At 39.9% G+C, this 135,657-nt stretch overlaps 1 protein-coding gene across 6 annotated transcripts; it reads right to left on the bottom strand.

Annotated features, from left to right (window-relative positions):
• Positions 1-81,908: 81,908 nt before the first annotated feature.
• PCGF3 (polycomb group ring finger 3) lies at positions 81,909-135,399 on the bottom strand (the record flags this gene model as incomplete). 6 transcript variants are annotated; one of them, XM_080363086.1, is made up of 13 exons in its annotated part: positions 81,909-82,869; positions 84,893-84,973; positions 86,961-87,098; positions 88,324-88,412; positions 88,881-88,991; positions 89,937-89,992; positions 92,629-92,725; positions 99,600-99,717; positions 107,772-107,814; positions 129,792-129,849; positions 130,309-130,346; positions 130,800-130,915; positions 134,946-135,399. In XM_080363086.1, 8 exons carry the CDS (start codon positions 99,706-99,708, stop codon positions 82,822-82,824), a joined length of 729 nt encoding a protein of 242 aa, XP_080219212.1. In that variant the 3' UTR covers positions 81,909-82,821. The 6 variants fall into 6 exon arrangements, with proteins under 6 accessions (XP_080219212.1, XP_080219213.1, XP_080219216.1 ...); XM_080363087.1 differs by having other exon boundaries at positions 130,800-130,898; XM_080363090.1 differs by lacking the exon at positions 86,961-87,098.
• Between the last annotated feature and the right edge of the window lie 258 nt (positions 135,400-135,657).

Genomic DNA, 135,657 nt, shown 5'->3' with positions numbered 1-135,657 from the left:
CTTCCATAGCATTCTCACTACACAAATTCCCAATATGACTGAATACAACCTCCTGCTCACTACGTTGTGTCTACAAGCATGCATAAAAATACTGACTCCATAGTGTGAATGCTATTGAATTTTGGCCTATACATAGGGAAGTCAAATAAGAAAAGTCACACACAGAGAGAGCAGGGCAGGAGAGGGCCTTAATTATTTTGAATGCAATACAAGTATTTCCAGCATCCACAAAACAGAACCGACAGAGGCAAACTATACAGCCTGTGTGCTAAGAAGCATAAAACTAAGGAAACTTGATCTTAGTCAGACACTTCCCAAAAGTCCCAAAAGTTACATCAGTTACACCATTATGTAAAGTGTTTAAGCTGCCAGTGGCACTGTATCTCTCCTGCTCGCTCTTTGCAGCTGCTCAGTCTGAACTGTGGTCTATAGTGATTAGAGAATAGACGAGTGCAGCATCATTGTGCAGCATCTATTGTAAGTCCTGTTTCTCAAGAACTTGTGTTCCTGAGGCTCTGCTGGCAGGTAAAGCCTCTCTTCTCCACTACTGGGCTGTGTTGTGGGCTCCCCTTCATCACCTGATGCCATTCAGACATGCATACCACACTGCCTGAATGGATGCAGTCTTGAATGCTGGGAAGAGTGGAAAAGATAGGGAAGGGTGGCTTACTGCAACAGCTGCCAAAGCCTGCAAACAAGAGATGAGCCCAAGAAACCATATCACAGGCAATTTCATTAGACCATAAATGCCTGCTGCAATGTTTTTCTCAGTCATTCTGATGTTCATCCTCAGCTGGTCTACATCTTGTTCAAGATATTCTGAGATCCTCTGGCTTCATGTCCAGGGAATAAATCAAGAAAATCACATAAAACCCAAGAGAGAAAACTATGAGCTTTAGGCTGATAACAAGAACTTTAGATTACAGCAGATAATAGGTCTGGGACAAGGTTTGTGTCTTTACCCTTCGTTTATACTGCACGTAGTACAGTAAGATATTTGATCTGTTACAGAGACACTAATGCAATATCCATTTATGAAACTGCAGGCCCGTTTTCCAAACCAAGAATGAAGTCCCTAGGGGTTGATTTCTATTAGGGTCTATGAGAATTTAATGCACACCTGCCCCTGAAAAACATTACCTACCAGATACTTACTTTTAGGCAGTTGGGAACACACAAATTGTTGGAGACAGCAGGAGAAGTGAGAGACACTTACACAGTGAAAAATCTCATGTGGTTTATGTTGTTGCACTCAAAACTTAACTGATGAGGCTATGAATTCATGGTAGATGCACAGGTGAATTATGAGCTGCCTATACCTCCACAAATCCTTCACATGCCTCATGGTACCGTTTTCTAAGTCATGTAACCATGGATGTCATGACATTGAAGCAAAATGTGTAATCTGATTTGAGAAGTCATCCTATTGATGGCAATGTGTTTTGTTTCTATTAAGGGGGTAACATCAGGATTTTCTGTTACAGTCGTTTCAGAGATCTCTGTCTCTTTAAGGAAAAAAATTACTGTGGGACTGAAGTGGTTGACACTGCATGAGTTTTGTTTATGACCTGGTAATTGTGATATGCTTCTGCTTAAATATTTAACATATGGCTAGGTGCCACAAAACAGAATTCTCAGTAGGACTCAGACACTTCTGTTTTGATAGTGGAAGCAATAAAAGGAGATTCAAGTGCCCTGGATGAGCTACCTAGAAGTTAGAGGTATAGAACTCAGTTAGTTACTCAACACATTTTCATACATAAAGGGAAAAAATAGGACCAGCAGAGCCATTCATCTCATCTGACAAGTGTTCAAGACAGTTCTGGGCATGATTCTTAACATCCAGAAACAGAAGCCAGCTCAGATACGGATGTTGAACTCTGAGTCTCTAAGCATAATAGAGAGAAATCTCATTTGCTGCATAGTTTAGAAAAATAAACTTAACTATACATACACCCACATATACCTAACTAAAAACAAACAAACATATTGAAATGGAAGAGAATTTTCAAAATCAGCAACACAAACTGGAAAGCATTTGAAATAAGAGCACTTTCTAACTTCCATTATATCACAAAGATCAAAAAACCACCTCTGAGTTCCTTGGTACAACTGAAAACACTCAGTTGGACACTCCTTAAGAATGAAAGTCCAGCTTCACTTAGCAAAGCTGGCTGGAGCATCTGCGAACTTCCACGCTGTTCACCCATCGCTGCTTAGCAACTTTCTTCATTGTAGTAAGAAACACACAGCTCAATGTCTTGCAGAAAATGAAGTTGATTAGTAGATTCCTAAATGATTTATTAGTTTTAAAAGGAGAACATCATTTAACAACTTCTCCAGAGTTCAGGTCTAGCTGGCAGGAGTCAGAGCAAAACTGGACTTCTTCCTACAACTGAATTTCAAGCCCTTTTAGGCATGAGACAGAAATAATGATGTTCAATGTAATAAAACTTTTTTTTTTGTTGTTTGAGGTTATTTTAAACTTTTGTTTGAGTTGGAAGGTCACAATACAGATTTTTCATTGATCACTGCCTAGGAGTACAACACTTACTAGGGATTAATAACAAGAACAGCAGCAGAGAAACTGCTCATGGCTACCCACTAATAATTTGGCGATGTGAGTAAAAAAGGACATGAGAAACACCAGGTTCTTGAATCAGAAATGGGTAGGAAAAAATATTTATTTTATCCCAGAAGATTATTTTGGGAAAATGATTAAATTAACTCAGAGTAAGTCAAGTACTATGGCACCATCACAATATTGCATTCCAATATGAACTATTAGTGTTTACTGTTACAAAAAAAATTAAGCCAACACCAATGACACATAACAGAAAATTGAAAGCCTGCTCTGAAAAGGGCTGACCTTATCAAAGCACTGTACTCCATCCTTGTCAAGAAAATTTCATCAGAATTGACATTTTTAATAAAGGTTTTATTCTGATGAAATGGCCTTTCTGGAAGAAAAAATATTCAGGTAGCACATTTGCAAACAGCTGCATAAACAACCTATTCATGGAGGACGGAAGCATAATTGTATGTTTGAAAGACTGATTCATTGTTTTAGATAAATATACCAGCAGGAAAAAGCTCCTTCTAGAGTCATATCTTTTCACACAGATTGCTTTACTAATGGAACAATAAAGTTTCCTGGATTTACATAAAACAAAAAATGGCACGTTTTTAGCTACAGCAGTTACAATAAGGGAACTATATTTTTAAGACAAATTGCATTGCTGAAACTGGAATATGAAACTTGTAGCACTTATACTGCTCATATCTGTAACCTTAGCTTGCCAGTGATTTTCTTACCTGCCTGCCCACCATGGAACTGGATTTAATATTTGATACTCAACACAAATCACAGGGACACATAATTTAACTGATATTCTGAAAATATGGGCTTTTGCTGTGCTATGCTTATCACTGCCCATTTACAATTTGTGTCATATGTCAAGCGCTTGCTCTTTGAAAAAGCAGAAGAGAAGCACAGCCTGCATGCAAAACACCTTGAGGAAGCTGGGACAAAGTGATACAGAGAGTCAGATGCACAGGCAACAGGGCAGGACTGTGACAAGGCTCCTAGTCAAGGCAACATCATCATACATATGGACAAAAAAGACCTTTGTAATGATTGTTTACTGTCCTCCCAAACCAGAAACTAAAACCACGTGCCACTTTCTCCACCACTTCCCACCTCCAATGAGATGGGGTGGAGAATTAGGAAACAAAAGGTAAAACTCATGGGTTGGAATAAGAACAGTTTAATGGAACAGTGAAAGAAAATTTCAAAAAAGAAATCAAACAAACAATAACAATGATAATAATGAATAATATACTTAGTGAGGGACACACAGCACAATCTCTCACCACATGGTAAACCTGATATTGCCACTTATCTTTTCCAAGAAAACAATTCCTCTGAAGAAGGAGCAGTGGACTCCTGACTGCAGCCCTCACCACCACAATTAGTAACAGCACCTCACACTCAAAACACAATAGCACTGAGCCACGTGGTCCAAAGAGAACTGATAGCACCCTGGACCACCGCATTCCCTGGCAGCAAGAGAGGCTCCCCACCTGGCCAACCTCACTTTTATAACTGAGCATAACTTTACATGGTATTGAATACCCCTTTGGCTAATTTTGTGTCAGCTGTCCTGACTGTGTCATCTCCCAAGCTACCTGTAGCAATTAACCCTATCTCGGCTGACCCAGCACAATCCTGCATGTCAGGCATACAAGAGAGCATCTCCAGAGATACTGAATGCAAATCCTCCAATACAGAATCAAGAAATGTTAAGCAGATGTTTCTTTAATTCCATCTTTTCTCACTTTTCTCAGGGACAAGCCAGCAAGAGGACTGAAACACTAAAGAGTCCATGGGATACAATATATTTCTCAAAATGTTGAGCAAATGCTTTCAAAGTCCCAGCTCTGTGAAGGCTCACTCATATTCATAATACCATATGGAATGAGTCTTTGGAGGCTATCCTGAGTATCCAATTTGTTTTAATTCCATAAAACCCTAGAAAAGTCCAGACATCTATCCCCTCTCCCTCTAAGTAAAACCCCTGATGAGCTATGGATTTGCAAATAGAGTAGCCATTTCTTTCCCCATTGTGCTGCCACAGAAATCTATGGAGATGTGCTTCAGGTGAAGGGGATTCACTAGGCAGCAATTATCCCAACCAGAACACTGCAGTTAATGAGAGACACTAGCTCATTGCCTACAAGACAGATGTCTTTTCATCTTGGTTTGAAGAATCAGGGAAAGAAAAATTTACAATGATTCTTGAAAAAGAGCATAACTAACAGTAGAATTTCACTCTTCTAGTCACATTTTGCAGAACCCTATCAGCACGCCACTGGCTATAGAAATGTCATTTCCAGGCAGCTCCTTATCTCAACAAAGCAGCACATTTCAGGGACAGTTACAGTGAGTACATTTCTAAAATCTGATCAAGTGGACACGGCAATGCCTTTTAAAATATCAGACTCTTCTCTCCTTAAACTAAGCTCTCAGAATTAACATGGAAAATTTCAGTCATGTTTCTCGAATTTGTCAGTCGGCTATGAAACTGCTGACTATTTTGTGGTTGGTTTTGGCTCATACCTGAAACAACCTCTGTTAAGCTTAGGGTTTTTTTGGACAGAGCCTCTTTAGACAGAACCTTTTTCCACAAACTGAAGAAATCCATATTTCTCTTTATATGGATTAATTAGTATCAGTAAGGCAGACTGTTCTTGTAAGACGATTTATTTGGAGAAAGGACACGCATGTAATTCTTCTGATCCAAACCTCTGTTTTCAGCCATGATAGCAGCCATATAGCATCATGCTTTATATTTATAACCAAAGTAGTGTTGGTAACACACCAGTTCTTCAGTTATTTCTGAACAGTGCTTGCACAGTGTGAAGATATTTGCCCCACAGCAAGCAGGCTGGGGATTGGAAAGAAGTTGAGAGGGGACATGGTTGGGACAGCTGACCCCAACCGAATGAAGGGATACAAAACACTTTATGACCTTGTGCTCAGCAGTAAAACCTGGGGGAAATGAAGAGGAAGGATGCATCTTTGTGGTTACGGCATTTGCCTTCTTAGGGTGCCAGTACATGTGCTGGGGCCAAGCTTTCCTGGAAAATGCTGGACATTGCTAGATAATGCAGTAATTTTGTTGTTGCAGTGTGGAAAAGGAACAAGGGGGGATTTTTATTGTGGATGTAGACAGTCCTTACTTCTTGGGTTTGTGATGATTTTACTTTGATTTTCAGATGGGAAACTTACTTCATTGATGTATGTAAAGTTTGTGAAGAGTCTTTGATGAATGTAGAATTTAATAACAACTCAGTTTCACAGAGGCAAGAGGTGGAAAGTATTGGATGTATATGTCCAGGTTTTGGTAGTAGGGGGTCTGGAGGTGTGGCATCTGTGAGAAGAGGCCAAGGGTTACCTTGTGCTGGACACAGATAGTTCCATGTAGTTCCATCTGTCTCCAACAGGTCCAACAGAGGACACAGCTGAGAAATTATAGTACTATAGGGAAAGCAGTTCTGTCATTGCCCTATGTATCAGTCAAATAAAACTCATTAGTATTTGAGATAATCACACAGTACATGCACAGAACATGTAGATGTACTACGTTATCCTTGTAATTGTTCTAAGATTATAAGACAAGAAGACTAATAGGGAACTGTGATTTTAGTTGAACAGCATGGAACAAATCAATAATAATTTCAATGTGAACTGCTTATCTAAAGGCTAAAAGGCTAAACCCTTGTATTAAGACACAGAGCAGTGACAAAGAACGGAATATGTCTTCCTTTTATTAGTTTAAACAACAGAGGAAGATCATAAAGATTTATAGATGATTCATAAATGCAATGCTCCTTTTAATCTGGTCATTACAGAATTTAAAAAGGAACTCCACAGGAATTTTTCTTTATGCTCTGAAAGTGGTGTGTTTTTTATAGCTGTTTCAGCTATCAAAGCAATCTCAGATATACTGCCCTGGAAATATCTTCTGCCTTCTTGGGAAAGAATATCTGAGACTGATTGCTGCTGCTTTTACAGCTATTAGCTGAGAGCAGAAGAGTTGGGGAGAGCAAGGAATCCTGGTAGCTACAGCATATGTGTCTCACACGTAGTTTCTCTCCACTTTACCCAGTGGGTCTGGCCTTCAGACACACCTCATACACTTTTCTCATGACAAACTCACAGAGTTAGAACCACAGAATGGTTGGGGTTAGAAGGGACCTCTGGAGATCATCTAGTCCAACCCGCCTGCTAAAGCAAGTTCACTCAGAGCAGATCACACAGCAATGTGTCCAGATGGGTTTTGAATATCTCCAGAGAAGGAGACTCCACAACCTCTCTGGGCAGCCTGTTCCAGTGCTCTGCCATCCTCAAAGTAAAAGAAATTTCTTGTCATTTTCATCCTCAAAGTGAAGAAATTTCTTGTCATTTTAGATGGGGCCTCCTGTGCTTCAGTCCTTTCTCTTCATGCCAGTTGACCTGTTTCTTTTCATTACCAGGCAGGAATATGCCAGTGATGCTTTTCCATGTCTCATACACGAGAACAGCTGAGCAGGTTCATCTGAAACTCTCTAAGTAGCATTCATCCAGAGTCACATGTCTGGCATGGAAATGTATCAGCCTGGATGCCTGGTACTTTTCTCCAGGTGAGCTGAGAGATCTGCGAAAAGACTTTAGTTGTCATGAAGCTGCTCCGATGCTGGGACAATGGGGCAGAAACAAGTGAATTAGAAGGTGGTGAAGCCAGGCAGCTGGGATCTCTGTCAAAAGATTCCACCATTGACCGTACCTCATGCTACAGCCCAGAATACTATCTTGGGCCTTGAAAAGCAAGCTCTTTGGTGACAGGGTACGCCAGAAAGAATTGAATCAGACAATGGTACTCATTTCAAAAACACTATTACAGACAATTGGGCCAAATAACATGGTATTGAGTGGGTATATCATATTCCATATCATGCACCAGCCTCTGGAAAAAGTGAAAGGTACAATGGTTTGCTAAAAACTACACTAAAGGCACTTGGTGGTAGAACCTTTAAAAACTGAGATTCACATTTAGCAAAAGCCACTTGGTTGGTCAACACTAGGGGATCAACCAACCGAGCCGGGCCTGCCCAATCAGAAATTCTTCGTACTATGGAAGGAGATAAAGTCCCTGTAGTACACATGAAAAATATGTTAGGAAAGGCAGACTGGGTTACTCTTGTCTCAGGCAAAGGCAAGCCCATTCGTGGGATTGTTTTTGCCCAAGGACCTGGCAGCACCTGGTGGGTGATGCTTAAGGATGGAGAATTTGGTGTGTACCTCAAGGGGATTTGAGTTTAGGTGAAAATATTCAATACTGAACTGCATGATGTGAATTGCCGTACTAACAGTGTCTAATAAGTGTCTTTCAGACAGTGATGATGAAACCAGAGCTAGCTTCTTTGAGTGGTGCCTGACAACTTCTTCGAAGTTGATATCTTTAAACCACAAATAGTGGCCATGAGATGCACTTGTACCATTTTTCCTGCCCTGGGAGACTGTTGTGACAAAATGAACTTAATTAACTTTTCAAAGGATGGTCCACTGATTAAGATTAATTACTCCTGTGTATATATATACATATATATATATATATAGTGATTAATTAGATTATATTAATAGATTGTATTGATAAGGTTTAAGTATTCAGTGAATGGCATATTATAAGGGGTGGAATGTCCTGGTTTTGTTAAAAAACAAGTTTCTCTTTTAGTGACTTTGCCTGTCAGCTAAAGCCTTCATATTAGCTGCATTTTCCTGGAGAACCAGATACATGTTTTGGTAAACATAGCAATGGAACGCAAAGTTATAGATAAGCATGGATGGACATCTCGCCAGAGGGGCAACGAGAAACAAGTGACCAAGAAACTGACCAACGGTGTATAACATCCCATTCACGTGACTACTTCATATAAAAGTGGGAGATCACCAGGATCTCATCCCTTTTTCCTTATGGCCGACATTAGGAGAGGACCTTGCTAGTCGTCCCTGTGAACTGAGGCCTAGTGACAGACTGAATCGAGCTCCGGCTGGCTGCAGAGTCCAATCCAGGACTGTGGGTGCCGGCTCTGCAGTTGCTGAGACTTTCAAGATTGGTTTTGTATATTTTGTATTATTTTCTCTATTCTTATTAGTAGCATTAGTAAAACATCTTTAATTTTTTTTCCAACTCTCCTCTCTCCGTTCTTCTTTTCCTCCCAATCGCCTCTCCTTAGTGGGAAGGGGGGAGAGGGAGGGGCAAAAGGGGGAAGTGGGGGGGAAGAGGGGGTTAACAATACATCTGCCAGGGTTTTATTGTCACCCTGCAATCTTAACTCTCGACAACCTTGCAGCCTTATCCAGGCATTCAGGCCTTGGTTTAACTGCCACTACAAAGTTCTACAGAACATAATCAAACTTGCACAAGTGCAGTTACTGCTTACAACAATATGCATAATATAATTGAGTTCTACTCGATTTGTTCAACAATAACAATTATGACCATTACTTATTACAATTCCCCCCTTTCCTTCTACCCATTTATTTGTTGATCAAATCGAGTTATCGCTTCTCGGGCTAGTAAGGTTATTTCGGCTTCTTCATCAGTATCATGTTTCTGTAGCAGCATAAGGTGTAACTGCTCTACATGGCTTTTAATTAGTCCAATAGGTCAATTTAGGATACAGGGTCCAAAGGCTAGGGTAAGTAATAATATTATTAAGAGTCCAGCTATTGTGGATAGCAATGTAGTTAGCCACGGGAATTGCCTAACCCAAGATTCATACCATCCTTGGGCAGCTTCCCTTTCCTTTCTTCACTGTTCCAGTTTTTCCCTTAATTTTGCCATCGAATCTCAGACTACTCCTGTGTGATCTGCATAAAAACAACACTCTTCCTTTAAGGCTGCACATAGCCCCCCCTGTTGTAAGAAAAGGAGATCCATTCCTCTTCTATTTTGTAACACTACTTCAGATAGTGAGGTTAGAGATCTCTCTAAGGCAGTTATGGAGTTTTCAATTCTCTCTAAGTCCTCATCTATCACAGCCTTCAAGGAACTGAATCCTTGATTCTGTTGTACGAGTGAAGCTATTCCTGTTCCTGCTCCGGTTGCCTCCGGTTGGAGAAGGAAGTGGGGGGAGAGGAGGTTAATAATGCATCTGCCAGGGTTTTATTGTCACCCCACAATCTAAACCCTAGACAATAGCAAAATCCTTATCATGCCATGTGGGATGTCATGGAAAGCATCAGCCACACTGCACACCAACTGATTTCACAATAGTGCCAGGACCAGTCACAGCGGTTTTCCTTCTGTCCAGACTGACTTCAGCTTGCTCTTTGAAGAGTATGAATTAGCAAGTGGCATATTTAATGACTAAACAGTCAGCCTTCTGGAAGACATATGTCTCACTGAAATCTCCAGAAAAGATTCTGCAGGGACAGCTGGCTAGGGAACCAGTACCAGCATCCAGATGAGAAGTACCAGACTAACCACAGGTGGTCTGGATCTTAGTCAGAACCTCATTATTGGTAAGCTTGTGCATATTTGCAGAACATCTGGAAGAGGTTCAGCCAGATGGATAAGGCTGAGGTAAGAGAGATGTAAATGACATAGTGAAGCTCGTCTCTAATTTTCTGATCAAACCTAGGTGCCTCTCCCAAACTCTGGCACTAGGGAGGAGGGAAGAACTAAAATGGATACTATCACATTCATAATGCAACCCTAGCAGTGCTAATGCTCTTGAGAACCTGGAGGACATAATCTGTTCTCCCTTTCTTTTGTAAACTCTGCTAACTTTTCCTACTCCAGTCCTGTAGTACCAGCTCCAAGAGCATTCCTTTCTCCTATATATGCAGAAGACAGTGCCCTGTGCACAGTATTGAATTCTGTGCATCAGAGGGGAACAATTGATGGCAAATGAAGGTAAAATAAAAAGCTCTGTGTGCACCTGAAAACCTCAGCAAGTTACATCATCATCTACCTGTCTGAAGCATGTCTGAATGTCCTAGGCTGCTGTGCTGCAGATGTGGTTTTTTGTGTAGTAATTCTCACAACACTGCCTGATCAGGTCTAACAGAGTGAGATAAATAGCCTAGAAAAACCTCCACAAATTGCAGCTGAAAGATAAAAAGCAAGTGGGAACAGCAGTTCAAAGAGCTGGCTTCATTCTGACTTCAGAAACACTTAGAAATATTTTATTACTGTGATATGCTATTAGGGCCCAAATTACATCTCATAGTAATAAAACCTGATAGCAAGTCTCAGGAAGATGGCAATTAATCTTCTTTCCATCAGCTAACTCTGAGTCTTAGCAGCCCAAATTATAAGCAGAGAGCAGCTTTCTGCCTCACTGGAAGTTGTTCCTTGGCCTTTGAAGAATCTGATTAGTGATTAAGAAGACAATGGTGGTGCTGACCTAGATGATCCACTGCTTAAGCAAAACTTAACTACAGATAAAACTATGGCATTTCTCTGTGATAGAGTGTTTTCTGAGGTGTTCGCTAGGAATGTATTTATGCTGTGCCCAGAATACACTGATGTCAGCCCTGCTGGGAACCACAGTCATTCACAGAGTTCTAGCAGCAGTGAGCACCTTCCCTGGAGTTCGTGGACTGGCATCACCACAATAGTTGCATGTGAAACCATTTTGAAAGCAATTGCTGGAGCAGGAAATATTTCTAACTGATCAGGCTGGAAAATGGCTTATGAAAGGGGATGAGAAAGGTGGCAGAGAACTTGTTGTCTCAGGACCACTGCTAAGGATTCATCTCAAAGTTAGTGTCACATTTGTGTGCTAGCTAGAGTGACATGGCATAGTGCTGCCAGTCAGTATCTTGCAATCTCTTCCAGAAAGTTTTTCCTTTGCAGGAGAAACTAATAAGTCATTTGATTTCTCTGTTTTGAATTAATTGCTACTCTGTGTAGTTTGTTCTCCTGGTCCCGTTCTCTCAACCCACCTGAGATGTCTCCAAGGACAGAGCTGAGCCACTGGAAAGGGAATCTGTAGCTGTGGTACTAGTACTAATAGCATTGTGCATAAAATTAAGATAATGATGTGGATGGTCACACCATGTCCATGGCAGCAAGCCTAACAAAAGGCACTTATCTGAATAGCAAAGAAGAAAGGTCATTTACTCTATGGGAGACACTTGGCATAGAAACAGAGTTGCTGTGTTAATGTTCATGACATGTTCACCCACCATAACCTGCATAAACCATGTCCTTGTACTCTGGAATGCACAATTTCTTTCTGTTCCCATCTTTCCCAGCCAGAGCTTTATCCTGAATGGAAATCCCCCTACTGAGGAAAAAAGAGGTGGGTTTGAGCAGCAACTGAAAGTTTATTGCTCTGGACCAAAGAACACCATGGCTGGTTTGTTTGCAAGGCTCCCAAAGGCTGTTTCTCAGCACTCTGTTAATTTGAGCTGTGGATTAGGCCTAGAGGTGGGGTCAGCACAGTGGCAGCTGGTGATGTGAGAGCATAAGCAGCACAGTTTCTCCCTGCTGCAAAGGGAAGTACAAAGGATTTTGCCACTGTTTTTACTCTTAGGCACTGGTAGAAGCCACTCCTCACAAGTGTCAGTGAGAACAAGGGAAATGGCTCCTGTGCCACCTGAGACAAAACTCTTGGCCACACAGGAACGTCAGTCACAATAAGCAGTGTAGCCTTTCATAAAGCATTACAGATAGCTTCAGACAGTTTTGTTGGAGGCCTAGAGAAGCTGACTTTTGGGAGAAGGTCTAGCCCAGAAGCATGAGTAGGAAGAGTGGTTTTCCATGGGGCCTCATCTCACAACTGCAGCTCTGTTCCAGACCCTGTGGCTTCAAAGGTCTGTTCGTGTGTGTTACTAAACAACCTGAAACAGTTCTGAAGCAACAACAGGAGATTTATCTATCCAGAGGTCTCACTGCAATACAGGCCGCATGCACACACCTGAGCTCACCAGGGAACAGGAACGTGGTAGTCTCAGTACTAACTTAAACCAACTTGGGAACAGACTCTGCCATTCCTTACTTGCAGCCATTTATCAGTTACAGGGACTGACAGCCTCTGGCTGGTTCAAAATCTTTCAGGCCCTCAAACAGGACTCTGGACAACATCTTCTTGCTTTGCCAAGTATGATGATCCAGGTTACAACAGCAAACAGCCTGCTAATGACCAAAGAAAAAAATCTTAAGATATTCTTTCAGCTGCTGCTCAAAGTTGTTTACTAGCTAATCTGAAAAAAAATATTTCACTAATGCTTGTGTCCACTTGCCCTTGTTAATGGTGGCAAGAGTCTGTTAGCTGAAAGTCAGTTATCAGTGTCACATTCATTACAGTCTCTTAGTTTCTAAAGCGAACAGTTAAATGTTTGCTGATGGGCTTTCTAGCCTGTGGTGTCACCAGCACAGCTTTGCCACAGAGCAGAATCTGGCTGTTAAACCTGAAACAGTTCAGATTTTCCCAAAGCAGCTGGACTGGACTCTATTCCCTCAGCCTCAACGCTTGGTGATTTTGTAATTAAAATACTTCTCTCCTCAAAAAAAAAAAAAAAAAAAAAAAAAAAAGAACAAATGAAAAACAAAAACAAAAGAAAGAAGGGTACAAAGAAGAGGTGGAATCTATCTTAATAAAAGCTAGAAATTCTTTTGAGGTTTTCATTTGAGGTTTTCTGAGTATAAAGATTCTTCACATCAAATATACAGTTCAACCATCCTAGACATCTGTTGACATCTGGAGTCAACAGAGATATTTATCTACTTTTTCATGAAAAATTACATCTGTGCTGGAAGACAGGGAGCTAGAAACTGCTGTAATGTCTCCTCCAATGTATGATTAATAGCAACTATTTACCCTGACAAACAGCATGAGAGAGAACAATCAGCTGGGTGGGCAAGATAATCGTCTGCAAGCAGCTGTATACTCAGGCATCAGCATCTTCAGCCTCTGTCCTACCAGTAATGTGAAGGTGCAGACCACAAATTCTGCTCACTGAATTATTAGGAAAAAGCCACGATTGGCTCAATCTTCCCTCTTTATTCCATCTAGAATAATGAAAAATTCGTAAGTAATGAAGGGCAAGCTGACAATATGGCAAAAACTGTGGTTTATGTGAACTCTTGTTGAAACTTCTTCCTTTTATTTCCCCAGATTTTCACCCAACAACTGTCTAGCCCACTGAGTCATGGGAATTAAAGGACTAATCTTAAAGTGATGATCCTTCACATGTTTAAAACAGTATCAGCTGCTCATGTACATAATTGCAAATTTTTTTTTGCTTATCAAGCTTAAATGACCCCTGCTGTGATAGAAACAGATGAAAGAAGTCAGTTGGTCAGCTTCAAGAAAGCAGCCATCCATTTCTGCAAGAACTGGGTTCAAAACTGACTTATTGCATGATATTTCACATGTAGCATATTTCCCAAAAGAATTTTTCAAAAACTGATGCAGAAAAATATGTTGCAAAGGAATGCTAAGAGCTAAATTTTGGAAATACCTCATTCTTTAAGTAAAAACAAAACCAACCAACCAACCAACCAAAACCCCAAGCAAACACAAAAGAGAGAGGAAAAAATAATGATAAAGGAATTTAGTCTATAGAAAATACTTTTTGTTTCTGGATTTTATTTTTTTCACTCTCACTGAAAAATTACTGTGATTTTTCAGCAACATTTTCTGAAAACTTTGCATTAACTATTCTAAAAGATGTGTATGTTTCAACAGTGAAGTGACATCTGGCAGAACTGGCTGAGCTTGAATCCGTTCATCGGAGACAACTCTGGGGAGCAGAAGAAGGAATAATACCTTCTACAATAATACCTACCTGAGAGGTAAATGAATGTTTCTCTAACTCCCAGTGTCCTCAGGCACCACAGACCATCAACAACATTTACTTTCTAGCAGTAAGCTATGAAACTGCCTTCGTCCATGTCTTGGTTTTGTTAAAACAAGTTTTCTCTTTTAGTTAATTTTCCTGTCAGCTAAAGTCTTCTTACTAGCTGCACTTTTCTGAAAGCTGGATACATGTTTTGTTAGACATAGCAAAGGAATGCAAGGTCTCTGATAAAGATGCACATCCTGCAAGAGAGGCAAGCAGTGAATTGAATAGGTGACTGAAACTGATCAACTGAGTATTCCACCCCTTTCACATGATACTTCATATAAAAGTGGGAGATCACAAGAATCTCGTTCCCTTTTCCCTATGTCTGACATTAGGAGAGGACCTTGTGAGTCATCCCTGTGAACTGAGGCCTAGTGACAGACTGAATCCAGTTCTGGTTTGCTGCAGAATCCAATCCAGGACTTCCAGGTGCAGGCTCTGCTGCTGCCGGGAGTTTCAAGATTGGTTTTGTATATTTTCTATTATTTTATCTATTTTATTAGTAGCATTAGTAAAACATTTTTAATTTTTTCCAACTCTCTTGTCTCTGTCCTGCTTTCCCTTCCAATCACCTGTATTTAGTGGGGAGGGGGAGGCAAAAGGGGGGCTGGGGAGAAGAGTGGGTTAATAAAACATCTGCCATGGTTTATTGTCACCCTGCAATCAAACCTGGCCAGATATTGCAGGTTTGGGCTGTGGAGCAGGAATTTCAGCAGCCAGGGTAGTTCTTCTTACAGCATTATCAAAAATTGGAAACTAAATCTCATCCCTATGGACATTCATGCTATGGGGAAAAAAATGAGGTGGGCATGAAACTTAATCACTCCTCTTAGGCACAAGAAGCTGAAAGCAAAGTGCACATGGCCTTCCAGGTTCAACATAGATTGCTCTGCTTTCTTGATTCAAAGCCTTCCAGATTTCATGCTGACCCTTCATGACTCTCTTTTGTCAAGAGATCTTAATTGTAGAACTGTAGAACGTGGTCTGTTTCCCTGGGTTTGTTTTTAGAAGTCTTCACCTATTCTGCCTTGATTCAATAACTTAGCATGAGAAGCTTTCACATGACTCATTCTACCTCCTGCATGATCTAACAAATTGTAAATATGAAAAAATTCATGGGGAAATACTATATGTTGGGGAGGTTGTGCCTGGATGTTTTTGTCATTAAAAAATATCACCACCTTGTGTTGCTTCTGTCCAACAAGGTAGAATTTTATATGTAAATCTTTCCCTAAGCATACTAATAAGGTACATAAAACTGTCTCTTTCTTTCTGAGCAGAGAGACCCCAAGGAGAATTGCCTGTTTCAGCAGGACTGCTGTAAGTTTTGAGCTCCCTGGACAGTGCATTAATGCATTTGAAGTGGCCTTCATCTTTATGTAGTTGTCTCCTCTTCCCTCCTTACTACATACCAAGCTCACTTCCACATTCTTCCAATTACAAAGAAAAGAAAGACTGGAGGCACTTACATATTTTTGAGTTAAGACTTCTTACTTTAAAAATGAAATTCATGTATTTTGTTGACTGAAGCTTCCTGAGTGTCACAGACACTCCAGTGATAACATGAGAAGCATAAGTTTGGCTCCTACTATGGCATACAGCTTAAGTGCAAAAGTGATGACAGTTGATTAGCAGGTGAGGAACGATATGCATCCTTACAGGAGTTAGAATAAGGCAGCATACATTCCCAGTGTTCTTGAAGCATCAGTGAGTTCCTAAGTTTGGAGATCTATAAGTTTCGGTGTCTGATCTTATGATGTTGCCACTAGGGCTCACCAACTCCTCTTCAAAGAAACGTTTTGCCAACACAGGCTCTGAGGAGTGATTACTGGAACAACAGACACACTCAAGCCTCCCAAAGGACAGGCTTTTCTTTTCTAAGGGGCTGGCCAGGGAGCCAGATATCTTGTCTTAATGCCCATCATCAGTACTATATGCCAGTGCTGTTCGGCCCTGATTGGATCTGGCCATGGTGCCCTGCAAAGGTCTGAACCACTGTAGTGATCCCTACAGACTGGTTTACCCTGTTTTAAGTCTGTCTGTAGGGACTGTGGATAGACTCAAGGTCCTCTCATTAGAAGGCCAAACTAACACAGCAGCAAGGTACTATGGGCATCTAGGGGTGAAGGCATCAGATGGGGCAGCAAGGTTCACTTCTTAGACCTGATAATATAACCTCCCTGTGCCTGTGTCACTCCCCTATAGGATTGCACTTGCATGGACTGAGGACTATGTAACTATTCAGCTCTAGCTTCTTCCACTCCAGGAGAACTTGATATCCAAACTAACAATCAACCTGTCCTCATGGGCTTTAGGTCTGGTTATCCTCTTTAATGGACAGTTCAGACAAACTCCAGTTTTCTGTGGCTTCCCCACCTCACACAAGTCTTCTTCAGGCTGTAAGAGCTTCAGAACATTGGACAGCACCCTCTTCCATAGAATATCAGCATCATAGAATTATTTTGGTTGGAGTAGACCCTCAAGATAATGGAATCCAACAGTTACCCTAACACTATCGCTAAACCTTGTCCCTAAGAACCTCATCTACGTATCTTTTAAACACCTCCAGCGATTGGAACTCAACCACTTCCCTGGGCAGCCTGTTCCAGTGTTTGACAACCCTTTCCAGGAAGATTTTTTTCCTAATATCCAATTTAAACCTCCTCTGGCACAAGTTGAGGCCATTTCCTCTTGTCTTATCACCTGCTACTTAGGAGAATAGATTAGCACCCTCAATGCTGCAACCTCCTTTCAGGTAGCTGTACAGACCAATAAGGGCTCCCCTCTGCCTCCTTTTCCCTAGGGTAAACAACCCCAGATCCCTCAGCCGTTCCTCATAAGATTTGTGCTCCAGGCCCTTCACTACCTTTGTTGCCCTTCTCTGAACTCTCTCCAGTACCTCAATGTCTCTTTTGTAGTGAGGAGCTCAAAACTGAACATAGTATTTGAGGTGTGGCTTCACCAGTGCTGAGTACAGGGAGACAATCACTTCCCTAGTCCTGCTGGCTACGCTATTCTTGATACAAGCCAAGATGCTGTTGTTTTTTTGTCCACTTGGTCACACTGCTGGCTCATGTTCAGCTGACTGCTGATCATCACCCCCAGGTCCTTTTCTTCCAGCCACTCTTCCCCAAGCCTGAAATGCTGCCTGGGGTTGTTGTGACCCAAGCACAGAACCCAGCACTTGGGCTTGTTGAACCTCATACAAGTGGCCTCAGCCCATCAATCCAGCCTGTCCAGCTCCCCCTGTAGAGCCTTCCTACCCCCAAGTAGATTAAAATTCCTACTGAGCTTGGTGGTTTTAGTTTCTGTTTTGAAAAGACCGTGAATCGTCAAACTCTATTCACTTTTTCCACACCACACAAGAATTCACAGACCCCTGTCATATCCCTTTTCAGTTTCTCTTCTGCATGGTGAAGTCTATTTATTATTTTTCATAGTAGTAGCAGTCTGTTTACTTATTCCAAAAAATGTAGCAGATCTCAAATAATTCACCTTCTTTATACTATGTACAGAATAGATACTATGCAAAGCAGTTACAAATGGATATTGTTCTGCATGGGGATGCAAAGCTTCTTACAGAGACCAGTAAACCATGAGGCTTAGGTACGCAGGAGTGACTGATGAGGCATTCAGGAGCTCTGCCCATTCCCCAGGACAGTGAATAGTTATCTAAACTCAGACTAAGTGAAATGTTAGTGAGCAGCAAGGAGAAGGCAAACCAGTATTGTGAAAGAAGATGTCAAAAATGTAAAAATATTTTCCAGATAAGAACTGTTAGAGTTTGTAAATGATAGGACAACTCCAAAACATCTTTTCTAGGACAAAATAAAGTCAATGAATAAGTTCTCCCATAGTTGGAATACTCAAAAGAAGAAGAAATGAATGAGAATCACTCTCTAAATGGATGAAGAAATGTCTGTTTTAAAAGAGCAAGTGCAAGCTTTTGACGGTCCTGAGCAGAGATGGATCATGCTTTCAGTCTCTCTATGAAACATGAGTACCCTGTATGATATGGAAAGGTCAGTTCTTTACAGAGGTATGAGATGTTCCTAGAGAACAACAGACCGACCACTATGAAACAATATCAAGCAGTGGTATAGAGGCCCATGTTGCTTTCCTTCAGAGGTACGTATTCAGAGGTATTACTCTGCTTTGTCACGATTACTCAGGGCTCCAGTCTCACAAATATATGTGTACAAGTACTCGGACAGCTGACTACAGCTGAAGGCAAATTGAAGGAAATTGGGTTACACACTGAGAGAGCCCCTCAGAGTCAGGGTGAGAGCTGAAGCACACTGTGCTTCAGGCAAATCATTAAAAACTGGCATTTCTGGCCAGTCTTGTTAGGATCTCAGAAGAGTCATCTGGAATCTCAGATGCGTATTTCAGCACCTGAAGAACAGATCTGAAGTTGAGATTGTCAGCTACTGAGGGCTTCAGTTTTATTCTTATTCTGTTTATGCTCCATACAGCTTTTCAAAGCTTCCAGGATAGACAAGGGAGGATGTCCTGCAGCACCAGGTGAGGGGATCTCATTGCTTAACTTCAGCCTTTCCCGCTCAGCCTGATGTTCTTTGATGAATATCCTGGCGTTTTCCTTTCACCCGCACTGTTACTCTGTTCCCTTAACTTGTGTTTTTCTTTCCAGAAGAGTTTTTATCAGTTTCTTCATCTTGTTTTCCTCTTTCCTCTTGTAGCTTTTCTATTAGTCTACCATAGGTAGACCACCCATGCCTTCTTCCAGACTCCTGGGAATAGGCTTTACTTCTCTATCTATGCACATCACCTGAGTTCTACTGGTTGAGTCAGTCATATTTAAGACAATGAGTCATCCACACCTCTCTCAGAAGCAGATTTTTCTAAGATTGTGGTTACTGACATAAGCAAGGATACTGTAGTTTGAATATTGAGAGATAAATGGTATGATAGTTGAGAGCAGAGGAAAGTACCTTATCGATGAGTCAGACTAGCCAGATTTGTAATTGAAATGTTTTTGGTGAGGAAGCACTTATTTTGGAGGGAATCATTTCTGTGCAGCAAGTGAGGTTTTTCCTTTTCTTTCAAGATTTCATTTTCTTCAACATACAAAAATGTCACTCAGCTTTTTAGAGGTTCTTGGCATGAGCTAGAAAACTATGCGTTGAGTTAGTTTTATTAGAAGTCACATACAGCACTAAACAGAACTAAACTGCTGCAACAACAACAACAAAGTAGGCCTAATTATAATTAAAACCACCTCCAACATCCAGTACACTTAAATTTTACTAATATCTAACTAAAAATGAAAATGATAAAATATTAAAAAATGACCTCATGGGGTTGACAAACTTATATTTAGCTAATGAAAAGACTTTCCATTCCTCTGTGTGTCAGTCAGACAGGTTTTTACTTCTGTTTTCTTTTAAGGAAGATTTGGAGCACAATATATTAGGAATTAATCTTTGTAATATTGTACCACTTTCTTTTTGGAAAGATAATATATTGATATTTAAGACTTTCTGCTGCTATTTTTAAAAATGTGGCAAAAATTGTGAACTCTTTATGTTTTATATGCTTCGCTCATTTTTTTCACATCTTACTTTAAGACGACCGCTAAGCTTACACACGTAATACAAATGCAAGCGTACCCACAAAGTAATGGTCTTTTTTTTTCCCTGTCCTTGGCAACTGATGAATCACAGATGAAATAGTTTTGAAAGATTTAACAGCCAAAAAAAGAGGACAATCTCTTCCAAGTGTGTTATGTGAATTATACTTGAACAAGAAATGTGCTGAACTGAAGCTGCACATAAATCTTATTTTGAACTGTCCATTATTTTAGAAGTGTTAGACTGGTTGTTATCAGCTTGAAAAGCAGCAAGTGTGTTAAAAATAGATCTATGGAGAATGGTTTGTTCTGCAGCCTTGAGAGATAAAATCATCACTCTTCAGTCAGTACTTGTCTCCCATTCTCTGAACCTATTGTGTGCAAAGCCTTTGACATCGTGGCAGCATCATCACTCTTTGACACATGGTGAGAATTGAATGGGCCAGACACTAAAAGTTTATTCTCATTCCCTGTGAGGAGAAGGCAGCAAAGATGCAAGTAGCTATTTGTTCATAGCGTTGAGAAGAGCTCTGTCTCTTTCTTGGATGATTCTGGTCTTACCAACATGTAAAGGCTTTCTGCAATGGTCTGACTCAAGACAATTCAGAACTTGAGAACATTTCTGTGTCAAACCAAATACCTATCTACCATAAGACCTACTCTGTGAACTAGTCACATGAGTTTATAGAAACAAGGTATGTGCAACATCATTCTCCCATCTCAGATATTGAGTTTCTGTCTTGAGCAGGCTCAAACCTCTGATTCTTTGCAAGATCTTCAGTGTTATGGAGGCTGCTGCAGAGCTTTTTCCTAGGAGAAAATTATCTCTGCCAAGGAACACAGGCAGCCCCCTGTTTGCTATTCCTTTAATTTACATGGCAGTATTCTTTATATGATCATTTGAGGAGGAGTTCTGCTTTACATAATAATCCATACTCATGTATGGGCACATCTGTATCTGAATATACATATCTGTGGACAAAGTCCTTGTCTAGCCACATCACATTATTTGTGGGAACCAGAACAGCAGATAGCTGAATGATACATTTTCTTGCTGGAGAGTAAAACAGAGCCATTTCTGGTGCTCTCAAAGAAGCAGAGACCCTGTTGGTTTTAAATATGTCAAAATACTTTGTATTGTCTTCCAATAGGAGCACACTGATTTACAGCAGACTGTAAATATCTGAGGCCAGTCCTAGGGCAGGCTACATCATCTCATAAAACACTATCTTCTAGATATTTCTCCTCAGCACAGAACTGGCTTTCCAAGAACAGGACTGCACAAAGGTGCTACAAGACTGATATCCTGTGACCTTACTTAGAGCAAATAGCAAATAATTTTTTGCAACAGTGGTCTGCCACACAGTGCCTTCTTCGTATGCCTCCAGTGCATACATCCTCACAGAGCCTCATTGACATCAAGTACTTCTGATCAACAACTAGTTTGGAAGTGCCAGTTTTCACCTAGCAGAACAACCGGTAGTGGTTATGAATGTGTGGGAGAAAAGGACAGATTTGACTCTACCTCAGAAAGACAGATAGGCTGCTTCTCATCTTGCCAAACCAGATATTAACCATAACAGTCCCATAGTGCCAGCCCTGCACAGCCTTGAGAAAGACACAGGGAAAACTTGCAGCTTCTTGTTGAATTTTCCTGATGAAAGCTGAATCATTCAAACAAAAAAACCCTTAGCACTCCTATGGAGCAGGAATTTCTTACCTTGTGTCAGCTCCATATTCTGTGTTGCTGCTGATCACCACTCCCTTTTGCCACTACGTTTTGAGGACCCATAAAATGAAGACCTTGGAATTTTTTGCACTGGTTTTTGCACTGGTTTTTGCACTGTTTTTGCAAACAATGCTCTGGGCCAGCACTTGTGTATAAAAGAAGGCTGCCAAAGTTAGTGTTCTTTTATGCCACCTGACAGGGAAACAGATGATTGATTTTCTTTCAAGTCCTCTGTCTCTGATGGAAGTATTTGCAAAGAACATAGTCTGCTCACTGATGGCAAAACAGATTTAAACACCCAAGTGAATACTGCTTGTTCAGCCACATCTAACTGAGGTTTCTCCAACGCTCAGCAGCTCTGCAGTGCAGCATTGCAGTCTTACACTGCAGCCTCCAAAGCCTGTACTGAGAGCTGATGACTGTGCACTGCAGTGTGACGCTCTCCTACCACAGTATTGCAGTCTGTACAGTCTAAGTAAAAGAGAGCAACAAAACAAAGGCTTCTGGTGGAACTCAGTATCACATTTAACTTCAAGGACACTGCTTTGCTGAAACAGATTTTAATTGTTTTAATGCAAACCTTGAAAAGCGGAGTGCTACTGCTTTGATTTCAACTTTGATTAATTGAAGTCTGTGTCAAAGGATTAACTGTAGGATGATAGTGGGACCATGGGAAGGTCTGTACTATACTTAGATGCAAATTTTCCACTTCCTTGGATGGAAAGAAGTTCTTGGAAAATCTTTTCAGCACTGAATAGCTTTCCAAGTGATATTGGAGACACAGAAAATAGCATGTGGAGTTGCATGACTCATGTTATACAGCCAGCTGGACAGAAGGATCAGAATGATTTTAAACTGGTAAAAAATGGCCAGACACAAACCATATCTCACTTAGAATTGTTTTCTACCTCATTTTAACTTCGCTCTTAGTTTACTTCACCTTCATATTTCTATGTCAACTAGCAGAGTTGTGCTCTGGCAGGCTATTTTGATGGCAAAAGTTCAGACTGCAGAAAGAAGGAGGCCCAGGACTGAAACCTGACGACTGCAGTAGTTCCCTACCCATCTGTTAAGATGGATTTCACTGACAGTCCAGAAATGTCCCACATAGAACAGATAATTGACAATACAGAAACAAAAGCAAATAAATATCCCACGGCATAAGAGACTTTGCAGGAAATGCAAATATTGTCGAAAGACTTATCTGCTCTTGACTGAAAAACTTGAATACACACACACAAGCACGAAGAGACTTGAAAGAAATAGTGGCACATACAGTCACATGAACTTGGCTAAACCCTCTTTCTTTCATTACAGGAAAAACAGATTCACTGAACTCCTTCATCCTCTGTGGGATTGCCACATTTTTTAACTTGTGGTTTGGTCCTAATGATATTACAAAGAGAATCAAAAGGTGCAGAAGGAAAGGAAACCCAAAATGTACTCTAAACCTCGTCTTGTCATGCTATCGATTTACAAAGGAAACAGGGCAGACACATTTCCTTCATGGAAAACTGAGTTTCTGAGCACTGCTATATTTGAAGGGCTTGCATCCTTGAAGAAAAATATTCATGCTTGGCATTCATTCTTTATTCTTAATGCCCAATTATGTCTAGTAACGAGATGCAAGAAAGTAGTTGAGTGCTTTCACGAAATATCACTTAACAGATAGATTTCTCTTATAATAACTGTTGACAATTCAATACATCAAACCCGGACTATTTCTGGAGCTGTTCAATAATGCCACTTCAGTATTCTCAAAATGGAAGAACCAGGCAAGCTGGATACTTGCAAATTGAGCAGTACAAGAATGATCTCAAAGTGATGTGCAGAGATGCCTCTGGACAGCAGCTCACTGGCTTTATTCAAACCACAGGAGAAACCTCCAAGAATTGTAATAAATGTTCTTTGTATTTGTCTTGATAAATACTTATTTTAGCCAAGGCTGTATTTTTCTGCTTCAGTTTCACAGCACAGGAAAATCAGATGCATTTTTCTTTCACCTTTTCTGGTATGGATGTTTTCCTTGACATACTTTATCATGCTTATCTTTGACTTCAGAAAGGTAGCACAAATTAAATGTGTTCTTTTGACATGTGCTCTGCATGTCACAACTAAAGCTGTACTTCTCTGGTCTCACCTGACAGCCTGCTAGATCTGAATTTAACCCTTCTACTGGCAGATCTGCCAAGACACTACATACAGCACAGACAATGGAACCGAATGTGAATGAAAACCAAAACTCTGCCTTCAGAAACTATGCAACTTGTAGTGACACTTCCTCTCTACCCCAATCCTCCAATGATCACAGCAGTGCAAAAATTACAAAGTTTGTTTTGTTTTTGTGATTATATCTTCTGAATACAGCACCAGAACAAAAGGAGCTATCTCCAAAAGGATAGTTTGAAGTGTAATGCAGAGATCCAGGCTACCATCTGCCACAAACCAGAATAGTAAAACCTCTGTCACCAGCTCTCTTCATTGGTTTCTATCATACTCAGGGCCAAAGTACTTGCCTCTGTTTAAAAGCCTCTTCTATGCCATGAAAGGAGTCATGCCTAAGGTACCAGGCTTCTTTCCCACAAAAACGATTTTCCATAAGGAATCTCAGGCCATCACAACCAAGAGAGTTCCCTAAACACATCCTAATGTCCCCTTGTTCTCCTACAAATGCCTCCGTTAAAACTTGCCACAGGTCACAGAAGAACATGAGTCATAATAACTCTACTATGATAATAAAAATTACCAGTGCTTCCTGTGATTCCATGTCCATCTGCACTTACTAGTCCTGTCTTGCCTTCAAATGTAATTATGTCTTTCTGTTCAACAGAAGTACCTGTGGCAATGACAAGATATTCCCTGTCTGGCAGCACTGGGTGCTACAAGAATATACGTAAACATCCAGTTGTGACAACCCATTCTTATCTCTTGGCCAAAATTAACTCCAGAGTGAAGTCAGCAAAACACAGGTATACATGTATTGCTGATACATTAAAGAGAGTGGTTCTGTTCCTGCTTGACATTTAGCAAAGACAGCAGTGATGCTGCAAGACTGGTTCCTAGAGGTACAAACAATTTCAGCAAGAGAACATTAAAAAGCCCATTTAGATTACAGAAAAAGGATTTTTCCAGAAGCAGACAGTTTTTTTCTGCAAATTTTTGTCTTATTAAGAAGATCTATGACAAAGGCAGGTGAAAAAAAAATAATATATATATATATATATATACCATATGGAGATCCTGGTAAGGCATAATTGCTTCTTAGAATGTTCAAGTCTTGTTTTGTGCTTCTGCCACACCGGGAAACACCCTTCTAGCTATTTTTCTGCCACATAGGAAAGCAATCACGTGGTCACAGCAGCACAAGGCACTGGTTTATAATGTATGTGGTAGCAGCCCAAGATCTGAATTGCAGTCCAGGTAGGTGAGATTGTCAGGAGCCATATTTGCAGTATTAGAGAACAGATCAGAAACACATTCCAGGAGTGAAGCCTAACAGTAAAGGAGATGAATAAATGTATCTTTATGGTAGAAGAAGTAACATACCTCCTGATGTCTCTAATCCCAGCCCCACTGTCAGCCCATTACTTTCTCTGAGGGTGCCATCCCCTTCCTGTGATAGCACTCACATTGCCTATAGCCACTGCTCACGGACACTCTGGTAAAGTGTGGGAGCTGTTTCAGGATCTTCTCTAACATGCTGTTTCCAGCTGTTGGCACTTACCATGAGTGCACACCATATGGCAAGAAGCACATGGCAGCTACCTCCTTTGTACCCAAGGGAACGTGGAGAGGCTCTTATCCAGGACCAAGATAATGCAAACCCTTCTCCTTACTGAAGTTGGACCTTCAGGGCAGTAGGATGATGAGAAAAAGCTGCCATTCAGATAAGGATGCTGTAAGGTAACTGCCCCTCTGTGAAACACTGGCTGTTGTGTCCCATTCATCAGTTTTAACTTTGAACATCCTCTGCACCCAGAGCTACATCTCAACTAGATGAGGATTCTTCCCATTAGGCAGAGGCATTCAGATCATGACTATTCTAGCCTGTTGTGAATAGCCTATACATAGTTGCTGGGAACATTTAGCTGGACCTGAGGAGCACAGTCACAACTAAGACAAATGGAAAGACTGAACAGAGGCATGAATCCTCCGCAATACAGATAGTTCGGGGCTGCTGCCTGACAGGAAGTCCAAAGACATTTCCTTACAACAGAAGAACTGTTTAACAGAAAACACATCACAGCTAATAGGCCTGGATATATGGCATATATGTCCATATGTAGGCCATATATATAAATCGCAGCATGTTCAGAAAGGGATCAGAAATGGCTCTATTGCCAAATGTCTTCCTGCAGATATAAGAACAGGCTACCCAAGCCAGTGATAGTGATACCAGCTCCAAATAACACTGGGTAGGGCAAGAGATGTCAAAATGGTACTGTTCTAACAACAGATTTATATGGATGTGGGGAAATGGCAAAGGTTGAACCTTCTTGCTCTTGGAATGGACTGTGTAACGTCAAGTCTGCAAAGCAGGCTAATACATGTTTTGAATTAGGGAAAAGCATGTAGCTACCACAAATCACTAGAATAAGCTGATGAAAGCAGCACAAAAGGAGCCATTTTATCCCTCTAGAAGACTTTCCATTGTTCCTAGCCTTTGACATGTGCTAGGAGATTTGCCATTTGATTTGATAATCACTTGTAACCTATGAAAAAAAGAATATAAGTATATTTTCCTCTGGAGCAGAGTAGTACTGGTTTCTTAAGAACGTGAAATTAGAGGTACTCCATATTGCTAGGCTGAGATATGCATTTTGGAGTTCAATCTCCCTTCACAGGCCACATGAAAAATTACTGTATCTTCTGCCTTATTTCCATGTCTCTGTAATGGATAAGCAGAGGAGGACATTAAATTGAAGCTTTGAAAAATAAATCTTTGTGCAGACCTTTTTACTATCGCTATAAAATTATTTATTCAAAAGCAAATCTCACACAGGGTACATGCTGGACCAGCTTCCAACAATAAGCTGGCACCCAGCAGGAAAGCTAATGAGCCCTACTCTCATGTTTATGGAGGCACATCCACCTGGTATGTGTGGTTACAAACTTAAGAGACTGCACAGGCAGATAGAGCACGAAGAGCCCAAAGGGGCCATGTAGTAAATCTGCCTGTGCATTAGCATGTCTAGAAAGGCAATCTGGATACTGGTGGGATTTTATTTTCCTGCCCCAGCAAATCAATGGCAATTTGAAGTATCCACCATTGAGAATGGATCAAAATATACTAAAAGTAAACAAAGATGATTTTCAGTGTTACTAAGCAGAAATTTTTATACAATGGAAGCAGTCCCTTTAAGGAATTTAAGATAATGGACAATAATTGTTCATTGTTTCAAAAAGCTTATTAAGCAGACAAGTACATCTTCAAATAAGACATAATGGATCCTTTGTTACAATTTCTCTATTCAGGGTTCAAACTGGGAGCTAGTTCTCACTTTGTGAATGGAGGCTTTCAGAGAGGAGGACTGATTTCTCATCTAGAGTCCTGGGAGCTCCTGTGGTTGAACTAAGTCCCAGCAATGGCATTTTAGAGCAAATGACCCTGATAAGTTATGCTGGTATCTACCTCTTTCAGTCTTCAAAACTAGTCATACCTTTGAAAAATCAAGAAATCAACTATTTGTTTTGAAAAATGTAATGGAAGTGACAATATTAATAACTCTACTATGACAGGGTTGTTTGAGACAGCAAATACCTTTTCTAATTCAGTGGTGCCTGAAATGCATTCTCGTGTAGTCTGACAACGGGTCAAGTAGCTAGTACACAGGATAGAGGTACAAGACATCTGGGCTCTATTCCCAATTGAGCTACTGATCTGTTGCATGGCCTTATAAAAGCAATTCTCTATTTTTCCTTGTACTTCTTCCTAGCCCTTCTGAATGTATATATGAAACTTTCCTGGACCAGGGAAAGCTGTTAAGTGTGTGGATATGTCTAGAACAAGGGGGCATCCAATTCCAAGTCAAGGGCTACAACTGCTGAAGTAGCATAGTGTCTAATATATGGATATGGATGAGCAGGTTAGCAGAAAACGTCCAGGGTGAGAAATTGTACTTCAGAGTGTAATATCAGGGGCAGCTGTTTCAGATATGCTCTTGTGACCTTCCCTATTTAATCATTGCACTTCAAAGTCTCAGCTAGCCAAAAGAGCAGAATGCTTATAAAATGTCACCCAACAGCTGTTTTCACTAATAGAATCTGCCAAACACTGGAAACTGTATTACTAGGAAATCAAAATCATTGATTTGACATTAAAGTAACCTTTAAAAATCATTCCTCAGAGACAAACCTGACCTTTTTACCCAAGCAATAAGAAACACACTTGGCATGAGTCCATATTAGAGATGATACTTCTCATTAGCTGCAAGTAAGGGCATCAACTGCTTTTAACCTCCAAAGACAGTTGGCTCAGACATATCTGGTAAGATCGGGTCTTTCGAAGCAGCAAGAACTTGTATTTCTGGAATTCTTATTGAATACATTATTCTAAATGCTAGGTAGAGACAAGTGTGGGGATCCATCAATCAGTCTTCAGGCTGGCTCGCCAAAGATTGAGAGAAGACGAAACGCCCTGTCACCTCACTGTTCCCAACCCAGAGAAGAACTAAAGTGCTCGGTCCATCTACACTGTGAAAATTTACACACACCATCAGGAAAACTGTGTTGCTCTGAGAGTGAACTCAATTTATGGCCTGTCCTGATTCCCCTGTGGTTAACACTGAACAAGACATAGGATGATGGTGAACCTTGGTCCTGAACATCTCCAGCACCAAGGACAATTAAGAGATGTTTCTGCTTGCTTCATTTTTGTTTGTGAGTTTGTTGGTTTTCATTTTGGTTTTGGTTTTTGCTATAATAATGCCTGAGTAGTAACCCAATGAAACACTAGCATTAACCAGACATCGTTATGTCCATTTTAGCAAGAACTGTGACAAATGATGTTTTGCAGTATGTTCTGGCATTTCCACACTTAATTCATGAATTACCATGAAGAAAATGTGCTGCAGCTGGCATTTAATTGAGAAATAAGTGGGTAGAGTGCTAGCTACTGAAATATCTGTTGACAGATATATCTATGTTGCATGATCTAACCAAGACACATCATCTAGTGAGGTAGTGTCCAAGTCACTTTATTATTTACCCAGGAATTTTTTCAAGGGGAACAAAAAGGACTAAAACAATATATTTCACATCCTTGCTTAATGTGTTTCTAACTCTGTATTATTCTACACTTAAAGAATTGTCTGTCCCAGTGAAGACAGTGGAAAGCAGAATGCTGAATGGCACTTTATTTCTGCTGGGTTAAATCACAGATTTAACTGTGATTAATGCATGCATTATCATTATTTAATTATAATCATTTAATTATAATAATGCATTATATTATTTAATTAATGCATGCACAGATATTTATTTCTGAATGGCACATCATGGTGCCCTTCCAAAGATGGATAAAGTGTAGTTCTCCACAGCCACAGATATAATGAATTTTGAATGCTGTCCAAGGGGGCCTTTGGTCAGAAACATTTTTCGTCTTAGTTTAGACCTGTACTTTAAAAGGTTGCAGGTTTTGGCAGAAGTGAATCCCAAAGATGTGTGACCTCTTCTTGCAAAAACTGGTTCCTACGGTTCAGAGCTGTTCAAAAATAAAGCTCAAGGCAAACAGTTACCATCTCTCAATCACAGAAATGCTCCAGGGAAAACAGCACAATGTTCTCTACAGAAATCACCACATACATGACAGAGATTGCAGTCTAACATTGCAGCTTCTATTAAAACCCTGTCCAATGCAGCCATTATCAATGCCACTTTAGAGACAGGTAAAAAAAGATTTTAAGAGCATTAACAGAACCTGCTGCCCTTGTTGACTACCATTATTGCAGCTGTGCTGCATGCTGCAGTATCACTGCATCCCAGTTTGGACTGGCAGTTTCAAGAAACACAGAACAGATGAAGTCAGTCTTTCTGTGCCATCTCTCCTAATCTCTCCTTGTACACTCCCACATTTCCCATCCTCCACCATCACCTCCATCTCATTCCTTCTTTCTCCCGCTTGAGCGGGGTCGAGGCAGTGTGTACCATAGTTGACCTGGAGGTATTAGGGTGCTGGCTGGTGCTGCTCTATGCAAACAGGACTACTGGCCAGCGCTCTGCTACCTCAAAGGAGAAATGAGCTCCACATGCCTTTCCCTGAGCCAGGAGCATTTTATTTTAATATCTTTCAGATATTTCCATATCTCAATCCATTTCAACTTGATTTGGCAAACATTTGAAATTATGTGTGAGAAAGAACAGAAGAGATGTTGAAAAACAGCTGGGTAGAAATAGCAGTTTGCTGTGATTTAACACAGCAGGCAGCCATACACTCCACACAGCAGTTCACTCACTTCTTCCCTCCAGTGGGATTAGGGGGAGAAGTAGAAAAAAATGCAAACCTCATGTCACAGAATTTCAGGTTGGTCAAACATGATTTGTTCTTGGTGAATTCATGCTGACTGCTCCTGATAACCTTGCTTTCCTCCACGTGCTTGGAGATGATGTCCAGAATGAGCTGTTCCATCACCTTTCCAGGGATGGAGGTGAGGTTGTCTGGCCTGTATTTTCATGGATCATCCTTCTTGACTTTTTTGAAGACTTGAGTGACAGTGGCTTTCTTCCAGTCCTCAGGCACCTCTACTGTTTTCCACGACTTTTCAAAGATGATGGGGAACGGCTTGGCGATAGCATCTGCCAAACTCCCTTGGCACTTGTGGGTGCATTCCATCAGGGTCTATGTATTTGTGGATGTCTAGTTTGCCTAAACAATCTCTAAAGTGATCCTCCTCAATCAAGGGAAAGTCTTCCTTTTGCCAGACTTTCTCTCCTACATCTAGGGTCCGGGATTCCTGAGGGTGAGTCTTAGCAATAAAGATGGAAGCAAAGAAGGCATTAAGTAACACTGCCTTCTCATTATCATCTGTTACCAGGCTACTCATGTAACTCAGCATCATACCTACATTTTCCCTAATCTTCCTTTTGTTGCTAATATACTTAAGGAGGCCCTTCTTATTGTCCCTGACACCTCTGGCCAGATTGAATTCCATGTGGAGCCTGACCTTCCTCACCACATCCCTATATACTGTACAGCCTCCTTATATTTCTCCCATGTGGTTTGTTCCATTTTCCACATTACATGAACATCCTTCTTCCATCTGAGTTTTGACAAGAGCTCTTTACTCATCCATTCTGGCCTCTTACTGCCTTCACTTGCTCATAGGGATGCAACAGTCTTGAGCCTGGAGGAAGTGATGTTTGAATATTAACCAGCTCTCTTGGACTCCCCTACCTTCTAGTCCTACTTAGTACTACTTATTATCCTGCTTCCTCTGTGCAGGATCCTGAACTCCACCATCTCATAGGTGCTGCAGCCATAGCTGCCCTTAAGTCTCATACCTCTGATCAGTTCTTCTTGGTTTGTTAGGACAAGGTCCAACAACACACCTCTCCTTGTTGGCTCCTCCACCACCTGTGTCAAGTAGTTGTCATCAATGATCTGTAGGAACCTCCTGGACTCTGCACGCTTAGCTGTGTTGTCTTGCCAGCACATGTCAGGGTGATTGAAGTCTCCCATGAGAACCAGGGCATGTAATTGTGAGGCTACTTCCAGCAGTCCATAGAAGGCCTCATCAACTTACTCTTCCTGATCAGGTGACCCGTAGTAAACAGTGTCCCACTTGTTAGCCTGTCCATCAATTTTTGCCCATAAGGACTCATTCTTCATTCACCTGTAAGAAGAGTTCAAGACATTCGAGTTGTTCTCTCACATAAAGTACAACTCCTCCACCTTGCCTTGTTGGCCTGTCTTTCCTAATGAGTACATAGCCTTCCATGACATCATTCCATTCATGTGAGCTGCCCCACCATGTCTCCGTAATAGCAATGAGATCATGGCCCTGAAAACACATGTAGATCTTTAATACTTCTCTTTTATTTCCTATGCTTCATATGTTGGTGTATAGACACTTGAGAGAAGTAACTGAGCATGCAGGTTTCTCATGATGGGTTTAGAAGGATCCACCGCAGCCATGAATATCCTTGAGGTGATTGGCTTTCCGGTTCTCATCTTGGGAGGCAGCTAAGGAGTATTTGTCGCTACTCTGGTTGGCCCAGTTGGATATGATGGCACGAGCATCGCCACTTTGGATGCCACCACCTGAGCTCTTCAGTTTAAAGCCTACTTCATAACACACTTCTGTGCTTGGCATCTTGCCCCACTGCATGTCATGGATCAGTCTGATATATCATCCCCCTCCCACATAATGTCTAGTTTAAAGCTCTATCAATGAGACCTGCTAGCTCATGTGCAAAGAGTCTCTTCCCCCTATGAGAAAGGTGAGCTCCATCAGAGACCATCAAAACCCATTCCATGAGACCACCCCATTATCAAAAAAGCCAAAATTATGGTGGTGACACCGAACACAGAGCCATATATTAATAGAGTGCACCTATCTGTTTCTTCTAATGTTGTTACCCTCTAGGTTTCCCAGATTCCCTAGATCTTCTCTAGGTTTCCCAGAGCAGAGACTCAGACATTGATTCCAGAAATTTTTCTGAAATAAATAATTTATTCAGAAGTTACAGCATAGAGCAACTTGAGCTGGCTTCCTCCTGAAAAGGGACCCTCAGTGGAAAATATCTTGGACACTATACCCCCACAATCCAAGCTCCCAGTTTCCATGCATCACTCCAGACCACTAGCAAAATTAGAGTCTGGGGTCTTGGCATTCTTCATTGGATCTTTTTATATTCATCAGGTGAGCATTCAATCAAAGTTCCAAACTTCAGTTGCTACTTTGCACCTGCAGCTGGAGAAAGAAGTTCTTAGTAACAGCCAAAACATTATTGTGTTTCTCATCTTCTGTTAGACACTGTTCTGTTCCACTACTTATCTCCAGGGATGCAGCTCTCTGTGTCTTCTAGCTTGAAGACTGTAGGGCACTTTTTACTTAATGAAGCAAAAAGTTCAAAGTTTCACAGCTTGCAGAAGTTACTCTAAGCAAATCTACTTACACTAAGTGAATTCTGTAGGAGCAGTTTCTATCCAAGTTCTATAAGAACCAGTATACTTAATACTTCAATAAGCTAAGGCAGTCTATTCCCTAACAACTGTCTTCTTGTTGGCAGGACATAAGAAGCTGAAAAGACCTTGACTTAGTGTAATCACTGCTTAACAACAACCAGAACACCAGAGTATTATCAACATTTTTCTCATACTAAATTCAAAACTCAGCACCTTGTCAGCTGCTAGGAAGAAAATTAATTCTATCTCAGCTGAAACCAAGACATAGTTACATTAGGCTATTTTTTTTAATAAATGGGATATAAAAATATAAGTCTGTATCAAATTGAATAATATAGTAATAGAAGAAAAGCTATACTAAATATGTCTATCTCCATTGGCTTCTAATGTAGTAAGGGTGGGAAAAGATGTTTCTAAATGACTCACCCAGAAATGGCTTAGAGCTAGCTGCTGTGTTCTGAAGAGGCTCTGAATGCACCTCTTCACTCAGAATAATTTAGACAAGGCAGCAGAGCCAGACTAAGTACAGAAAGATCATTGGACAGCATAAGTGGTCAAGAATGAAATGCATTAAAGAACAATGCTTTTGGAAGAATGGAGTAAGAGAAATATGCTGGAGTGGCATTGGACATGCATAAAGCATTTTTTTTGATGAAGTAATACCAGAAGAGGCCAGGTAAGTAGAAACATTTGCAAGAGACAGAAGATGGAAGAACTTTCAAATTTTGTGGCTGTAAAAACAACAATAAAACATTACAGAACAGCAGAGATCTAGGATACTTGGAGGCTGGAGGGTGTTAGCAGCAGATGGGGACATCACAAAAAATCCCAAATTAACTCTTCAAAAAACAATGATAATTTTATGTTCTGAGGAATTCTTGTCTATCAGCAGCACACCTACGGTGAGGAGCACAAGACTTTTTTGAACATGACACCAAATACTGAAAAGATTTGAAACAGAAAGGTATCCAGAAGTCATAATGCAGGAAAAAAGTGTGTGGATTTTGATTGCTGCAACAGACACTTCAGACTGAGACTACGCTGGCACAAGATGTGGGAACTGCCAGAGTTTCATCTGCCTACACATGTATTTGGGCACTCACAGAATAGCACAAAAAGCCTGAAAACAGCAGCAGAGTGATTGCTGACAGAAGCAATAGACAGTGCGGTATCAGAAGTCAAATGGACTGCAAGGCTGGAGGCAGATGGAAAATCTATTCATTTTATGTTGAAAAGAAACACATCAGCAAATAGGCAGAAGTCTGCCAAAAATAATGATGAGGAAAACAGAAGCATTCAGTAACAAGTAAACAGGTAAACAGGTAAGACCCTTGGTCTCATAATAACGGTTTTGCTCCAACTAAGGACATGAACTAAGTGGACGAATAAACAATAATTTGGAAAAGAGTGTTGGAAAGTATCACTATTAGACTAAATTGTCATCAAGTTGGTACCTGTTTTAGAGGTAAAGCTGAATAAAGGTTTTCCTGAGAGATTAACCCTCACCACAATGTAGCTGTTAAAGAGAACGTAGTGTCTGGTAAACAAGTGTTAATGAAAGATGACCCAGGACTCAGGCATGAGAAGACATCTGCTGCTGACAACAATATACCAGTGACCTTAAACCGTGTGGTTGAACCTGGAGACCAGTGGCATGTTAATCATGTGGCCCTGTATTATGGCACTGACATTCTCAGAAACATACCATGAGCTTTGTAGACAATTTGCAAGACGTGTGGGATAAGACTTGTCAGGCTTGCTCTCTCTGAACTTTCCTTGACCTGCCCAAAACTCTATTTTGCTTCTCTTAGTTGTGACAGCAAATTCTTTAAGTGAACACGTGTCTATGCCTGATTTGGTTTATTTTTCCATCTCTTGTGTGCTACAACTCTATTTTTACACAGACAGCAATGACAAGCAGATACTCTGCCTGGAATGAGGTATATACGATATAACACAATGGAAAGGTGTTGAGAAATACAGACCATGTAGGACAGTAGAGGCTTTGAGAAGTGGAGACACAGGTGTGGCACAGAGGAGCACAGCTGCAAACAACTTTTTTAATGGTCAATTAAAGTGCAGACCTGGAGCTGGACAAAACTAGGTTAGGGGTTAACAAAAAGAACAAAGATATGACATATTGAGATGGAGCCGGATATAGTAAATTTGGATGTAACACGGAGCTGCAGGCCAGCAGAGAAAGACAAAAGCATCTCAGCAAACATGTAAAAATGATCCCAAGTGGATACCAGAGGGCGAAAGAAGAAATCCTCAAGAGAAGCATTGTATTCTTCCTGGCAAAGGACTCCAGAAGCTGACAGCTTGCAATAACACCCCCCACTATCACCATTAGCATAAAACCACTAGGGAACAGGGGGGCAGTGGAAGGATGGGCATTTCACCAAGGAAAGAGATGAAATGAAGGAGTGTGTGTTACATAGAATTACTCTACCTGCATTGCCACTTCATTTTTGTACTTATTAGAGCTGGATTTGTACAGAATAGTGCCTTTTCAGCTTAGCTTACAAGCAAAATCAAAATAAAATTCAGGCCTTTCTCTTATGTAAGCCAGAACCAGCTAAACCTGACAGTACCAAAATGAGGCAGGCAGTTAAATCACAAGAGTAAAGAGTTTGATCAGTTCACAGAACCACAGAATGGCTGAGGTTGAAAGGGATGCCTTGAGATCATCTAGTCCAACCAGCTTGCTGAAACAGGGTCAGCTAGAGCAGGTTGCCCATGACCATGTCCAGTTGGGTTTTGAGTATCTCCACAGACAGAGATTCTACAACCTCTCTAGGCAAGCTGTGCCAGTGTTTGACCACCCTCAGAGTAAAGAAAGTAGTTTCATTCATTCAGATGGAATTCCCAGGGACTCTCTTTTTCTATTGTAGTTATGGCTGAAAATTTGGAGCAAGAGATCTCCCTGCACTTGCTGCTTTGCCTTTTTTCTACTTCTTTGACTCATGTTAAGGAGCATGGAGATGTTTGAAGGGTAAATTCTGAGATGCTGTCTAGGTCCAAACGCTCTCATGAAGAACTGATTGCAGTGGAAATTCTCCTTTCTGAATCCATTACAACTTGAAAGAATTTATGTTCCAGAAACTGTTCCAGCAAAACTTGCCTTAACAAATTAATTGCCAGTAGCTTTTCTCTTACTAGAAAAAAATAATAAAGTTCTCATAAAGGCATTAGACCTATTTTCTTTTTTGTCTTGGGAAGTGGATGGCTGTACTCCAGTCAGGATTTTTCTCATATATTACGTACTGAGCAACACTTTCACAAGTTCTGGTTTTACTGACCATTCATCTTTTTATATGCATATATATGTATAATAATAATAATAATAATAATTTAAAAAAAAAAAAAGAGCACTGTTTTATAGAGAACTCACTGTCTTACTGTTGTGTCAGTGGGGTAATGTCCAAATTGCTAGTTGTTGCCACATCATGATGAAAGGTCCATCTGATCCATAGATTAAATGCGGACTGAAGAGTAAATACAAAACCACAAAACCTCCTGAGATGTGTAACTAGAAGAATGGTTTACAGAATGTAGGACATAATCTCCATTAAGGTTTCAGCTGTAGTATTCTGTGCAGTATGGGGACGAGACCTTTTGAGAAATACATGTACCATTTCAGGCAAACAGAAAGAACAAGCAGAGATTTACATAACTGAAATGCCCAAGAAAGACTTGAAGGGAGACACATAAAAGTCTACTGTGAAGAGGCAACAAATAACTTCTCTTACATACAAATTTGATAGGAAGTAGTGGAATTAAATGAATGGAAGCAAGTTGTGTGTTATACACTAAGGAAATGCAGCCAAAGTGTGCTGCAGATAGTATTATGGTCTTCATCCTTGGAAGCTTTTTGATACAGGTTAGACAATGATGTGTCAGGCAGGTTTAAGGTAGTTAGACCATCAGAGAGACATGAAGGTAGACTATATGTTCCTTTTACAGTCCTCTTCATCCTATTGCACACTTTCTAGCCCAACTTATCAAATCGTTAAACAAAATTTAATGAAATAATTAAATCCAGTTGGCTTCAGCAAGACTACTTAACCATTTAGTATTAAGAAAATTAAGCTTGGCTGAACCAAACCCTACAAAAAATTTAATTAAGCCATGAATTAACACAAAAAATCCCTGCAAAAGAAAAATCTTGTACCTCACACTAAAATTTATTATTTTAAAAATATAATCTGTTTTTCTTTCTCTTCCTGTTGTTTTCTTTTTTGCTTGCTTGTTTGGTTGGTTGGTTTGCCATGATCAACATTACCAGAAATAATGCAGGCTTTATAGCCAAACGTGACATTTCTACAGACTATTTTATGTCTCTTAGAACTCTGTGAAAGTAAGAAGCACCTTTTTAGGGTTTTTTAAGAGGATAAGTGGGAAAGACTCTCAGTGATCCTGGAGGATTTAGTACAGAGAAGAGCAGGAAGGGAGGGAGAGAAGGTTAAGTACTCTTTCATAATTCTTTTACAGTTTTACAGCTTTTTGACCTCTACAAATGCCTCACTGTGGACTATACTCTCAAGTGCTATCAGACTTCTGATATCAATATACACCACATCCATGATGTAATTCCTTCAACCACAAAGTGATACGGAAATATTTAGGATTTTCTGACTGTTTGACATCAACAAAAGATGTACCTCAAGTCACCAAGAAATTCGTTGAAGGGAGAAGAAATAACCAGGACACTTACCTTGTAATCTGCTAAGGAATCTGGGTGCATGTTTGGTTTTTCCTCTCCGCACTGACATACATTTACAAGAACTAGATCACACACATCTGGGCTGTCACCAAAAATATTGTTGCCTTATAAGGCAATCTAGTGAAATAGCATGAAGATGAGATGAAATCACACCAGTTTTCACAGGTTCCCTGGGAGTCACCAAAAATCTTATTTCCCTCATTGCCTGACTGTCTCTTACCCATTCTCCCAAGAGCTGTTGTGATGGCAATATCAACATATTGACCTTTTGAGAGGTCAACCATGAGATGAAAATGTCTGAGCAACACACAGTAATATCAACCCCCAACTTTATAATATACGTATAATTAGTAATATTTTATTAGTAATATTTTATTAGTAATATTTTCAAAATTTCAATCTTGAATAAAGCACAAAAAGCTACAGACATAATATTTTACTTAGACAAAATATTGTCTTGAAGTAGTTGGAAAAAAACCAAAATTATGTAGCCAGTGAAGGAACACTGAGCAGGATTATTAAAATGAACCCTTTTTATTTATAATGTTATCCCAGCAACTCTCCAGTGACTCTTAGTTAAATATCCTCCTGAGAACACAATTCAACTATAAAATATTATTTGATCTGATTATAAATGTTGTTACTATAGTCAGTCATGCACTGCATATTAAGAGAATACTTATCAAACTGAGCTGAGACCATAAATCAAGACATTCAGTTATCCCTATGGCTATACTCTACAAGAGCCTGTTATAACAAAACCAATAAAAAATAGGTCTCATGAAAAGCTGCAATACAATTTCAGAAAATTATAAATAGCTGAGGAAAGGAGGGAGGGAAAAAGGAAGAGAGGGAAGGGAAGGGGGAAGAAGGGAGGGCTCAAGGGAGGGAAGAAGGGTGGAAAATGTCCAAACACAGTGACAGTACTTCAGAAAATAAAATAAAGCATATATTTCTTCAGTGAGAAGACATCTTCCTTCCATGAGGAAATTTCCTGAAGGATGAAGGTTTCACAAAAGATGCAGCAAAGCAACTAGAGAGTGTGTGGCTGCGTTTCTCCCCTGGAACCTCATCCTGAGGGGACAACTTTTGCATTTTTGATTCTTCACCACACTAAGAGGACAGCAAAGAATTTTGTATCAGCCAAATCTCTCACCTCAGATGGAGCAGGACTGGGTAAATGGTGTCTGGACAGCACCCAAGCTTGTATATGAAGCCTGTGACACTACTGTTAGTCCAATCTGCACTGTATTCATCATAGTTTTTTGCTCATAACCTCTCAAGATCTCCCTGGCTTTCCTCCTTCCTGCATCTTCTCTTTCACTGAGAGGAGTCCAGAGGTACATGAGACTATAGCATCCCCTACTAAAGATGGTTTGATCATCAGAATTAAAGGGAGATAGACAGGTTACTTCCTGCTTTTGGCATCTTCTCCAACAAGACCTTCCAGTCATTAACAAGGAAAGCAAATCTGATGAAGAAAATGCTTTGACAAGTCAAACACTGGCCTGTTTTTCAGTATCTGGCTGAACAACCTCATGTAAAAACTAATTCTCTCATAACCAGAGCTGCCCTACAGCCTCAGTAATGAAATACTACTCTAATCTCTTCTGCTGTGAATAAGATAACACTTTTCATGTGAAATTCTAAGTCAGAAAGTTAGCTGTTGGCACTGGAGTGAAGTGGAAATTTGAGTTCCTTTGTGTCAGCCTGAATGGTATGGTAGTATGGCAGCCTGCTCAGCAGATGAAGGGAGAGCAATGGATATTTTCTACCTGAACTTCAGTAAGGCCTTTAACACTGTCTCTCATAAGATTCTCATAGGCAAACTATTGATATACATGGTGGATGAGGACACAGTGAGATAGATTGAAAAACAGCTCAATGTCCAGGCCACGAATGTAGCGAATGGTGGCAGGAGGTCTGATTGGAGGCCAGTAACCAGAGGTGTACCCCAGTTGTCAATAGGCAGTCCCATCCTAATTAACATCTTCATTAGTGATCTGGATGACAGGGCAGAATGTACCCACAGCAAGTTTACTCAACAACAAAGCTGAGTAACTGATACACAGAGGGTATATCCAGAGGGATATCAACAGGGTGGAAACATGGGCTAAGATGAACCTTATGAAGTTCAGCAAGGGGAAGTGCAAAATCTTGCAGCTGGGGATGAACAGCCCCAAGCAGCAATAAAGGTTGGGAGTTGCCTGGCTGAGAAGCAGCTTGACAGGAAAGGACGTGTGGGTCCTGGTAGACACCAAACTGAACATGACCCAGCAATGTGCCTTGCCACAAAGAAGGCTAATGCTGTCCTGGGCTACATTAGGAGAAGCATTGCCAGCAAGTCAAGGGAGGGAATCCTTCCCCACTCCTCAGCACTGATAAGGCCACATCTGGCATGCTGGGACCCATTCTAGGCTCCCCAAACAAGGAAGATAGGGGCTGGAGAGAGTCTAGCAAAGGGCCACTAAAATGATTAAGGGACTGGGGCATTTCTGATATGAGGAAAGGCTGAGAGAGCTGGGGCTGTTAATCCTGGAGAAGGGAAGGCTCAGGGGGATCTCATTAATGTATATGAAGACCTGAAGTAAGATTACAAAGACATGGGAGCTGGGCTCTTTCCATTGGTGCCCAGTAACAGGACCAGAGGCAGTGAGCACAATTGTTACTATTGTGGCAATTTTTGTTATATTTCGCAATATTTTTTATTTTCCCCATAACATACACAGGCAGCTTGGCAACCCGCACATCCAGAAGCAGCTGGGCCTTCTCTGTACATCCCTTCTGCAGCCCCTCCTTAGGTTGCAAGATGTCGAGCAACTGCAGTTAATAACAGTGCTTCAGCTTTCTGAAACTTCAACCAAAGCACCTCTTCAGCACCAAAACAGAGTTTCATTTTGCCAGCAAGCAGTCTGAGGGTTGTTCCACTTGCAGCCATCAAGGAGAATTCCTCTAAGTTAATGAAGACTGCAGATTTAAAGTGGACTTGTTCAAGTACAAAAAGGCCTCATTAATGTGGTGCTTTGTAGAAAAACAGCAGCTTTCATTCAGTAGAACTCCCCTCCACTCTGGATGCAAGCTAAAGTGAGCTCCTAGGGAAGATGCAGAGAGCAGCTGTATGGAAAAATGAACTCTACCACACACCTATTACATTGATGAAATGTGGTGATAAAAGAAAAGCAGGACCAGACTGCTGTTTGTTAGTGTTACTGTGTTTTAAGGTTCCTAAGTTCCATGGAAGAAATGTAACAACACAACGGATACTGAGGAAGGCCCTCACAGACAAGGACATGAAAATAAGTTAAAAATAAGAGGACTGAATTCACTGGCCTTCTCCAGGTGATCTTTCTCTTCCATGCAGAAGTTCTTCCTTAAACATTGAGTGTCTTCAGTACAGCAATCATGACTGTTTATGCTAGTAGTAAGAAGTCACAGCCTGGACTAGTCACAGAATCATACAATCATAAAATCGTAGTTTGGGTTGGAAGTTGTGGATGGATTTCTATTAGATGGAGATTTGTTATTGAGCTAGTCAGGCCCAAAGGAATTTCAAGGCCACCTTGGAAAGCTGAAAACAGGATCTGCTGTGGAAGTAAAACAGTTTAGCAGCTACACAACGTAAATCAACAGACCTATCAACAGTGAGACTCAGGCGCGTGGACAGCTCATGAACATAGATGATATCCAATCAGTTAATGCATGCTTGGAGTGTGGACGCATGATCAGGAATTAACTGCATATATAAGGAGGCTTGTTTCTGTAATAAACGGCTTTGCGTGATTCACATTGTATTGGAATGCCAAGTCATTTATTCGCTCCAACAGGAAGTAACCTTCAAAGGTCATCTAGTTCAACCCCCCTGCCATGCACAGAGACATTTTCAACTCGATCAGGTTGCTCAGAGCCCTGTCCATCCTGGTCTTGAATGTCTCCAAGGATGATGCATTACCAACTCTCTGTGCAACCAGTTCCAGTATTTTACATTCCTCATTATAAAGAATTTCTTCCCCATGTCTAGCTTGACTCTCCCCTCTTTTAGTTTAAGACCATTACTCCTTGTAATATCACAACAGGCCCTGCTAGGAAGTCTGTCCCCATCTTTCTTATAGGGCCCTTTTAAGTACTGAAAGGCTGCAGTAAGGTTAGCCTTCTCTCCTTCAGGCTGAACGATCTCTCAGCTTTTTCTCATAGGAGAGGTATTTCATCCCTCTGATAATTTTCATGATTTTCCATGTCTTTCCTGTACTGAGGGCTTCAGAGCTAGATGCAGTACTCCAGGGAAGGTCTCACCAGAGCAGGGAAGAGGGGCAGAATCACCTCCTTGGACCGGCTGGCTGTGCTCGTTATGGTGCAGTCCAAGATACGCTTGGCCCTGCAGGCCACAAGCTGTTGTTCCTGACTCATGTCTGATCTTTCATCCACCAACAGTCTGAAGTCCTTCTCCACAGGGCTGTTTTCAATCCCTTCATTTCCCTGTTTGACACTGGGGCTTGCCTCAACTCAGGCACAGGACGTTGTTGAACCTCGTGAAGTTTGTACAAGCACATTTCTTGAGATTTCCAGGCCTCTCTGGATGGCATCATATCCCTCAGGCATGTCAACAGCACCACTCAGCTTGGTGTCACCTGCAAACTTGCTGAGGGTGCACTCAATCCCACTGTCCACGTCATTGGTGAAGATATTGAACAGTACTGGTCCCAGTACAGACCCCTGAAGGACACCACTTGTCAACTGTGACCATCCAGACATTGAGCCATCGATCACTACTGTCGGGGTGTGACCAAACAGCCAGTTCCTTATCCACTAAACAGACCACCCATCAAAATCATATCCCTCCAAATTAGAGAGAAGGATATTGTGGTGAACCAGGTCTAAGGCTTTACACAAGTGCAGACAGATGACACCTGTAGCCCTTGCTGTGTCCACTGATGTAGTCACTCCACCACAGAAGGCCACTAGTTTGGTCAGGCAGGACTTACCCCCAGTGAAACTGTGCTGGATGTCTCAAATCACCTCCCTGTCCTCCACGTGCCTCAGCATAGCTTATAGAAGGATCTGTTCTGTGATCTTTCCAAGCACAGAGATGAGGCTGACAGATCAGTAGTTCCCAGGGTCTCTTTTCTACCCTTTCTAAAAATGGATGTGATGTTTCCCTTTTTCTGGTCAGTAGGGACTTCACCTGACTGCAGTGACTTCCCAAATATCATGGAGAGTACCTTGGAAACTAGATCCGCCAGTTCTCTTAGGAGTCTGGGATGCATCTTGTCAGGTCCCATACATTTATGTATTTTCAGGCTCCTCAGATGGTCATGAACCAGATCTTCACTTACAGTGGGAGGGACTTTGCTCCTCCAGCTCCCATCTTGCAGTTCATCCACTTGAGAAGTGTGGGAAGAGCATTTGGCAGTGGAGACTGAGGCAAAGACGTTGGTGAGTACCTCAACCTTCTCCTCCAGAGAGGGTCCATTGTTACCAGTTTGCCAGTCTTGCTCATCATGGGGGTGCTCTTTTTTGACCTTCCTTTTCTAGTTGATATATTGTAGAGGCCCTTCTTTTATTCTTTGTATATCTTGCCAAGTTCAGTTTCAGCTGTGTCTTGACCCTCCTGTCCCCATCTCTGCACAACTGGGTCATGTCCCTCTACTCTTCCCAGGATATGTGTCCCTGCTTCCACTGCCAGTGGTTTTCCTTCTTGATCTTTATTTTAACAAGCAAGTCTCAACTCAGCCACACCAGCCCCTTGCCTTCTTTATCCAATTTCTTATATCTGGGGATCGTGAGCTCTTGTGCTCTAAGGAAAGCAATCCTTAAAGATCTGCCAGCTCTGTTCTGCTCCCTTGTCCATGACAACTGTTTCCAAGGAGGTTCTATTGACCACCTTCTTCAAGAGCTGGAAGCTGGCTTTCCTAAAACACAGGGTCCTGTCCCACATCCCCCAGAACTGTGAGTTCCATGGGAAAAAGATCACTGCAGTCCAGGCTGCCTCCAACTTTGGTGTCCCTGATTAGCTCACTTGCACTGGTGACCATCAGGTCCAGTATCACATCCCCCATGGTAGTGCTAACTGCTACCTAGCTTAAGAAGTTATCTTCAATGCGCTCCAGAAGTCTCTTGGATTGCCTACAGCTTGCTGTGCTACCTTTCCAGCATATATCGGGGTGATTGAAGTCCTCTAGCAGGACAAGAGCCTGCTAGTGTGATGCCTCCTGTAGCTGGAGTAAGAAGGTTTCATCAATAGTCTCCTCCCAATCAGGTGGCTTGCAGTAGACACCAACCACAAGGTTCCTTTTGTTGCCTCTGTCTCTGATTCTTACCTAGCCACTTTCAACCTGCTCGTGGCTATTCTTGAGAGAAACCTTTTTGCAGTTTAGCCATTTCTTGATGTAGAGAGCAACCCCTCCATTCTTTCTTCCTTGTCTGTACTTTCTGAACCGCCTGTAGCCATCAATAGCCACACTTCAGTCACAGGATCAGTCACACCAAGTTTCAGTAATGGCCAGTAGGTCTTAACTTTCTAGCAGAAGTCAATGTTAACAAGTTGAATACTGTCTGTTATACATGCCTGCTGTCAGTTACACTGGATGAAAGAGAGGGAAAATTACCACAGTTGTCTGCTTAGAATTGGTTCAGATCAAACCGGATTGAAAAGACACCTCACATTCTTTTCATTGTCCACCCTCAAATGTATTTTGCAGTTTCAATTCAAAACAGGAACGTGAAAGGCATCTCTCTGAGTACAATTAGGAGAAAGTTCAGAATGAGAAACAGGCAGCCTGAACACAGAGCAGCTGCAAGCAGGCACTGTCTCCAATCCATTGTGTTCTGGACTACCTACTTCTTACAGAACTATTGGCTTTTCATTTTACATTGCCTTTTATTCAAATGTAAAAACAAGAGATAATAAAAGAGTATTTCCTTTTACATTACGTAGATGTTACATTACAGAGGTTCATGGTCAGAATTTCTGCTGATGTACACTGGCAAGAGTATTTCCTACTCTTTTATTATCCCTTGTTTTTACATTTGAATAAAATGTAACAGAAATACAGCCAGTGCAAATTCCAGCTCACCAGCTTTACGCACATAATTATTCCCCTTTATTTCTCCAAACTCTAGCTCCTCCAACCCATGCAAGTAAAAGAAATGGACAACTATCAAAAATTAAAATTATACCAGCACGTTTTCCCCTTTTCATCAGGGGATTTTGACAAGGACTAACATATTTTTGTGCGTGTTAGAATGAGTTCTTATATTTGAAACAAACAAACAAAATTTAGACTACAATCAGTTTGTTACTTTTTTCCAGAACTGTGTCTGGCATGCATCCAGGCTCACACAGCTGGCCATACATACTGGAAGTATTTCAGTCACGATTCCCATGTCAAATCAGAGGCTCAAAAGAGATCCATGCATCCTGTTTTTATCTTTGTATTTTCATCTTCCTCTAATACAAAGTCAGGATCTGTGTAAAATCAGAATATTCAGGTAACATAATTTGGTAATACTAATAGTGACAGCAATAAAACAATAAGCAGCCAATCATAAAGTGCAGGCTTCAGCAGTCTTAGCACATTAGGTAAATCATATGATAGTTTGTCCTCCATGGTCAGTGAAATTTATATTTCATGTCTGCAGACAAAGTCTTACAAAATCTAAACAGATGAGGCAGAAAGGGATATGACTTCACAGAAGAGGCACAGAGAGCTGATCTTGTGAAGGGAGGAGTGCCTGGTACCAATCCCTGAAGACCCTGAGATGGCCCTCATTTGGTCATAGGAAAACAAAAGAATGGCCTTGTAGAAGAAAATACTTCACTGCACTATTGCAGGGGCAGGACCTGGTGGAGACAGAGGAGTGCCAGATAACATGCTGAAAATACATCCCAAAGAGGAAACCTACCTGTGCCACAAGATACACCACCTGAGCAATCCTGAGAGGACAGCTGGTCCTATACATGCTTCTTGTGGTTATACCATACCAGACAGAAGGCAGAGGAACTAAACACCTTAAAAGCTGTTACATTACAGAGGTTCATGGTCATAATTTCTGCTGATGTACACTGGCAAGAAATTTTCATGGGTCTGTCCTTCAGTTTCATTCACCTCTAAAGAAAGATGCAAGTAAAGCAGTTCAGGAACAGCTTCCTCCTTTTAAAGAGGCCCGCCTCACTTACCTTTATGCTGTCCACACTCTTCATTTAAGCACTGTATTTCAGTGTGGACACCTTGAATTGGTTGCAATCTACAGGCATGTTATCCTCACAGCCAGATATTGGTAGGAGCAGCATGGAGACTTGGGGCTCTGTGGACAGCCTGCAGGCAATTCTTGGGATGCAGCAGGTTGAAATATTCATTATTTCTGTTACTACAGGCTGCTGCTCTGAGGCATGATATCCCTTCTGGGCATATAAAACAGCAATTAGCAATGGCAAACAGGTTTGGATAACAGTCTGCTCTGACATAATCACACACATCTACAAGCAGAGTCTGCTAAAAGGGTCATGTTCACCACTGTATTTGCTATGTACTCAGCTGCAGTAAACACCAGGCAAAGAGAAAAAGTAAGTCAGAGATCAGAAATGGCATTTCCAGTGCTTTAGGTCAGATGTCAGACAGCCCCAGGGCTTTCAACTGGCTTGCTAGGAGAACTGGAAGGGTCTTCAGAAGGACAATAATTGTTATTAGGGCCCATCTTAGCAGCTGCTACTAAGATTAAAAGAGTTAATTGGTTCTGTTATTTCCAGGATAGATGCCTGTGGTAGCATGGTACCTACCCAGCAGCTCAAGGTGAATAGACGAAGACACTGAATATGTACTGGGTCCCAAAATGATCTTTAGATGGAAATAACAGGCTCGACAATGCCACAGAGCCATTCCAGACTTTGTAGAATCTAGAGCTGCCTGGGAGATGTAAAGCTCTGTATCAGTAATGATAGTTAGACTTGAACAACCTTCTTGAAGAGAACCCAGACATACCATCATTAAAAAAGAAAAAAATAACAAGGATGATTTTGCTGAATGAGAAGCATTACAGAGTAACATTCTACATCAGCAAGCCTTAGCAGCAATACTGAGGCATCAGTACTTGCTTAGAGCATAGTCCTTTAAAAAGGTATGGAACACTTTAAGTGAAAGCCTAACAACAACATTCCAGATAGGCCAGGAGAACAGGAACTACCACAAAAGAGGACACTAGACAGAGCAAGCACAACTGGCAAAGAGGAACAGAACAACACAGCTTCCCTGCAGAAGCATGTAACAAGACTTATGTCATGGCATAAAAGTTCATGCTATACCCTAGGAAAAGTTTTAAAGCAGTAATGATAGTTACTCTTGAAGAACCTTCTTGAAGAGAACCCAGACACACCATCCAGACACTTCAAGAATGTGCTATACAGATCTGTCATGGTTTCTTTAAGTATAGTTGGTTCTGCATTAGGGCAGTGGGCGAAATATGGCTTTCGTAAAGCCATATGTGTGTGCCCAGAGCCCATATTGGTAAATGCAGCATAGGAACTAGGTGTAGGGTGCCTGGGGTTCCTCTGAGCAAACACACCATTTTCTTAAGTATCACCCTGACTTTTCAGAATACTGCTTACTCTTAAGCAGTTCCTGGCCTCTATCCCACACAAAGAGTGTTGTAAGCAGACAAAAGCAGCAAAAAGAAGTGGGTTTTTACAATACACCTTGTACACAGATCTATTTATTAATCCAAGTCTAAAGTTAAAAGAATATGTATTGTAATGCACAGGAAAATCTGGGTAGTGTAAAGACTCATAAAAACAGCCCTTGCTCTTCTGTATCAAAACGCTTCTGAGCCAGCATGTTTCACCAGTCACTTTTTCTTCACAAGAGATTTTTTTGTAATTTTCACCCCACTTTTCTCTATAGATAAGAAGTATCACACATCTTGTGTATTCTCATTTGCTGGACCAGAATGCTTATTTTTTTCACACAAAGACTTCCCTTTCAGTATCTTAACAATCCTTATGTACCCTTTTTCATTCCGGACAGCAGAAATCCAGTGCTTTTGTAGTCAATTTGTTCTGGATATTCACATATCCTTTCTTAACCAGTGAGATTTTGCAGATAGAGTGCAGTCTTCCACTCTAACCCTTTGTCTGTTGAGTGCATCCAGTCATGCAAGTGACAGGAGCTGAACAAACCTGTATCTCCATTCAGTTGCCATGTTTGTTCTGAATACACTGTTAAATATTTACTTCAGAAAGAAAGACTTACATAAACAGCAAAGGCTCTACCGAGGCGGATACAAGCTGCTTTTTAGCTTTTTCAAGCCAGTCTTGACTGCCAGAAGAGAAATGACTGGCCTCTAGAGGCATTCAAGTACCATTATGAGCAATTAAATCTTTTAATTCTGTTTTCTTTACATGATGGCCATCCATAAAAAATTTATAGTCCTACTTTGCTATTCAGTAATTTTACATAAAAATTAATAACCATTTTTAACATCATATTCACACTGTTGCATACTTTTGTCTTGGTTTGGATTATTTTCCCAACAATGTCCTATGGTTCACCATGCAAGAAAAGCTATCCTGGAATAAGCAGCTTGGATGTGTTGTGCTATCAGACTGCTAGACAAATCCTACCATGGATCATACAGTATTGGCATCAGTGGTCATCCACATATAATAAAATCACCATTGAAAATGACTAAACAGACAAGTTCCACTTATTTCTGCAGTACTTCTTCTTCATTCAACACATCAGGAAGTCAAGCCACAAGTCTACATCCACCTGTGGACTTAGCCTAGCTGCAGGCTATTGTGTTTTATCCTGTTTACAGATTTTTTAATTATTAAAAAAAATCAATGAATCATAATCTGATTAATACTCTCAAAAAAATTAAGACATTGATCTAAACCTAGTCTCCTAATCTATGACAAAAGAATCGACATTATACTAAAGTACAGATGTACAGAGAATCAGATTAGCATATTCCAAATCTGTTTTCTGTTTTGATTAGAGACAAAAGTCTTTAGTCTTCATAGTACAGAAAAGATCAGAAAAATATTTTTCACGTGTAATTTTCTATTTCAATTAATTGAATATAATAATTTTATTTAATATTTTACATTTTTACTGTATAAATGAAAATTATTATTAATGAAAACTGTTGTTTTTAAATATTTGCCTTTTAAGACTATTTAAATCAGTGCAATATTTCTGACTTTTCTCTTGCACTCAGAACACTTTTTTAGTGTTGGCACTATTCATGAGATTAATTACTAACATAAGGACCATTTAAGAGAAAACAGATTGTTACATGAGAGCAAGTCCAATTTGTTTAATGGAAATTCCTCAAGTAATACTTTAAAATGTTTGCTTCTGAAGTTAGAAAACTAATTTTATTTAAAATTAGCCTTTGACTGTAAGTGAAAATTTGAAATTTCAGCCCGTAGTCTCTTTTTTAAATCAAAGTGATGAAACTGAAAACCTGAAATAATTATCATTTACACAAATTTTCTTCCATTAGAGGTAAAGGGCAAAAGGAACAGAGACTTAAAAACCACTAAAACCTAGAAAAATACTTAGAGCACACTAAAAAAGTCCCAGAAACATTAGAAAGTTGCCTTTGCAAAGCAGTAAGCATTTGTTATCTTCTATAGAATTGCATGCTTTTTGGACAGTGAATGTATCACAAAACCCCCACCTATGACACAAGTAGGACACATATCTCTGTCCTGCTGAGCTGTTCAAAAGCTTGCCATGACCTAAAGTATTCAGATGTTCAGAAATGACATATGAGAGGACACATGGAAGCTGTACAAGAAACTGAGCTCTCCCAGAGAGACCACCAGACCACCACAACTTTCAGGAAGAAGTATCACACACGGAAGGAGGACCCACGATCAAAATAATCATGAGGAGGAGGCTCTTCATACATCTCAATGGGCTACTAATACTTCTTGCCAAAAGACATAAATACTTGAAGTTCTCCTAGAAACTGGAAAACACTAGAGAAACACTAAGGACAGATATTCCTTAACAGAAAGAAACATCTGATACAGAAAGTCCCCATAGCAGATGAAAGCTAGTATGTTCTTAGGGAAAATACGTAACTTGACCTGTTCTCACTCTTTTCCAGGCATCTGTTCAAAGCCATGGTGTTTCATTCCTGATTTCTTTTTTTAGCTTCAGAAATACTCTGTTTGTCAATAACATTAGAGTCACAAACTTCATCTGGGTACAAACAGAGCTAACAAACACTTAAAGCACGTGCTGACTCACTGCTCCCATCAACCACATGTACAAGACTGAAATGTCAGCACCCTGTTATACTGAGCAGGGAGGTCTTCTATGCATACAGCCAGTAGAAAGGCTGTTACTATTCTGTTCAAGATTGAATGGGGGAGAGGTGTTGAACTCACACACCATCAATCAAGGGGAACCCTGAGCAGAGGCCTAGTTTTACATAACGTCCAAGAAAAATGGAAGACCAAGGCTAGCATTCAGGTGTTCTTATGCAAATATCCTAAATAACAGATGAAATCAGGACAATTCAGCACAAAAATGACAGTTAAGGAGACTTGACTTAATATGTGATATTGCAGAAAACTTCAAAGCCTGCCATAGTTATGCAGAACTGTGTAACTACAGACTCACCTTTTAAACATCCACTTTAATAACTTATGTAGCTGGGCAAGAGAACTTCGTGGTGAGAGAGGCTTGACTGTCCCAGAAGCCCGACATCCCCATCTGACTTGCAGCTAAGAGTGCCATAAATGAGGGGCTTTACCCAGACTTGAAGTCTGGTGATGCAGGGTACCACCCAGATCCATGAAGAGACACAGAACAGAGCTAAGCTATCCCTTTTTTGAGTATTTTTCAGTCTCATGGTATCCTATTAAAAATCAGCAAAATCTGGCAATATTCATCTCTCTCCTTGCACATCGTAGGAGAAAACAGCAACAAGACTGGCTGCCTATAGAAGCACACCCAAATGTTAGATGCCTGCATCATTCTCTGCACTTAGCCACTCCAATGCATTCTTTGAAACAAACAGAGGATACGTCTGAAGTGCTGCTGGAGATACAACAGGTCTACAGCTATGAAACTAGATGGTCAACAGTTCTGGAAGCATAATAGTGCACATACAGTGACTGCCTCAAAACAGACCAACTAGGCCAGTTCAGGTCACATAAACCACTAATGCCCCTGGCATTGCACAGGTAAGCTGCATTACCCTACATGTCTTCAGGACTGGAAATTCTTCCGGCTCATAACATTCTGATTCATTTCCCAGTTGTTATTCTCTAGGTAAATGAATACCAAGGGACCAAGAGACCTGTTAATTCCCTGTGCATAACATTAATCTCTGCTTTTTCTTCTGTGAATGAAGCCAGGAAGCTCCAGAGTCCAGAAAGCTCCACTGAGTGTCACGGTCTTCAGGATTCCAAGTTATTTGTATTTATTTCTTTTGAAGCCCAGGTCTTTCACCGTAACAGTTTCCTAAGAGACCCCAGCACTGGCTGTTTGTAAGGGACAAAATGAGTCAGGGAAGCAAGAGAAGTCATCAGAATCTTTGCAGTCAGCAGAAATACGACCATAGATGAAAATTGCTCAGAAGTAGTTCAAACAGCCAAAAAGGAGAAGATAAAAAAGAAAGTAGAAAAAAAAGAGCAGAATATTTCTGGAGACAGACAGATGGGGAGGAGGCTGCTTCCCGTAGTCTGAGGGGAATGAAGAATGATTTCAAGGTCTTGGGAAGGATGGTGAAAGACTCAGGGGCTCAAGTGATCTTCTCTTCACTCCTTCCATCTTCAGGTGACGATATGGGATGAAATAGGAAAATTCAGTCTCTAAATGGTTGGCTCCACGACTGGTGCTACAGGCAGGGCTTTGGATTTTTTGATAATGGTTGGTTTTATAAGACTCCAGTCTGGATGGTGTTACGTGGGACTTGTTTACCTCGCAGGGGCAAAAGGATGCTGGGGCAGGAATTAGCTGGGTTCATTTGGAGAGCTTTAAACTAGGCTCAAAGGGGGATGGGGTTGTAGCTGTGCTTGTCCCAGTGGGGCAGCATTCTAAAACTGATGAGGACCGGGTGGCCTCCTATGCCCCTAGGGAGAAATTGGTGTGCTCTGCTTGCTCCCTGAAATGCCTGTACACCAATGCGCACAGCATGGGGAATAAGCAGGAGGAGTTAGAATCCTATGTTTGGTCGGGAGATTATGATCTGGTGGCAACTGCAGAAACATGGTGGGACAGTTCACATGAGTGGAACGTGGTCATGGATGGCTATGCCCTTTTCAGGAAAGACAGGCCAGCCAGGCGTGGTGGTGGAGTTGCTCTCTATGTGAGAGAGCAACTACGATGTACTAAATTCTGCCCAGGAGCGGATGACGAGCAAGTTGAGAGTGTATGGGTCAGAATTAAGGGGCAGACTGGCAGGGGAGACACTGCTGTGGGCATCTATTACAGGCCACCAGATCAGGTTGAGGAAGTTGATGAGGCCTTCTATGGGCAGCTGAGAGTGGCCTCACAGTCACAGGCCCTGGTTGTGGTGGGTGATTTTAACTTCCCTGATGTTTGCTGGAAGGACCATTCAGCCAGCCAGCCACAGTCCAGGAGGTTCCTCCAGTGCACTGATGATAACTTCCTCATGCAGATGGTGGAGGAGCCAACTAGGAGAGGTGCACTGCTGGATCTCATCCTCACTAACAAGGAGGGTCTGGTCGAAGCAGTAAAGGTTGAGGGCTGCCTGGGTTGCAGTGACCACGAGATGGTGGAGTTCAGCATCTTGTGTGGCAGGAACAGAATAGCAAGTAGAATTGCAACCCTGGACTTTAGCAGGGCTAACTTTGGGCTTTTCAAGCAATTGCTGGGGGAAATCCCATGGGCAAGACTGCTTGAAGGAAAAGGGGCCCAAGAGAGCTGGATTGCATTCAGAGATTGCTTCTTCCACGCTCAGGATCAGAGCATCCCCACAAGTAGGAAGTCAAGTAAGGGAGCCAGGAGGCCTGCGTGGTTGAATAGGGATCTGTTGGGTATGCTCAAGCAGAAGAGGAGAGTTTACAGGTCATGGAAGCAGGGGCTGGCCACTTGGGAGGAATATAAGGCTGCTGTCAGAGGATGTAGGAAGGCAGCTAGGATAGCCAAGGCCTCCTTAGAATTACAGCTGGCGAGAGGGGTCAAGGACTGCAAAAAGAACTTTTTCAAATACATAGCAGATAAATTCAGAGGCAATGTAGGCCCACTGATGAATGGGGTGGGTGCCCTTGTGGCAGAAGATACAGAGAAGGCAAAATTACTGAATGCCTTCTTTGTCTCTGTCTACTCTGCTGAAGGCTGTCCTGGGGAGCCCTGTACCCCTGAGACCCCAGATGAAGCCAGGTCAATGGAGGAGTTTGCTTTAGTTGATGAGGACTGGGTTAGGGAGCAATTAAATTGTCTGGAAATCCATAAATCCATGGGTCCAGATGGGATGCATCCGCAGGTGCTGAGGGAGCTGGCTGAAGTCATTGCTGGACCGCTCTCCATCATCTTTGCCAAGTCTTGGGAAACGGGAGAGGTGCCCGAGGATTGGAGGAAAGCAAATGTCACTCCAGTCTTCAAAAAGAGCAAGAAGGAAGACCCGGGTAATTATAGACCGGTCAGCCTCACCTCTGTCCCTGGGAAAGTAATGGAACAGCTTATCCTTGGTGCCATCTCAAGGCATATCAAGGATAAGAAGGTTATTAGGGGCAGTCAGCATGGCTTTACCAAGCGTAAGTCATGCTTGACCAACCTCATAGCCTTTTATGAGAATGTAACAAGGTGGATGGATGATGGCAGAGCAGTGGATGTGGTCTACCTTGACTTCACTAAAGCCTTTGACACAGTCTCCCACAGCATCCTCACAGGTAAGTTGAGGAGGTGTGGTCCAGACAATAGAGTAGTGAGGTGGGTTGCAAACTGGCTTAAGGAGAGAAGCCAGAGAGTGGTAGTCAATGGTGCGGAGTCTAGTTGGAGGCCAGTATCTAGTGGAGTGCCTCAGGGGTCAGAGCTGGGGCCAATATTATTCAATATATTCATTAACGATTTGGACGAGGGAATTGAGTGCACTATCAGCAAGTTTGCTGATGACACTAAGCTGGCAGGAGTGGCTGACATGCCAGAAGGCTGTGCTCCCATCCAGCGGGACCTGGACAGGCTGGAGAGTTGGGCGGGGAATAACCTAATGAAATTTAACAAGGGAAAGTGTAGAGTCCTGCATCTGGGCAGGAACAACCCCAGGTTCCAGTATAGATTGGGAAATTACATATTAGAGAGCTGTGTAGGGGAAAGGGACCTGGGGGTCCTGGAGGACAACAGGATGACCATGAACCAGCACTGTGCCCTTGTGGCCAGGAAGGCCAATGGCATCCTGGGGTGTATTAGAAGTGAGGTGGTTAGTAGATTGAGAGAGGACCTCCTTCCCCTCTACTCCGCCCTGGTGAGACCCCATCTGGAATATTGTGTCCAGTTCTGGGCCCCTCAGTTCAAGAAGGACAGGGAACTGCTGGAGAGGGTCCAGCATAGGGCAACAAAGATGATTAAGGGAGTGGAGCACCTCCCTTATAAAGAAAGGCTGAGGGAGCTGAGTCTCTTTAGTTTGGAGAAGAGGAGACTGAGGCGTGACCTTATTAATGCTTATAAATATATAAAGGGTGAGTGCCACGAGGATGAAGCCAGGCTCTTCTCGGTGGCAAACAATGATAGGACAACGGGTAATGGGATCAAGCTGGAACACAAGAGGTTCCACTTAAATTTGAGAAAAAACTTCTCAGTGAGGGTGACAGAGCACTAGAACAGGCTGCCCAGGAGGTTGTGGAGTCTCCTTCTCTGGAGACATTCAAAACCCGCCTGGACATATTCCTGTGTGACCTCACTTAGGCGTTCCTGCTCCAGCAGGGGGATTGGACTGGATGATCTTTTGAGGTCCCTTCCAATCCCAAACATACTGTGATACTGTGATACTGTGTGACAAGATTTGGCCATGAGAAGAGAATCTCTGAGGTGCTGGGAGAAACTCGCTACAGTTCTGCACACCAGAACTAAGCTAACTCCAGTTTCCCAACTAATCAACCCACAGGAGATAGGGAATAACCTTGACAAGGTTAAAATGCAAGAGCTGAGTGCTAAAGAAGACAGACCAAACTGTCAGAAAATTGGGATATTTAAAGTTTTGGGCAAGAACTGCCCCAAAACAGTGCTTTGCAGAAATGTAGAGTGTCTGTAGAACACTAGCAGCCTCTCTGGTTTATATGCTGATTTAAGTGTACAACTCAGTGGAGAAAAGGCAATGGAAGGATAGGATGTAACTGTGTGGTTCTGGTTTGCATTTTAATAGACCCCCCAAAGCTTCTTGCATACGGCTTAAGGCTGCAGAGGGGAGGGGAAAATATGTTTTTTTCCAGATATGCTTACTGCTTAAAGGAACAAAGCAAACGAGGAGCAGGCAGGCAGAGGAGCACACAGGAAATAGATGTTATTAGTACACAGAATGGCCGGCTGTGGGTATGCTAAATCAAACTTTTCCTGGAAGTAGTACAGCAAAGCAGTATTTTAAACATAGAAATTGGGAAAATTCAGGATCAGGTGCTGAAAGTCTTTTTCTTTATAACCCAGTTGATTTAAAGAAAGAAACAAAGAGGCAAAAATCTACTCCAAGAACATCTTTTTCTGAATATTGCTGCTTCTGTGCAGCATTCTCATGCCAATAAATATGGGACTGGATGAAGGGTCCCAATCAAACTTTGCAAAGTGTATTGATAAGAGCTGTTAAAAGTTTAGGAAAAAACAAACAACAAGCACACAAAAACCAAACCAACACGAAGCAAAACAAAAGCCACAAACAAACACTACAAACACACACAAAAAAACCAAACAAGCAAACAAAAAAAAAAAACCCAAACCAGCTTATAATGTCTTCATTTGCTTTGGGGGTCTTCACTGTAGTTCTATCTCATATTTTATGATCTTTTAATTGTCTAAATTCTGTGGTTTAGGATGTTCAGCTTCAAATCACAGCTCTGTTACAGATATCATTGCATGACCTTGAGAAACTCTACTTAACCTCATTTTTCTTTAATCTGTAAAACAGAAACACCACTTCTGCTTTCCATCGTTAGTGTAAGATGAGTAAAAATATTCACATCATCTCTATAGACAACTGCAGTCATGCTGGGAAATTAAGTAGAAAGGGACAGAAACAGCAGTTATGTGTTCTTACCATATACAGACATGTATGTAACTACACAGATAAAGTAATGTACATATTTTTAATGTTAATGTTTATGGAGTTTTGTGTTGGTTTGTTTGTTTGTTTTCTTTGTTTTGTTTTCCAGGGATAGGATTGTGAATGGCTCACCATGGTAAAGTTACTTTCAGAAGAATATTTATAATACAGGTTTATTAGCAACTGACATACAATTTCATAGTCCCAGCACAAGTTTCACCTTTCAGCATTCTGTATGTGCATTTTATTCAACAGCCAGACATTATTGCTTAATGACAGAAGTCCTGTAAAAAACCACATGACGAAGTTTTTAACTCAAGATGGCTGTTAACAGTCAACAGCATTCAAGCTGTTAACAGTATTCAAGCATTTACACATGTGATGTCCATGACTGAATAGATCCCAACATCTAATAAAAAAGGAATCATTAAGGGAAAACAAGCAGTAATTCACCAAGGGAAAAAACAAACAAAGAAACAGACAAACAAACAAACCAACCAACAGAATTATCTTCTGCAGATGTAGCAATTCCTAGCTGCAGGAACAGGACATGAGTCTCCACATAGCAGAACATAGGGAAACTTTCATGCAGGAAAGCTACCAGCTTGTGTTTGTTCCTAGTTTGGTCATGGAAGCAGGAACTCTATTTAAAATAAAATAAAGACACATGAATTAGATCCCTAGATCTCTTTTTTTTGTTGTTTTTTTTTTTTTCTGCAACTTACAAGAATCCCGTCACAATCTACAAGTCTAGGCAAGCACAGCAATGACATCCAAACCCATGACACGTAGATAACCTCTTTCACTCACAGACTCATCAGGCACCCTAACAGAACCTGCCCATTTTCAAAGGCAGACTTTTTGGCGGTGATTTCTCACTGTTCTTGGCATACTCTGGCTGTTGGAAACTGAAAAGACAGTTTTTGATCGTGTAAGCCACCCAAAGTTTGTTGTTTATGTTTGCAAAGTGATTTGCAGAATTTCATATTTTTGATAATGCAGGGATTCTCCAGGCGACATTGGTTTTGTTTTGTATGATAAGATGCTGAATTATGGAAAAAATTCCATTAAGTTTTTCATCACTAAAAGACTGAGTAAATCCCTGTGAACTGCAAGTGTCCTTCTCTGATTTATCTCTTTTTGCAGGAGTGCTTGGAGGGTGCTTGGAGGCCTTGAGGAAATACATAATTTCCAGTTGACTGTTACTGAAAGTTTACATCTGAGACATCTGCAGTCCCAGCTAAAACTAACTCACAGAATTGGAAAGCAAGCATAAGAATCTGTCTCTTCCAGTCGGCTGACAACAACCTATGTTATTGTTAGCAGTATGTCATCTAGTTTATGCTGAAAATGTAATGGGAACCATCAAGTATCAATGGCTGTACATCTGCTGTTTATCTTACTTCATCTGCTGGGACATGCAGCTCTCTGCAGAAGCATAACAGAAGGCACAAACTTCAGATGAATTTGTGACATCTGAGTATGCTCCTCTACTTATGAAGGGAAGTTACAATGTCAAACAAAGTAAATACTAATAATTTGTAAACTGCTAGAAACATAAGATAAACATTTACCTCCAGTTCATACTTGGAAAGTGAACCAAAGAGGGATGGCATGCATACAACAACAAACTCATCCAGTAAGCACAGCAAGGGAAAATGAAAAGTACCTTTCTAGCACTTATCATGTGCTCAGTATTTTACAGTGGTAAGCATATTCCCAGATCAGATTGTGCTTCTTATTGTGAATGGGGAATTGGTACAAAGAGAGCTTGCCTGTGCTCCTCTTTCTGCAGTTGTCCTGCCCTTTCCAAAACAATAGCAAAAGACAAGACAACCACTGCAGAAAATATTAAAGAAGAACTTCAGACACAGAGACTTTCTGCCAGCTTGCAGAAGGTTTCCAGAGCGTAATTTAATTTAATGTAATTTAAAACAGATTCTGTCAATGAAAGGCTTTCAGCCTAAAATGTCAAAAAGGGTGGGAGAAAGGAAGGGTCATTGCATTTAGCAGAAAAAAAGCTAGCCTTGGAGTCCTATCTTCTGAACTACAGAGCCTGTAGGTTCTGCAACAATATACCTCACCAGTGCATCTGAAATTTTGCCAGGAAAGAAGTATTATGTTACATCCGTTATTAACTCTGGAAATAAAGTGAGTATCTCACTAAATTTTATGCTCACAAGCATGCCATGCAACAACATAAACAGCAAACACCTAGCACCACCATTGGGGTAGTGTTCCTTCTCCTTCTAAATTGATATCCAAAGTGCCATCAAGTACTGATTGTGCCGAGGCTTGTTTTCCCTTCTGCTATTGCAAATGAAGAAGCCACTCCAATATTCTTTGCTGTGCTCACACCAGGGTATAAGTATTCTCAAATCGAGTACTACCAGTTTTCATAAATGTCTTTCAAATTCTACTTTCTTATCAGTGCTGCAGGAAATTCTCCACAGGGAACTGAAAAAAACTCATATTGCATGAAAACAGAGTACATGCATGTGCACAAACACATACGCAAAACAGAGGATCAGGTTTCAGGTATTGGATGCAGCTGGTGAAGATAATCAGATGATTGCAGTCAAACTAGTAGCTTCATAAATCTATTGAATAGATATTCTCCTAAAGACTAAAACAGTTCTCACGATTCGAAGGGGCTGTCAAAGTTTAGCTCCAGGCCCCTGCTCCTCACCTGGACAGCTAAAATCATGTGCTGCTTGCTGGCCCTCCCCTGCCCCCAGGGGGATGGGGAGGAGAATCAGAAAATAAGGGCAAAACTTGTGGCTTGGGAAAAAAGCAGTTTAACAGAACAGTGAACAAAAATGAACAAACAGTAACAACAACAGTAATGACAGAACCTACATAGCCATGGACACACAGCGCAACCTTGTAATGTGGCAGTCCTTTGGCAGCAGCCTGCACTGAAACCACCCACCACAGCTTGTGCTGAAACTGAAACCCCCCCTTGCCCAAACTGTGTCTTGCACCCAAAATACAAAACACCTAACTGCACAGTCCAGAAAGAACTGAGACTGCCTCGCTGGCCTGCCCACCTAGTAACTGAGCGTGACCTTATGCGGTATCGAATACCCCCTTTGGCTAGTTCTGGGTAGCCCTGGTAGCTATCTCAGCCAACCGAACACAGGGGCTGAGATACTTGAGTGATACTAGGCTGATTTTGTAAATTACAGAGGTCATTGTAAATTGATCTCAAAATGGCTAACCTACGAAATTACCCACACCAATTATCCACACAATTTCACATACAGCACTTAGATCACATCAGCTTGCAACTTGAAACGCGTACTCAGTTCAGACAACAGCCAATCCAGATGATCAAGGATTGCCTAATAAGCCCTAGGTTCATTACATACTTTACATCTATTTCACTTCTCCTAAAACTGGAGCAGATCAAGGAGGGTTCAGTTCCATTTGCACTTGTGTGGCAGTTGCACATCCCCCTCCCTCCCCTTTCCTTTGGTGTGGAAGGTGCATGGACATCCCTCTCTTCCCCAACACATCCCCCCCTGCTCCTTCAGTGGGGCAGTTAATATCTCCTTTTGTTTGCCGTTAGCCAGGGGAGGAGAGAGGCGCCGAGAATTCGGGGAGTTTCTGGGCGCCTATAGCCAGAGCCGAGGCGGGGGGGTGCAGAGAAGCAAAGTTTTGGAGCACTCATAGCCAGAGTGGGAGGGTGCAGAGAAGCCGAGAAGCTTCTGGAGTGCCCACAGCCAGATCTGACAAGATTATAAAAACGCAGTTCCCGCCAACGATCCCCTTTGTGTGGTCCTCTCGGACCCATGGGTCTGCCGCCATCGCGAGCCCTCCCCTTAGGCTGGGACGCCATCTAAGGTAACCTCCTGGAACTGGGACTGCCTCACCTCTGCATGTGGGTGAGTGATAACTTACTAGATATTTTCCTCGCTGCATAAGCATAAACATTTGACAGACAGCTGTGTGGAGCTCTTTGGAGACGGCATAATAACTCTGGCAGAACTAATGTCTTTAAACAGTGTGCTTCTTCATTTGGTCTGGCTGAAAAACAGTGGGAAGGTAATTTCTTTCTGCAGTATAACTTTCAGGTAAATTTGGTACACTGATAATCCTGGGAAAACAAAACAAAGCAAAACAACAAAACAAAACAAACTTGTTATATTGGAAGTTGTTCCACTGTCAATTTTAAAATCTTTCCTTTCAAGATCAAAGTGATCATCTTCACTGTTTGTTTCCAATGACCCAAACTTATCAGTAAAATATATACATGCCACCTTACTGCAGCAAATGTAGTACAAGCAATTCAAACTTAACTTCCAGGGCAGCAAGTAATACAACCAGAAGTCAGGCCCAAGACAAGGACACTGGGGTATGTTATAAATGAAGACAAGTCTTTGAGCCAATTAATTAATTTCATTGAGCAAGTGAATTTAAAGCAAGCAGTAATTAGGCAAAACAGCGCTGGGTGACCGGGGGAAGCTCAGTTCCACCACGGCACAAAACTCAACTTTTCGTATGTGCTTATATATGTTATACACTTGTTCACGCACTGGGACACCCTGACGAGTTAGCTCCTGGTTGGCTAGTCGACAGTGAAAGATGTTGCTGGGTGTCGCTTGGTGTTTCTGCCTCTGGAGTTCTGTTATCTGTTACACCATCTGGGAGCTCTGTTATCTGTTGCACCATCCGGCCATTGGCTCGTTTCGGGTCCGGCATCCGGCCATTGGCTTGGTTGGGGTCCGGCATCCAGCCGTTGGCTTGGTTGGGGCCCGGCATCCGGCCGTTGGCTTGGTTGGGGCCCGGCATCCGGCCATTGGCTTAACTACTATTTTTTACAAAATATAATGAAACTTGCACAAACGCAATTACTTCTTACAACGATATGCATAATATGATTGAACCCTACTCGATTTGTTCAACAACCTTGACCATTATTTATTACAATTCCCCCCTTTCCTTTCGAGCATCTATTTGTTGATCAAATCGAGTTACCGCTTCTTGGGCTAGTAAGATCATTTCAGCTTCTTCATCAGTACCATATCTTTGTAGCAGCATAAGGTGTACCTGCTCTACACGGCTTTTAACTAGTCCTATAAGTCGATTTAGGATACATCACATCTTCTTGATGATATAATATCCTTGGAATAATGGTAACTGACATGCAATACTCTCGGGAACTGTTAAACACCTTTAAAGACACACATGGAGTAAGTCCCGTCCTGGAACATATCCGTTTTGTTCCATTCGGGGGAATAATATATCTTGTGGTTTCATTAAGGCTCGGTATGATCTTACCACAAGGTGACCTCTTGGAATTTGGTACTTTACCTATACAAGTCCCTATCCCAGTTACATGTCGCATAGTTATCCCTCTTTACTGCTTTTCCCAAAGACACTGAATAGGCGCAGACTCCTTGCTTGTGGTATACAGACGATTATCCCCTATAGCTTCATAAAAAGGTGGATTAACGTTATAACACAACCAGCAACCAGTGGTTAGGTTGGGTTGAGTATAGTTTAGGGTTTGATAAGTAGCCCGGATAATTTCCCACAGAGGATTCAAAGATTCTGAGGCTTCAGTATTCAGAGATTTCAAGGCTTCAGTGACAGTTTCCTCTCTTACTATTATATTCTCATTTTCTACTGTCTTTGTTTCCCTACCTAGAGGGGGAGGGGATTTTGCTACTGGATTGGGACCTATTGCTCGAAAGGTCGGTTTAACTTCTTCCTTCTTTATGATAAACATGCCTCCTCTGTCATTACCTGGCTGATAATACCGCATTCCCCAGGTTTTTCCAACAAGCCATCCATTATGTTCAGGATTTGTTATGTTCATGACTATGTATTTACAGTTGCCATCGGGTTCTAGTTTCCCACAGCGAGCCAATTGCATCCTGCCCCCGAGTCACTTAGAGGAAATGCATCCTGGAGGTCCCCATTCAACCTTTAAAAACTTATCCACATTGGCCTGAGGAATCTGCCAATTTGAGGCAATTGTTTCACACCCCCAGTAAGCGCAATAATAGTGTCCTGGGGTATTACAAAATGAGGGCCCTGTGCTAGGGCACATATAAAACCCCATTTCGTTAAGGCATGGCTTAACCTGAACTAATTGGCATAAGGTTGGAGTAAAAGAGGGTGACCCTGATGTGGTTTGTTGTTGTATTATCGTTTGGTCCTCCCATCGATTAGAGGGTCCATTTAAAAGGTTGATGGGAACTCCCTTGGTTTATTGCTATTATTACCGGTAAGGTAAGGAGGATTAGGGAGAGTGACCCAGCCCTTAGTTGGCTGAAAATCAGCCAGTGGAGGTTCATTTTGTTGAGGGTTGTTCTGCTTAATGGAGCTGCTTTATTTTAGAAGTTTTCGGAGACACTTGCCAATCCCCACAAGGATACCCCTCTGCCTTGCCCTAGGCCTACTCTGTTGCTTCAGAGTAGCCGGGTAAGTTATCTTCTCGGCAGCAGTTGTAGTCTTCAGGGAACTGCCTCCTGAATTCTCTTCTTGTTCTGTCACAACCCACTTTCTAATACTCAACCCAATAGGGCTATTTTCGAATACAAGGTTTTGGCCACTGTCCCGAATCCTCACAGGGTTTGGAACACTTCCTGTATCTTTTCTTACCAAAACGCTTCTTACAATTCCTCTTGGTTATTTCCCAAATGTCTGGACTTACAGTCCAAACAGAGGGTACCTGAATAGTTTTATTACACCCTATATCCCTAAGTTCTTCCTCTAATTGTGCAACAGTTTTGTACCAATCTCTTCTATAGTATTCATAACTAGGATCCGTGCTATGTTCTCGTCCAGTGATTATTAATATCCTAATGGTATCTAAGGTTTTTTTTCCCATCACTCATTACACCATCATTCAACATAAGGAAACTTTTTCCACTGCTGTATCCCGCACCCGTTACACACGTGACATACCCACGGATTGCATTGCTTACATACAGGACATGCGATGTGCGACTTCTATAATTCCTTACAATCGTCCATAAAAAGCCTGGTATCCAGGGCTATGCGTCACGTGTCTGTTTCCTCTTGAAGGTCAGCTTCAACTCATCTGGTTTCCCGGCAACTTCCCAGTCTGTGTGCAGAATAGGACCCTTTACTCGACTAGGTGTGTCCAACCTCTTTCCGCAGTGCAGACTGCGGTATCTGTGGTGAGTAAAACAAGGAAAGGTCCCTCCCAGTGAGAGGTTAACGATGATTCCTTCCATGTTTTTATGAGTACCTGATCTCCTGGTTTAATACTATGTATTGCTGTATCTAAAGGTGGTCTTTGAACCACCAGGCCTCGCTTTAACAGTTCTTGCCTCCTTTTCATGAGCTCTATAAGGTATTCTTGTAACATCTTTTCTTCCACTTTAGGGTGTTCTGTTGGTTTCTCCAAATCATAGGGCACTCCATATAACATTTCAAAGGAGGAAAGTCCAGTATCAGCCCTCGGTTGTGTCCTTATGTTCAAGAGGGCTAAGGGGAGGCACTTCACCCAGCTCATTTTGGTCTCTATCCTCCAAAGTTTGCTTTATTAAGGTCTCATGTATTAATCCTTTACCTTGAGAATTCATTAGGCCCCTCTCTTCCCAAATTTTTCCGAACGTGTGAACTACCCCAAATGCATATTTAGAATCCATAAATATTGTTCCTCTCTTATCTTTTAACAACTGTAATGCCCTCAATACTGCGAATAGTTCGCAGGCTTGTGTCGACCAACTTATGTTAAGGGGACCCGATTCTTTAATTGTCCAACTGTTCCCGTCTATTATAGCGTATCCTGACTTCCTTTTCCCATACACTACCCGCGATGATCCATCTACAAACCATTTTTCTCCACATAACAACTCCTCTTCCTCTAAATACTCCCTTATCTTGGTTTGATATTCTATTACCCTGATACAATCATGGGAAGGAGATTCACTTGGTTCCCCATACAAAAATTGGGCTGGATTCTGTAAATTAGTGGTTTCAAGCTCTAACTTAGGAGAGTGCAATAGGATTCCTTCATATTTCAGTAACCTAGCATTCGTAATCCATTTGTCAGCTTTCTGCTGTAATACCCATCGTATATTATGAGGTGTGTATACCTTTAATTTTCCTCCCATAGTTATTTTCCCGACTTCTTCGACTAAGAGAGCAGTAGCAACTATGGCCTGTAAACAGGTAGGCCAGCCGCGACTAACTGGATCTAATAATTTGGAATAATATCCTACGGGTTTCTTTTTACTTGCCAATCTTACAATTTTTCTAACTTCTTTCTAATATCTGGCCATGACTTCGCCACAAACTGAGTTTTTAAAAGAGCTTGCCCAACCGGTGTCGTAGGGTCTATCCCGGAGTAAAGCTGCAAGCTCTTTCTTAATCTTTCTAACCATTCTGTGGGAGTCTCATCTTTCTTTTGTTGTTCATTAAAGGCTTTATTTATGTTCTGCCCTCGAGGGACTGATTCCTTAATCCGTTGTACGATTATAGTGCGGAGATCTCCCATATGGCCCCTGTGTTCCGGGTTTTGATTATCCCAATTAGGGCGCTGCTGGTTTCCCCAGACATACATACAATAATATACCATTTTCTCTTTACTCTTGTTTCTCGTGCAAAATGCACCTTCCCAATTTTTGAGCATAAGGCCCAATGGGGAATCTCGGGGAATATCCGGTGACCTCTCTTTGGGTCCCTTCCCCATGAGATCAGAGGGCTTGCTCTTCCTCTGTCCCATCTTCTGGAGTGCCTTCTTTCACACACACACGCACACCTCGTTCGTGGCTCACGCCCTCGCGGGCAATGAGAACCGCACTACTAGAGAGTCCCGCCCTGCCTTACGGCAGGGTCCACACTTGCTTCGCTTCCTCCCCAAAAAGGGGGGGGGGCGTCTTGTTCAAGCACACTCCAGGAAACCCACCCCAACCGAACGGAATCGCTTTCTATACTTACCCTCCCTGGGGTCTTCATCCAGTTCTTCGTGCACAAAGTTTTACGGGGCTTGATTCTTTTGCCTAATTACCTGAATTTAGGGTTCGGAGGTTAAGGTTTCAGGGCGATCCTTCGTCCACTCCAGGGCCATCTGAAACTGGGATGGGGCGCCTCCCTGAAGTTTAGAAGTTCCTCCGAGAAATCCTTAATCCGAGTCACGGCACCAAAAATTGTTATAAATGAAGACAAGTCTTTGAGCCAATTAATTAATTTTATTGAGCAAGCGAATTTAAAGCAAGCAGTAATTAGGCAAAACAGCGCTGGGTGACCGGGGGAAGCTCAGTTCCACCACGGCACAAAACTCAACTTTTCGTATGTGCTTATATATGTTATACACTTGTTCACGCACTGGGACACCCTGACGAGTTAGCTCCTGGTTGGCTAGTCGACAGTGAAAGATGTTGCTGGGTGTCGCTTGGTGTTTCTGCCTCTGGAGTTCTGTTATCTGTTACACCATCTGGGAGCTCTGTTATCTGTTGCACCATCCAGCCACTCTGTTATCTGTTGCACCATCCGGCCATTGGCTTGGTTGGGGTCCGGTATCCGGCCGTTGGCTTGGTTGGGGCCCGGCATCCGGCCACTGGCTTAACTACTATTTTTTTACAAAATATAATGAAACTTGCACAAACGCAATTACTTCTTACAACGATATGCATAATATGATTGAACCCTACTCGATTTGTTCAACAACCTTGACCACTATTTATTACATCCCCTTGATGCTTCAGAGTTGGGGTGGGCTGCCGTGGCAGGACTTCCATGGGGTGGTTGCGCTGTGTGTCCATTGCTTTGCAGGTTCTTCCATTATTGTTACTGTTGTTCGTTTTTCTTCTCTGTTCCATTAAACTGTTCCTATCCCAACCCATGAGTTTTGCTTTTGTTTTCTGATGCTCCTCCCCATCCCACTGGGGAAGTGAAGGAGGGGTGAGTGAGTGACATGTGGTTTTAGCTGCCAGCTCGGGGGGCCTGGAGCTAAACTACTACAGTAATATTGTTTAGTGATTCTGACTGCTGCCTCCATAGACTTGGCTTCCTTCCAGATGGGACAGCAGTTGAGAAAGAGAGGCTGGGAAAGGACTGACTGCTTCTATCAGAGGTTCCCACAACACAGCACAACAGCTAAAATATGCCAAGAGCTATGGGACAGCTAAGAAAAAGCTCTTCCACACCAGTGTCTGGTCACAGAGCATCCAGGATGCAAAACGAGAACTTCACCCCACATTTTAAGTGACAGCCTCTGACTACACCCCTGAAACTTCTGCAGGAATGTTACAAATCTCAGCATTTACGCACTTTGCTGGACAGCAACATCACTACAATAACAGGGTGCTCCCAGGAATCCTACATATTCCAGCCCCCCCTGCTACCCACTGCCATGGTGAGAAGTGTCTTGGCCCCATGACAGAACGGGAGTACAAATCACTCCCTGAAGACCTCTCTGAGGAGTAATAGCCCTTAACTTCATTGGGAGAAGTTACTCTGCACCCTCATTGAGTATCTCCTCAACTACTCAGTTAGTGTTATGGCTGCTCAAGACAATGGGAACAGTTAATCTTAAAGCTCCCTCACAGCCTTTGGGCCATGCTGTCTAATCTGAGTGGGCAGGGGTCAGTCCTGGCCCCAATGGGCAACGTTTTCATATAAACAACTAATCTTTCAAGTGGCTGTGAAGCACTTACCCAGCATGGTTTGAAAGAAGCAACACTGGCTAAGGGTGGAAAAAAGTATGCACCACACATGGATTGTGATTACCCAAGTCCTTTCACTTGGAAGAGCAGCAACTTTCACACTCTCAGCTCTTTAACAAAGGTACTGCCCAGATGATAAGGTTAGTGAACTCCTTTGCACACACTGACTTTAAGCCTTTATAAGTACAGGGGCTTGGCAGTGCAGCAAATTCTGATTGTAAGCTGCATGTCTTTCCTCTAACATGTTGTCTGGGAAACAGCTGCATGAGTGGAGTAACCTATTGCTCTCCCTCCTCCCTAAAAGATCCCACACAGTCCTCACAGGCAACCAGCAAGGGAAGCTGTCTTCTAAAGGGCAGCTCCTAGGGAATGCAATCCCAAAAGAACAAAAACCTGCAGAGAAGCAGCATCCCTTTTCTTGTTATTTAGCACCCTGAGATGCCAAATTCCACTGCTGTGCTGTCAGAACAGAAAAACAATCAACTAAGTCATCTTCTAACTGAGGAAAATTCTGCCAGAGGAGACAGATTGAAGAAAAGCGTTTGCAAACACTGTTTTTCTAGCAGAGGGACATCTATTTCTCCAGTCACATTCTCAACACAAATTTTTCCTATTTTTACATATGCCATGATACAGAAAGGATCGTGATTGAAGGTAATTGATCACTAAGGTCAGAATTAAGGCACAACCGAGGTCAAATGGCAGGAAGACACCAAAACTTTGTTATATCATTTAACTCAATTTGAGAGAAGGACAGAGCAAGAGAGAGAGTCACCACTATGGATCCAGCAAAATCACCTACAACCATTGTCCTCTTACCTTGGAGAGTGGTGGGGGGCAGGGCAGTGTCACTTGTGATATATAAAGGGTGAGTGTCACGAGGATGGAGCCAGGCTCTTCTCGGTGACAACCAATGACAGGACAAGGGGTAATAGGTTCAAACTGGAACACAAGAGGTTCCACTTAAATTTGAGAAGAAACTTCTTGGTAGGGGTAACAGAATACTGGAACAGGCTGCCCAGGGAGGTTGTGGAGTCTCCTACTCTGGAGACATTCAAAACCCGCCTGGACACCTTCCCGTGTAACCTCATCTAGGTTTTCCTGCTCTGGCAGGGGGATTGGACTAGATGATCTTTCGAGGTCCTTTCCAATCCCTAACATTCTGTGATTCTGTGATTCTTTGTGCCTGTCATCAGCTTTCATAGTCTTTGCCTCGGTGAGGATCTTCACCTGTTGCTATGTCTGCACTCTTCATGACACATTGTTACACTGTGCATGGGCAGAGCTGCCAGTAGCTCAGGTAGCTGTTCCCGCCATGACCGCACCACACGTTGTTGCAGTCCACGTGACACTGCACCATATATGCCGCTCTTCCAGCGCATAGGCTAAGCAGGGGGTAGGGGTTGCCAGGAGCATCCCTTCCTGCTTTGGGCAGATGCCTTCTTGTCCTTGTTCCATTGTATCAGAAAGCAGAGACGGCTGCTCTTTCCACCAAGTCCAATGTCTATCAACTTAATGCTTGAGAAATGAAGTCCATCAGAGCATTACAACATATATACCTGAAAAGATTTTTTCTTTTCAAACAGTTCCCCAACTATTTTTTTCCAAGTGGGATAAGACATGGGATGGCCCAAAATAGCAGCATCTTTCTCCATTGGCGAACTCCTACACCATAACACTCTTGTACAGATGCAGGTTTTGCCCTTTCTTTGGCTTTCCTCCTATGGTTTCAAAGGTTCCCAATTTCCATTTGATTAAAGCATGGAAGAGGATAGAGGCATTTTTTTCCTGAGTATTAGATGGTGTATCTTTGAAAGGACTTCATAATCCTCTTCTCCCAATTTACGGAATGCACTTGGTGGTGCATGCACCACAGCAGTTTTTCTTTATGATCTCTTTTCACCTCTGCAGTATTTGTCCTTTCCTTTGTGTCATAACAACACACAGAGGCTGCTCTATACTGCCCACACACACACTGCAAGAAGAGGCGCAATAAGGCCATTCTGAACTACATGCCTGCTAACTCGAACCAACAGTAGAGCACAGCACAACACCATTCTCAAAACAAGGGAGATGAAGAGACATGCCAAATCAAGTGCATTTCTACATCTTTTTCCAAGGTGTCATGGAGCCTTCTCATGGGGTGAGAGCGGGGAGGTAATAGAAGCTGTGAACCTGACTACCATCACAGAGGTGCTTAGGAAGAACTGTGATTCAGCTTATTGATTCTCAAAGACTCGGGAATTGCAAAGGAGCAGATGCTGTCACAAAAAGGCTGTGACTGTGAATTCATCAGCAGCACCACTAACCATCTAACATCTTTAGAGAAGCCTAACTCTACAGAGTAAGAATGGTCTAGTACCTAAAAATTCATATGTTGATCCCTAAGTATGTCTTTTGGGAGAGGGAGCGGAATCTTCATATATCTGCACATGCACACTGGCCATTTGATGAATATATATAGGAAAGATTTATGGTGCTGATACAGATCTTTTTCAGTCACCTAAAGGAAAATGCTTACATTACTATGAAACCGATGCTGCTGAAAACTGAACAGAAAATTATGGAATCGGTGATAACAGCTTTGGAGAGGGGGAAATTCACAGTATTACATTTTACAGCTTTGGAAGCCTTTATGATCTGGAGACAAGGTTACCATTTTTCTATTATATCAACATGGAAGTGATCACGATGTGTTGAACATTAAATGCATCTCTAGGCCGTAAGCTTTTCAAGCTAGGAATCATTACTTTCTCCTATCTGTATAGCATGTAGTATAATGAAGCCTTCACTCTAGTAGTAACATGTAAAATGAAATCTTTCTGCTATTACTACTGATGATTGCACTACGCATTTGCCAGTTTCTGTTCTTTGAAAAAAGTTTAATGTCACATTCATGGGCCAAGAATGGTACAGAAATGTTTTGCACAAGATGTACTGGTTCCTAAGCAGCAACTGCTGGAAGCAGTCCACGGTAACAAGAACAACTGAAGCAGTCTTAGGGACAATGGGATGAGCACTCATGAGGGGCAAAGGTGAATATAAAAAATACTCTTGATGCGACTCTACAATTAACAGCCAAGTCACATCTCCCAAGCATGTGTTTGCTTGTGCACAGGGAGAGAATTAGCTATACAAACACAATCTTGCACTGCCATTGATCATTTTCTCTATCTGCCATAGTTCTTCACTATCAAATACCACCACAACTGGGGATAAATATCCTTACCGCTATGAGTCTATCGTCAGTTCTCATCTGCCAAAGGAACTGACTTTAATTGAGACCTAATAAATATAACCTGGCTGCTAGCTTTTATGCTGCTGCTTCTCTTATTTACAAATCATTAACAAGGAGATGGAAATTCTTCTCATTTCTCCACTTTCTGCATTAGTTTAGCCAAATGTCAGACTATGAATACCTGTGCATCCTTCCCCCAAAAAACAGCATTCTGTCACTAGTTCTTCCATTATTTTTAAACATCTTTTAATTCCTCACTCAAATTTCTTCACGCAACCTCTGTCTTTGCCCTTTTTCCACTCATAGCAGAGAACTGAGTGCTCTTCTGTTCCTTTTTTTGCCCAAAGCTCTAGAGGACAATGGAGAGTTTTTGTAGGTGCTTCTCTCTCTATTTTTGCTTTCCAGCACATTCCCAGGTAAATCTACATGTATCTGACCTGGTTAACATGTCCAGATTCTCCTGCTGGTGGGAACCTCTCTAAAGACCATCAGGTCACCAACAGCCAGAGCCATGAGATCTGGGGAGCCACAGACCTACAAGTGTGCTGTCCATACCAGGTGAACTAGCAGGAAGTCTTCTAGAAGACCAGAGCTGGCAGGTACATGGATAAATCAGAGATATTGAGGACAGGCCATAGTGATGTTAGTGAAGAAAATCTATGCCTTACAAACCTATTAGTGTTCTTAGAGTGGCTTGGCAAACATGTCAGCTTGAAAACATTTTGATGGCTTTCACCATAGCCCTCAGGAGACATGAATCATCCATGGGATAACAGGTTAAATTCCTCATACAGACTTAAGCAAATGGTTAAAAGACAAGAGATAAAGAACAGGAAAAAGCAGTAATTTTTTTCCAACAGAAGAAAATCTCCAGGGAGGTGTGCATTAGTTAGCTTTGCTGTTCAATACAATCTCAAATAAGCTGTAAAAGGTCAGGAGAGAAGCAGGGAGGCCAGAGACTTCATTAGCCTTATCAGAGTCAACCAGACAAGAGCCAACTTTGTATCTGGTAATATCTGGTAATCTGGTAATAAGTATCTGGTAATAATGAGTGACTAGGCAATAAAACAGCTGATAAAATTCCATGTAGGTAAGCATAAAGTGATGCACATGGGAGGGAAAGAAACACCATTGATTTCACATATAAAATTATGGTGTCTGAGCTAATCCATATAGGAGTGAGATCTTAAGTGATGATACATCAAAACCACCAGGTCTGTGCTCAGCAGTAGTCAAAACCACCACATATTCAGATTTATTACAAAAGGGGTAGAAAGTATTGGAGACAATATAATCATTATCTTCCTGTATAAATGAATAGAACTTGAATGGTCTGTGCATATTTTTTTTTGGCACTGAAGAAAATATAATGGATTTACAAAAGGCAGCAAGAGGAATGACTACATATCTGAGACAGCTTCTGCCTAAGGAAAAATTGTTGGAATGGGGGGAATGTCTTATAATGTTGGCTGCAGAGTGTCCTGATTCAGAACAAAAAAAGGGAGAGCCATATGAAATGACAGGAAGCTCAGAGTGACTAGGACATACTGTTTCAACTGTTTCCTCTGGTAAAAAGTTGGGTACAGATGAATCTCTATGGTATAAATTCAAAGCAAATGACTTTTGAAACAACATGTAGTTCATCTATGTGACTCCCTGCTACAGGATGCTAGAGGTTTACACAAGTTCAAAAAGAAACATGGAGAAATTAATAGATAAAAGTCTGTCCAGGGCAGATAACTTAAATATGCCATCTGCGAGAGTCCAGAGGATAGTGCTAGGAAAGAATCATGCTTGAGCCATTCTTACACATGCTTCTTGGCATCAGCTGCTGATCAGGACACTCAGCCAGGTCAGTTGAGCTTAACTTCTTAGGCTCTTATGCTGACAAAACAGTAAAGCTTCTATAGGAGCAAAACACTACTGTCCTAAGCAACAGGACAGGGGTTTTGGATCTGCTAGAGCCCATCACCAAGTTCCAAATGGTTCTGTTTGTTCTTATGTCCTATCTGAAGCTGAACTTGAAATTGCTTTAACTGGGGGATAAGCACAAGTTGCAATGATAACTCACTATAATTACGGGCCTATAGTTAGGTAAGTAACTATTTAACTATATTCTCACTATAGACTCTAACTTGCTTCTCTGACCTGTTAAAAGCTGTCATTGTGTTTATTCCTTATGCGTCAGCACAGCACAGTACCTTAGAGAAGCGGGTACAGAATATTAAGGAAACAGAGCTAATAACTGGAGGAAGGAGGAGTTTATAGGGTTAAATAACTTGGGTAAAACTAATGTCATTCTTCACAGCATGTCTTCTAGGCTGTGTGCAAACCTATCTAATTATAGATTATAATTATAAAGCCCAGCATACTGGAATAGTAGCACCTGCCAAAATCAGTAATGTCAAAAGGTGGACATAATTAGAGACAATGTAATTATAATCCTGTCAAGAATTTGCTCTGGCACACTGTACCAAACAACTCAGAGCAGAGCTGTTCCAGCGGGTTCATCAGCATCCTAATAAAGCTACATCAGTGGGTTCATCAACATCCTAACTAAGCTACAGACATTTTCTAAGGTTTATAATTACTGCCACCAACTAATGCTATTTTCCTCTAGTTCACTTTTTCTTCTAAAGAAAAAAAAGTGCTCTGTTCTATTTAACCTCAAAGTACACAGGTTCCATGTCTTATGAGTAATTTCTGATTGTAGTCTGACCACAAATCAAACTATCTTACTCCTCATTCAGCACTCCATTTCTACTAGAAGTTCTTCTACTTAAATTGTTTCAGCTTATGTCAGACACAGGCTTAAAGCAGAAGTGGATGCTATGAGCAGCTGAAATCTTTAGAGGTCTATCTCTTTTATTTCCATTTTCAGGTGTCCTTTATGCTGCCTAGTGTTAGCAATGATGCACCAATCATAGCATATATTATCCTTTCAGGAGGGGTACATCTAGCTGAACCAGTAAAATTTCCTTTTCCTCTCACTGTTTCTACCTTCCAGAGGTGGGAGGGAAGCACATTCAGGCAGGTCTCATCAGTGCAATAACAAATGAAATTCACTGACCAGATGGAAGAGTCACAAACCTGCACAGGCCAAATAATGAGATATCTTCTGAAGACCTCCTGCAGAGTAATCACTAAAATATCTAGTAATTTACCTTCATCCATAACACTGCCCTGCACAAACACATTGTGCAATGAATTTGAGGGATCAGACTGCTGTGTTAGGGTCCTTGTCAGGGAGGGGAAAATGTTTACCTGATTTTGCTTATTAAAATTCTCTCCTGTTGATATGGCTATCATGATTTCCAAGTAACCTTCTGTCCAACCCCTCTTGCATATACCCAGGAGAGCCACCCCAAGCAGCCCTCTCCAACTTCTTGGTGTCAGGAGACTTAGAGAAGCAGAACAGAGCTGCTGGTGACTAGCCAAAATGTTTACAAGAGCAATCATACATTTGTGGCTCCAGCTGTTAGGCTGCATACCAAGCTTCATTCCAAGTTACATTGCTATGAACTTTACTTTTCAACTGTGATGTAATCTGTCACCCTTCAAGGCAGAGAAGCAGGCAGGCAGGGCCTTTCAACAGCTTCCTCAGAAACCTCTTCCCAGCTTCTGGTTCCAAGGCTGCTTCTGCAGACCTGAGGAATACCAGTGTCAGCCATTTCTCCATAATTTGGAAAGGGCTCCTTCTGTAGAAGGTATTAATTAGCATCTTACAACATCGTCAGCAGGGGGGTGGGAGACGGCAGGAAGCAGGGGAAAGTGAAAGCCAGTCAGAGCTTAGCACAGGGTTAGTGTCCAACCCTTTGTCCCCCAGCCTGCAGATCTTGGAAGGATTTCATTCTGTACCACCCTAAAGGAACAAAGTTTGCTTACTGTGTGTGACAAAGCATCTGTGGATTCAGAACAAAGCAGCAATTCATGTTTTAACACAGCTGAATCCAAAGGATGTTCCTCCCCAACTCTCCCCAAGACTTTTCTGTCTCCACTCCACAAGATGGCTGGGAAATGTGCAGTGACATTCTCTGCATTAGTAAGCAGTGAGACATGGACTTGCACTCTCAAAAAAAAGTAAATACACAATGACTTCGCAGGAAAGCAAATTAAATCCAGATTAATTAATTGTATTTAGCATTGAATTAACAAATATTTTAGTATATCTCATATCATTACAGAATAGACATTTTCTGAGTATTTAGAAAGTGGGATTTTTCTTTTATCAGCAACCCAAATTACATTACTGCAGTTTGACTTTCAGGCTGTGGTCTGCAAAATTAAGTAGTGGAATTTAAGTGAGGAGTGAAATTGTTGGTCAATGCTAAAATAGTTCTGCTAATGTATTTTCAGTAATTTTGCCAGCTGGACCAGTTCTTAGTATAAATCAGAGGTAATAAAGGCAACTGGCTGCTGTCACAGAAGTCACAAAGCCCTCTGAAAAAAGAATTGAGGTCTTGCAGTGTAAACTGAAGGGGCGGTGAACACAGTTGGCTCCCCTGCGGCAAGGTCAGAGAAGCGACAACCCAGAGCAGAGTGTTTTGATTTCCCCTTTCAAAAAGCATTCACATCTACTTTCTTCATCGGAAGGGGCTGGTTTTGGGTAGACAGTACCGCAATTTTGTTAGAGGTGAATTTTACGGTGGCCCCATGTGGTTGCTGAGGGCGAGAGGTATAATGTAGATGAAGTAGAGTCTTGTGAGAAAGTAATTTTGTTCTGCCTCTGAGGGGAAGGTCTGGTACTGCAGGATTTCCCCAGGACTGGATGAGGTAATTCCGTTGTAACAACATTGCCAGGATCAGAACTTCTGTGTGCTGAAAATGAGTCATCTAAAGTAGGTTGTATGGGAGTGAAAAGTTAAGTGTAAGTCATTGCACTACTATTACATATATTTAATTAAATCTCTCCCAAGAGAAGGTATGAGGATTCTCATGAGAACTGCAAGTGATGGATATGTAGCAAGACAGACTGAAGATTTTGAAATAACTAAAAGTTAAGCTAATAACTAAAAGCTGAATGTTTAACTTTCTCTCTTTGCAAACACCTTTTTGCTTAATAAAAGGTGTTTGATTTAATAAAAAGGTGATCTAAAAGAGAAGAGTCATTTTTTTGAAGACTCAATATATTACTCAGAGATGCTTATATAATTTACTTTCTCTTAATTTATAAAAACAGCTATAGGGTGTCAAAATAAATACATGCTTACTAGCTCAGCTAGGAAACTCTCAGTTGCAGCTAATATTGGCCAGTCCGGGAATACACAAGAAATAGTAACACTTAAACTGTTTGGATGGCAAGCTATCCATTTCAGCTGCCTTTCTAAAATAAACTTATACACAAATCTTTTCTTCAATCAACCCATGCTAATATTACAACAGATATGAATGAACAAAATGCACTAAAAAAAGACCAGAAAATGTGTACATGCCAGCGATATATCAGAGTCATTAGGACTGATTTAGATGTCTGCCTCTACACAATTGGAGAACAATGCTAACCAGCATGCACAGGGACATAAGGAAATATATCAGCAAGGCCAGTGTACGTACAAACATCCCAGGTTACTTCTGTTAGAGATTCTGACTGATGCAGCTCAAGTCTCTGCAGCCACAGTTTGAAAAACACAGTCTGAACGGAATAAAGATGAAAATCTGTAATGATAATGGAGTTTTACTCAGCCTTCCACTAGCATGCACCTGCTACCTGGCCAGGCAGGGTCTAGAAGTCTCTGTACAGTGATGTTGGCTGCTGATGGCACCAAGCTGCTGGGCAACTGCACAGGCACTCAAATCAAAGGCCTGTTTTCTTCTGAAAACCTGAAGTAGCCACATGTCAGTTGGCCTATCAAAGCATAGTACGGCCTAGAGTATAGCTGTCTAAAAGACAAGGCAAAGGGAGGAAAGGAAAAATGGACAATTCCTTCTGCCATTTAGCTAACTTAGGTTACTTCAAAACAGTGCTGCTGTAAGTGACCTCAGGGTCACTAAGAAAAGCAGCAGTTGACTCTACAATTCACAAGTTGTGTCAAACTACTGGTGCCTTCCCTCCAACAGGCATGTATTAGCTATTTATCATCAAGCTATGGGGAGAGTTGGTTCTCTGCGAAACAGTTCTGGTTAGAATCAAGTCGGCTTGGAGCTTGTTGCCTGCCTAAATAGACTTTTGGGGTGCTTCCATGGCAGTTTCTCATGCTGGTATTTAAATTGTTACAAACGATTATCACCCATCTATACAAAAGTGAGGTGCAACAAGCCTATCATTGGAAAAATGTGCAGACTCATGACAAGGAGAAGAGAAAGTTAAGTATTGACCAATCAGCTAACTAGAAGTATCAGGAGGGAGATATCTATTTTGCATAAACCACAACTTGAAATTCAGTGACCCTTCATCCAATGTGCATGCTTAATTGCCTTATACATATTAACTTCTCTACGCTGCCTAGAGTGAGATATAATGAACATACAGCGGGTGTGTTGGAAAGTTGTAACCTCTGACTACCTCAGCCAATGGGGAGAGGAGGGATCTTGCAGCCAGGAGATGAGGAAATGAGTTTTTAATCCTTCTGTGTGTTGAGAGACCCTGCTGGGACCTGCCTTGTGGACTCATTGATGCCCCTAATGGACTCTCCCTTTATTTGAATAAAGTGACCTCTTCTATTCCTGTCTCCTTTTCTGAACATTTACCTCTAGAGAGGCAAATTTTGGTACAAAATGAACCTAGTAAGTGGCAAATGCCTAATGTCCTCAGGACAATTATACATTGATACTATCAGTGCAAATAAGAAATATGTGTATGAATAAACCCCTAACTTCAAACCAGCCCATTGTTTTTGGCAGTTTCTAACAATCCAATAGCAGGAATACAATCCCTTCCTGCCTTCTAAGTATGCATAGAGCAGTTCACAAGCTATAAATTTGCATTACAGCATGTAGTAACTGCAAGGAACTCTAACTACTGTAGCATCTGCTTTGCAACTTTATTATAATGACTACGCATTTCAATTAATTTTACCCTAAAATCTCCCCCATACCTTTGACCTGCTATTAAAATAAATCTCGAGGATTTTGAAGAAAAAAAAAAAAAACAAAACCTTGTCAAGTTACAAAGAGGGCATGGACCAATGTTTGCTAGATACTACAAAAGACCAATTTTTTCAAAGGCAAAACATATTCAGTTCATTAATCAAAGCATCCCCTAAGAGACCATTTTTCCCCACTAGCAGCTCAGCAAAGTAAAATAATAAATAAAAAAATAAAATAAAATAAAATAAAATAAAATAAAATAAAATAAAATGCAGAATATGTGTGAGTATGTTTTTCAATTTGCCATGTGTCTAAGTGAACATTTGTATTCCAGAATGCTGAAGTTGGCCCGTGCACATCAACATCACCAGGTAAGGGTAAGATTAAAAGTAACACATACAAGCCAGGTTAAGTAATTTTCCGTCCACAGATATATAAAGACATCAGGGCAACTGTGTTTCTCCTCTTGGTAGCTGAAATTATTTCATTTATTAACTGCGGTTCCTTGCAACATACTTTGTCACAGACATACTGCCATTCTGTGCAGTGGAGTAATACTTTGGGCCATGCTTGTGTTTTGACTAAAAGGCTGATTATGACAATGCAATACCGCACCACCACTGTTTCAGTCACACTGTGTTTGTTCAGCACTGTGATATTTTGATGGCTAGTTCCTTATGTTCTTGGAGAAAAATGGGACAATAACTTCCAGCGTGGCAGTATTTCAGTTACTCTGCTTTTATTAACAAGCATATAATATTAATTGGCAAAACACTGGATACAAGCTTCACTATCATAAAATCAAAACATTAAGCAATAACCCCAAAAGGCTTATTCAGACAAAACTAGCCACCAATAGTACAAAAATTACACAGCAACACAAAGCATAAAAAATTGTAAACTTTCAAATGAAGCTAAGCCAAAAATATGGTCTTACACTGTGACAGTTCCAGAATCTTTATTATGCCACATAAAAGGATAAAGGCTTAGTGGTTACATTGGCTTATTGTCCCTTAACCATAAAATAGTCTTGTTGCAGAAGAACAAAGTCTCCTTTTGTTGAGATAAATCACTTAAATTCAAGATTCTATTAAGCCAATGCTTTGAGTTTCAGATAGAAATTAAAAAACCAAACAACAACAACAACAAAAACAAAAACAAAAAACAACAAAACAAAACTGGAACATCAGTATTCAAGAGTCAGGGTCCCTCCTTCAGCCACACCTAACCATTCACATGAATGACCCTACTGGTTTGTATAAACCATCCAGCTTATCAGTAAAGTTATCAATGTAACTGTTCACAGAATTGGACACTTAGCTCCTACCCTGCACTAGGATCTGGGCAGGTCATTGAGGCTTTGGAAGATTTCCAAGCAGCCCTAAAGATGATCAAACATAGATCAAATACCAGGACCAGCGCTTTAGCTTTTATATAAATAAATCATAACTCCACAGTAAGACACTACTGCTCATTTGCCACAAGATACAAGTTCCTAGAAAGTGTACTGATTGCAAGTTTTGATTAAAGCAGAGATCGAAGCATTGTTCCATGTTTCTTAATGCTGTTATCTCTGTATCTTTTTACTTCAATAACAGATCTCAAGACCCTAGTTCAGTTAATTATATCTTACGTAGAGATTCTATTGTATAGGACAATTTTTTGCCTTGTTAACAACATTAGACAGACTAACTGAAGGTTGCAGGAACATTTCCAGTGAAAGGTCCAAACTGAAGTGATTACCTGAGGAAATACAGAAACTAGATTTTTCTGTACAGTCAAGCCTTCTGCACAAAATGCATTTTAAGTACTCATTAAGATTCATCTTGCTGATGTACAAACAGGTTGGCTTTTTCCTATTATATTTAGTTCAATGCTATAAAATACACTAGTTGTATGGTTATATTTATCATCCAGTAGAAAAAAAAAAAAAAACTCGATGAATCTCCTAGGACTAACTATGTTGTTATAAAGACAATAAGCGCCAGGTAAGCTTTCAAAGGCTCATAGCCTATTGGAAAAAAAAATAGCACCATCATAGTTGTAGTCTGATACTTCCTATGGTCCCATATCCCCAGAGGTGACAGTGTTGTGTATACTGCTGCACAACCAATACAAATATTCCCAGGTTTGATGGTACATAAATATACGAGACATAACAATGGCACAAAACATTTTTAGATAGGCTGCAAGCCTTGACAATTGCTTCCACAATTCACATTAAGGTTTCTTGCAAGATCATGTATTTTGAAGTATTGCTGACAAATAGTTCTTGTACTTACACAAATTAAAATCCCACACTTCACTCTTAAGATTAAAAAGGAGTAAATCAAAAAACAACAACCTCAAATAATAGCTCCAAATAAAACCCCATCCAAAGAAGTGAGAAAAGCCATCTACATTCCTTTTAAGTTTAATGGTAAGTAGATGCCACATTTACAATTTAAACATACGCTTAATTAATGCATGTTTCAAATCTATTGCACAAAAGCATAAGTAATGCTATTTATCCATATAAACCAAAAACATACAAATAAAAGCTACTTAATGTAAAAGGAAGAAGCTTTTGAAAACAACTTACAATTTCATTTTCTATGCCCGTAAATAAAGCTGGACCACTGAAACCAAAAATACTTGGATGGTAAAATAAGACAGAATGCTAAAAATAGAATAAATAATTTTATAAAGATAAAATTTAAACCCCCAAATCTTATTTAAATTCAATATTATATATCTATCTGAATTCTCTATTTTTAATGAAACTATATTAATGAGACTCTGAGCCTGGGTGATTCAGTCTCATTGCTGCTGAGGATAATGCAACAAGATACATCTTTACTGCAATTATTTACCAGCGTAAGCAATTGTGAAAACTACTTCATGGTAATGGCATCTTCACAAAAGCCAAAATGAACTAACACAATCTCACTAAGACTAACATATCTATGCTGAGTCCAACTTTTTGTCCAACTTAGAACAGCATCAGGATTATTTTACACAATATAATCTTGATATAAATTAACTGTCTCTTAAGCTTCACAGAAGTGAAACAAGGCTCTGACCCAAAGGACCTCACTCTGACCTTAATTGAATTGCATTGTAGTCTTTTAGTAAGGCTAAAGGAAATAAAAATATGGTCCAGACACAGTCACATCCCTCCTGAGGGAAAGAGTTTCTGTAACTAGATCTTGCAACATGTGATTCAGAAAAATAACTGGTGTTTTTATATTTGTTTGTATTTGACTCCTTTTGTTGTGTTGTGTTTTGTTTGTCTGTTTGTTTTACTGGTAAGGTTTTATCAGACTGAACATTGCAAAAGCAGTTACACACAAATATTAGAAAAAAAAGTTGTAGGTATTAATACTGGCTTGGATTTATGTATCCATATAGGTATGTATATATACGGATAGCACCATAACAAATTCAAGTGAGTCTAAAGATGGTTATAAACTTATATTTTCTGTACTTCAGATTGTTACAGTAAGAGACAGATTTGAAAGGCTTCTGAATTTGTGTGTTTGTAACTAATTTCTCAGTTGCACAAGTACACAGGAAAGTACTAAAATCCTAATGCACTTTAACAGTACTGCATCAATATCTAGTCATACAAAAAATTTCTGCAGTACACACATTCTGAGGTAGACAGATCTCTCTCACACATAAATATATATATATATATATATATATATATATATATATATATATATACACACATATATATATATATACACATATCCTGACCAAGGTGGTTTGTCAGATTGCTGTCTGGCAGCTTCAGTTTCATGTCTACATCAGGTACAGCCAGTGTCTGTTTACTGAGGGTGAACAGAGGGTGAACAAATAACAGCCCTGTTCATACTTGCAGTGCCTCAGTGGCTAGAGCAAGTCCCTTATTTATACTAGGACAGTAACAAGTACATTAACAGCTCCAGAAGGGCCCAGTATGTCAGTGTACACATCCATACCACCTGCATTCACTGCTTCATGAAAAGATTAAAAAAATGGTAGATCCATAACCTCATTGGTTCTCTTCTGCCAGTTCAAGTAATTTGAAAGACAGGAAAAAAAAAAAAAAAAAAGCTAAAATACATATCTGAGTCCACAAACAGTAAGATAAAACCAAAGCCAAGGTTGATTCCAGTGCTTGTATACATGCACACACACTCCCCCTCCCACAAACCCAGCCACCTGGCCTCGCTGTGGAGCTGTGCCTAAACCAAACATTGAAATGCAGCATCTGCACTTTTGGGTTTTGTGTGGCCCTTCTTTCCATTTCCACGTTTTAGTAGGCTCCCTTTTATTCTCTGCTTGCATACTTCTTTATTTCCTTCACATTCACGTCTATGACTGCAATTAAAAATGAGGAACCCTGTTTTCAAAGGTAAACACAGGTTGTATCATCCCTTCTGAAACAGCACAGCTGAGAAAGGAGGACTGAAGAATGTAAAGTAGGAAATTATGGGACACATGCTAAGGAATGTTGTACTTTGAAAGCCCAAGAAGAGAAAGAGGATTTAAAATGCTTGGATAAACCTCTTGCAGTATCAGCTTCCTGTTATCAAGTAATACTTTATAGCACAAGAGGGGAAGAAACACAGCTAGAGGAAGCAGGGCAGTTACAGTTACTTGTTTTCTTATCCAAACACAATTTATATGAAGACAACAGTGTTTAATAATAGGAATAGCCACTAGCATTTTCAGGTGACTGTAAAACTCTTCCAGAAATTAGAAGGTTAACTATTTCCAGCTGCCAATAATATGGCAAAGCTTGTTTTCAGTGACTTGACACCTGTGCTAGACAAATACTCTCGCAATCATACTATATATGCAATATATATGCTATATTGTATACAGTTTGCAGAAATCACTTTCAACTATTGTTTTTAAAAAGTCAACAATTTCAAAAACCCTTACAAAAAGTGCAGTGAACCCTGCTAAGTGCTATTGAGGGTGTATTCTATAACATATGTAGTTATGTGCGTGTATAGATGTAAACACACATACATGCATACATATTACCTTGCATCCATTAGGACTGATGCAAGTAAAGTTATCATTTAAGTCCAGAAGGTGCTAGAATAATCTCATCTGACCACCGCCCACCTCCCCCTCACCCCCACAGTGCTAGGAATTGCACTACAGAAAATGCTATAGTTTCATAAGAAAACAGGTAAAGGAAATACAAAGCTGCTCATAATGATCTTAGGAATTTTTAATCACTGAAATGAAAATTGTGCAATAACACCCAAAATTGCCCCAAGTGCCAGTGTTTCAATAGCTAGTGAGAGAAAATTCTCTCTAGATTAAAAAATGATTTCTGCAAGATTTCTATATAGGAAATGTTTATTTTTTTAAAATTTCACACACCTAGAACTTTGAGTATTTGTCATTATTTGGTGCAATTTATGCCAGAGCAAAATATCAGGGCACATTAAAATTGACTGCAATTATTTCTGTTAATCTTACCAAATCAATGTGCATAGGTGACTATCAAAACTTTACTGAAACACAAAGTGAAGAAGAGTAATAACTGGGCAAAAATTACAAACTCATTGGCTTCCCAGATTTTCAGAAATTTTCAATGCAGCATAATAAATTATTACCAGTCACTATATCATTATGTATGTTCAATGCCCTATAGAATAATATGAAAAAAAAACAATGCAATCAGGCATACTATATAAGACAACAACACTTAGCAAAAATATATTTTTTAAAGATTCAGATTGTGAAAAGTAGCTAAATGCAACTTGGTGTCAAAAGCAACATTTTAAAATCACCTCACAACATTCTAACTTATTTCTGTGTAACTGTAAGAGAGAAATCAGGCTGAGCTACATGGAACTGTGAAGTGTTTTCAGTATCTGTAAACTTAGTGCTTGTTGAGTTGCGACTTCTTTCTTCCATACAAAAAACGTATAAATATTTTATGTCCAAAAATCTAGGTAACACATCCCTAGAAGAAATTTTCAGAAGGACAGTCCGCTATGAAAGCACTATGGTCTTCCGAAATTATTCAGCTGGTTTGTGTAATGTGATTAGTGATGCACTAAGAAGGTGCCAGATGATAGTCTCTGCAAAAAACTCTGTCCAGAAGGACAATAAAGTTGTCTTACAGCAAGTCCATTTTGGGTCTGTAATGTAGCAGTAGAGGTGCTTTCTGCAACACAAAAATACCAGATAAGAAACAAAACCAGAACTAACCTGTTCAGTAAACAACACTTTTATTTCATAAACTAAAGCTTAAAGTAACTATCAGGGTAGCTATCATGTCAAAATTCCACCAAGACAAAGAAACGATGTAATTTCATCTGTGGAGCTCAAACAACAGATGAAAAATCCTTTCCATTTTGTCTCGGGAGCTGATGAGTTTTACCAGATCTGTTTAACTTGGAAAACCCATCCCTAGTAAGAGAGAAATTACAAACAGGTAAACTTCTCATATCCACAATTTCCTGCACCAAGGTGTTCTGTGTCTCCTCTTGTTTGTTCTGGACCTCCCACCTCTCAGTTTCATTTTATATCCCCTACCTCTTTCACTTGAGAAGGCAGTTAGCAGTTCCATTTATTGTGTGACTTACAATTTCATAGATTTCCATGATAAAGATGACTTCTACAGATGCACATCAATTTGATGCTCTTGTTTGGTTCTCTTTCAGCCATCTGTCCTCCACACCAAATCCCTAACATTTGCTTTGTATCCTTTTACGTTTACCTACATTGAACTTAAGGTGCTCACTAAACATCTGTCACTCAGAACTGTAAAGGCTTGCTTTAATCCTTTGCCATCAGTCTTCACTATCCTAAATAACCACAATGTTGTCAGTGCGCTCTTACTGCACTAATCAAATCCCTTTCCAGGTCATTCAGGAACATCACATGAAACTGATTCCAGTAACAGTCCACTTGTGACCTCTCTGCATTTCAAAGACTGACCTTTGACTTCTATCCTGTGACTCTTATGCAAGTCAATTATTTTTCTACACAGACAGAAAAATGCATCCCTACTCCCACGTGCACTTCTTCTAGATACGCATCAAAAGCCAGCAAGTGGTTCTACCTCAGTGTACATTGTTAGCTTAGACTGTGTTCCTTGTCCATTATGAATACTAACTCCTAGTTCAAATATCCCCAAATACATATACGCTGACTCTCTAGGTGTGATGTGCCTCTGAAGTGTTCAATTTTGCAATTCATTCTTACACCCACTTAACTTGAGCTACCATTATTAATGTAATAACTAATACTCAGAATGAATGCCCTACTGTTTACTATTTGGTTTCCAGGAAGTTGTTTAAATAAACCACAATAAGCAAGTCAAAGACATACTCAAATATTTTTAATCAGCCTTGCTTATGCCTACTAAATGCTGCTAGAAGTTTCCTTAATTAAGGCAGACAAGCATTGCAATTACTGCCCCTCCTTTAGAAAACAGCCTTCTTGAGTTACAGAACTGTGTTGAAAATGTCTGCCTTTTCTGCATCACAATCTATTTCCTTACCTATGTCAATTAAAGGCAGTTTTACTTGAAGTAGCTAAAAATAATCACAGAATGTTAGGGATTGGAAGGGACCTGAATAGATCATCTAGTCCAATCCCCCTGCCAGAACAGGAACACCTAGGTGAGGTTACACAGGAATGTGTCCAGGCAGGTTTTGAATGTCTCCAGAGAAGGAGACTCTACAGCCTCCCTGGGCAGCCTGTTCCAGTGTTCTGTCACCCTCACTGTGAAGAAGTTTCTTCTCATATTTAATTGGAACCTTCTGTGTTCCAGTTTGTACCCATTGCCCCTTGTCTTATCATTGGTTGTCACTGAGAAAAGCCTGGCTCCATCCTCGTGACACTCACCCTTTACATATTTATAAACATTAATGAGGTCACCCCTCAGTTTTCTCTTCTGCAGGCTAAAGAGACCCACCTCCCTCAGCCTTTCCTCGTAAGGGAGATAATTTCTTTTGGCTTCCACTTCCTTTGCCAGACTTGAAAACAATTTGACAATCAATGCAGTTTCTCATTTTCTTGGAAACAAATTAATACTTGGCATTCAGGGATGCTGTATTAGATATTTATTAGAGTGTCTTTCTATTGAGTTTGCAGTTACTGCAGTATAGTTGCAAATTATGCCTATTTATAAACATTTTATTTGGCCACTTCATGGTTTACTTGGAACCACGGTATCATACCTTAAATCTCCATCTAGTAACGACTACAAACTTGAGCGTGTGGTCCTTGCCAAGAATTTCTTCATTGCATAATATGTCCAGCTGACAAAACAAAGGCAACAGTTAAATCATTGGGACACAGTACATGAAACATATTTCAGATAATATTACAAATGTTTTACAAGATTGTTTTCCTCTGAAGACACTGGAACCATTCATGTTGTAGTTGCTCTGCACACAGAAAAAAAGTACCAGGAAAGAAAAGCAAATCTATTTTCTCAACATGAAATGCTGAAAGACCATGCCTGTGCCTACCTAGGAAATATGGCATGAATTGGACTTAAATGTTTGATTTAGCTTCCCAAGCTGTACTAATGCGCTTTCCTGAATGCTTTAGATGTTTTAAAAAATGTCCAATAAAATAATGAAGAGGACAGAATTCACAAATCTCAAAGATGGCTGTTATTTAATATACTATGATTTTTTTTTACCTAATGTCAGCCAAGTGGCTGGTACAAGGATACTTTTTTTTCAAAAAAACCCTGTCTGCCACCTCCCTTAAATACTGTATTTATGGATTATTATTTTTTTTTCAGATATTCAACAGCTAGTTTTATTTTTCTGTCTCAGTATTTAAAGATCTAGATATTAGAAACAGTGAGGTTTAACCATAAATACATGAGGATCATATGACTACTAACAGCTGATCTACAATAGCTGAACATGAACTAAAACAGGGAACATGCATGAAACAGTAAGTTCTACCATGGTGGCTTATATTAAAGATGACTTATCACACAACCCAGAAAGGTCTGAATGTACATGCAGACTACTTACATGGTTTATCTAACCGGCAATAACTCAAACCTGCAGTAATCTACAGCAATCAGCTAAGTGCCCACAAGCTTAAATCCTTCTGCTATGCACCACTTACTTGGTACTGGTACACTGATTACAACACAATTTATGTACTCTTTAAGAAGATTGGAAGGGATAGCAAAGGAATAAACAGTACTCCTGAAAGTTTGTTCCTTCAGTAAAAGCCAAGCAGGTTGTTAAGTCACAGACTGGCACGGCGGAATGAAGGGCTTAAACACACAAACACACTCAAAAAACCCTCTTTTGAACAGTGATGGTAGAAGGAGTCAAACACTTCCCAGTGGGCTGAGGACAAGACTGGAGATACAGTTTTGTTTCACAAAGACTAGCAGAGTTTGGGGACATACTCCAACCAGCAGACAGACTGTTCAAGTGTACAGAAGCTAAGAAGGAAGAGTGACACAGATACAAATTGGCTGTTGTAAAGTTTGAGCAGAAAGATGTGTTGACACATGGGACTGGAAAGCCGATCATTTCATTTGAATAAAAATCTTAAAGAAAGTCAGTGAACCAGTGACATAATATGGGGTTGGGAGATGTCAAGCTGAGAGTCAACTGAGATGTCTAGAGGCTGTGACCAAGACCCAGTAAAGTGGTAAATATACACTATATTCATATGTTTGCCACAGGTAACTTCAAATCTGAACTAAGAAGTGCAAACAACCATCTTTCTGTACCTTTCATTACAAATTCTTCCCATGATTCCAAGTATTCCCTACAAAGGAAGGGAAGTGTATGTATCTGATAACACTCTGCTTGTGGTAGGCAGCAACTTTGGGTTAAGCTTCACTGAGAGCCAAAAAAGAAACAAAATATGCTTTCTCTTAAGCTGGGCTTCAGTAGTGTTAAAGTGCTCCCTGCACTACATGTGAAATATGTGAAAGGGTGTGGTATACTTGACTACAACTTGTGAAACAAAGCACCTTACCAGAGTCTATTCCAACATATGTGGAAGCACATAACAAAGCCTTTTAGCTCAACTATTTATATATGAACATGAAAAGATGCAGTCCAAACTAAGTGGCAAGTCCTGGATAGATCCAAGTAAAGAAAACAAAATGACTATGTAACATATAATTCACAACATGGTGCATGCTTCTATTTTCTGAGAATATCAGACTAAAAGACATTCCTTTGCCAGGGAACAATCCAGCACTTTTTTGTAAGGCTTTCATATCTTCAAAGTAATTTTAAAAAATTACAATATTACCTCATTAAAAGAAGAAAGGTTAAGTTTTTTGGCAATGAACTTCTTTAGATGCAAGACTGTCGCTTGTGCTGAGCAGCGAATCCATTTTCGCTTCAATCCCCGCAATTTGCTGCTATTGCACTCCAAGCAGATGCTTACCTTCATGAAAAGCAAACAGTCAGGGTTGGTTGGAACAATTTTCTGCAGTCCTCGTTATGTATCCACATGCAGTTTTTATTAATTAAAAAAAGTGGAAAAGTAGAGTACTAGTATTTCTTAAACTGAAATGCCTGTAATCTTATTAAAACTTGGTCTAACATCTTGTCAGTTTAATGATAAGCACTACTGCAACCAAAACAGATCTAGACAACAAAGTTCACAAAATAATTTTTGATGTTGGAACAAGCATGCCCTAGTTCAAATTCATAGGCTGCCAATAGCTCAAGGGGACCCTAAGTCAAAAGCTACAGTAAGATAAACTGTAAGAATATCATTGCCAACTTTTAATGATTGCTTCTAACGTAACTTCTTGCTTCTAATGCAACTACTAAATCCAGTTTAAAAATTGAATTTTAACACATATTTAAAATAAAATTTACAGTTTAAAAGGAATGGATACAAGTGACATAACAAATTTTAGCATTCTAAAGATTACCACCCAAAACGCCTCTTCTCTAATTTCTGTGCTTCAATTCTTACTTTTCTCATGCAGCTATTCATTGCTTAGACTACGCTTTTTGTAATTATTAACTTTATGCGCTAAGAGGATCTAGTACTAGGTACAATCACTTTGAAAGTACCCTTACATTATAATTGAAAAGAAAACTAATCCAAATTTAATTTACTCTGGACACACATAAGAGGAAAACCTAAAAGAAATCGCTTATTTGTCCCAAAAGAAGATTTCACTTTCAAACATGATTAGTGGCTAAATCTTAGTGGTGAACTTCCTGGCTTTCATACTATTTTTATGGTCTTGTCTTAGTATTAGAAGTTTAAAACAAAATAAATAGTAAGTTAATAAAAGTGCAAAAGGTTTTATTCATAATTATTGATCAGCTCAATATATCACAATAACACTGGGATATACTCCTTCAGAAGGGGGGACCAAATAAATTTGTTTTGAATGCAAATAAATATTTTTGAAACTCATAAACAAACAAGTCAGAACTACTAAATCTTAATGCAGATGTCTTTAACATATGCTCCATTCGTGCCAACAACCAAGCATGAAACTCATGCTTGCACAAAAGTATTGAGCAACACTGCACCTTGTTTGTGTCAGAAGACAGAAAACGTAGCTTGAAACGTTTACTTTTCTTCTCTTTTAGCTTACCAACACGCTAAAGCTAAGATAAAACTAAAACATGCCCAATGAGCTCACCTGTTCATCACTTCGATGGTAGTCATTATCTTCTTCCTGTTTTTCCTCAGAAGTTTCTTTGTTTGAATTTTCATCTGCTTTAGTTTCACCTTAGATAAGAAACCAGATATATGGGATAACACTCAGCAGCAGCTTGTAATGCTAATGTGATTAAAACAGCACAGTTCAGGACTACAATATAGAATTAACTTTGCTACTCCCAAGTTGCACTCTTCTTCTTAGGCAACCCCAGCTGCCAACAGCCCCACACATGAAAGAGAAGCATAACATATAGAGCAAAACCTTCAGTGCAACTAGTAGCAGCCCAGAATTTCAGAGTCCCCATGTAGGCACTACTGCAGAGATCTCCTTTGCCAAGAGTAATATGCTACAACCAGCTAAAAAGAGTCTATGCACAAATAAGAGAAGAAGCAACAATCCTACACCTACTGTACTGTGCAGTGTTACAAAACAATAGTGACTGTAATAAACCACCTAGGCACATACCACCCACAGGCCTGTTCATCAATTTATTGGCCCTCACCCACCCAAGACAGAATAAATAAAGGACCATTTACCGTTTCTGTGGGAATCTAGGTGCTGTTTTGTAGAACATGTCTCCCCTTTGATGTCCCCTGGAACTTCCATGCCCAGTTTGTGATAAAACTCTCTTTGCTTTTTCATTTCCGCTGTTTAAAATTGTAAATATTAATAACTGTAATAAAGTTCTAATGCAATATTTACAAAGTTATTCCAAATCCCTTCCCTCCTAAGTGAAGCAGGCTTCATTTTGTCAGTATTTGCTACCCTTATGTCTTTGCTATTGCATCAAGTCATGCCTCGTTTTCAGAGTTAGAATACTGCAAAGTCATGTGTATACCTACTATTATAGCATTCCTATTAGAATGAGACAGTATTTAAAATACTATACATTATTTTGAATCTCTCCCCTCCCCTCCATATTTCAGTCAAATAACTAGTTTTGAATTTTTATGGTTCTCAATCTGCTAGAAATAATTTTAAAATAATCTATTTAATCTTGGTAATGCTTGAGAATGTTCCGGGTTTTCAGCTTAAATGGATTAAAATACTCTATTTAAATGAAAGTTGTAACATACATTAAGACAGAAAATTACTGAGCAGCTGCTGTAAGGTACTACTTTAGTTGAACAGATCCAGTCTCAAAGATTATTATTAAAACACAAATTTAAAATCACATGCTAAGAAAGGACTCACACAGTAGCAGAAACTTCACTGAAACTAAAAGCTGTTCTGTATTACATTCTACTTCTGAGAATTCTAGAAAGCTGGTTTAAATACACAGTTTAACAAGAACAAATGAGAGTTACATTGTGCCAGCATTCAAAAGCCAAACTTCTATTCCACTTTACATAATACTAATTTTTGAAGAAATACCTCATCTTTCCTCCTACAACCCTCACTCACACTTTCAGCTACTACAGGTATGAAATTAAACTAAAAATGACACAAATGAAGGAATATATTTTCCATTGTATTTTTCCTCAGTTCTCCCCACTACTGCATTTTCATGGCCTTAAACTACATTTTTCTTTTTAAGTTGCAAAAGAAATATGTGCAAAATGACCTCTAAAAAAGGTCATACCACAACATACCTTCTTGAAGGCCTGGCACAAGTTTGTAAACAATATCTTGCATTGTTCTGTCATGACTAGTAAGGGAAAAAAAAAAAAAATATATATATATATATATATATATCTGTGTGTGTGTGTGTGTGTGTGTATATATATATCTCAAAAGTTCCAGTCAACCATCTTGATTCAAAACATTTCTGTTAAAAAAGTTCCAGTACTAAACTAATGTAAAATCTCTAAATTCACTTAAGAAGAATTTCAATTCTCAAATTATTATTTATATCAAACAAGACAGGACAGTAAAATGAAACAAATTATGAAAAAGCACAGTCTAAGACAGAAACCTAAACAAAGTTTGGGAAAGAATAGTCTCAAACATCTGGAGGATGATGCCCCATGGAACATAGCATCCTGCATCAAGGGAAGTTATGTCATAAATAATCTCAAAATTCTTTGACAGCTTTGGGGTAAACTCATTTTTATTACAAAAGAATCAAGTGTAGTCCATTTATTACCCCTACAGACTCATTTCTCACATTTGCAGATTACTTAGTTATCTTTACTAGGTCTTCCAAAAATGCAAGGAAACGGCTCACAGAAAAAGACCACAAGAACAAAAATTTTACTTTACTCTTAAAAGCCAATGTTTTAACTGTGAACAACATTGTGTAGTTCAGAAGCCTTTAATCCCACTGGAACTGCAGCAGCAGAACCAGTTAAGATTCTAAACTTTAATTTCCAGCTCATCTAGACAAAATTCTGTTTTAGTCTAAAATAAGTCACTCTCTGAAAGGAAAAAAAAAAAAAAAAACTACATTAAAAAAAAAATCCAATTGATAAATAAAATTAGAAACACTTCAAATGTCTGTCTTGGCTGCAACAAGGTCATTACCCCAACACAGCTTGCAATACCAAATCCTGAATCTGACTTAAACATGAGAAGAGGCTTACAAGAGTAATCTCAGGCCCCTTATCACCTGACATGAGCACTTCACAACAGTGGACATGAGTGAACAAGCACAGAAATGGTGACAAATCAAGAGATTTACCATCAACCACCACAGTCTTTAAAGTGGTACTAGAAGAAGAATCAAAATATCATTAATTCTAAATTCATGTCTTTTGAACCAGTAGCAATGCCATTTGCACAGGCCAGGATTTTCAAGCATCACATATGGAGTGTAGAAACATCTCCAAAAATATTTCAACATGAGCAGTAAATCAGCCACCACTATTAGATCAGAGGTAAGAATTTAACAGCATTCAGAAATGTGAAATAGGAGACACAATTAGTTTACCTATTTCCCAGGTAGAGGGAGATGAATAGCACTGCACATATACATTCTAAGACATATTGTAAAATTCTTGACTGTCAATTCTTCATTAAAAGTATATGTATATCCAAAAGTAGACTGGGCAAAGGCTGTTTCAGTCTTGAAAGGGCAGTATTTTATAACTAACTCGGGCAAAATACTTCCTTTGAAGTGTATTCAATAACCAACAAGTAGCAAATTCCTTTCTAGCTCAATTCTCAATTTGATGCTGTTTCCTGGCCCCTTTTAGCACAGAAAATAAGCTTCTGAACTAGGGCACTGGTGTATTCCTTTTGCAGAAGACAAACATACTGTCTTAAGTGTCATTTATTCATGCTTGCCTATTGGCATCTACTTGTCCCTTCAAAGCGTACACTCATATAGGGTATTATAATTGTATATACAATGCTTTATCAGTGTACATTATTATTCTTCAAATGCAGAGATGGCATAATTGGTTTCAGGCTCCTGAATCAGGATCAGCTTGAGCAATGTAAGTATGTATGGAACATCTGCAGTTTTCTGTAAAGTGAAATCAGACTCATTTTCTATAAGCATTACTTCAGAAGTTGTTCTAGAACTGAGAAATGCATTTGAAAAGTGCCACAAATGAAAGCAAACTCTTCATAAAGGTAGGCGAAACACTTTTGCACTTGCACTTTGCTAGGGCAAACACACTGTCACAATGGATTTTCATCTGCAAAAGTTACTACAGTTCAGTAAAACAAAAGGAAAGCACTGAAAAAAATGAATGTCTCCTTTGAAAAAAACAAGCAAACAAAAAGCCCTTAGTAAAAAAAAAAAAAAGAAACCAATGAACAACACCACATGCATGTTAGGTCAGAAAGTGAGAGCACTCTGTGTGGAGATCAAAATAGAACAAAGGACAAGATTATTCCATTCTAGAGATCAAAGGCACTGGCCTAATATTTTTGCTGACATATTGTTTCCTGTCCCTATGAACCAAACAGGCCTTTGAAAGATTAACTGAACAATAAAGCTGACAATTATTTCTCTCGTTACTCTGTCAGACACTGAAAAGCACCATTAAACTATGACTAATTATTTTGAGGATTTTGTAGAAGTACAATTTCTACAAATGTTTCATTTATTTGACTTTTACGACCCAAGCATACGAAATGAGGAATGACTAAATTTACACAAATTAAACAGTAAAGTGCATGCTTTGCTTGAAGTGTGCAAGAAGCTAACAGATGTCATGGAGTTGCAAATTCATAGCAAAGTTTGATCCCATATCTCCTCAATCACCTTCAACCTTCCTTTTAAATGTTTAACATGCTGAAAAACAAGTAAGAAAATTCAGGAAAAAGCCATGCTGTATTAAAAGAGGCTGAAACAGTCGAGGGTGAAGCTAGTGGCACTTTTACTGTCATACTTACCCAATATACTGTAGTGGGTGGCTCTGATGTATAACAATTCTACAGGTTGGACAGGTGTTGTTTTCCTCCAAATATTTCACTAGGCAGCTTCTACAGACTGGTAACATGGACATTGATAATTAAAAAGAAACAAAAGAAGCATAATGAAAGAAAAAAGAAGTTTTTATACAGTCACAGAAAGGTGCCTTACTGAAATTTACACAAAGTTCATCTTTACCTCATGTAAACACGACGTCTGATCATGCAGAATACAGTTTCTAGCATATTTCATTAATGTTCTTGATACAGGGAAGTGATGCACTAGAATTAAGGCATCTGTACCTAGCTAAGTCTTCATAATATAGCACACAACACACAGTCTCACTCCAGAATTTACTAGAACAGCAATTTCTAGCAGATCAGCTCCATGTTGCTTGCACCATTCAGCTTGCACAGATGATATGACCACAACTGTGTGCCATTAAGATACTAAGCCTATTTTCTTTAACGATGGCCACATACAGAATTAAAGTGCATGGTGGCAGTGAACCCAACACAAAAACAAGAATATTCCAAAATTGGATACTTTTTAAAAGAACAGAAAACTTTCAAAAAGTGGATATCCAGGTGCTATTTTAACTCTAACTTTCAGAGAGTACACTACAGGTAAACTTCCACCAGTTAAAAATTTACATGAACACAGACCTTCAGTATTTGTAAAACGTCCTGGTAAAATTTGCTAAAGCAGTCACTCATTATAAAGCTACGTGCTTTTGGAGCTGTTTCCACATGCATACACACAATCACCCATATTTCATTCAAAGTATACTATCTACAATTCCCCCCCACTCCCAGAAAGAAGTACTCATAATATACACTACTCCATGATATCCTTACTCACTTGAAGCTACAACTCAAAAATGCAGGAAAAAAAAAAGAGAGAGAAGGGGGGAATATAGCTTTTTCTTAAAAAGCAGAAGTTCATGTAGTCCTGATATTAGCACAATCATTCTTATAACATAAAATGAGTGCCATCTACCTCTGAGACAAGACGATAGTACAATTAAACAAACACACATTAATACCCCCCAAAATAAGCAGCAGCAAATAAGCATAATAAGTTTTCATTCTGCATTTTATTTACACACTTAAGATGACAGTACTCTTGCTTGTAGAGGTTATGGTTGGACCAAACTTCATAGCTTTGCACACTAAGCACAGATGTTGCACAGCAGTCTGCTCCAGCGGAATGCCAGAGCAGCAGATCCATTTACAAAAGTTAAGCCAAAGCCTCGTCTTACCAAGTCAATGAAAGCAGAACTTGACAGTGGAAGCAGGGACAGGTATCCTGGGAAGAGTAACTACAGGGACCCTGTCTAGTTGCAAAGGGATGGAGTCAGGAAGGCCAAGGTGCAGCTGGAGCTGAACATGGCAAGGGACACAAAGAATAACAAGAATAGCTTCTTTAGGTATGTCAGCCAGAAAAGGCAGGTCAAAGAGAACATACCCCCTCAAAGAGCAAGACTGGTAAACTGATAACAATGGATGAGGAGAAGGCTGAGATACTCAGCAACTTCTTTGCCCCAGTCTTCACTGTCAAGCCCTCTTCCCACACCTCTCAAGCGGCTGGACCTCAAGGCAGAGATTAGGAGAGCAAAGAGAAGATCAGGTTTGTGACCACCTGAGGAACCTGAACATACATATGTCTGTGGGAGCTGACGAGACACAAGTCCTAAGGGAATTGCCTGAGGTACTCGTAAAGCCACTGTCCATGATATTTGAAAAGTCATGGCAGTCAGGAGAAGTCCTTGGGAAGCAGAAAAAGCAAAACATGGCGACTATTTTTAAAAAGGGTAGAAAGGGAGTTTCCCTGGAACAATCAGCCTGCCAGCCTCACCTCTGTGCCTGGAAGATCATGGAACAGGTACTTCTAGAAGCTATGGTAAGCCACATGGAGGACAGGGAGGTGATTTGTCACAGCCAGCACGACTTCACCAAGGGCAAGTCCTGCCTGAGCAACCAAATGGCCTTCTATGATGGAATGACATCATCAGTGACAAGAGAAGAGCTACAGATGTCATCTGTCTGGTCTTCTGTAAGGCCTTTGACATGGTGCCCCACAACATCCTCCTCTCAAAACTGGAGAGATAGGGATTCGTTGGGTGGACTGTTCAGTGTATAAGGAATTGACTGGATGAGAGAGTAGGAATCCAGAGAGCAGAGCCCAGCAGATCAATGGCCAGATGGACACCTGTGACAAGTAGTGTCCCCCAGGGGTCTGTACTGAAATCAGTACTATTTCATATCTTCATCAATGACATAGACAGGGGAATTTAGTGCATTCTCAGCAAATTTGTGGGTGACAACAAGGTGATTGGTGCAGTTGATGCACCTGAGGGATAGGATGCCACACAGAGCGACCTGGACAAGCTCAAGATGTGGGCCCATGCAAACCTCATGAGGTTCAACAAGGAAAAATGCAAAGTCCTGCACCTGGGTCAAAGCAACCTCCAGTATCAATATAGGCTGGGGGATGAAGGGATTTAGAGCAGCCTTGTGGAGAAGGGCTTGGAGGTACTGGCAGATGAAAGATTGGACATTAGCCAACAATGTGTTCTTGCACCCCAGAACGCCAAGTACATCTTGGACTGCATCAAAAGGAGCAAGAAAGTCAAGAGAGGTGATTCTGCCCCTCTGCTCTGCTCAGGCCTCACCTGCAGTACTGTGTCCACGTCTTGAGCTCTCAGTACAGAAAAGATAAGGACCTGTTGGAGATGGCCCAGAGGAGGGCCACAGAAATGATCAGTTATCCCATCTCCTCTGCCATTGCATCTTTGTGCTTCTTTGTGGGTATGCATTTATCTTTACCATGTAACCTAATAGATCTCTCTAAACATGTTCACAGAAGTATATTCCAAATAAATTGGAGAGAGATGAGTTTGATGGATGGATTGTAAGATGGATGAGGAATTGGCTGTATGGCTGCATCTAAACAGTTACAGTCAATGGCTCAGTGTCCAAGTGGACACTAGGAATGAGTGGTGTCCCTCGAGTGTCTGTATTAGGACCAGTAATATTTGATATCACAATCAGTGACATAGTAGGATTGAGTCCACTCTAAGCAAATCTGCAGGTGACACCAAGATGAGTAGTGTAGAGGATACGCTTGAAAGAAGTGGTATTGCCTGAAGGGACCTGGACAAGCTCAAGGTGTGGGCCCATGGAAACCTCACGAGGTTCAACAAAAAAAAGTGCAAAGTCCTGCACCTGGGTCGCGGCAACGCCCAGTATCAATATGAGCTGGGGGATGAAGGGATTTAGAGCAGTCCCACACAGAAGGACTCGGGGGCACTGGTGGACAGAAGAGCCAAAAATGTGTGCTTGCAACCCAGAAGGCAAAACATATCTTGGGCTGCATCAAAGTAAGTGTGGCCAGCAGGTCGACGGAGGTGATTCTGCCCCTCTGCTCTTCTCTGGTGAGGCCTCACCTGCAGTACTCTGTCCATCTCTGGAGCCCTCAGTATGGGAAAGACCTGTTGGAGAGGGTTCAGAGGAGGGCCATTAAAAAAGATCAGAGGGATGGAATGCCTCTCCTATGAAGGCAGGCTGGGACAGTTGGGGTTGTTCAGCCTGGCAAAGATAAGGTTGCAAGTAGACCTTATTGCATCCTTTCGTTATGTAAAAATGGGCTTATAAGATGGGGACACAGACTTTTTAGTGCAGCCTACAGGGACACAACATGGGGTAATGGTTTTAAACTAAAGGAGGGAAGATTCAGGCTAGATATGAGTAATTTTTTTTTTTTTTTTTTTTTTTTTTTACAATGAGGGTGGTGAAACATTGGAACAGGTTGCCCAGAGAGGTGGTAGATACCCCATTCCTGAAAGCATTTATGGCCAGCCTGGATGGGACTCCGAGCAACCTGACTAGTTGAAGATGTCCCTGCTTCCTTGCAGTGCAGTTGGTCTAGGTGACCTTTGAAGGTCCCTTTGAACACAAACTACTCTATGATACCTTCTAAAACAGGCTCCGATTTCACTACATCTTCCAGTTTGGACTAGCTATACATGAACTCCTCCTAAACTGAACTCGTCGCAAGTTGGGTCAGGTTCCAGCAGGTTTACTAGTGTAAGCATAGCATCAAAACAAATGCAAATAGACAGTTTATGGATGGTGCTGCAGTGTTCTAGATTGTCACTTTTTTCACAGGGTCAAGCTGGGATTCACAAACTCTTGTCAAACTGGAAGTCGTAGGAGTATAGTACAGCCAATATGGGAACCATTCTAAGGTCTGAAACAATAGTATTTCTAGACTTTTTCCTGCACCTGGGATTTTCAAAGTCTCCGATTTCCATTTACTCAGATATTTTGGTACTGTTTGTAGGCCTGAACTGAGCTGTATATTTTCTGGTTACTTTTACAGTACATTTAAACGTATCAGGGAACTGTCATTAGAAAAAGGCAAGGTTAATCCTTACCTTTTTTCCCCCAAACAGCTATATTCCTCTTAACTTTTTAAATTTCTCTGTCCAGTTCAAGAAATACAGTTGGTCTTCCATTACCCTTGTGAATCCACAAAACAATAGCTTTCATAACATATGAGGCTTTCCCTTTCATAACGTACAAGGACAGCTTTCATATGTGAACACTAATGAAACTCAGAAATGTAAAAGTTTAACAAGACCTGGATACATCTTCTATGCTGGAATTCTAATCAACCAACAGGTGTAAGCTAGGAAAGATTTAACAAAGAGTTACTACTAATGAAGCTTTTAACTACTGGCTTATAGGACTGCTTGCCATCAAGAAACTAAAGATATAGCAGAGAAATAAGTAGTAAAGGGATCAAGAAACTTGTTTTCCCCTGAATTCTGTTTTACAAAAGAAGTAGGCCCTGTCCCTTCAAAGGACTGGCCCTGGTCTTCCATATGACCCTCACTAAAGGACCAAAGAACTACCTTTACTACTGAAGTGAAGAGTCTCTGAATGTCTGAAGGACAGGAAATTGGAGAAAAATTTAAGATAAGAAAATTGTGATGTTCTGAGTTGAAACAGAAATAAAATTTCAAGGTAGTATAATTCAGCACAGAATTCACTATCTCAACTGACAGGGAACTTTCAGGATAGTTTTTACAATGATGCTTTACCAGGAACATAGATTATTAGTATTAACATACACAACACAAAACATGCCAATGTGTATAAAGATCTTAATAAAGAGAGGCCTCTGTCCCTTTTCTCAGAAAACTCTAATTCTAAAGGGTACAAACTCAAGGAGTATTCTGAAAATACAAGCTGCCAAAACAAGGACAGGGCAAACCACAAGAAAAAAAAAAAAAAGGAAAAAAAAAAAAGAAGAAAGAAAGAAAAAAAAAAGTGCTAGCAAGGAGCATTCCCTGGCTTTTGAAGCAAGCACTGTATCACTGGGGATTAATCTAAACATTTCCACCATAAGCAAATGTAAGAAATGGTGTAGATGATGTGATGTGAGTTCAGTAGGTTTTGTGGGTTTGTTTGGTTGCTTTTTTGTTTGCTTTGTTGTGGGCTTTTGGGTTGGTTGGTTGTTTTTTAAAGAACAACGAAAAATGACTGTCTAACTCCATGTCAGACATGTTAACTTATTATATAATAATACTTGGTTTGTACAAAATTTTGTTAATAGCAACAGTAAAGAATTTTGGGCAACAAAAAACTCATTAAAGCTGATGAGCAGAACTTCTAAATGAAATACGATGGAAAACAATCTCTGACAAATCACGAGCATTGTATTTCCCCTTTGCAAGAAATTTTAGGTGAAGAATTAGTCTGCTGAAACTTTCATTTTGTGGCGATGAAGCCACTGTCACCAATTACAGTTTAGGACTATGGGTCATTAAGCTATTGAAACAACATAGTAGCTTTATAACAAGCATTTTAGAACATTAGATATTTGAAGTTGCATGACAAATACTATTTAATAGATTAATGCAGGCACATGTAAACAAAACAAATTATATTCTCCGAACAGGCAAAACTGGACAAATGGAAGCTCCTGGGTGACAATGACACATCGGTAAATGGCAGGGATTCTGAAGACACAGCTAGAAAATGTACATTTTGTAAAACCCTCTAATGTAATGTGTAAAGTCATTAATGTGGCTGCTACAGATGATATTTAATGTCACTAAGGTCTGGATATTTAATATCACTAATGTTTGGCCTGATGATTAATTCCCCAGCTGATACCTACCTTGGCAAAGGAAACTGAGGATCAGGAAAGATTCATGACACAGAGTTTTGGAGTTACCACTTTGGACTACAAGGTTGCTTCTCCTCGGAAAGAACTTTTCTAGATCTGTAGTTGGAACTGTGCTAATATGCCAGGTTTCCAGCAGAATATTGCAAAGCCTAGCACTTCTATATCCCATAACATCAAAAACAAAGATGCACTTAAACCTTCAGTTTTCTTAAAGCATAAGGTTTTGCAAGATACTAGGGTACACTTCAGTGATGTGAAACTAGAAATTGACAAAGTAACTGAACAACAACCAACTCCCTCATCACTATATTTTGGAGCAAAAGTTTATTTCTAGGGTACAATACAATATATATATTCTCTATCAATAAACTATGGCTGCTTTCTGCAGAGGAACAGGAAAGCAAGAGGCATTTGGAAGGTTCCAGCTGGAGAACAAATGCTATGTCAACAGAAGAGAGAACTAGGCATTCCACATTTCTTCAGCAAGAAGATGGACTGCATTCTTGAAAGCATACACTACCACTAATTGTATATGGCTTCAGGTGTATGCAGTACAGCTTTAATGTTCTCTTCATTTGCTTTGTTGAAAAAGCAGATCATCTGTTAAAAAAAGCAGTGTCTAGTAAAGCACGCACTATTTGAGCTGATGCACAGGTTTTACATTTCAAGTAAAGCCATTAAAACATGTGCACATCAAATTAAAACAAACAAACAAAACCACACAACAATTTATCTTAATTATACTTCTACTTACAAGTATGTAGGCATTCTGTTACAGTAGTAGCATCAATCAGGTATCCATTGCACAGACGACAGGTTATATGGGCATTAATGTCCCAAAGTTTAATCTTTCTCGTTAGCATCTTTGGTGTCTGCAGAAAAGACATATCATAAATTAACACAGCTGCAGTGATCAGGTAAAAGTCATTCAGGAATAAGTGATTAACAAGAATTAACCCTAACGATATCTTTATACTGCTTTATGCTCTCATATAATGTATAGGCGCGTGCATGCACACACAATTATATCACTAACTTTTAAAGTATGTGAAATAAAGCAATGTAAACATGGTGTTATTAAGTTCCTTCGTCAACAAAGGGACTTGGATTTAAGGTGAAACACTGCTAGTCTAGTGATCTAAGTTATCACATTTGGTCTAGTAATGAGGAGAAATTCAAAAAATTTGGAGAAAGAAAATCCTCAAACGAATTTGAGAATTAAAAGCATTTTAATCATAACTAAGTCTGATTTGGCATAGTACATTTAACCACAGTTTTTAGTGTTCGCCTTGTGCTAGTATGGTTAAAGCATAACTTTTAAGCTGTGCCTCAATAATGGAGCTGAAAAATACAGCTTCTGAAATCCCACTTCATTTAAACTCAAGGTAATTAAAGAGCACATTACAAACTAAAATAGTCTCATTGGCAGAGATGCAGTTTGTTGTATGTGAACTAGAAATATTTCCTCGAGAGCAAGGGATGGCATAACCACCCTTAAAGAGGAAGAAAAATCAGAAATTATAAATGAAACATGAAACATGTGTTTTTGCAGCAACCTCATTGTTTTTTAGAGAAAACACCAGAAAATAGCGCACACCTTAATAAACTAACTGTTACCTTATATATACAGTTACACATTATTTTTCAAGATATACTGGAAAGAAAATTCTACTGTTACATAAGTTGACAGCATTCAAGTTAATTAACAGAGAAGGTTAAATTTGTTTAGAACCTATTACATGTGGTTCCCACACTGCAGAAGTCACCAAACTACACTGATTTCCATTGAAGTCCCTGACTCAAAAATACTAATTTTCATCTACCTTAGTTTGCAATACATCTCAGAATTTGAATGGTGACATGTGTTCACTAAATTTCACATAGACATATCCTAAAAAGGTTCACAGAATCACAGAATGCTAGGGATTGGAAGGGACCTCGAGAGATCATCTAGTCCAATCCCCTCGCTGGAGCAGGAACACCTAGATGAGGTTACACAGAAAGGTATCCAGGAGGGTTTTGAATGTCTCCAGAGAAGGAGACTTTGCAACCTCCCTGGGCAGTCTGTTCAAGGTTGTATCATCATTAATTGAATTTGTCATATTCTTTTTCTATGTTTAATAAAGTAGCACTAAACCAAAAGAGCTATCAAAAGGCAAACTCTCACACTAATTTGAACTATATCAGCAATTTCACATGGTCCTCCATGACATCCTTCTCTTGAAACTGGAGAGATAGGGATTTGATGGGTGGGCTATTCAGTGTATAAGGAATTGGCTGGATGGTTGAAGCCAGAAAGTAGGAAGCCAACGAGTAGAGCTCAGCAGATCAATGGCCAGATGGACACCTGTGACAAGTAGTGTCCCCCAGGGGTCTGTACTGGATTCAGTACTATTTCATATCTTTATCAATGACATAGATAGGAGGATTGAGTGCAAGCAAGTTTGTGGATGACAACAAGCTGATTGGTGCAGTTGACACACCTGAGGTACAGGATGCCACCCAGAGGAGACTGGACAAACTCAAGGTGTGGGCCCTTGGAAACCTCATGAGGTTCAACAAAGAAAGGTGCAAAGTCCTGCACCTGGGTCAAGGCAACCCCTCGTATCAATAGAGGCTGGGGGATGAAAAGATTGATAGCAGCCTTGTGGAGAGGGGCTTGGGGGTACTGGTGGATGAAAGACTGCACATGAGACAACAATGCGTGTGCTTGCAGCCCAGAAGGCCAAGCATATCTTGGGCTGCATCTTCAGGCTAGATACGAGTATTAATTTTTTTTTTTACAATGAGGTGGTGAAACACTTGAACAGCTTGCCCAGAGAGGTGGTAGACAGCCCATCCCCGGAAGCAATTATGGCTAGCCTGGCTGGGGCTCTGAGCAACTTGTTTCGTTGAAGATGTCCCTACTCATGTTACCCAGTGCAGTTGGTAACACAAATCAAACTTATTTTATTGTATTTGACATTTCTTAATTAATCTAGTGACTAATCATTAGAGAACCATGAAAACACAACCTGGTTTTGCCATACGCAAGACAGGTGAGAATCTATGCTAGGAAACTACCTTTCTAAATTGTGTTTTACAGATTTATTTCAAATCAACTGAAAACCAGCCACATCTTAAAACTTTGGAAGTCAGTATCTGATGTCTCCAGTTACAGAAGCTACTGCATGAAATAAGTAGATTTCTATGGCACAGAGGAGGAGTTACTCAACATCATTGTTTAAGAAGAGTTCAGAAGATGGTTTAAAACCACCAGTTAAACAGAAAGTCAGCACATTGGAAAACATAACTTATGACAGCCAAATGAAACATTAAGCTACAAGGATACTTAAAAAGGCAGTATCAATATCACTCTAGTTATTTGCCTAGGCAGGAATTCAGAAAAAAGGTGCTCAGGATCACCAGACTGAATGTAAGTACTAATAAGGCAGAAAAGCTAAAGATAGTATGGTGAAAACTGAAGCAAACAAATAATTTGTTTTCTGGAAAAGGCATGACAATTTTTCCTCACTAGCAGAGACAAGCACGGCTCCTAAAAAAAAAAAAAAGTAAGAATGGGGTGGGGTAGAGACGGGGAGAGAGAGAAGAATGAATGAACCATATAATGAACAAGGTAAAAATACTACAGAATGGTAATGAAGTCCATTGTGCCAGAAAAAGAGGATAGCAAAGATAATACATTCTTCACTGACTGAATAGGAAACAGAATCATACACTTTTTGGCAATGTGAAAATGTCTTTTCAAATATCTAGAGCAAGCCTGTCAAATCAACCTAATGAAAATTTTATATACCTTTCAAGAAGGACGCAAAATCCCTCTCATTATTTTTAAAGACTAGAAACCAGGAACTATTTGAAGAAGCAACAGAATGGGAACAGCTGTTTTCCAGGGCACTAGACACCTTAGTTTCAAAGCAAGACAAAATGTAGTAGAGGACTTCCCCATAAGGGTTCGTCCACATTGCTATCTTGAGCTTCTAAAACAAGAAAACAAACTCTTCTCTGCATTTGCAGAGGCGCAGACATGATAGTATCAATGCAGTTTGGATCTCCAATAAGCAATGTAACTTCTAAGGTTTGTAGGCAAGCTGCCAGTGTCAGACTCCACTTTAACCTGCATCTTGTGCAACTGAGACCTGTCCTCTAGTTTCAGGAAAAAGAAGAAAATGGGAATGCCTCTCTTATTTTTCAAAGCAGTCAACCTGTAACAATTGGAGGTTTCAGTTAAAAAAAACAAACAAACAAACACACAGACACACACAGACCAAAAAAAAAAGAAGTCCAGGGTGGTTAATATCTATTTAGAAAGGAAGGGAGTAGATAGCAACAAAATGGCATATTACCAAAATGTCAGTTCAGTTAGACAACATATTTAAAGACTCAGACTTTGAAGACTTCTTGAATTGTTTCCAAAACAGAAAAAAAAAAAAAAAAACAACACCCCACAACCAGCAAAACTACTGACATATATAAAGAAAATATAAAAGGACTAACGTTACCATCTCATATAAGAAATTAAATTCATTAATAACAGCAACAAATTAAAAATATAAAGTAATTCCACGTTCATCACCTGTCCTGTATAATTTCAGAGGAAAGTAGAAAATATAATTGCAAATTTCACAATCACTTACTTTATCATTATTAATGTATTTTAAAAGGATACACAGTCCTACTACAAAACATGAAGCTAACCTACCACTCAGAACACTTAGGAAGAAACTCTCCGTGTGGGTAGATGGCTAATATAGGATGTCTTCCATGTTCCTATCTGGAATACGTTAACAGCTATCAGCTCAGACACGGTACTAGTCTATCTGAACCTCACATCTGCTTGAGAGGGACTTTCAACATTCTCATGTTCCTACAGCCTACTGCCAAATAGAACTTAAAAGTCACTTTCATCATACAAGACAGCCAAGCTCTTATCACCTGTCCTGGTTTTAGCTGGAATAGAGCTAATTTTCTAGTAGCTGATAACACACTGATGTTTTAGTATAAGCACTATGTAGCAACAACTAAGTCGAGGACTTTTCAGCTTCCCCTGCCCTTCCAGTGAGGAGGTGCACAAGAATCTGGGAGGGGGCACAGCCAGGACAGCTGACCCAAACTGGCTCAAGGGATATTCCACACCATACGATATCATGCGCAGTATATAAAATGGGCAAGTTGGCCAGGAGGCTGGATCATTGCTCAGGGACAGGCTGCGTATTGGTCAAGGGGTAGTGAGCAATTGTACTGTGCATCACTCATTTTGTATATTCTGTTATCTTTACTATTATTTTATCTTATCTTCCTTTGCTGCCCTGTTAAACTGTTTTTATCTCAATTAATGAGTTTTACTTTGTTTGATTCTCCTTCCCATCCCACCAAGGGAGGGAAGGAGAAAGCGAGCAGCTCCATGGTGCTCAGTTGTCAGCTGGAGTTAAACCATGACATTACCCCACAAAAAGAAACATCCCGAATGTATTTGTCAAGTAGCCATATATACACTGAAGTATACTGCTGTAGCAGAGAAAAAAAAAAAAAGTGGATTAGATCTGAAGATTAGAAGCAAACAGAATGTACAAAAAATTTCCAAGATATTAATGCTGACAAGCGTAATATAAATAAATCCCCAAGCACTATTTCTATGTCATCTTAACTCCACCTTAATTGTTATAAAGACTGTTACTCGCATTATGAGTACAGTAATGAGTTAAAAATTTATTTATTAAAAGTTTAAGGTTTTACATCAGTCTAATCAGCTTGCAAATCGTACCCGAAATACTGAGTTTACCAACCAAGCGATTGAAAACTTAGTTAATTTTTTTTAACTGCTGGGCTCTCATGAAATCAACTTGACATATATCTCGAGAAAATCTCAGTATCCTTCAGAAGTCTCAGCATCTGTATTTGTAATTTAAGTAGCACTCTTGAAGAGTTACTTTTACCTTATTAACATGTAGTAACACAAAGAAAAGAGAAGCAGGACATTCACTAGCCTCTGGATTTCTCTGAACAGTTCTGAACGAAGTCACATCCTGCTTAGACTGACAATTTCTGTACACACAATTAATTCATGTTAGTAATCTCATATAAGTTGGAACTAAACAGCAAAACTACACAATCTTTAAAAAAGAAGTTTCACTAAGAACCATCAAGATTAGCCAGCTTGTTTTAACCAATCTATTTTTCTATTTTCTAGGCAAATCCAAGTATCCTTTCAATACCTTTCTTTTGAAAAAGAACATGAGGTTTTCCCAAATCTGAAATCCAGAGGATTTCTTCCACAAATCTCATCTTCCCCTCTCTCTAACAGTGATATGTTGAAAAGAAAGCTAAAAGTGAATTCAGGAATTTCCAAAACAAGTAATCTAACCTTAAAAAGAAAAACAACAGAAGTCCAAACCATCTCTGAAAACACTCTCCCCAAGCAAGCTTGCAGCTTAGGGCCTGGAAACATTCAGACAACTGGAGAAAACACTGAGCAACCTGGTCTAATCTCACAGATTACTCTGCTTTAAATAGTTGGATTACATGATCTTCTGATGTCTTCTCCAATCTGGATTGTCCTATGATCCTATGAACCTACTAGACTATTACACTACCTTCATCTATACATGCAAGGAGAATTTCTTACTGTTTTGACTGCTCTGAAGCAGCAAATTGAGTACTTCAAGCAATGGTTATTTGGTCAGAATCACACAGACATCTACTTAATGAAGTTAGCATGAGCTCAAAATCCAAAATTGGTTGCTTTAAAAAGAAAACTGGCAGAATCAGGTTGAGCTTAAAGTCACATATATGAGCTTAAAGAAATAACAGGAGGGGACGACAAGTTTATTCTTCCAAAGCACCACCTAGGCTGATGTCTTCTTGCATGACATTTTAAACATCTAAAGAAAACTAAAACATATCTCCAAATTGAGCCTTATTTTTTACAGACACTTTATAAACTCACCAGACTTCACATGACTTAGTATGAAAAATATACCTCTACAAAAAACTGAGGCTATTTGAATTTGCCTTATTTTGTAATGTGTAATAGCCCCTTTTTAACAGTCAAAAACTGCAGATCTCAGGCTCCCAACCTCTATGGCAGCAGACAACAGAAATATCATACCTTAATTGAGTTTTTAAAAAGCTAAACCCAAATAAGGCAAATCTGTAGGACACAAAGGTTCCTTAGGTCTTCTACACAGAGTTACCTGTTTGAATAGTAACCTACTACACCAAGCAATCTCAAACTTTAAGAACTGTTGATAACTTTGAGACTCTCAATCCACTGACTGAACAGTGACATTTGATAAAAGATTTAAAAAAAAAAACAAAAAAAATCAAAGTTTTTCTCTCTTTATCTAGTCAACAAGTGAACACTAGAGCCAAAGAACAACACACTTCCCTCAAACCATGTTGCTAGAACAGGAAGAAGTTACTCTAACTCCTCAGTTCTATAATCACAGAACACTTCTCAAATACAGTTGCTTCTTTTTTAAAACACGAACAAATCCACAGCAACCTGAGCCTCACCTGTTTTTATAGGAAATGCACAAAAAGTGGCCCCGGAGCAGGTTAAATAGATTCATAGGATAATGTAGACTGGAAGTAACTTCCAAACTGCTCTAATCCAACATTGGACTCAAAGCAGGCCCACTTGAACTGAGTTGCTGTGAGCCTATTCCTGCTGCATTCAGACAACCTTCAAAAATGGAGATTCCACAACCTTTTTAGGCAACCTGTTCCAGGGTCTGACCACCCTCGCTGCCAAAAAGTGCTCCCATTGTCTCACAGGAATGTTCTGCATTGCAACTTGTATGCAATGCCTCTCATCCTACAAGTGTGCACCTCCAGAATTAGTGCAGCACCATCGTCTTCATTTCATGCAACAAGTGTATTGCAAACAGTAATAATACTTTTCCTTATTCTTAGCATCATTTTCTTCAGGACCTTTGTAAATACAGCGTAAGAACCAGCAACAACAGAATCTCAGTCAATAGCTGAAGAGCCACTTTTAACCCAAGTTGTTAGTACTTTACACAGGGAATTATTTTTGAGTCAGAATGAAACAAATTAGCACTATACTGCTTTTAGAGAAACAGGAAACCTTTTAAAGCTTCAGAGACCTGAATCATGCGTAAGAAAGAATTAAGAGGTCCTGTTTAAAAAAAAATTAAAATGAGAGCCCTGAAAAGACTGGACTGGACAAATCTTTCTCTTAGAAAGACAAACAAAGCCTACTTTCTTAAAATCTGCCACTTATGAATCCTGAAATGGATGTGAGACATAATAGATGAGCTATCCAACTCAATTTCAAGAGACTGCTTTCCTAATAGCTGTAAAGTAATCCATTATTCAGAAACAACATATTAACAATGGAGAGAGAACAAGCAGTCTCCTTAAGAGCTGGAACACGAAATCCCAAACAAACACACAAAACATTCAAAATATACAGCTAATATGCAAAAATGATCACTTGTACAAAGATTAATATTCCTTCATGTTAGTTCCAACTGATATTATTTTATAGCACACTCTTAGCATGGTGTCAGCCTCTCACTGTCTGTCACATCTTACATTACACAAATAAGAAGTGAGTCAAGACAATTACAAAGGCATCTGGACTATATTCCCAGTTTAAAAAGCAAGGAAACAAACAAAATCCCTCATATAGAGCCAGGAGAGACTGGCAGGGCATACAAACATGTCAGATAGTCAACTGGTTTTGTTTATGCTATGCTTCATCCACTAAAGCAGTGATCTCTCTGCTGAAACTGTCACCAAGAAGGGAAGCCTGGCTCTGTACAAGCTTTCACATTTCAGAGAGATTTCAGCACTGAAAACTATTATTCATGCAAGGATCAGCAGAGAGACTTCTTCAAAGTACAGCCTTATCATTTGTATCTACACTAGTGAGGAGTATTTTGGCCCACATGAGGCGTACCTCTTAAAACAGCATTTCTTTTCAGAGTCTGCCATCCAGAGACCTGAAAAGACAAAAACAGTCTGAAAGTTAACATCCGAAATTCCATAAAACCCATCTGCCACAAGAAATTCTTAGCTCACTAAATTCAACTGCAAGTATCTAAGTATCTACACTAACTGAAGGTAACAGTGGGGCAGGTACACTTCTGAGTAAGAAAAATAATTAGATCCTCAGGAAAAAAAAAGGGGGGTTGGGGGGGGGAAATGTAATACAGTCTCCTACGAAAGGACACACATAGGCAAGGAAAACTACTCAAAAATCCAAGTAGTCCTGTCACCATGTGATAAGAAAATGAAATTCATTATCTTCACAAACGACAGGGAAAATAACCAAATAAATAAGCAGGAACCTTGAACGACAATTTATGGACTAAATAGTGATCAACCTGTAACAAAAGAAAACATTTTAGATTGAAGATCCACAGCCAGATGAGTATTATTCTAATTTTTCAAGTTATACTTGCAAGTAATCTGCTCTTTTCTCTTAAGTTTCAAAAATTACTTTCAGGGAAATAATCAGCATTTCCAGAATCTTTAGTTAATTTTCAAAACTAAAATTATATTTAAAAAAAAAAAAAAAAAAAAAAAAGACCTTTGTATCACCTTTAGCCAAAGGATGAATAGATTAGCTTGACAGATGAAGGCAATTTTTCTTACTAAGTTTATTCACACAGGAAATACTCAGGTGTTACAGAGACAGGTAAAGAGTAGTACTGTTTCCATTGTCCTGCTTCAAAAAAACCAAAGGCATAGCCTGTAGTTACTGATCTTACTGTTATATTGCGAAGGGAATTATAAATACAGTGATACAAGAAAATATTCATGATAGTACTAGGCGAGAACTTCAGTACAATGCAAATAATCCCTTGGCTATTCCACTGTAAATATTTTTTACTGTATTCAGAGAAAAAAAAATTACTATAAACTGAAGGCAATGCAGAGTTGCATGAGATGCTCTTTTGTTGCAGCTGACAATAAAAAGTCCTCACTGAAGATGAAAAGCTTCTCATATGGACAGGGGAAGAAACTCCAGAAAGGATTTGCCAAAAAAAAGATCTATTTCTGCAGCAAAATGTGGAGAACAGAGCAGTCAATGGCACTGCTTCTCAAGAAACCAAGTCAGAGGCATATCATCAGTCCAAGAGCACATCACAACATAAACTTCTGAGTAAAAACTTTTCAAAAGGAATTGCCATACATCTTCCATCACTGCTACAGGAAGAGGACAAGCTAACAGCTGGAAGAAGAGAGTGGCACTCAACAACAAAGTTGATCCTACATCACCATCACATTCTCCATATTCTGGTTACAGGAAGATAGTGATGCATTATAAATGCTAGAAGACAGTGAAATTCAGTCCATTTTTACATCTAGAGGGTTGCTGGAAACCAGGCAAATGGATCACTCTACTCATCCTGCATGCTAACAAGTCAGAAGTGAGTACTAATATTCCAAAACAGATTTTATTTAAAGGACTGTTCAACTTCTATTACTGCTCTTGATAACTGTAATTCTCATTTGCACCACCTAGGTTTGCAAAGCAAACCAGCAAGTTACCCTTATGAGGTACAGATCCGGAACTGAAGTAAATGCCTGAAGGATTTACAAACCATTACAGCCTTGCTCTATTTTAAAAGGATAAAAACATATATGTATTTCTTTTGCTGCAATATAGCGTAATATGTTACTTCATTAAAAAGCAGAAGTGGAGAGAGCCAGAGAAAAAAAGCTATACACAGCAGATCCTAGCAATAGTGCTGAATAATTACTGAAATGTACTACAGCCACAGAGCATTGAAAGCTGAATGACGAGAGTACTATTAATAGAAGCAGCAGGTATACCTAAATTCACAAGGACAGTGTTATCAAAGTGAAAGTCATAGGTCTAAGAACAAAACATTATAAGACCTGAACTTTCCTCTGACCCAAAACTTAGTGTGGGAAAGAAAATTTTAAAATCTGAAGTTTATGATTGTATGGTTTATGGCTGGCATAAGCCTCATGGACTTTCGTGAGTAGCTGCATGCAGATGACAACCAGTAGACAAACCTAGGTTCACAATGAGATTCATTAAACTGTGGAAGAAGAGACAGTCCCTGCTATGGCAGCCAGTTTAATTGTTCTCAAAGACATCCAATAAATATTGATACATTAACTATGTAAACATTAATTTAAACATTAAAATTAAATTCTTAAATATCATTAAATATTTTCAATTTTAACAGCTGTTTCCATCTAATTCCACAATCTACATTAGCTGAACAGGCCTCCAAACAAATCATTCCATCAAGACCAGGTCCACAAACAGCTCCTGATATTGTGAACATAGACATGTAACCAAAGAACTAATGGCTGGTTAACAGGGAAGTCTAATTCACACTTTCAATACAATGCATCTGCAGGCAGTGTTGCATGGTCATGAGGTCATAGATTATCAATAAATAGAAGCACAGCATTTGTGCCTCCTCAACTAGCTTGGATTCAAACATAAAACTAGTCTGTTACTATAATAAATTGCAATAGAAAGATTTAAGTTGTTAACAGCTGAACAGACAAGGAAGGAAATTCATCATGCAAGGAAATTTATCTGGCAGTAACTTAGTAGAATAACTTTATGCTGACCCACAACAGATCAAAATAATTATGGCTAAGTGAAATGAATTAAATAACCCCAATAGCTTATCATAAAGTCACTTGTACTTCTGCAAATCTTTCCATCACAGGGCAAGATATTTATGAGTCAAAATTTATTTCAAGAGAATTGGAGAAGCAGTCATAGTTCTACTTTCATTGCTAACGAAGTCTATACTGTAGTCCAGATAATGATGCGGATATTACCTCAGGTAAACAACTTAACACGCAGGACACTTTTTTAAAGAGATGGCAGGATAAAGAAAACAATATTTGTGGCTGATTTGGCTTCAAATATCCAAGTTCTTTATTTCAACTGTTGTCACGTTTATGTTGTTGAATTTTTACTTTCAAACTTAATGTATCAGCCACTTAAAAAAAAAAGAACAGTTACTCAAAACGTGCTAGCAGTGAGAATGTTACACTAGCTTTAGCAAAATGCAGTAACAGAAGAAAAAATTTTCTTCCAAATTGAGATTTAAAGTACTGTAAACTTCAACAAAACTCTTTATGTTGTGTTTGCAAAGAACTATTTAATAAAAGAAACTACTAGAAATACATCTTTTTATTGAGCAGAAATAGGATTAAACGTTTAAATTTGCTTAGCAAGCCAAGTCATGATTAACAGTCCATGTGCAGCCTTTTATGACTTACTTCATCCACATAATTGTACATTAAGGCAGCAAATACATCTTTTTAGTACCATACCAACAGTTTCTCAATTCTCAGTGGAACACCTTAGAAGTAATTTTCACCATTTCTGATAATGCATTACCACCACCAGATGGCACCACTGTCTTAACGTCAATAAAGCAGCTCTACATGTTGATAACATAAGGAGGATCCCCTCTGAACAGAAAAGGAAATGAAAACCAATTTCTACACATTTGTTGTCTCTGTCTTATTAAAACAAAGACCACTGAGCACAAACACATCATGCTGTTAATTTGAATCAGTACACAATATTTTGACCCTATTGCAAAACCAGCACTACTCCCAGAATACAGAGAGCAGCATGCTTCCTTATGCATTTTTTCAGCGTGTTTTCTTGTTATTTTACCTGCTGCCGAGTGGAATACTGAATTTCAGTTCTGTGCCTGCTTCATGGCTGAGCTGAGCAATTTGCAGAGATGACATCACATATGAACTGACAGGTCAGGTCTCCCTTGTTCCAGTGGAAATTAAGGTATTAATTTTTAATAATCTCAGAAAAAATAGAGATGGCCTACAAGAATAGTACACTGCTTTTTTTCATTTTCTTGTGTATTTGCTTCACTGTTACATCACTAAAACACTACTAAAAACTGACATGCAGTTAGTCTGAAAGAAGGATTTTAAATAATCTAATATGACCTACAGAATTGAGTGCTATACTCTATTACCACACTTTTGCAAGGAAAGCCATTTGCCTGTCACTGTACTTACAGTAAGCGTTCTTTTCCTCCAAAAAGATTCAGGAGTGAAATTGATTTCTCTACTGGTGGACACTGTGGAGGTGAAAGGCAGAGCGACAAAGAAGACTTAAGAGAAAATCACTGTACCTAGAGGCCCAAAAGGGCTGATGCCACAGCAGCTCCAAGACACCAGATACAACTTGTAGAGAGGCTGAGCATATATTCAGAGATGGCATGCACGCAGACAGAAAGCGCACATATACATACAACACATAGACACCACAGGCAGCGACAAAACAGACAGACATAGCATGCAAACAAATCCAAACAGCACCAATACACCCACCCTGCTCCCCTCTCTGGCTGCATAGGAGTCCACTAGTGACAATACATACACGTAAGACGGGTCCCCCCAGCAGCTAGACTCAGGCACCAAGCCTGCCCCTGGATCCCAGTCTCCAAAATTGCCATGTGTGACACGTGGACATACATGCCTTCAAGGCCACTATCCCACTCCATTTGCTGGTAGAGACTGTCTGGGGTCTAAATGCTGGTATGCATTTAGACACACAGAAGCATGCACACACAGACCTCACTGGGACCCTTTTACTCCCCCAGTAGTTTCCCCCTCCCCTTCCTGCCATGATCTCACACTGTCAAAGACACACGGCGCACACACACACACACACAAATGGCTGAGACTCTGGTGGTCTTCCAGTAGCCAATCCCCTGTGGTTTTGCCCAGACATTCACCAGCAGCCTCATCCTTAGAGATCCACAGATCCTACAGTGTGCCTGGCAGCCATCCAGACTCACTTGGTCACCCTAACAGTAAGTTCCTGCTCGGGTCTTCCCCTTAGAGAGGCACAAACGCCTGACCACTTCACCTACATGCAGGCTAGTTTGGCTTGCTCTTCACTAATGCTCACTTTCACTTAATGTAATTGCTGGCACTACGACATGTGGGCATCAAACCACTGGTCCTACCCCAGCATCTAGCACTTGGTTTCACTCATCCAGTCTCTCTAGCCACTGGAACTCAAGCACATGGTCCCTCTTGCCTGCAGTCCCACTTCAGCTGCAGTGCCCATATACTCACTTGCTCCAGTTTCTGGTACCATGGATGCATGTGCCCCAGTGACCTGAGGTCCCACTCTTGTTCCTGGCACTTATATCCACTCATGCTCATCTTTCCAGCTGTTGACACTGTGGGCCCTCCGACCCATGGTTTGACTTGCAGCTGCAGGCACTCAGACCTCCACAGACACACCTGCACACAGCAACTCTCACCCAGCAAGTAGCTTAAGGAATTTAAGACGAACAGACACTGCATGACCAGTACTATTTAATATTGTCATCAATGACATAGACAGTAGGATCAAGTGCACGCTCAGCAAGTTTGTGGGTGACACCAAAGTGAGTGGTACACTTGATGTGCCTGAGAGACATGATGCCATCCAGAGGGACCTGGATGAGCCCTCAAGAAGTGGGCCCATGAAAACCTCATGAAGTTCAACAAGGAAAAGTGCAAGGTCCTGCACCTGGGTCAAGGCAAGCCCCGGTATCAATACGAGCTGGGGGATGAAGAGATTTAGAGCAGTCCTGCAGAGAAGGGCTTGGGGTACTGGTGCATGAAAGATTGGATATGAGCTGGCAATCTCTGCCTGCAGCCCAGAAGGCCAATTGTATCTTGGGCTGCAACAAAAGGAGCATGGCCAGCACATCAAGGGAAATGATGCCACCCCTCTGCTCTGGTGAGGCTCCACCTGGTGTCCTGCATCCACCTCTGGAGCCCTCAGTACAGGAAAGACAAGGACCTCTTGGGGAGGGTCCAGAGGAGAACCACCACAATGATCAGCAGGATGGAGCATCTCTCCTGTGAGAACAGGCTGGGAGAGCTGGGGCTATTCAGCCTGGAGAAGACAAAGCTGCAGGGAGACCTTATTGCAACCTTTCAGTACTTAAAAGGGGCCTATAAGAAAGATGGGGACAGACTTTTTAGCAGGGCCTGTTACAACAGGACAAAGGGTTATGGTTTTATATTAAAAGAGGGAGGTTCATGTTGGACATGAGGAAGAAATTTTTCACAATGAGGGTGGTGAAACACTGGAACAGGTTGCCCAGAGAGGTGCTAGATGCCCCACCCCTGGAAACATTCAAAGCCAGGCTGGATAGGACTCTGAGCAACCTGATCTAGTTGAAGATGTCCCTGCTCATTGCAGTGGGGTTGGACTAGATGATCTTTGAAGGTCACTTCCAACCCAAACCATTCCCTGATTTTAAGTATAGTAAATGTAAGCTATTCTTCAGCGCTGCAAAAGGGAAATACTTAAAACAGCAGGTGCAGAACACAGGATGAATCCTCACCAAGTACAGTTCTTCTTCCAAGAAGTTATTTCTCAGCTAGCTAATGAGCAACTATTATTTTATCTTTACCATACCTATCAAAATAGGGCATTCCACTGTGTGCTTAGTTATAGTTATCCCTTCTTAGTCTCTCACAGCAAAGCTTGTGGAGCATACAAATGCCAAACAAGAGTAAACTGCTGACATACTTCAGCTGCAGTTCAGAAAAGAAGAGAAACACACATGCATGACTAAGCAGTATAACTTTACTTTCATGTGCTCAGGTCTAGGACAGTGTAGATGATCCCTTAAAAGAAATCCACAGGAAAATCTGCTAAATGAACATTTTGTGAAGTCCTCTTAATATTTAGAGTTTATCGCAATTAAAAAACACAACAGTCATCAAGCTCAGAAGTCATAATATATTTAAAACCCAGTTAGAGCTAGATCAAAGGCTATTTCCCAAATCTTCCAAATTACAAATAGTCTACCAAATCTATTTAAGAACAGGGTGAACCTCTCAAGACTTTAACTCAGCCATATCTTTTACTCTGTGTATTGGAAACGTGTAGGAAGAATATAGCCTCTCAAAGCTCCTGTTATCTTAAAATATGACATTAGAATAAAGAGCCTTAATTTACTATCACATCTAAAATACTAGCTGTCTTTACCACTAGAAAAACGGGTCTAACCACTTAACAATTCCACTTAAAGACAGAGTGCACATAATTATTCACACACGCCACTACTCCACTATTTCTTTTAAGAACTTGCCTGCCTGCCACAGCTAAGTGTAGGTTAACAGCCTGATTCTTATAACACAACTATCTCCACTATTTGAGTTTCTAGCCAATTACAACCCAATATAACTTCCTTTGTAATCACTATTTCAAAACACAGGTGTAGGTTAATTTCACTAAAGGTGAAAACTAGGAAGTTAAAAGGCCTATATAAAAGTGGTATTATTAGAATGGACTTGATCTTTCATGAAGGGATTAAAAAGCCACCATGCCCTCTTAGACCAAGCAAACATTAATACCGATTTCATTTTTACATATTCCAATATTTGGGGGTTTTTTGAGGAGAGGTGAAGGAGGTAGGGTGGAGGTACTGAGACATTTCACTGTTCCCTAATGAATCAGGAGCTTTATTTAGAAGGTATAACTTTATAAGCTGCAGGCAAGTTATTGATTTTTTTCCCAGTATTATGAATTATCAGAGGTTTGTGTCAGAGGTACTGCCTCCTGGCATGGAGAACACTTTGCTTGCAGAAGACACTGACAAAGCCAGTCACACAACTAAGCGAAAGGGTAAGTGAAAAGACAAGCACAACTAGAACAGTACCTAAATGTGTAGAATGCTGTGGCATTTTTCTCTCTGAAATATTCCTTAAACCTAAGTCTATTTGTTTTAAGAACTGTTCTGAAGAACTACAAAAAAACAAAACCACATTCTTATTTTGTAAACAGTAAGTAAAAGACCCTTCAAGACAGACATCCAAAAAGTTTTAATTAATACAAGAGTATTACAATCTCCACAGGAATACTAGGAATTTTATTTTTTAAAAAAAAAAAAAAGCTCATTAACCCAATTTTACACTGACTACATGAGTTGGTAACAGAAAGGGTTGGGTTTTGGTGGTTTGGTCATTTTTGGTTTGGGTTTTTTTAATCCCTGGTCTTGGTTCCACAACTAGACAAATGAGTGGGATGTTTTTTCTAGCCATCCAGGCAACCACCTAGCAATCAAAATACGCTCTGCCTGAATACTTCTACAGTAAAATCGCATGTACATAGTGACTATAACTTGATCTTCATTATTACTCCCCAAGACACTGCTTCAGCTAGTCAGATTAAGTCAGAAATTCTTACTATTCACTAGTGATTACACATTATTCTTAAGTTTTTAACAATTTATTCATGATCAAAAGTCAAACAGCAGGAGGTGACTAGACAAGTCAAGCAAACTAGGAATAATGTGACATTTAGCCAACTGATTTGAAACGAAGTCTGCCATGTTCTCACTTTAGAGAATTTAGATCGTGATTTAGTAAAATCAGCAAAATCAGACATTGGATAATAAAAAACAAAGAGACTCTAATATCACATCACTTTAATGAAAACATACTCTGAAAATGACCATGATATGACTCATACCTTTGGTCTATTATGCTCAAGACTAATTCCATCTTTTTTTGAGAGGACTTGATTAACAGGTTAAAGAGAAACTACCTGAGGTATAGTCACACCATTACTAATAACTGCACTAGAGTGGCTTAAATGTCCACCTCAAAGCAAAACACATTCAATTTTACATAGGCCTCATTCGTTTTAATATAAAGTAAAAGGCACCGCTGTTAATGAGTGACATCTAAAAAGTAACACAAATGTTTGAGATAAAGTAGAAGTACTAATCAGGACATAGTGGAATTAAATCTACCTGTTTCATCTTTATTCACACCCTATACTTACCTTCCATGCACAGTGAGAGACTGATATATCTGATAATTTTCCATTAAACACCTGTTTCTGTCTACATAAAATTAATTATGCCCTCCAGTAAGTTGTCAAAACAGTGAAGATGACTGTTCAAAATTTGTCTTGCATGTTATTAGTAAGAGACAATAAGGAAAGAAGGACTTCAGTAATGCAGGAGAAATATCAATACAGTTGAAGACTACTGGCTGACTCAAAACTGCGTCCTATGCTCTTTCACACAAATTTTGCTAACTTATACTCTCTGCGAAGTGAAATGATGGAGAATATGTGGAACATCAAACATTGCCTCCTCCCAGCTGTTACAGGAATTAACTTCTTATAAAATTCACAAAATACAAGTACTATTGAAAAAAGAGCTATTCAATCTCGGTTTGGCATCTAATGATAAAGAGGTCGAAGTTACTACACACATGATATCATGGCTGGATACTAAGACATTTTAATATAAGGTTTTATTTAATTTTTTTTCTTATACATTGCTTAGATTTAGAGTCTGTATTATAACTGACTGTATTAGAGTCCTGAAGTCTAATACCTGCTTCATAAATTTTAGCTGAAAATGGTCACACATCCAATCTCTCAAACTGTCTGCAGCCAAAGAGATATACAAATACCCAAATTATTTAAGTTAGCTCTTTTCTTTAACTTTTCATCAGAAAGAAGATGCTTGCTTATAAAGCACTAAATTAAGGAAGACACTTTGAAAATCAAGTAAATAATTAACTGTTATTCCTTTAAGAAAATCAACTGAGAGCATATAAGGTGGCCCTACTGCAACAGCATGAAAATTTTAAGTTTCATTGTACCTGCAGCACCAGCTGCCAAGAGAAACAGGATCCTCTCATCTTCAACCCCAGACTTCCCAATCACTGACTCTTTTTAATGTCTGAGGCAAGTAATGTAGTGGACAGACTGGAAGTCAGCAGAAGAAAAGCAGGGGGAAGAGAAAGGACAAGACAAAAAGGTTTTGGCAACTTCAAAACTCTTTTAAATCTGAGTGTCTTGCACTGATTTTGGTGGCTCTGTTTATACTCAACATCAGTGAAATTAGAGATGTGTTACCTAACTACAATTGTCAGTTATTAAAATAATATTAAGAGAAAGTTAGAATGAAATTTTATTAACAAGAATTTTATGTCCTCCTTTTACGTACCCCAACAGACAGAGCATGATCTCAGAAAAGGAAAAAAAAAAAAAAGGTATTAAATAGAAAGAATCATAGGACAACTAATTATCTTTCGTAACTTTTGCACTCACCTGCTGTTAATGGGGACAACAGAGCTTTGATTGTCTTGTGCATACCTCTACAGGTTTGTATTTAAGCTCAGTCAGCACCCTAACCCCATAGAAACCAGTTTCACACAGTTGCTTTTACTGATTTTGAGAGTTGCAGAAGTATGCAAATAGTGAGTAACAGCAAGCATTTAAGCTATCTATCAATAGTCTAAAATAATTTTAAGGCAATGCAAGCCATTTCATTCTGGTGGAGTTTAGGCAGGTGGAGCATAAGCAGAGAAGAACTAAGATAGGAAAATGAGGACACTGTATCAAAGCAGATGTTTCATTTAATAAATCTTCCCAATTGTAACATAATCCAATTACAAAAGGTGGTTTAATGGTCTCAAAGCTCTAAAATATCAACGCAATTATTTTAATTTTAATCAGATAGACTTACCACTGTATTTGTTTATTGTACAGTACCTGCATGTACACAAAGTTCTTTCACATAGACTAGTAAGGCATACAACTAAAATGAAGTTTAGTTAATTAACTTTTGTTTAGAAAAGCTTTTACAAATTACATCATTAGTAAACTTTCCTGGAATAAAAAAAATCTTTTGCCATTTTGAAGTAGAAAATATTTTTTCTTATCTGCCATCTAGCTGTCTTGATTAGCAGACCTTTAGAATTCCATCACTGTATTGTTCAAAGCAGCTCTTATTAGTTTCATTAAACCAGCATCTTCCATACAGGTGGTGCTGGGTTTTTTTTGGTGGTGCTTAGGGAGGCTTTGGGAATGACTCACGAATATGTGGAGAGTCTTCTGCTGGACTAATAAATTCACTTATTCACATTAAGGTAAAGCAGTACTTAAGAACGCTCCAGGTTAGAGGATGCACTGCACAGTGAAAACTGAACTTTGTTTGGCATCAGCAAGCCATTAGATTTTCTCCACAGCCTCTGAAAGCACATCCTTCAAAACTCTTAAGGTGCATTTCAGACACCTTTTCCAATTAAAAAAAGAGTTGTTCAGATCATGACTTGTTCCTGGTAGGTTTTGAAATAGTTCTAAGAGTATTGGAATGCAGAAAAATATGTATGTAACAGAAGTTTAAATTTTCTGCAAGATAACCTCGATTAAAATCAATGTCTGACTGGCCAGATTTGATCCTACTAAACCAGTTTTCCATTTCTGACAAAGAATCACTAGTTTAATTACATTCAAATTCCTCTTTATATTCTGCTATTTCCTTTGTTTATTGCTAAGGGTACAACAGTGTTTCCTATCAACATGCATTACAACCATTGATAAAACTGGGAAGAGGTCGTAAAGTGTCCGAGTTCATAAAGCTTTTAAAAATTCTATAAAAACACAGCTTCATCTCAGGAGTGAACTTCATTTCACTAATGAATATCACTACAATCTTCTCTGAATAAATTCTGGCTCATTATCAGCCATCAAAATCACTGCTAGGGGCAGCACACTTTTGAAGGAAAGACTATTCTTAACCTGAATACTACCACAGACTAAGTTTTGACAAAAATTTACATTTTTCATACACTGGAAGAATAGTCTCCAACATCCTGCTCACTGAGAATTTAGAGAGAGAAACCACAAGCCATTAAAAAGGCCCTTTGTTTCAACTCACCACACATGGATCAGACAGATATGAAGAGATCTCTGACTTCCAGTAATTAAAAGCTGGTAAAAAACAGCCTTGAAACTCAATGAATTACAAAGTCCTTTAAAACCAAAACTTCAGTGAGACTGTACTGACTGAACGCACATCACTTTTCGAACATTTAATATCCATGCACTGCAGGTAAAGTAATTGAGGACTTAATCACAGCCAAAACAGACCACAATCTTCATTCAAAAATTCTAATCCTAGGTACGATGAAAACATCTGGTTACATATATATGTCATATGTGATTCTACAATCCCAGAAACCAATCACTTATTAACAAAGACAAGGAAAAGTTATATGCCTAGTGAGTAACTGTATGGTAACCAAAGTATTGAGATTTTTGTACCTTTTATCTGAAGCAGTTACACATCTCTATCAGAAACAATTTTCCTATTCTCATGCAAATATTGCCTATTTTTTGAGAAAGACTGGATAAAGAATCTTCATATAGGAACCAAAGACAGCTACTCTTGGTATTTAGTAAAAGGCCTTTAAAAAAATCAGGTTTTCAGTCACTTGCCTCCTCATTCACTTGTCATTTACAGTGACAGCCCAGTAAAAAACAATAGTTGTCAAAACTGAAATCTGTAGTAGGAAGGCAGAAGCTAACAGCAAGTAAGAGGTAGGAAGGTGCTGAAATTCAGCTGAATGCACATTTTACCAACCATCACTTTTCTTTTTAATATCTCCACATAGTTTAAGACCAGAACACAGCACTTGACAGTTCATCAATCCAAACAATACTTAATGGTTTGAAATGATATCAAAAATTACAGATCCATGCCTTTGGTTAAAAAATTTCAGTGATCAAAGCTTTCAGCTTCACTGACCTGCCCAGTTACTGCCTCTGTACCGCTATGACAGAAGATGAGCAAATGTTGCTAGAATTGCCCCACACCTTGCAAATGGTTAACAGAAATTCTGTATTCTTTCTGGATTCAAATGTACACACAGTAACTTATATGAAGTTAGGTACCTATGAACTATACAAACCAAATGAAAAGGAGCCTTGCGAAATCTTTCTTCTTTTGTTCTTGAAACCTCAGGAGGGCTTTAAGATGCAGTCTGCTCACACTTCTATTGTCCTGGCATTCGGCTCTTTCAATATAAACTGAAGCAAGAATGTAACACAGTTATTCAGTCTTCTTTGAACTCTTGCTGCTGTAGCTTTCTTACCCTAGACACAATCCTAACTTTTCAGCTGACTGAATACGTGAAAACAAACTTGATAGTTAGCATTGTTGTTTTAGTATGAAATTATATAACAGCAACTTAACCAATAAAGCAAAACCTGTTCAGCCCTCCATATCTTCCAGTATTTGATTGCCTCAATTCTTACCTGGAAGTCTTGAAACTTCAGTTTTGAAAACATTTTTCCTCTTTAATTCTTTTTTTCTCTCTTAAATCAAATTGTTATGGTGAAGACATTGAGGAAAGGACACAAGACTGCAATACAAAATCAGGACCACCTGAGCTGGGATTTTCAGATGTTAAAATAGTGCAAAAGCACCAGAGGCTTGTATATGCTGCTGCAAGATTTTTCCTTGTTAAGGATATGGTAGAATGCACTATTGAAAGCTTCCTTTTTCTTAACAAGGAGATATACAAATCATTTCAATAATACATCAACCCATTAACAGTTGGAATAAAGTTATGCTTGTCAATCACTGCCAGCAGGAAAAACATTCATAACCTCTGAAGTTTACTCCAATAGACTGTAATTCTTTGTCAACATACCTGCAATGGCCAGGATTCATCATCTAAAATCTTCATTTCACCACTGTGGCATATTTTTCAAGTATCCAAGCAATCTCCTTTCATTATGTCTAAGAACATTTCACTTTATTTAATTTAAAGGAGTTTGCACTACTAGACATTGTGAGCCTAAAAGAAATAGTTAGCTTTGAGTGTTCACTAGTATAAAACCAACTGATTTTAAAAATCAAAATTGTATGGGTTTTAAGCATTTTATCAAATTTGGATACCACTAAATTTACAGCAGACAGCATTCTGCATGTACTTTATGTTTAGAGGGTACAAAGCATAGTGAGCACAAATAGCAGAGAACTTTGGCTTTATTATGAAAGGCATACAACTTTCTTTTAACTAGGTGTTAATGCAAAGGAAACAGAATCTGTTTTCACAGTGACCATTTTCCAAGTTTTATAGGAAACACCTGTTGCAACTACTAATTATTGCTTTAAGCCCTCAAGTATGACAGGAGAGGAGAGAGATACTCATATCACCTGCACTGATGCCATTTATGACAAAATCTAAGCAACACCAAATAGCACTGGCAGAGCCATTTTTCTTGACAAGACATTGTTAATTTTTATATTCAAATGTACACACGGTCACTTTCCAACATCACTGATTTTTACATTTCCATCAGCATAATGTAAAGAATCGGAGGGTGCCAAACAAGTTTTGAAGTCTAGTATACCTGCATCTTGATCTGCACTAGCTTAATGAAGCACTCAGACAACAGCCCATGCCAATCCTGTTCTGGCCTGCTATGTTTCTATTCCAAAACTCCCACTCTGCTATGCATATTTGCCTGTTTCCTTGAACAAACACACCAGTCTGAGCACACACTCAGCTCATTCAAGAAGCTTGCTCGGTCCAAAACTAGAATAGAATTATATCATTGCCCTAACACTCCCAAGTAGAGAATATCTTATCAGGTGATAAACCCCCACATCAGTACATATTTACTTCTCATGGATAAAACTGACAACCCAACTGACAAGACAATCCAACCCAATTCAACACCATTTTACCTGCTAAAAGCTTGATTATTTTTAATAAGCAGGAACACAATAGTGCTAATATTTGGAGACAACATAATAACAACTGACTTCTCCTTTATGAGGACTTGCCGTTTTCTTCACTAAATACCCTGGACTGTGTCAAGTAAACTACTAAAATATATTAGTCCTAGACTGAAAAAATCTAAAGTCAAAAGTTTCAAGTTTTCAGTAAGACAAGAATTCTCATTTCTACTTCTTTGATTAGTAGAATCTTTAACATAGATGAAATATTAGGAACTTAAGTATTTTTAAAACAAAATTAATCTTAAGTTCAGTAAGCTTATGAAAGTAGAGAGTAATACCCAAAGTAGCCAATTCTATCTTTTCAGGTGCTTTTAGGGAGAAATGTACAATAGTTCATATATAAATTTCAGCTTAAATGTCTTAGAAGATAAACATATTATTAAAAACTACTTTGTTCACAACAGTATCATGGAACTTTTCATATCGTACTAAGAAGCTCTTAGCCCAAATTATGTCACCTAACTTTCCGCCAAGCCAAACTGCTGCTTGTTGCATAGAATGGTTTAGGTTTAAAGTGACCCTAAAGATCATCTAATTCCAACTCCCCTCGCATGGGAGGGGACATCTTCCACCAGACCAGGTTGCTCAAAGCCCCATTCAACATGGCCTTGGACACTTCCAGGGACGGGGCATCCACAACTTCTCCAGGGAATGTGTTCCAGTGCCTCACCACCCTCATAGTTTCTTCCTAATATCTAATCTAAATCTACGCTCTTTCAGTTTTAAGCCATTACTCCCTGTCCTATTACTACATGCCCTTGCAAAAAGTCCCTCTGAGATTTCTAGTACCCTTTAGGTACTGAAGGCTGCTATAATGTCTCCCCAGAGTCTTCTTCAGGCTGAACAGCTGCAACTCTCTTAGCCTTTCTTCATAGCACATGTGCTCCAGCCCTCTGATCATCTTTGTGGCCGTCCTCTAGACTCATTCCAACAGGTTAATGTCCTTCTTCTGTTTGCTGTCATCTTCTCTCTCTCCTTCCACAAGCAATATCCATAACAAAATACCAGGAGAAAATCATCACTTACTAGAGAGGCTGTGTTTGTTGTGAAGCAGAATCGTCTCTTATTCTACCACTCTTCTTTAGTGTGAGCCCTATAGGCTTCATGCAGCACACATTTCTCATGGTAAGCCATTCAAGTATCATCCATTACATGTGACAAATTTCCCTTGAAAGACAGTGGACAGCCAGGCACAATGCTGAAGGCCCAACAGGCATTTCTATCAACCTGCAACAGAGCAGCTGAACTGTTAAAACCCTGTGAGGCCCTCTATTCCACAACTGTGCAAAAAACCCTTAGGGCCATTTGCCTTCTGCAGAATCAACGGCAATAGTTAAGCAGTTGTCAGCCCTAGAAAGGCAGGGAAAAATCAACTTGCACAAAGCAAGTGTGCTCAGCAGAACTCTCCTTTTCTCCTGTTTTACCCACTGAAAAATAGGCTACAACATAAACAGCACTTAAAATAAAGGTTAATGGTTGAGAGGATCAGGAAAGAAGTGGGAACGTTCAACATGTAATAGAAAGGAATGTGAAAATCAGTAGATCGAACAAACGAGGAGGAAAAGGAAAGTTTTTCTCCAAGAAGAAAATTAAACACTGGAATGGAGTCTAGTTTACTATGTGGGGGATTTTTAATTCTTTCCCATTTATGATGACATAGACTATAATGACATGGAAAAAACCTGCCATCATGCAATAAGCACAAAAAACATTCCTCTAGTACAGTAATTCTAGCTTTTTCAGCTCTTGACTTATTTTGACAAGCTGACCATACCACTTTTACCATACTAAAACAGAACAAGAACATAAAGAGCAGCCTTAGACTGCTGATATTCTAACCCAGCCATCTTAATAGCTAAAAAGCTGTAAAGATAAAGAACTGTTAAGTGCATTAACTTTATTCATTAGAAGCAGCAAACAGCACAGAAATTTAGAAGTTATCTTTTACCAAAACACAGAAGACATTCATAACTACATTTCACCAGCCATATGTCTTGTAGTCCATATCTTCTGAACTCATCTTAATATGTTTGTACTGGAGCTGGTCACATTGCATACGGGAAAGACTTCACCTCACACTTTTGGCAGGCTTAATAAAATCATGAAAGTGACATGAGCCCAGTATCTCCAAAATGTCCTTAAATTGCTATGTGTGCTCATGTAAAACAAATACTACATTTTCAAGTCAGAATGCAGAAGTCAGCATTCTCAAGTACCTGTCTAGCTGACCACCAAACTATTTTTTTTTTAAGTTTTGTTTTGGGTTTGTGGTTTTGGTTTTTTTTTTGGTTTTTTTTTTGGGGGGGAGGGCGAGGGGAGAAGGAGGTAGAGCATGGGGTTTGGGTTTCCTTTGTCTTTTAAGAACTGAAACAATTATCCTTTTCCAACCCAACCCCATTGCAAATGATTGATGAATGCTCCAACTTTCCAGTTCAAAAAGGTTCACAACATTCTCAAAAAAATAACAGTGTTTGAAAACTGAAACTTGTAGAAAGAATTATATCTTTAAAGCCCTCACATTCCATTTATTTTCATTTCCTCATCATCATTAGATCTAGTGTTCTGCATGTGTGTAGGAAGGGAGTGAAGAAATTAAATGTCTAGCTTTTTGGGGTTTTGTTGTTGTTGTTGTTTGTTTCAATTTTTTTATTATTATTTTTATTTTACGTTTCACTGGTCATGTTGCAGTAAGGAAAGGTTTCCAAAATGTAACTGTTAAGACATTTTTGAAACTGCATAATCTAATAACATGTCACAGTTCAAGAAAACCTCACAGAACACACAGAACATCATTCAATCATTCTAAACTTTGCATTAAAGTCAATATTCTGCTAACCCTGACCAAAAAGCAGAGCAACACTATTAGAACACCACTGTCTTGTCTATCAGTCCTAACACTGCAACATGACACTGGTTTAAGGGACAAAGGCCCTTGACAGAAAAATCCAGTGGAAAACAACAGCATTGGAGGATTCAGCACTTATAAAACTAAATTATTGGCTGTGACCTAATCACTCCTATGACCTGCTGCAGTAGATGCATTTCCCCCAGCCCCATCATCCACCAGAAACTGCTAGACCAATAGACCACTATGGTCACGCACACGCACCCTGGTCAACAGACAGGGCTCTTGCCTAATGAGACACCTCAGCTAAGAGAAGTTTCTGGACCACTACCATAAATAACCACAGCTCAGAATCAACTACGGTATAAACAGAGCCTGCTGGAGACCCTATTTTGAGTTTGCCTTCCTTGGAGCAGCGGGTCTGCAGCTGAAGATTCTCCTCCTTAGGCTGGCCCTCAAGGAAAGTTCCTTGAGAACTGAGATACCTTGCCTTATTAGTAAATGACCTTCTGGGTACCCTTAAGGGTCCTCACTTTGTAAGAGGGGGAAGACGTGCATTTTGAATCATCACTCTAGAGTTTTGGGATCTGATCACTTGATTCTGAATCAGCTGTGTGGTAACTGAACTCCTAACCGGTATCACAGAATCAGAGAATGTTAGGGATTGGAAGGGACCTCAAAAGATCATCTAGTCCAATACGCCTGCCGGAGCAGAAACACCTAGATGAGGTTACACAGGAAGGCGTCCAGGAGGGTTTTCAATGTCTCCAGAGCAGGAGACTCCACAAGTCCCCTGGGCAGCCTATTTTATAACATTGTCAGTGTGCTGAATAATTTTGGATAAACTTGCTTCTAGCTGGTTTTCCATTGAAGAGTTATGATTAAAGTTGGTTTGGAGCTTATCACCTGCCTAAACCAATTCCGGGGTGCCTCTGTGACACCTGTGACCTGACTTTCGCTGTTCCATTATAACAGAGAAAATTTGCTGAGCAACAGGCATGAGCTGAAAGGTCTAACTTGTTAGGGAAACAAAATAATCTTACCACGATACTAGTTTCACTTATATAAGGGCTTTGACAGCTTCATTTCTGCAGTGTTAGAAATTACTGGTTCTAACTGCCCACACCTTTTTCTGGAGAAGGCCACCTCAAAGCAAAAATTCCTTACACATCAGGTGTTTATTTTAACAGTACAGAATATTAGTACAAACCACTGATGAAGGTAGCTTTATGCCCATACAGGCTCAATGTAGCAGAAGAGCAAGGGGAAACTCTTCAGGAAAACAAGCAGATAGAATAAGAGCTAGATCAACGAACTTGTCTGTCAGCCATATATCTCAAGTGCTTACTAATGTATGGTCTAAGAACAGATCACCCAAATGACAGTATGAATTTCCCTTCTTATGTTCAGTAATACTTACACTTTAATAAGGAGTAGCCATGAAAATGTTCTCTAAATTGCCAAATACCAACAGCTTAACTGAATCTTAGACAACGTAAGCAACTACCAGTTTCCCTTACTACAATTTAGCACCTGCTACAGTACATATTCCAGTTAGCAAGAGAAATTACCTGCCTACTCAAAAGAAGTTTCCCTTTCCAGGCCTGCACATAGTCATTTTGTCACATGCTCAAGGTCTGTCTCTCTAAAGTCACAAGTATAGAAAACATATCTTTGAATAGTACAAAAGTTAAATTGCTCTTCCTTATCCAGTCACGGTAATGATACTCTACAGCCTCTGGGGGAGTTTAGTTTTAGCCCATAAATGAGTTGAATACACACTCTGCACTTAAGTCTTAGCACTAAACTCCTCAGATTCCCTTAAAACAAGGCAGATATCAGCTTTTATAGGAAAGGGAAGAATGTTGGTGAAAATAAAGTTGAAACAGAAAATCAACAGCTAAGCTGTTATCTCTTTCAAACTTGAAGTAAATCAAACCAGCACTAACAGACAGATGAAATACTGTAATAGCCCTAATAAAAAATAAAATCAGTAGTGTAGTTCTCTTCAATCATGAGCACTAGCAAAGTATTTCAGGGGAAAAAAGTTCATTCTTTTCATTTTGGATTCAAGCTGGGAAAAGAGAGACCTGAATTTTTTTCCATTTGCATGCTAAAATTTCAATGTCTGCAGATGGCAATAATGGATGATAACTTAACACAGGAAGCATTAAGTAGCTAATGAATCCAGAGAAGCTAAAACAGCTCATTTTGTCTTCACTCTTCCAGTGAATATATCTTACAGTTACATCAGGCCTATTAATCGAGGCTACAGAAGAGCAATCTGGAAGGTTTTCACTTATCCTTACACTCTGTGTTTCCATATTCTAAAGATAAATCTCCATGACACTTTCCAGTCATCACAAGAAATTAAACTCAATGTCAACTCATGCTTGTGACTGGGCAATAAAAGCCTCGACAGAGCAGTGGTTTTGGAAGTCTACTTCTAGTTCCACTAAGCAAGTCATTTGACCCATGTGGTGGAGCGATGAAGGGAGGAACTGAAACATGGGGAGAGAATGTACTTTCCCTTCCCAAAGAGAAGTACCAAAATATTTCATTTGAAGACCATAATCCATTTATATAATTGATCACAAAGTGGCTTATATACAGAGTTAGGCCTACACCTATTTGTGTCCCATTTCAAGGATAATTTCAGTAAAAAGTAAAAAAGGCCATTTTGTCCAAACAAAATGAAAACAGAACAAGGTGTTATCCTCTCTCTAACACTTTGTCCAAATTCAAAGCATTTCTAGTCATAAAATCATAATCGTGCATCCCATGAGCTATTATCATCTGGACACTATAACCTTACATAATTTTAATAACTTCTGCAGATAAGAGCAAACATTCCTGATAAATTCTGGTGGTAGCATCTTAGATTATGCCTAAAAAGGTTAATTAAAAATTACTGCAACTAATACAGTACCTTTTGCACCTACATATTTCAAAGATAGTCACAAGTGCCAAGATTCACTTAATACCATGTCGATAAACATACACAGACTACTTCTGGTAACTTGGGTCAAATCTTGAAAGAATCTCATATGCAAAAAAGTGAACTGAAGAAAATTAGCTCCACCCAGATGGCTTTTTATCTGGTCCAGTGCCATTTATGCTACTTCAGATATAAGACTATACAAATCTAGACTAGTTTTCTTGTGGACAACTGTCAAAATAAGATGTTTAAGTTAAGCGTTTTATGAATATAAACAAAAGTATTTTCTGAAATTTCCATAGAATTACCTGATCTTGGGAGGGATCTCTACCTCATTCTAGCCAGTCAAGAAATAGAAGTACAAGATTAGAAACACAAGATTAATAAATTAGTATGCAAATAAAATACTTACTCTAGTGCCACCAAGCATATTGCTACCATTAACAAGGATGTTATTTAAAAACAACTTTCAATTAAACTGTTCCTGCTCAACAGAAGACTGAAAATCTTGGTAAAATAAGGAATTATCACAGTATTTCAAATAGACTAGATTTTATATTTCACTGGAGGAAAAGACACAGATTGTAGCAATGAACTTCAGAATCTGGAAGTACAGATTCAAGGTAAGGTAATGCCAGTTTATCACATCCAAACACATTAAATACATTGGGAGAAGAGCACTGGGAAGGAAAACACATATATGAATTTTCCAGGGGGAAAAACAAACAAACAACCAAACACCAAACAGGCATCTCTTCACAATTTGTCTGAAAACAGTATAAGCAGAGATCAAATAACTTTATTTTACCAAGATTTTAACTAAACATCTGTGAACTAATCATCATGACAACCCAAGAAAAAAGCACAGTCTTCAAGCATAAATAGATTTAAGATTCAAGGCTGCTTTGCAATAAAGAAACTGCTAAAGGAAAAGGCAGTTTAGTTACTTATTTTATTCAACAAATGAAATAAATCCATGCAGCTGTTCCCAAAAATGGTAAATGTATATCTCTAAACCTGACAGATTTCACTCACAGAGTATTTTTACTACATTGTTTCCACACCAACACAAAAAAACTTTCCACAACTTCAGATTTTTGCAGAGAAGAGCAACTTGCACTGATGGATAAGAAATTCCAAGTGCACATTTCACAAGTGGTGATGTTGTGTGTGCTTTTCCCTGAAGAAGATTCAGGAAAAAGTACGTAAAGTACCAGCTAGTACAATGCTAAAGCAAGAAAGACTTAAGAGAATCGCTTCCTGTGGCACAGCAGCTAGGGACCTTGCATAAGTGTGGACAGAACTGATCAGGCAAACACTGTACACCAGTTTGGGCTCCACACCTTAGAAGAAAGAAATAATTCAAAAATGGAAAGAAAAGCATTTCAAGCATTAAGAAGATTGATGCTATTACAGTGAGTTAGCAATCTCTTAAAGTGAGGAAATAGTATTAAAAGTATCTTTAACAGATTTAATAAAATTCAGGGTTTGAAATATTAAAAATTCATTTAGAAACAAGGGCATATGTATTTTCAGCAGTGTGCATTTTAGGTACTTAGACAAGCTCACAAAAAAATCCCTTACCTCTTGCTTATTTTGAATCCTCAAATCAAGATCGGAGTCCTCGTGTCTAGAACATGCTCTATATTTTAGGAAAAAAAAAAATTAAAAAACACCCAGTTATTGTCACAGTGAAATAGTATGAAATACAATAATCCAAAACATAGGTGTTAAGATCCCAGTCCATTTTCACCCAGGACACAACTTTAACTTCCAAATGTGTTTATGTCTAAATGATTTTTGAGATAAGTCACCTTGAATGAACAAAGAATGCCACTAATTTAAAAAAAAAAAAAAAAAATCCCATTCCCCAAATAGATTCTGCTGATTGCCACTGCTCAGTATGATAAATTCGTTACAATAAAAATAAACATTTTGTCTAGTAAGTTTAAATAAATTTGGCAATGTCCTTCAACTAAGTGATCAACTGACCCATAGCTGTCATTTTGCTAATCTGTTTACTTCAATAGTTCAGGTACAACAAGAAATGTCAGAGACAATTACTCAGAATTAAAGAATATATTAGTGAGCTGTACTGTACCTTTCAGCTTGTTCTTTCAGGTGACAAACTAGAAAAAGCTGTAAAGCACAACACATTACTTGAAAAATCAGCAAACACTGCACTGGCAATGCTTACATATTTTCATGAATACACAACATTTATGGTTACAAACATTATATTTGCATGCCCACTGCAAGATAAAGTAGCAGAGATGAACTCTTCTGGCATAACACCACACATAATGCACAAAAGATTTCTATTATATTCAGTAACATCACAACGACTATGTTATAATCAACTAAAGAAAGTATCATACACTCACTGTTAGGTTATGCAGAGTGAAAAGAAAGTTCTTAACTAAAGCTGAAAAAGTTGACAAAGACAGCCACTTGCAAGTCAGCCAATAAAATGATACTCATTGTAGCAACCAGAAAAACAAAACAAAACAAAACAAAAAACACTTTCTTAACTAAGCAAATACTGCACAGCACACTCTCACCCACACACCACCTACAAAGAATGCTTCCTACCTTAAATCAAAATGAATTTATGCTATTCACAAGGCACAGACTTCTTCACTTTCTGACAGTAAGGATAGCCTCAGTTTCAAACGAGAAGAATTCTTATTGCTGCCAAAACACAAGCCCTTTGAATGTATAAAAATTTCTAAGTTATAGTCAGTCACAGGCTCAGAACACAAAATAGTTATCTGTTAATATTAACCTAAATGTATGTCTGTAGGGATAACAATAAGTCTCCTTGTCACTTCACAGAGATGGAAAACAATTGTAGAGCTAGTTTAAGTAAGTTCTTCCACTAGCAGCAAAACTACAAACAAGCTTGGTTTTCTTACACTTGCACATTTCTTCCTTACAATCTTACCCTGCATCATAGTAAAGCCAACACACATTTCAGTTATCTCCAGTTCTTCCCCCCAACCACTCAACAATTTCCCCCACCGGCTCTGTCAAAATTGTGATTTGATAAAGAGACAGTCATAACTGTGAGAGCAGTCATCTTTTTGGCACAAAGAACAAGTATTAATAACTTGAGCTCACCACACTTCATCATTCCCCCTACTTTTGAATGATCTGTACTACTCCCTACTTTTGAACATGTGCTATGTTTTACAAATGAATAAAAAGACCCTTAAGTTCTTATGTATAGTATGAAGTTTATACTAACATAAAGCAGTGTTTCTGATTAAGGAAAAAAAAAATAAGGAAGAAAAGAAAAAGGGGAAAGAGTATCATTAATCAGCACAATGCAGTTTTATTTCTTCCTACAATGCTGGCTCTGCAATACCATTGCAAGACTTCAGGTTTCTGCAGTAGCAAAATTCAATCAAACTTTCAATAGCAAGTAAGGCTTTCAGTTTCACTAATTCTCACATACTGACTAGTTCGCATCACTCATTTTCATAGTCTGTTGACTTATTCAGTAAAATTAACCTGAGAATATCTAATTCAGATATAACCACCAAGTTTTTTCTTGGATCTTCAGAGCAATTATAGAACAAACCACTATTAACAGTGTGTCTTCAGTTACATATCACAATAGCAAAGAGTGCTTTTAACACAGAACAACCCATTTCTCTCTTCCTTTTTATTGCATTTATGAATTCCACATATTAGATAAACTTACAGTCTAGTAGACCAAGCTTGTATTTTAAAAAGGGAGGTGCAAGGAATAAACAACTATAATTTTACTTCAAGACATAGCTCCAAAACAAGTCTAGTATAAGCTAAGAGGCATGAACCGCTTCTGCCTGACTTTTAACCTACTCCAATCAAACTGCCCTAAAAAGGTTTTCTCCATATTTCCTTTAAATGTTACATCATATCTAACCTAGCAAATTGGAGTAGTTTCAACCATTGTTAAACACCCTTACTAGCAATGACAAAAAGACAACAGAGTTTAAACTACTAAACTCTCAGGAATGCCAGCAGTTCTAAATTCATTGCATCTCCAAACACCATTATCCAAACAAGCTTCCATTTAATAATTCTGCTTCCACATGTGTACAAATTAAGACAGTAGATCCAAAACAGAGAGAAAATGTTTGGTTTATAACATACAAGGTCTCATTACTCTTTCTGTAAGCTGGTATCATCTCATAACACAGTAGTTGAAAAGTGAAACAATATCAACATGCATGATTTCAAAGCATTGTATCCACATCTACTTTGTAGGTCATACCTAGCTTAGACCTTCAATGAAAATGCTTCTGCTTCTTACAGAGTTTCCCAGAAAGTTCAGAAATCTAATATAGAATTATTTCAGTCCTGGGAGATGATTACCTGACAAAGGCTTCAAAGGCCACCTAGATTAAACAGTCACATTGGAAAAAAGAAATGGAAGTTATTAAAGCAAATATACAAAGGTCCTTAGTAAGAAGGCTTACCAATATCTCAAATATAAAGCTTAGAGACTACTTCCTCTAAATCATGTAGGTAGTCAGGTGAAGTAACAGTAGGTTTGGCAGCTGGAGCAACTAGAAGCTACACTTTACAGTTTCTTAGCAGCTGAAGTCTTCCATATCATGGTAGTTAATTTCTGCCATTCTAGGCATTAGTATTAGGCTAGCATAATCACAAACTTTAAGCCAGCTTTAACACAACATTTGCAAGTGTTCAGTCTAGATTTTCTACGGTGACAGCAAAGTAACAAGCTCAAGCTGGCTAGATCGGCTCACAAAAAGAATTCAAACAGAATTTCCTCAAAAAGTGGCTTACAAAACGCTTTACAATTTATTTCCAAGCTTTCTGTTGTGGTACCCTTATGCATCTCTCTAGAAAACCACCTGACACTTTTCAGATGCAGCCTACATGATCTCACCAAGTACCTTCAGTTCTGCACAGGTTCTCTGAACAACATTATAAAGTATCTACTAGTACAACTTAAACTGAAATAGTAAAGCTACTGGAACGGTACAAGGTTTCTATTTCTATTCACTCTGTCACCAACTAAAGAATTTTACAAATTGCAGAGCATCTTTATGAAATACATGATAAGTATCACAGTTCAGATTCTTATCTGATCTGCCACTAAAAGAATTAATACAAAATTCATAAGTGTAGTACCTAAAAATAGTACATAATAATTTTTAAAAAGCACACTACCTAGTATTAAAAAGACCATAACAACATATTTAGCATATGCCTAGTATGCCTAGTTATCCGTGTGGTATAAAGAAAACCAAATTACAATGGAAGATATATACATAGGATGCTTCTTAAACATAAGGTTCATCTCAACTTTGCAATTCAAACCTTTTCATCCATATATTTAATTATTTTGTAAAACTCTGGAAGATAATTATGTAGGATTACTTTTAAAAATACCAAACAAAATACTTCCAGAAGAACATTCCGGGTCATATAGAGATAATAAACCAGAATTTCTTGAACTGTTTTCTCAGAGGCATGTATTTCATACAGAAGGTAGGAAACACCTAAACAGATTTGACACAAAGCGTACATAGAGTGATACTTTCGTAAAATTACAAAGAAACAAACCAACAACAACAAAACCAAACATGAAGTAACAAAAGAACATCCAAGTACTTAATAAACTATAATAATCAAACTTCCTGTGAGCCTTACTAATGTCAGGACATGCTAAATTTTCCACACAGGACACTCTGAAGTAATACCTGACACTTTCAGACTAAAAGAGACCAAATCTGACAGCACCACAACTCACTAAAACCTAGTGGATGAGTAAACAATCAGAATTTTGTAATATCAAATATATATATGTATACATGTATATGTGTGTGTGTACATATATCCTTAGACCTTAAACCAACTCAAACCACAAGCGTTCTACACCTGCAAGTATCACTTCTTTTCCTATTTCTCACAAGACTTAAAATCCCATATGCCACTTAGATACACAGCACTGAAGACACATACCCGTGCAGCCGACGTCATACACATGAGGGCCATGTCTATACCCTTTCCAGCAAGTTATCTCCACCACCACCCACCCCTCAAAGCGACCCCTACTCCCAAAACCGTGGGGTTTTGGAGTCCTGCAAACTCACACCTGAAGCGGGGGAAGAATCCAGGGACAACTCTGAACAGCTCCACCTACGCCAGCCCCCACAGGCAGGACTGCCTTGTCCGCAGCTGAGCTGCCCCAGGCTCCTCCACACCACAAGGTAGGAAGGGGTGGAGTGAGGGATGTCAAGAGTTTCCTTTCCCCCAGAAGAGCCACCTTCCCCTAAGGCGAGGAGGGGTAGCTGAGAAGGACAAGCACAGCCGCTCCGCTGACCCATAGAAGACCCCCCTGCTTCGGGAGGGGTGTTTGGAGAGGGGAAGCCCCACATGAAACATCCCCCACCCCCCAAACATACAGCGTGTTTGTAGCAGCACGGAAAGTTCAAGCACAGCCCTCCTTCCCCAAATCCCGGACACCTGGGGGGCAAAAGGCCCGCTCCTCCGCAGCCCCCACCACCTTGGAGCAGAAACGGCCCCGCACCCAAGCACACGGGAGGCCCTCCACAGCCCCCCACAGCACATAGATCGAAGGGGGGTGGCAGATCTGCCCCGCCCCCAGGACACTCGTCTGGCCTCACACAGCCCGTGGCCGCGATAGTGGAGCGAGGGAAGGCCGAGACCTCGGTCCTGACACCGGCGGATCCCCATGCCACGCCGCGGACCCGAACTGACCTGACCGGGGAGAGGCGACGCCGTGTCCGTTGGCGGGGGAGGGACGCGATCTTCTCTCGGGGCTGGCGGGGTATTTTCCTCCTTGCTACCGATCCTCCGCTCCACGGCCCGTCCCTCCCCGGCCGCCACCACAGAGAAAACGCAGAGGACGCGAGTGTGGTAACGCGAGACAGAGGAAAACACCAGTCCCTCTTTCCGTTCTCCAGCCAAAAAATTAAAACAAAACAAAGCCAAAACCAAACAAAGACACACCAAAAACAAAAAAGAGAAAAGGCAGGGAAGATAAAATTAAAAGGGTCGTCCCAGAGTTTAAAACAAAGAGGCGGAAATAGCCGACCGCGGCCCGAGCGGAGCCGAGCGGGGGCGCCGTCCTCAGGGCGCATGCGCATGGGGCTCTCACCCGGGCACGACTCAGGCTCCCCCTCCCCGAGGAGCCGGGCTGGCCCATGCGCGCCCCCCGGCCCTCGCCGCGCACACGTGCCGTGGACGGGTGGGAGCCGGCCGCGGTGTTCGCTGTGCTTGGCAGCCTCCGGCCGTCCTGGGAGCCCGGACCGAAGGGCCACAGGATGATATCCGGGTCCGGGGGGGTGCCCAACCTTGAGAAATCAGCTGAACTTGTGATCAAGATGAGGTTTAATGAATTTGAGGTACTTTTTGGTGGGGTATGGCTCTCCAGTGGTCCCAGCTGTCTTGTGTTTCAGAGTTTTCCTCA

This window comes from Nesoenas mayeri (assembly GCF_963082525.1).
Source record: "Nesoenas mayeri genome assembly, chromosome: Z".
Classification (NCBI taxonomy): Eukaryota; Metazoa; Chordata; class Aves; order Columbiformes; family Columbidae; genus Nesoenas; species Nesoenas mayeri.
Note: the sequence above shows the minus strand (reverse complement) of the source record. Positions and strands in the feature narration are given on the sequence as shown.